Source organism: Chrysemys picta, chromosome 20 (genome assembly GCF_011386835.1).
Source record: "Chrysemys picta bellii isolate R12L10 chromosome 20, ASM1138683v2, whole genome shotgun sequence".
Lineage (NCBI taxonomy): Eukaryota > Metazoa > Chordata > Testudines > Emydidae > Chrysemys > Chrysemys picta.
The window spans coordinates 119429-254901 of record NC_088810.1 but is presented as its reverse complement, the minus strand read 5'-3'; the positions used below and the strand labels follow the sequence as shown (position 1 = coordinate 254901).

The 135473-nt window shown below is 58.7% G+C and overlaps 7 protein-coding genes and 2 long non-coding RNA genes across 23 annotated transcripts in view; 7 read left to right on the top strand and 2 right to left on the bottom strand.

The window, feature by feature from the left end:
• The window catches only part of BCAM (basal cell adhesion molecule (Lutheran blood group)), a 30652-nt gene extending 3412 nt beyond the window's left edge, over positions 1–27240 (bottom strand). For 2 of the 3 annotated variants that reach the window (XM_005289488.5, XM_065574477.1), the window contains exons 1-13: positions 27083–27240; positions 16287–16414; positions 15699–15918; positions 15027–15097; positions 14705–14801; positions 13789–13971; positions 5208–5332; positions 4872–5028; positions 3905–4020; positions 3240–3381; positions 2054–2181; positions 749–887; positions 497–535 (exon numbers count right to left, since the gene is read on the bottom strand). In XM_005289488.5, the coding sequence (XP_005289545.1) occupies positions 497–535; positions 749–887; positions 2054–2181; positions 3240–3381; positions 3905–4020; positions 4872–5028; positions 5208–5332; positions 13789–13971; positions 14705–14801; positions 15027–15097; positions 15699–15918; positions 16287–16414; positions 27083–27143 (1606 nt within the window). In that variant the 5' untranslated portion in view covers positions 27144–27240. The remainder of the gene's footprint in view (positions 1–496; positions 536–748; positions 888–2053; positions 2182–3239; positions 3382–3904; positions 4021–4871; positions 5029–5207; positions 5333–13788; positions 13972–14704; positions 14802–15026; positions 15098–15698; positions 15919–16286; positions 16415–27082) is intronic. The other variant, XM_024113101.3, reaches the window with a different exon arrangement.
• LOC135976831 (uncharacterized) lies at positions 6403–12575 on the top strand. Its single transcript, XR_010594123.1, has 2 exons — positions 6403–6487; positions 12504–12575. It is a non-coding gene; the product is annotated as an uncharacterized LOC135976831 (long non-coding RNA).
• Positions 27241–43957: 16717 nt separating the features above from the next.
• Positions 43958–78876, top strand: NECTIN2 (nectin cell adhesion molecule 2). 2 transcript variants are annotated; one of them, XM_065574494.1, is made up of 9 exons: positions 43958–44152; positions 60650–61000; positions 61634–61927; positions 62194–62311; positions 64308–64456; positions 75073–75217; positions 76346–76409; positions 76575–76658; positions 77189–78876. In XM_065574494.1, the coding sequence occupies exons 1-9, from the start codon at positions 44110–44112 to the stop codon at positions 77369–77371; spliced, it is 1431 nt and encodes a 476-aa protein (XP_065430566.1). In that variant the 5' UTR covers positions 43958–44109; the 3' UTR covers positions 77372–78876. The 2 variants fall into 2 exon arrangements, with proteins under 2 accessions (XP_065430566.1, XP_065430567.1); XM_065574495.1 differs by lacking the exons at positions 75073–75217; positions 76346–76409; positions 76575–76658; positions 77189–78876 and adding an exon at positions 65863–67233 and having other exon boundaries at positions 43959–44152.
• A 1451-nt stretch (positions 78877–80327) lies between these two features.
• Positions 80328–88930, top strand: TOMM40 (translocase of outer mitochondrial membrane 40). The gene is given in 11 exon segments (XM_065574743.1): positions 80328–80486; positions 81338–81548; positions 81831–81898; positions 82787–82879; positions 83140–83241; positions 85909–86014; positions 86247–86369; positions 86548–86624; positions 87114–87216; positions 87300–87371; positions 87374–88930. Coding segments are annotated over 11 exon segments (1164 nt in total). The 5' UTR covers positions 80328–80342; the 3' UTR covers positions 87439–88930.
• A 3530-nt stretch (positions 88931–92460) lies between these two features.
• On the top strand, positions 92461–97020 carry LOC101938898 (apolipoprotein A-I-like). 10 transcript variants are annotated; one of them, XM_065574745.1, is made up of 6 exons: positions 92946–93051; positions 93661–93720; positions 94615–94677; positions 95526–95661; positions 96420–96786; positions 96854–97020. In XM_065574745.1, exons 1-5 carry the CDS (start codon positions 92961–92963, stop codon positions 96751–96753), a joined length of 684 nt encoding a protein of 227 aa, XP_065430817.1. In that variant the 5' UTR covers positions 92946–92960; the 3' UTR covers positions 96754–96786; positions 96854–97020. The 10 variants fall into 10 exon arrangements, with proteins under 10 accessions (XP_065430822.1, XP_023968870.2, XP_065430817.1 ...); XM_065574750.1 differs by lacking the exon at positions 92946–93051 and adding an exon at positions 92461–92537 and having other exon boundaries at positions 96420–97020; XM_024113102.3 differs by lacking the exon at positions 92946–93051 and adding an exon at positions 92699–92853 and having other exon boundaries at positions 96420–97020.
• A 2892-nt stretch (positions 97021–99912) lies between these two features.
• Positions 99913–105835, top strand: LOC122172220 (uncharacterized). Its single transcript, XR_010594056.1, has 3 exons — positions 99913–100123; positions 102798–103058; positions 104971–105835. It is a non-coding gene; the product is annotated as an uncharacterized LOC122172220 (long non-coding RNA).
• On the bottom strand, positions 101131–106278 carry LOC112060915 (uncharacterized). 2 transcript variants are annotated; one of them, XM_024113098.3, is made up of 4 exons: positions 106204–106278; positions 105657–105717; positions 102186–102324; positions 101131–101730 (listed from the first exon to the last, which is right to left on the bottom strand). In XM_024113098.3, exons 1-4 carry the CDS (start codon positions 106261–106263, stop codon positions 101265–101267), a joined length of 726 nt encoding a protein of 241 aa, XP_023968866.2. In that variant the 5' UTR covers positions 106264–106278; the 3' UTR covers positions 101131–101264. The 2 variants fall into 2 exon arrangements, with proteins under 2 accessions (XP_023968866.2, XP_065430180.1); XM_065574108.1 differs by lacking the exon at positions 106204–106278 and adding an exon at positions 105812–105856.
• Positions 106279–112953: 6675 nt separating this feature from the next.
• APOE (apolipoprotein E) lies at positions 112954–116817 on the top strand. 2 transcript variants are annotated; one of them, XM_005289485.5, is made up of 4 exons: positions 112954–113053; positions 113568–113624; positions 115104–115254; positions 115703–116817. In XM_005289485.5, exons 2-4 carry the CDS (start codon positions 113582–113584, stop codon positions 116334–116336), a joined length of 828 nt encoding a protein of 275 aa, XP_005289542.2. In that variant the 5' UTR covers positions 112954–113053; positions 113568–113581; the 3' UTR covers positions 116337–116817. The 2 variants fall into 2 exon arrangements, with proteins under 2 accessions (XP_005289542.2, XP_065430179.1); XM_065574107.1 differs by having other exon boundaries at positions 113022–113119.
• Positions 116818–124205: 7388 nt separating this feature from the next.
• Positions 124206–129140, top strand: APOC1 (apolipoprotein C1). The gene is made up of 4 exons (XM_005289484.4): positions 124206–124360; positions 126649–126725; positions 127763–127913; positions 128914–129140. The coding sequence occupies exons 2-4, from the start codon at positions 126671–126673 to the stop codon at positions 128978–128980; spliced, it is 273 nt and encodes a 90-aa protein (XP_005289541.1). The 5' UTR covers positions 124206–124360; positions 126649–126670; the 3' UTR covers positions 128981–129140.
• The last annotated feature ends 6333 nt before the right edge of the window (positions 129141–135473 follow it).

Below are 135473 nucleotides of genomic sequence, written 5' to 3'. Positions count from 1 at the left end.
TGGCTGGTGGGCCCAGATCGGGGTCACAGGCCTGGCCCTCGGGCCCCACAACTTTGGGGTTTCGTTTGGACTCTGTTCCTGGGGAAGGAGCAAGGCGCCGAGTGCCCCGGCTGGACGGGGGGTGATGGAGACAGAAGGGGATGCCCAGGTGCATACCAGTGACTAAACCGTCTAGAGTCCCCTACACATGCCCTCTCCCCCCCCAGGGATCAGAGATCCCCACTGCAGGGAGACAAAGGGGTCCCGTCTTTGCCCCACGCCCACCTGGGCAGTTCTGGGCTTGGCACCCAATAGGGTTAAACACCCACCTGTCCGGAGCACTGGGTCCCCTGGGCAGCATGAACGAGAGGGAGAAGGGGGTTAGTGGGGGCAGGACCCCCAGAACCCCCTGGGGCTCCAGCACTGGGACTCCACCCATGGTGCCAGACACTGCCTGGGGGGCACAGCTCCTTCAGGCATCAGCCCCCAACCAGCCCCATGGGAAAGGGGCACTCACCTGCCGGGGGGGAAGAGGAGGGGGTAGCTGCTGGGGGTTCTGCCACGGGAGGGAAAGACAGACAGACAGGTCAGTGCCCAGATGGAGAGATGCCCCCTCACCTCCCAATTACCTCCTGCTCTGTTTCCCTGCTACCCCTTCCTGACCCCCACCCTGCTGCCCCACCCTGACCACCCCTGTCCCCGCAGCTACCTGCCCCCACTCATCTCCCCAGATCTCCCCCCTGCTGCCCCAATTCCACCCCCCACTCACCGATCTTCAGGGTGAAGTTCTGCGTGGCCTCCCCGAACCGGTTCCTGGCTTGGCACCAGATCCCGGACTTGGCCAGTGCCACCGTCACCTCCACCATCACCTCGCTCGTCACCCGGTTCCCCGTGCCACTCACCACTGGCTGAAGGGAGACAGGGGCAGTGAGGGACCCTCTCCCAGCTCTGGACACGGCCCTGTGGGGACCCTGCCCCTCTGGGGGTGTCTGCGCTGCTCGCTGGCACCGGGCCTGTGGACTCGCTGTTTCCAAGCCCCGAGCGTCACAGCCGCGCAGCCCTTCTGCCTCAGGGCCGCAGTGTAACCTGCGTCCACGCTGCGGGGTTTGGACCCACACAGCCTGCGACGGGGGCTCTCCCCCACCCCCACCAGGGCCCTAGGACCTGGGTCCCGAGCACTCGCTGACCCGAGTCAGACCAGTTTGTGTGTGGACAGAAGCAGGGGCTTGGGCCGTGTGGACACACCTTTGGGGGTAGGTACACATCCCAGCACCAGGGGGCCCAGATCCTCCCTGCTGTCCCCCAGCTCTATGTACCTCCCCTAACTCCTCTGCCCCCCAAGTGCTGCTCCCCTTTGGGGCTCTTCCTGGCCTGCCACCCTGTCTGGCTGTTGAGGGCTCGGGGGCGGGGGGGTGGGTGTCACTGGCAATCACCCCGGGACGGAGCAGTAAATCAAGTGCCCTCCAGCACATATGGTCGGGGGGGCTCGAATTGTGCTGCCTCACACGGCTCTGTGTGCAGCACAGGGGGTTTCACCCCCACATGCGCCCTCTGCAAACACCCCCCCCGCCAGGCCGAGACCCACTTCACAAGGGCTCTGCAGAGAGGCAGCGGGGGGTGGGGGTGCTGGGCTGCAGCAGTGAGACCTGGGTCCTGGAGGTGAGGGGGAAGGTCATGACCCCCGTGTGGCCACCCAGTGCTGCCCCCCCTCCGGCCACCCAGTGCTGCCCCCCCTCCCCCCGCCCCCAGTTCCCAGGCCCAGCTCGGTCACGAATGCTTGACTCCTCTGAAGCTGCCGACCGTGCAGCTGTCCCTGGAGCAGCTGGGCCCGGGGGGGGGGAGGGGAGCTCGCTGCCAGGGCGGGGAGCAGCCCAGGCTGGGGGTGGGGTGTGCAGTGGGGGCACGCAGGAGGGGGCTGCTCTACAGGGACGTCCCCATTCTGTGCCCCCATACCCTCCCCACCACCCCGGGCCATGCTCCGAGACACACCCCTGCAGCATCCAACTCTGCCCTCCCTAGGTACCAGCCCCCTGAACCCCCCGCTGCACCTGGTCCCCTCCCCCTGCCCCCTCACCTTCACCCCCGGCAGGCTCCAGCTGAGCTCCGGCTCGGGGTGCCCCACAGCGGAGCAGGTCAGCTGGATGTGCTGCCCCTCGGCCAGGAGCTGGTGCTGGGTCAGGCGCTCCTCCATCTCCGGCTTCCCTGGAGAAGGGGCAAAGTCAGAGAAGGGGACATCCCCTGGGCCCCGTGTCAACTCTGCCCCCCCAGCTCCCTGCACCCAGGGACCCCCAGCTGGCCCCAGAGACATGTCCCCTGCTCCCTTGCCACTGCTCCTCCCCAGGTACCAGCCCCCAGCTGCCCTGGCACGGACCCCTCCCATGCTGCCACCTGGCATCCCCCCCACTCCAGTTTCTGACCTCAGGGAGCCCCACCATGCATCCCCAGGTTCCTGGACACCCCCAACCCTGCCCCTCTCCCTGGGCATCACTGTCCCCTGTCCCATAAGGGGACATCCCAGGGCCCTGCGCCCCCCAGCCTGGAATACACCCCCCCCCCCCCCCCCGCCAGCACTCAGACACTCCAGGGCTCCCCAGGCACAGCCCCTGTATGGTTCTGAGCCGGGGCCTGTCCCTGTCACCCCATGGGGGGATAGAGGACAACCAGCTTCGTCCGGCACAGCAGGGCAGGCGGGGGGCGAGGAGAGACTAGAACTGATAAGTCTGAATGGACAAGTCTGCGCCCACAATGCTCCATGGCCAGACATGGAGGATCAGGAGTCTACACGGAGGCGGCGGAGACGCCGGAGCACATGTCTGGATGGTGGATTCTTGGTCTGACGCTCCTGCCCACACAGGCTCTGCCAATGCTCGATGGTACCAGGCGACCCTCCGTGTGTTCCCTGATGCTCTCACCCCCTGGGCCCCATCCCGTCTGTCAGGGGCGTGAAAAATCCACCTCCTCAGCGCACGGCTTTGCCGGCAAACGCCCCCATCCCCCGGGGTAGATGCGGCCGCGCTGCTGCCGGCATCGCTAACGTCCTTGCAGGAGGTGGTGCGGCTCTGCCGTTAGCCTTACGCTGCGTCCACACTGGGGGCTCTGCCCAGAGAGCGACGAGGCTTTGGGAATTCAACGTTGATTTGAATGAGCCGTGCTGCGTAGACCCTACAGATCTGCCACCCTAGCCCCTGTACTGCCATCCCATGCCCTGTCCCAGCTGGGGGGCATGCCCCATATCTGTGCACCGGGGGGGAGCTCCATACCTTCCACGGTAACCTGGATGGTCTGGTCCCGCTGCAGCCCCGGCACGCTGGGCACGGAGGCCTCGCAGGTGTAAGTGCCGGCCATGTGGTACGAGGCCGAGTGCAGGGTGTGGGTGCCACTGTGAGCCACTCGCTCCTTGCCCTGCAATGAGAGAGGACACTAGGGGGCGCTGTGCTGCACAGAGCAGGGTGGGAGCTCAGTAGGGGGCGCTCTGCCCTGGCAGTCAGTGCTGGCTCCAATGCCCCCCTGTGGTACTAGGGGCGCTATGCGGCAGGGCGTGGGAGGGGGGGGGGGGGCTCAGTACGAGCAGGTTCCCCAACATCAGCTCTTATCCAGAAAAACCAGTTGGTGAGATTTCTGCCTCATTTTACCCCAGAGGCGGCTGCATCTCAGTGCCAGGCGAGGGATCCCTGTACAAACAGCCTCGCACCCCACCCCAGAGGTGGCTGCATCTCAGTGCCAGGCGAGGGATCCCTGTACAAACAGCCTCGCACCCCACCCCAGAGGCGGCTGCATCTCAGTGCCAGGCGAGGGATCCCTGTACAAACAGCCTCGCACCCCACCCCAGAGGTGGCTGCATCTCAGTGCTGGGGGGAGGGTCCTTGTATAAACAGGCCCCCCTGTAGGGCCTGTCGATTCCTAGTCGAGCCCTGGTGGATCTCACCTTCCTCCACACCAGTTTGGGGGGCTGGGAGCCCTGTCCGGAGCAGGTGAGTGTGACGTCTCCACCCAGGGGCACTGTCACTCGTCTGCCTGGGTGCAGAGTCAGGGGGTCCAGGTCTGTTGGGGGGAGAGAGGGGCAGGGATGCACTAAGCTGTATTGCAGAAAGCTCCTCAAAGCATACCCCCTCCCTTCCCTGTGTGAGCATCCCAAGCCGGCTCCCTGGGGCATTCATGCCACCCCTTCCCTCTCACTCTCTGGGGCACTCACAGCAACCCCCCATGTCAACTGTATCTCCCAGCAGCCCCTGGGGCACTCCCAGTGGGTGTGGGTGTGGAGGGGAGATGGCGTATCTCCCAGGAGCCCCTGGGGCACTCCCAGTGGGGGGGGGGGTAGAGGAGGGGAGGGCGTATCTCCCAGCAGCCCCTGGGGCACTCACAGTCGGGGTGGGTGTGGAGGGGAGATGGCGTATCTCCCAGCAGCCCCTGGGGCACTCCCAGTGGGGGTGGGGGTGGAGGGGAGATGGCGTATCTCCCAGGAGCCCCTGGGGCACTCCCAGTGGGGGTGGGGGACAGGAGGGGATGGTGTATCTCCCAGCAGCCCCTGGGGCACTCACAGTCGGGGTGGGGGTGGAGGGGAGATGGCGTATCTCCCAGCAGCCCCTGGGGCACTTCCAGTGGTGGGGGGGGACAGGAGGGGATGGTGTATCTCCCAGCAGCCCCTGGGGCACTCACAGTTGACGTGGGTGGGGAGGAGATGGCGTATCTCCCAGGAGCCCCTGGGGCACTCACAGTCGGGGTGGGTGTGGAGGGGAGATGGCGTATCTCCCAGCAGCCCCTGGGGCACTCCCAGTGGGGGTGGGGGTGGAGGGGAGATGGCGTATCTCCCAGGAGCCCCTGGGGCACTCCCAGTGGGGGGGGGGGGTAGAGGAGGGGAGGGCGTATCTCCCAGCAGCCCCTGGGGCACTCACAGTTGACGTGGATGATCACCTCCTTCTCCAGCTGCACCTCGGGGGGGCTGTCGAAGTCCAGCACCTGGCACCGGTAGGTCCCGCTGTTGGCCCTGGAAACGCTGGGCAGGGTCAGGACCCCGTCCTGCTTGGTGGCCAGTTCCACGGCCTCGGAGGCCTGGGGGGATGGGGAGGTGTTCAGGGCAGTCCGGTATCCCTCCCTGGGCTCAGCCCCATGGGGCCCGGGCACCCCCTCCACTCCCACAGGGCTCAGCTGCCCGGGGAAACCTGGTATCTCCCACCCCTGGGGCCTGGGCAGCCCGGTATCCCCCATCCGTGGCTGGGCACCACCAGTACCTGCACCCGGTAGAAGATGTACTCCGGCTCGGGTTGCCCATCCCCCCGGCACCGCAGCCGCACGTCGTCCCCCTCCTTGATCACCAGGGGAGACTCCAGCAGGAACTCCACGTTCTCCGTGAAATCTTGGGACAAGGGGGGGGTCAAAGGTCATGAGTTAACACCCCTACCCCCAGTGGGGGAGTGGGGGGTTACGGGGCAGCAGCAGGAGTGCGAGTGTGTGACTGAGTACAAGCAAGGAAGCGTTTCTGCACATGCAATAGCCTCTTTCACAGACCCCGAGGCCAGAAGGGGCCCCTGTGACCATCTGGTCTGACCCCCGGCATAGTGCGGGCCAGAGACCTGCCCCCAAATTGTTCCTGTGGCTGAGTTCCCAGGAAACAGCCTGTCTTGGTTTAAAAATCAGCCGTGACAGAGAATCCACCACAGCCCCTGGTAGGTTGTTCAATCCTGAACTCTGCACATTTCTGTCTGAATTTGTCTAGCTGCAGCTTCCAGCCGCTGAGGTGTGTCAGACCTTCCCCTGCCCAACTGAAGAGCCCGCTAGCAAATATTTGTTCCCCAGGTAGAGACTTAGACTGGGATCACGTCACCCCTTTGCCTTCTCTCTGTGAGTTCTGAGGCAATCACTACAAGGCAGGTTTTCTGACCCTTTCATCGTTCTCTGGCTCTTCTCGGACTCCCTCCAATCCACCAACATCTTCCTGGACCCAGGATCCCAGCAGTGGTTAGAGAGAAAATAACCTCTCTACTCCTACTGGCGGTTTCCTGTTTACACCTCCCAGGATTGCAGGAGCTCTTTTGGCCACAGCTTCGCACCGGGAGCTCGCGTTCAGCTGCTTATCCACCCCCAAAATCTTTTTCAGAGTCGTTGCTTCCCAGCACCCTCCCATAAGGATGGCCGAGATTCCCAGATGTGTGCACTGACATTTCGCCATAGTTAAATGCATATTGTTTGCTGGCGCCCAGCTTACCGAGTGAGCCGGATTTCTCTGACTCACTGACCCGTCCTCTTCAGTATTTACCACTCCCCCAGTTTTTGTGTCATCCGCAAACTTTATCTGGCAGGATTTTGTTTTCTTCCAGGTCACTGATAAAAATGTGAAATAGCGCAGAGCCAAGAACAGACCTCTGCAGGCCTCACTGGAAACCCACCAGCTCGAGGACAATTCCCCATTTAGTTACGTTTTGTGATCCATCAGTTAGCCAGTTTTTAATCCAGCTAATGCGCGCTATGTTCATTTTCTATCTTTCTAGATTTGTAATCAGAATGTCCTGTGGTACTGTGACGGAGCAGGGAGCAGGGCAGATTTGACCTGGGAATGTTGCAGGGGGGTTGCAGTGGGGATGTGGGACTTCCCTTGAAGGAAGCTACCTGAGCTGTAACCTGAGCCAGGAACGGGGGTGGGGAGAATTAACACCTTCTGCCCGGGAGACTGAACAAAGGAGAGGAGCAGCGGGAGGAGTTGGGAGTTTAGTTTCGGTTGGGGCTGGGTGGTACAACTCAGGGAACCCCAAGCTGGGGTCTAAGCTCCCTGAACCTCCCAGAGGGACCTAATTGAGGGGGTCTGGTCGTACCTACACGCTCTGCTTGAGACTGTGTTCCTGTCCTTAAATAAACCTTCTGCTTTACTGGTTGGCTGAGAGTCGCAGTGAATCTCGGGAAGAGGGGTGCAGGGCCCTAACTCCCCCACAATCCGCAACAACTGGTGGCAGCGGCGGGATCTACTGCACCCCGTGGACGGCGCTTCCTGCAGTAAGTGACTGGGGAGCAGTAAAACGAAGGGGGATTGACGGGGACCAGGCGTGCTGAAGAGTGAGAGAGAGACGGTTATTACCCCTGGGAGTGTGTGACCAGCGAGAAGGACTTTTGCAGTAACAGGGTCCCCCGGGGGGATCGCAGCGAGTGGTCCCAGGGGCGGAGGAGTCTGCAGCTCGACCCTGGCAGAGAGGTGGTGACCTCGAGAAGGGCTGGCACACTAGGGGTCCCCCTGGGAACTGTGGGGAGCTGTGAGCACACAGGCCGGTGAGTGGCCAGCAGGAAGATGTATGCCAAGCGGCTTAAGAGCGACCTGGTGGAGCTGTGCAAGCAGAGGCAGCTGCGCATTGGGAGGCTCACCAAAGAACAGCTCATTGCCCAGCTGGAGGCGGAAGATCGCGCGAATGAACTGATCCCTGTGTCTCAGGGAAGCAGCCTGGCAAATGCAGCGCAGGCACCAGTGTCTGTCCCAGCTGGGAGTGGTCAGCCGGCTGCTGAGGGCTTCCCGAGACCCCTCCTTCCTATGCCTAGGGGAAGGGTGGGGAGGAGCCCAGCAAATACCGAAGGCGCCGTGACCCCCCCGGCCAGCAGGGGGTCCCCCCGGCGAAGCTCGCCGGCCAGCAGAGGATCCTCCCGGCGACGTTCGGCATCCGGGGAGCGGAATTGGCTGGAATGGGAGAAAGAGCTAAAACTGAGAGAGCTGGAGGATCGTGAACGACAGAGACAGCATGAACGGGAGGAGAAAGAGAGACAGCATCAGCGTGAACGGGAGGAGAAAGAGAGACAGAGACAGGAGAATGAGAGACAGCGTCAGCATGAACTGGAACTGGCGAGATTGAAGGGCAGCGAACCCCCGGCTGCGGTGAGTGAGGGGGGACCCAGGACTGCACGGAGCTTTGATAAGTGCATCATGGCCCCATACAAGGAGGGGGAGGACATGGATGACTTCCTGGAGGCCTTTGAGACGGCCTGCGAGCTGCACCGGGTGGATCCCGCGGACAGACTCCGGGTCCTTACCCCCTTACTGGACCCCAAATCCGTGGCATTGTACCGCCAACTGGGAGAGGCAGAGAAAGGGGACTACGAACTATTCAAAAAGGCCCTGCTACGTGAGTTTGGGCTGACTCCTGAGATGTACCGGGAAAGGTTCCGGAGTCAAGATAAAACCCCTGAGATCTCCTATTTGCAACTAGCCGTCCGCATGGAAAGATACGCCAGCAAGTGGGCTGGTGGGGCCCAGACGAAGGAGGACCTGATTAAACTGCTGGTACTGGAGCAACTGTATGGGCGGTGCCCATCCGACCTGAGGCTGTGGTTGGTGGACAGAAAGCCAGAGAACCCGCGACACGCCGGGCAGCTGGCTGATGAGTTTGTAAAGAGCCGGTCAGGGGGTGGCAGGGAGGAGCCCCAAAGGAACAGGCCCGCCGCGATGCAGAGAGAGAGTCACCCTGGGACCTCCCAAAGGGGGAATATGGGGAATCCCCTCCCACGGGGAAGGCCCAGCATCAGGGACAACCGACCGGCTCGAGGGGATCCACGGGACCTGAGCTGCTATTACTGCGGCCGAAGAGGCCACGTTCGGGCCCAGTGCCCCAAGCTCAAGGACAGACTGAGCAGACCGAACCCGCACCGGGTTAACTTGGTAGAGGCCCAGACGGACGAGGGGCAGGCTTCCCACGCAAGAGGGGCTGGCAGCTTATCAACTGCTCAAGAGAGAGAAGGGCCCCCGGCCAGCTTCTCTGGAGGGCCAGATGCTCCGGATTCAAAGTTCTCCGTTTACAGGGTTGGCGCGGGGCTGTCCCTGCGGAGCGAGTGCCTTGTTCCCCTGGAGGTGGATGGGAAGAAAGTTTATGGATACTGGGACACGGGCGCAGAGGTGACACTGGCCCGGCCCGAGGTGGTGGCCCCAGATCGGGTGGTGCCCAACACCTTCCTGACCCTGACCGGGGTGGGCGGGACCCCATTTAAGGTTCCCGTAGCGAGGGTACACCTGAAATGGGGGGCCAAGGAGGGCCCCAAGGACGTGGGAGTGCACCACCATTTGCCCACTGAGGTGTTGATGGGGGGGGACCTAGAGGACTGGCCAAGCAGCCCCCAGACCGCCTTAGTCGTGACCCGTAGCCAGAGCCGGCGAGGGGCACTACGCCCTGACCTTGGGAAGGATGTCCCACCGGAGGCACCGAACCCTTCCCGGGTGGGGAGGGAACACCCAAGGACAGGCCGCGGGGTGGCTGGGGCTTCCGACCCAGCCGACGAGAGGGAGCAGGTCCCCATCCCTTCCTCAGCCGCCGAGTTCCAGGCCGAGTTGCAGAAGGACCCCTCCCTGCGGAAGCTAAGGGGCCTGGCTGACCTCGGTGTGGGACAGACCATGAGGAGAGGATGCAAGGAGAGGTTCCTGTGGGAGAAGGGGTTCCTGTACCGAGAGTGGGCTCCCCCGGGGGAAGTGGAGTCGTGGGGGATCAGGAGGCAGCTGGTGGTTCCCCAGAAGTTTCGCCACAAGCTACTGTACCTGGCCCATGACATCCCTCTCGCAGGGCACCAGGGGATCCGGCGCACCAGGCAGAGGCTGCTACAGAACTTTTACTGGCCCGGGGTCTTCACCAACGTCCGGCAGTACTGCCGATCCTGTGACCCCTGCCAGAGGGTGGGGAAGGCCCGGGACAAGGGGAAGGCAGCATTGAGACCTTTGCCCATCATAGAGGAGCCTTTCCAGAAGGTGGCCATGGACATAGTGGGACCTCTCAGCAAGACGACCCGGTCTGGGAAGAAATACATCCTGGTGGTGGTAGATTTCGCCACCCGCTACCCCGAGGCAGTGCCCTTATCGTCCATTGAAGCAGACACTGTGGCGGATGCGCTGCTGACCATTTTCAGCCGAGTGGGGTTCCCCAAGGAAGTCTTGACGGACCAAGGGTCCAACTTCATGTCGGCCCTACTCCGGTGCTTGTGGGAGAGATGTGGGGTCCGGCACAACTGGGCCTCAGCATATCACCCCCAATCCAACGGGCTGGTGGAGAGGTTCAATGGGACGCTAAAAATGATGCTGAAAACATTTATGAATCAGCACCCGCAGGACTGGGACAAGTACTTACCTCACCTGCTGTTTGCGTACAGGGAGGTACCCCAGGAGTCTACCGGGTTTTCGCCTTTCGAACTGTTATATGGAAGGCGGGTAAGGGGGCCCCTGGACCTGATGAGAGACGAATGGGAGGGGAAGGCCACTCCTGACGGACAGTCGGTGGTGGAGTATGTCCTGACCTTCCGGGAACGACTTGCCGAGCTCATGGGCCTGGCCAGGGAGAATCTGGCCAGAGCCCAGAGGAAGCAGAAGGTCTGGTATGACCGCACAGCACGGGCCCGCGCCTTCGCCACTGGGGATCAGGTGATGGTCCTCATCCCCGTGAGGAAAAACAAACTCCAGGCCGCCTGGGAAGGGCCCTTCAAGGTTGTCAAGCAACTAAACGAGGTAAACTATGTGGTGGAGCTGTCGAACCGGGCACACCACCACCGGGTGTACCATGTGAATATGATGAAGCCATATTATGACAGGGGGAATATGGTATTGGCCGTGTGTGGACAGTGGGAGGGGCAGGGAGATGACCCTTTAGTAGATCTATTCCCTGGGACAAGAGTTGGCTTCCCCCTGGAAGCAATTCCCCTCTCTGATCGGCTAACCCCTGCCCAGCGAGCTGAGATCGGAGGGGTGCTGCATCTGTACCAGCAGCTGTTTTCCAACCAGCCTGGACGCACTAATCTGACTGTCCACCGGGTGCAGACAGGATCGCACCCGCCTATAAAATGCTCCCCCTTCCGAGCCACAGGGAAAACTGCTCAGGACCTGGAAAGAGAGGTCAATGACATGCTGGCTTTGGGGGTGATCCAGCCGTCTTCCAGCCCTTGGGCCTCGCCGGTGGTGCTGGTCCCCAAAAAGGACGGGTCGATCCGGTTCTGTGTGGACTATCGGAAGCTCAATGCCATCACTGTAGCCGATGCCTACCCCATGCCCAGGCCGGACGAGCTCCTAGACAAGCTGGGAGGTGCTCGGTACCTTACCACCATGGATCTTACAAAGGGCTATTGGCAAGTGCCGCTGGATGCAGATGCCAGGCTGAAATCGGCCTTTGTCACCCCTCTGGGGCTCTATGAGTTCCTGACCCTGCCCTTCGGCCTCAAGGGAGCGCCGGCCACCTTCCAGCGCCTGGTGGATCAGCTACTGAGGGGGATGGAGAGTTTTGCCGTGGCGTATATCGATGACATCTGTGTCTTTAGCCAGACCTGGGAGGACCACATATCCCAGGTTAGACAAGTGCTGGACCGACTCCAGAAGGCTGGGCTGACCGTAAAACCGGAGAAGTGCAAGGTGGGGATGGCTGAGGTATCCTACCTAGGCCACCGGGTGGGAAGCGGCTGCCTAAAGCCGGAACCAGCCAAAGTGGAGGTGATCAGAGACTGGCCCGCTCCTCAAACCAAAAAGCAGGTCCAAGCCTTTATTGGGATGGCAGGATACTATCGGAGGTTCGTGCCCCACTTTAGCGCCATAGCCGCCCCCATCACTGAGCTGTGCAAGAAGGGGAAGCCAGACAAAGTGGTCTGGACCGAGGAGTGCCAGGAGGCTCTCCGGGCGCTGAAGGAGGCTCTGGTCAGTGGCCCAGTTCTGGCAAACCCAGACTTTGACAAGCCCTTTATGGTGTTCACCGACGCCTCAGACACAGGACTGGGGGCGGTGTTAATGCAGGAGGATGAAAAGGGGGAGAGACACCCCATCGTGTACCTGAGCAAGAAGTTACTACCCCGGGAGCAGAACTACGCGGCCATCGAGAAGGAATGCCTGGCCATGGTGTGGGCCCTCAAGAAACTAGAGCCATATCTCTTTGGGCGTCACTTCACCGTGCACACCGACCACTCTCCCCTGACCTGGCTGCACCAGATGAAAGGAGCCAACGCCAAGCTCCTGAGATGGAGCCTGCTCCTGCAGGATTATGACATGGACGTGGTCCATGTGAAGGGACGTGACAACCTGATAGCGGACGCATTGTCCCGGAGAGGGAGCCCTGAACTTCCCCAGGTCACTGGTCAGAGTGACCCCGCTCAGTTCAGTCTCGAAGGGGGGAGAGATGTGACGGAGCAGGGAGCAGGGCAGATTTGACCTGGGAATGTTGCAGGGGGGTTGCAGTGGGGATGTGGGACTTCCCTTGAAGGAAGCTACCTGAGCTGTAACCTGAGCCAGGAACGGGGGTGGGGAGAATTAACACCTTCTGCCCGGGAGACTGAACAAAGGAGAGGAGCAGCGGGAGGAGTTGGGAGTTTAGTTTCGGTTGGGGCTGGGTGGTACAACTCAGGGAACCCCAAGCTGGGGTCTAAGCTCCCTGAACCTCCCAGAGGGACCTAATTGAGGGGGTCTGGTCGTACCTACACGCTCTGCTTGAGACTGTGTTCCTGTCCTTAAATAAACCTTCTGCTTTACTGGTTGGCTGAGAGTCGCAGTGAATCTCGGGAAGAGGGGTGCAGGGCCCTAACTCCCCCACAATCCGCAACAGGTACCAAGCCAAAATCCTTACAGAAGTCTAAGCCCATCACGTCAACACTGTTATCTTGAGCAATCGAACTTGTCATCTCATCAAAAACCGACATCAAGTTAGCTTGACAGGATCTATATTCCATAGACCCCTGATGATTCATAGTAACTACATCACCCTCCTTTAATTCCTTGTTAATCGAGTCCTCTATCAGCTGCTCTGTTATCTTGCCCAGGATCAAGGTCAGGCTGTCAGGCCTATAACTACCTGGATCATCTTGTTTACCCTTTTTAAAAACTGGCACAACCTTTTCTTTCTTCCAGTCTTTTGGAACTTCCCCGAGGCTCCAGACTTATTGAAAATCAACATTAACAGCAGCTCCTTTAAACTCTGGGATGAGACTTATCAGGTTCTGCTGACTTAAAAGGTCTAACCTTAGTAGTTTTTGTTTAACATCCTTCAGAGATACTAGTGGAATGGAAAGAATGTTATTACCATGTGATAAGGTATAATCTGTTTTATCCCCAAATACAGAGCAGAAATATCTACTGCGCACGTCTGTGTTTTCTGCATTATTAGTGATCATTCTACCATTTCCATATAGGAACAGACCAATACCATTGTCAGGATTAGTTTGTTCCTAATACATTTTTTAAAACTCATAATTGTCCTTAACTCTGCTGGCCACAGATGTCTCCTAGCATCCCTTCGCTTCCCCTATCAATTTTCTACAATTCCTAACTTCTGATTTATATTCATTCCTATCAATGTCCCCTTTCTTCCATTTATACTTATATATATAAATTTTATAGCTGCCTTTCATTTCCCCTCTAAACAAGATTGGTTTTTTAACCAGCACAGCTTTCTTCCTCAGTTGTGGAATTGTGGTTTTTGGGCATCGCGTAGGGTGTTCTTAAATTATTCCCCTGTTTCTGTGCAGCAGTTGCAAGATGCTTGTGCAAAGGCTTTTGCACAAGAGTCCCATCATGCACATACACAGGAAGAGCCAATGGCAGGCGTGTGAGTGGAGAGACTGCAGGCCAGGGCTGCATTCACAGCACTATGTCAGTCTGAATGTCTCACAGACGGTACTGGCTGAACTGGTGCTTCTGCGCACAAGCGTGTGCAAGGCTGGGGGAGGTTTCCAGTCTTGGTGTGTGTGTCAGGGTTAGTGCCCATGCAAGCCTAGTGTCCCTGCGTGTGCACACAAACACACTCGTGCAAGGCTAGCATCCTCGTGCCCATGCCATACCCGTGCTGGCGCATTCAGTACTGCCCGTGTCCCGGGGGTACGAGGGTTACTCACAGTGCAGCACGAGGCGGAAGGGCTCTGAGGAGTTGTTGCCCACCTGCCCCTGGGGCAGTGGGTACTGGACCAGGCACTGGAACTGGGCATCCTTGTCGGCCTTGCTGGGGCGCAGATAGAGGGTACTGGACACAGACTGCAGCCCTGAGGCCTCCTTCACGGAGCGAGACACCACGTACATGTCTGGGGGGAGAGCAGAGGGGTCAGGACGGGGGTCAGCACGGGGGGGGGACAAGAACACAGCACAGAGCGCACAGGGGTCAGTGTGGGGGGGACGAGAACACAGCACAGAGCGCACAGGGGTCAGTGTGGGGGGGACGAGAACACAGGGGTCGGCGTGGGGCAGGGAGCGCAGAGGTCAGGGCGGGGGGGCAAGAACACAGGGGTCAGCATGGGGGGGGACGAGAACACAGCACAGAGCGCACAGGGGTCAGTGTGGGGGGGACGAGAACACAGGGGTCGGCGTGGGGCAGGGAGCGCAGAGGTCAGGGCGGGGGGGACGAGAACACAGGGGTCGGCGTGGGGCAGGGAGCGCAGAGGTCAGGGCGGGGGGGGACGAGAACACAGGGGTCGGCGTGGGGCAGGGAGCGCAGAGGTCAGGGCGGGGGGGACACGGGAGCACAGGGGTCGGCGTGGGGCAGGGAGCACAGAGGTCAGGGCGGGGGGGGCAAGAACACAGGGGTCAGCATGGGGGGGACACGGGAGCACAGGGGCTGGCATGGGGCAGGGAGTGCAGAAGTCAGGGTGTGTGTGGGGGTCAGTGGGGAGAGCAAGGGCAGCACAAGTAGGAGTTTGGGGAATGCGGCTGTTGGGGAGGCAGGCAAGGGGCAGGCCGGGGGGGCGGGGGGTCCCAGCAATCAGGCAGGGGAGAGCCAGAGGGGCTAGGCAGCAGCGGGGGGGAAGTTGTCTCTGTTACCGTCATTGCGTTCAGCGGGGGCTTCCAGGCGGGCCCCATCCTTGAACCAGCTGATGGTGGGGGCGGGGTTGGCGTTCCGGCTACTGCAGGTGGCGATCTGGGCACAGGCACACGACATCATTCCCAGCACAGACCCTCCCACCCAGCCCCCCCCCACACAGTGCAGGTACCCCCACTCAGAGGGAGGTGCCAGGGGCTGGGGACCCCAGTTCCAGAGTGCTGGGTCTGAGTGACCCTAATGAACTGTGGGACCCGACCCCCACCCAGGGAAGGGCCCCCGCTTCCCCAGCTTGGCACCACCCCGTCCGCTGGGTTGCCTCACCTCTGACGCCGACCGCTCCATCACGGACAGGATCCCGGGGTTAGCTGTGAGCTCCGGGGGCTCGGGGGGTTCTGCGGGGAGGAGAGCGAGCAAGCGTGAAAACAGAACCAAACCACGCCGGGCCAGGCTGCTGCACAGAACCAGGCCGGACCAGGCTAGGCCCAGAGTGCCCAGGGGGGAGAGGGGGAAAAACAGGTTCAGGGAGTGGGCGCGTGTGCAAAGGCCCACGTGCACCACAGAACCCTGCCGGGGAGGGGGCTGCAGGGCGAGGATCAATTGACTCCTGCCCCATGGAGGCACGAGCAGCCTGGGCCACAGGGTCACACATGCAGGTGGACGTGCGAGGGGCTGGCGTGCAAGGCCCATTCCCTGTAGCAGCCGTGTCCCTGCACCCATACACAAGCAAGCGGGCCTGCCTCAGCGAGCTCGCACAGAGGCAGCTGCATCCATGGAGCCAGCCCCACCTAGCAAGCAGGGGTCTTGCACGAGGGGGAGAGGCTGGCTGGGATGGAGTTGGGGGCTGAGGGAAAGGGGCCCAGTCCCAAGGAAGGGGGAAGATTAGAGGTGTGGGGGCAGCAAAGGAGGTGCAGGGCCAGCAGGGGAAGGGTGTTTACCGCCAGCTTGGGAGGGGAAGCTGGGGGGCGCAGGGCGCATGGGGGGGGTGTCTCTCACCATACACCCGGAGCTGGGCCACCCCCTCGGCGCTGCCTGCGGCCCCCGCTGTCACCTGGCAGGAGAAGGCCCGCTCGTCGCTCACATCAACCTTCAGCAGGACCAGGCTGAGATGGGGGTCCATTTTGACACGGCCTGAGTACTCGGTGCCCTGGTCCACCACCCCCCCGCGGCCCCCCTCACTGTAAGCCACACGCCGCCGCTCCCCGTCCCGGTCCGTCTGGGGGGAGGGAACAGAGTTAGTGACTCCCCCCTTGCACACACATGTGTGGGATTCACCCCCAACTCCTCCCTCGCACATGCATGTGTGGGACACCCCCTTCGCAGCCCCCTCTCATACACACACACAGGATTCATCCCCGCACTCATGTCACATCCATTCCCCCCCCATAGGATTCTCACACCCCCTTTGAGCACAATTGGATTCACACCCACAGCCCCCCCAGGCAGTAGCACAACCCCCACCATGTACAGCGAGACACATGTACCCCGCCCCCCTGAGTGAGGAGTCACACCAGCCCCCCCATGACACCCTCCCCCCGAATCACACTCCCCTCACCACTCGCACGCGCATGCCAGGATACTCACAATGAACCATTCCACCAGGCGGGCATCAGGCGACCCGGTGATACTGTGCGTGCAGGGGATGGTGACCGGGGATCCCAGCAGCACCTCGACCTGCGCTGGCACTGAGATCTGCACCACGGCCAGGCAGCCTGGGGGCAGGATGGGGGATGACGAGTGAGATGGGGCCCATAGTTCCCACAGGGCCAAGAGCACCCCCGGATGCTCCCTATGGCCCAATATGGCCCCTCCCACCCCCAGGCCAACACGCCCCGCCCATGGCTCCTTATCCCTCTCCTCCAGTCCCAGAGAACCAATAATGCCCCTATGGCTTGGTATCCTCCTGCCCCCTTCCGTCCCTCACAGTCCTGCCCCCGGAGCTCCGCAGATCTCAGGAGCTGGGGGATGGGTGAGGGGCGGGAGGAATGGGGTGAGAGGAGGGAGCAGGGGCAGAGGAAGTGGGAGGTTAAGGGGGGGCGAAGAGAGGTGTGTAGAGAGGAGTGAGGAGGGTAAAGGGGGGCAAAGGGAGGTGTGTAGGGAGTGGGGGGCTAGGGGGGGAGAAGGGAGGGGGCAAAGGGAGTGGGGGGAGTTAATGGGAGAAGGGAGGTGTGAAGGGAGTGGGGGGGGTATGACGCATGGCTAAAAAGGGTTAAACATTCTGCAAAGTAAGTAACCCACTGAAGACATGTGGGGAGATAATGTTTGTGTTTTTGTGTAAGCTGCTCTTAAAAATTCCCAATGATGGAGTTTCCACAACCTCCCTAGCAGGGCCGGCTCCAGGATTTTGGCCGCCCCAAGCAGCCAAAACCAAAAAAAAAAAGCCGCGATCGCGATCTGCGGCGGCAATTCGGCGGGAGGTCCTTCGCTCCGAGCTGGAGTGAGGGACCGTCCGCCGAATTGCCGCCGAATACCTAGAACTGCCGCCCCTGTCCGGAACGGCCGCCCCAAGCACCTGCTTGAGAAGCTGGTGCCTGGAGCCGGCCCTGCTCCCTAGGCAATTTATTCCAGTGCTTAACCACCCTGACAGTTAGGAACTTTTTCCTAATGTCCAACCTAAACCTCCCTTGCTGCAGTTTAAGCCCATTGCTTCTTGTCCTATCCTCAGCAGTTAAGAACAATTTTTCTCCCTCCTCCTTGTAACAACCTTTTATGTACTTGAAAACTGTTATGTCCCCTCTCAGGCTTCTCTTCTGCAGACTAAACAACCCCAATTTTTTCAATCTTCCCTCACAGGTCATGTTTTCTAGACCTTTAATCATTTTTGTTCCTCTTCTCTGGACTTTCTCCAATTTGTCCACATCTTTCCTGAAATGTGGGGCCCAGAACTGAACACGATACTCCGGTTGAGGCCTAATCAGCATGGAGTAGAGTGGAAGAATTACTGCTTGAGTCTTGCTTACAACATTCCTGTTAATACATCCTAGAATGATGTTTGCTTTTTTTGCAACAGCATCACACTGTTGACTCATATTTAGCTTGTGATCCACTCTGACCCCCAGATCCCTTTCCGCAGTTCTGCTTCCTGGGCTGTCATTGCCCATTTTGTACATGTGCAACTGGTTGTTCCTTCCTAAGGGGAGTGACTTGTATTTGTCCTGATTGAATTTCATCCTATTTACTTCAGACCATTTCGAATTTTCATCCTATACTCCAAAGCTTGGTATGGTCCACAAACTTTTATAAGTGTACTCTCTGTGCCATTATCTAAACCATTTATGAAGATATTGAACAGAACCGGACCCAGAACCGATCCCTGCGGGACCCCACTCGTTATGCCTTTCCAGCACGACTGTGAACCACTGATAACTACTCTCTGGGGACGGTTTTCCACCCAGTTATGCACCCACCTTATAGTAGCTCTATCTAGGTTGTATTTCCCTAGTTTGTTTATGAGCAGGTCATGCGAGACAGTATCAAAAGCCTTACTAAAGTCAAGATATACCACATCTACCACTTCCCCCCATCTACAAGGCTTGTTACCCTGTCAAAGGAAGCTATCAGATTGATTTGATACGATTTGTTCTTGACAACTCCATGCTGACTGTTACTTATCACCTCATTATCTTCTAGATGTTTGCAAATCGATTGCTTAATTATTGGCTCCATTATCTTTCCGGGTACAGAAGTTAAGCTGACTGGTGTGTAATTCCCCGGGTTGTCCGTATTTCTCTTTTTATAAATGGGCACTAGATTTGCCCTTTTCCAGTCTTCTGGAATCTCTCCTGTCTTCCATGACTTTTCAAAGATAATCGCTAATGGCTCAGATATCTCCTCAGTCACCTCCTTGAGTATTCTAGGATGCATTTCATCAGGCCCTGGTGACTTGAAGACATCTTGCGTGTCTGAGTAATTTTTGACTTGTTCTTTCCCTATTTTAGACTCTGATCCTACCTCATTTTCACTGGCATTCACTATGTTAGACGTCCAATCGCCACCAACCTTCATGGTGAAAACCGAAACAAAGAAGTCATTAAGCACCTCTGCCATTTCCACATTTTCTGTTACTGTTGTGGAAGTAGAGATACTGTCTTTCCCCCCCTCATTGAGTAACGGAACTACTCTGTCCTTGATCTTCCTCTTGCTTCTAATGTATTTGTAGAATGTTTTCTTGTTTTCTTTTATGTCCCTAGCTAGTATGATCTCAGTTTGTGCCTTGGCTTTTCTAATTTTGTCCCTACATACTTATGTTATTTGTTTATATTCATCCTTTGTAATTTGACCGAGTTTCCACTTTTTGTAGGACTCTTTTTTGAGTTTTAGATCATTGAAGATCTCCTGAGTAAGCCAGGGTGATCTCTTGCCGTACTTCCTGTCTTTCCTACGCAGTGGGATAGTTTGCTCTTGTGCCCTTAATAATGTCTCTTTGAAAAACTGCCAACTGTCTTCAATTGTTTCTCCCCTTGGACTTGTTTCCCATGGGATTTTACCTGCCAACTCCCTGAGTTTGCTAACGTCTGCCTTCTTGCAATCCATTGTCTTTATTGTGCTGTTCTCCCTCCTACCATTCCTTTGAATCATGAACTCTACCATTTCACGATCACTTTCACACAAGCTGCCTTCCACTTTCAAATTCTCAACCAGTTCCTCACTATTTGTCAAAATCAAACCTAGAACAGCCTCCCCCCAGTAGCTTTCTCCATCTTCTGAAATATGGCCTTATGTTAATTTGTTTAGCTAAGAACCGGTGATAGACTCCTTCAAAGTCATCCTGATTCCCTTTTGTTCTGCACGGAAATCCCAACGTGTCCAAGACGACATGAAATTGTATGAAAGATCCTTGGGTCCTGATTCTGCTTAAGCTTCATCAGGGGAAGTTTGAGTCGCAAGACTGAGGTCCCAGCAGGAGCGCCGCCAGCTTTTCTGCCGCCCCCGAAATGCCGCCCCTCACAGAGGTAGGCCTAGGCCGCTACAATTTGGGGGGCAGCGACTGCGGCGGTATTTCAGCGGCGGGACCTTCCGCCGCCTCTGTGGGGGGCGGCATTTCGGGGCGGGACCTTCCGCCACCTAGGGTGGCAGAAAACCTGGCGGCACTCCTGCATAAACCAGTCACAGGAAAGAAATGGTCCTGAACCTGTGTCTACTGGGGCACGGATTTGCCTATGAAGGGTTTCTCCAAATGTTTCTCGGAGGAAGATGGCTGTTTATCTGTGCAAAGAAGCAGTGCTATGTGGAAGAAATTTCAGAGTGTCCATCTGGGATCTCAGAAGTGACTCTGGCATTAGCTAGGGCTCAGGAAGAGGTTTCTCTAGAGCAAATTAAAGTTGGTGATCAGGTTAAAGCCCTGACTGAGGAAGGAAGGGGGACATTCTTGGTGAGCAATATACTGTTGGCTAGTAAAGCTTGGGGAAGTCAGCCTGACCCAGGTAAAGGTGATGTGCTTAAAGCAGCTCAGTGTAATAAGACACTATTTGTGGAAAACAGCCGTTTATCTGTTAAGGGAGGGGAAGGCAAAGAGAGTTCAGATGAGCACAATTCTCCACACTGGTAACAAGTAAGGTGCAGGGATACTCACGTTACACTAACCTTCCCTTCCCAAACTGCTGATTAGACAAAGCCATCAGCTCCCAAGGCTGCCTGGGCTCATCCAGGTGGCTCCCCACTAGGACCCCGGTCACAGGGTGGGTAAAGGGGGGAGAAGGGAGGTATGACTGGAGTGGGGGGGGGAAGTTAGGGGGAGAAGGGACGGGGCGAAGGGAGTGAGATGGAATTAGGGGGAGAAGGGAGGGGCGAAGGGCGTGGGATGGAATTAGGGGGAGAAGGGAGGGGCGAAGGGAGTGGGGAGTTAGGGGGAGAAGGGAGGGGCGAAGGGAGTGGGGAGTTAGGGGGAGAAGGGAGGGGGCGAAGGGGGCAGTGGGGGGAGGTGGGGAAGCAGCGTCAGCCGGCCGCAGCTGTTTGAGATTCCAGGCCGGTCCGGCTAAGCTGGGTCTTTGTTTCAGGATAAAACCCCAAGGGGGGGGGGGGAATCCGGCACAGACAAGTGCCAGAAACGCTCAGTGCCAGGGACATGCTGGGAGAGACAGACCCTGGGGGTGGGGGGAGACAGAAAGACAGACCCTGGGGGCGGGACAGACAGGGAAGTGACCCAGGTGGGACAGAGGTATCACCAGGATGCAGGGAGATTATGGGCTGGAGAGGCAGGGAACCCCCCCCCCCCCGCCCCCACCCTGGCACTGAGGTGGGGGAGGGGGGCATGGGCAGGCACTTGGCACAGATGGAGGGGGGACCCTTGACTTGTTTTCCTGCCTGGAAGTGGCTGGTGATGAGAGGTTTGCCTGGGGTGAGAGGCCGTGCGACATGGGCCTCGCACTGGGTGGGCATGTAACACACACAGGAACGCTAACACACTCACAGGTTTGCAGACAGACACACAGGCTGGCCTGCACACCCTGTGCCCTCCTAACCCTGTCACACACACAATTCAGCCCCACATTGCCGGCAGGACACACTAGCCAAGCCCAGAGGGCCAGCTCCCCTCCCCCCCACCCGCCACACACACATACCAGCCATTGCATACTCAAGCACTCACAGGCCCACTCAAAGATTTGCACACACACACTCCCACGCACACCCCTCCGGCTGTAGACTCCCAGGTGTGTTTACACGCTCAGGCTTGCACAGGGAAATGCACCTGCATGCAGGCATTAAAACGACCCCTGCTCGGATACAATTGCATGCACTCCCCCAACTCCTCCTAAGAGCCCCACTCTGCACCCCCATCTCCAGAGACCGTCCAGCTGGGACCCAGGCTCCTGGATTGGTGCTCGGACCCTGCCCCTCGCGTGCAGCTAGAACAGTGGTAAGAGCGAATCCCAGGGCATGGATCTATGGGGGCGCAGACCCCACGGCACTCAGGGGCAGGGGGGCTAGGGGGACAAGTCCTGGTTCTAGCGGCTAGGGTTGTGAACCCATAGCACTTGGGGGAAGGGGGGGCTGGATTTCAGTGCTAGCGCATGGGGGGAGGGGAATGGGGAGGGGGGGTAATTTTTGCTGTGCTTGCAACAAACCTGCAGGGGAGCTGAGCAGAGCTGGGCTAGGACTTCAGTGGTGTTGGTGAGAAATGGGGGTGGGTGTTTTCCAGACACTTTATTTTTCTCCCCTTTGTTCCTCTCCTCTGTCTGTCTCATCCCCCCACCCCACCTCACCCCGCCAGCTGAGACCCTACCTCCATCCGTCTGGGCTCAGGCTGGACGGCTGCTGGCGATTGGGGGACCAGTGACAGATTAGCCTCGTTAGCAGAGCCCCCACTGGGGGACAGGACAGTGACAGCTGCGGCCATGGGAAGCCATGAAGCAAAGCCCTGGCCAATGCCAGACCCGAGCCATGGGGCCAGAGGAGGGCTATGAGGTGGGGGTAGGGACACACACACACACCCCGCTCATGCTCCACACAGTGAGGGAGGGTCTGGATAAATCCCAAACTCTGCCTTCCCTATAACAAAGGGCATCAGGAATGGGAACCCAGGAGTCCTGGTTCCCAGCCCCTCCCCTCCCACTCTAACCCACTAGACCCCCAGCTCAGAAAGAACCCAGGAGTCCTGACTCCACCTCCCCAGCTCTCGCCCACTAGACCTCTGTTCTGACAGACACTTTCCCCAGCTGGTTTCAGAGCCCACCCCTGGGGGGGGGGGTTCTTCCCTTTAATTCCCCGAGAAAGTGCTCCCCACGTTCCGTCTGGGCTCCAGACACTGGTGGATTAGGCCCCCTCCCAGGGGGACCACCCTGGGGCCCTGGTTGGGCCGAGGTGTGGAAGGTCTATGGGCCCAGAGAATGGGATTCCAGACACTCCTGCCCTTGGGGGCTCCCATGTCTCCAGAGCGCTGGGGAGGAAGGGGTTACAGGCCAGGCAGGAAGGAGCTAGGAGCAGATTAAACAGTAACAGGTGCTGCTGACCCAGGGAGCAGCTGTCACTGCCTGAACCCGAACTGGGCAGCAGGAGCTGAGGCTGGGGTGGGGAGCAGGAGCTAGGACCCTCCTGCCCCCTGCACAGAGTGGGGCACATTCCCTCCACCACACACAGACAGGGACTGGGATGGGCGTCTACTTCCACACGTGTGCCAGGGGCCCAGCCAGCCTCTCTACGCACAGGCAAAGGGGCACATTGGTGCATGTGTGTGCAAAGGGCCCAGACAGCCCTATCCAGACATGTGCCGAGGGGCACAGGACACACTCAGTGGTGCATGCGTGTGCACAGGACCCAGGGTGCACTCGACCCATCCGTGTGCGAGGGGAGGGCTCGGGACACACTTCTGTGCGTGCATCCAGCCAAGGGCACAGCCTGCCATCCATGCCACCCGCCCAGTGGCACTGGCATCCTGGGAAGGATTCTCTGCTCCCTACTCTCCATGTCTGTTTATTGCACCAGCTCCACCCCCAGCCCAGGGTCTCCCCCCTACCCTGGCTCCCCCACTCGGCCTGTGCTGCCGTGAGAAAGTCCAGGTCCAAGGCCTGGCTATGAATAGTATCGCCCAGCCCCGAAGTCCCAGAGCAGCTAGAAATAACCCTGGCGAAGGACTTTCCTACTAGCTGTCCGTGTGTGTGTGTGTGTGTGTGTGTGCGCGCGTGCAGAGTGGGACTTCTGTTCCCAGGACCATGGAGTGCATGGCATGGTACGCAGCCCTGCAGTCACGCCCAGCTACCCTGGCTAATTAACATGGGGAGCCCCGGGCGGGCGCCTCTGCCAGACAGAGCTACAGACGTCCAGACCCACGGGGACAGGCAGCAAGGAGCAGAGAGAGGGGCTGGGGGCCAGGACTCCTGGGTTCTCTCCCTGGCTCTGGGAGGGAATTCGGGTCTGCTGGGTTAGTGAGGGGGGCAGGGCTGGGGCCAGGACTCCTGGGTTCTCTCCCCCACTGTTCAGAGGAGGGGCTGTGCCCTGCACTGCAAAGACAACCAGGGAAAGATGAGAGCTGGGGAGAGGGAGCCAGGCGGGTGGGGGGGCAGGTGCTGAGCAGCGAAGGGGATCCCTTGTGCAATGGGACCATGCTGGCAGGCACCTGAAACCCTGTCTCCTACCCTCCCCCCCCAGGGCACAGAGCAGGGCAGGGAGGACGGCCCTGGGGGTGTGTGGAGGAGACCGGCCGGCTCCACTCAGACACACCTGGGCGATGTTATCAGGGCACAGGCTGGAATGTGCATGGCTGGGGGTGGGGAAGCGCCAGTTGGGGCAGTCGCCTGAGACTGAGAGTGGAGCCGGTCCCCCCCCCCGCGCCAGGCTGATCTCGGTGCAGCCCCCCTGCAGTGCAGCCCTGCCGTCTGCGCCATGCAGTGGCCCCCCTTCCCAGGCCAATCTCTGAGTGCACAGGCCCCCTCGCCCCACCGTCTGCGCCGTGCAGCCACCCTCCAATCTCTCCCCAGGCTCGGCCTGGCCAATCTCAGCATGCCTGCCCCTGGCCGTGCCAAGGCACCAACCCCGCCCGGCCGTGCCAAGGCACCAACCCCGCCCGGCTGTGCCAAGGCAGCCTTCTCTCTCCCCCGGAGGCCAGGTTGGTCTCCCTAGGCCGCACTAAGTGTGGTTCTCCATGGAGAGTCTCCCATTTGCTCAGCCCTGGGGCTGGGCTGGGACCCAGTTGCTCTGTGCTGGGGCCAGGCTGGGGGAGAGGGGATCCCGTTTGCGCTGCGCCAGGGTGGGCGAGGTAGGGCTGCCAGACGCACAGAGCCCAGGAGGCTGGGAAAAGCTACAGCAGGGGCCAGGAATGCAGGCGGCAGGAGCAGAGCAAACAACGGGCTGGGGCATGTTTGGGTAGAGGTGGGCGGGGGAGGCAGCTCTGAACCCACCCCCCTCCAGGCATCCCTGCCCCATTCCAGCTCCTCCTCCCAGCATCCCACCCATCCACCTCCCTGACAGCTGCCAACGCTCATATCTGCCCACCCGTGCCAGCCCCCAGCGCCGCCAGCATATACAGAGCCCTGAGCCAGGGGGCGCGACCTCCGGCATTCCAGAAACCAGGGGGAGCCGGGCCGGGATGGGAGCCAGGACTGCTGGGTTCTACCCCCAGCTCTGCGAGGGGAGTGGGGTCTAGGGGGTTAGAGGAGGTGGGGCTGGGAGCCAGGACTCCTGGGTTCTCTCCCCGGCTCTGGGAGAGGAGTGGGGTCTAGGGGGTTAGAGGAGGTGGGATTGGGAGCCAGGACTCCTGGGTTCTACCCCCAGCTCTGGGAGGGGAGTGGGGTCTAGGGGGTTAGAGGAGGTGGGGCTGGGAGCCAGGACTCCTGGGTTCTCTCCCCGGCTCTGGGAGAGGAGTGGGGTCTAGGGGGTTAGAGGAGGTGGGGCTGGGAGCCAGGACTCCTGGGTTCTACCCCCAGCTCTGGGAGGGGAGTGGGGTCTAGTGGTTAGAGCAGAGGGGGCTGGGAGCCAGGACTGCTGAGTTTTCTCCCCGCTCTGGTACAGGAGTTCATGGTGCATGCAGAGGGGAGGGCAGTACCCCCCTCCCACACACACACACACTAATCATTGTAGTGGCTTTTCTCAGCTTGTCACCTGGCTGTTGAGTGACTAAACACAAAGTCATTGCTCCCCAGAAATGTGCCAGGGCAGGGGCGGGGTGCTGGAGGGTAAATGTTAAAAGGGCGGGTGGGGAGAAGAGTGGGGAAGGGGTGAGGAAGGTTTGCAGCGGGAGAGGGGACATGGGGGGACTTGTGGGGGTAAGGGGAGGCAAGCTGAAGGGGCATAAGGGATGGGTGGGAGAGGGGGAGATCACACTAAATTCCCTTTGACCCTCCCAGACCCCTTTAAATTGCCCACTGCTTTCAAACCATTAATTAAAGGGAGGGGTCTCTCTAACAAGGGGCTCTGCCCCCCATCCAGAGCCAGCTCCAAAGATAACGGAGGGGGGAGGCTGAGCCATCAGCCCCCAAACCCAGCCCCTCACCCTATACAACTACCACACACTCACAGCTCCCCCATACACCTCCTCCAGACCCCACCTTAGACAGCTACCCCTCCCCCTGCCCCAGCCCCCAACCCTACACAGCTATCCCTCTCCCTGCCCTCCCCACACCCCAGCCCCCTCACCCTACACAGCTACCCCCCTCCCTGCCCTCCCCACACCCCAGCCCCCAACCCTACACAGCTACCCCTCCCCCTGCCCTCCCCACGCCCCAGCCCCCCACCCTACTCAGCTACCCCTCCCCCTGCCCTCCCCACGCCCCAGCCCCCCACCCTACACAGCTACCCCTCCCCCTGCCCTCCCCACGCCCCAGCCCCCCACCCTACTCAGCTACTCCTCTCCCTGCCCTCCCCACGCCCCAGCCCCCCACCCTACTCAGCTACCCCTCTCCCTGCCCTCCCCACGCCCCAGCCCCCCACCCTACTCAGCTACCCCCCTCCCTGCTCTCCCCACACCCCAGCCCCCAACCCTACACAGCTACCCCTCCCCCTGCCCTCCCCACGCCCCAGCCCCCCACCCTACTCAGCTACCCCTCCCCCTGCCCTCCCCACGCCCCAGCCCCCCACCCTACACAGCTACCCCTCCCCCTGCCCTCCCCACGCCCCAGCCCCAGCCCCCCACCCTACTCAGCTACTCCTCTCCCTGCCCTCCCCACGCCCCAGCCCCCCACCCTACTCAGCTACCCCTCTCCCTGCCCTCCCCACGCCCCAGCCCCCCACCCTACTCAGCTACCCCTCTCCCTGCCCTCCCCACGCCCCAGCCCCCCACCCTACACAGCTACCCCTCCCCCTGCCCTCCCCACGCCCCAGCCCCCCACCCTACTCAGCTACTCCTCTCCCTGCCCTCCCCACGCCCCAGCCCCCCACCCTACTCAGCTACCCCTCTCCCTGCCCTCCCCACGCCCCAGCCCCCCACCCTACTCAGCTACCCCTCTCCCTGCCCTCCCCATGCCCCAGCCCCCCACCCTACACAGCTACCCCTCTCCCTGCCCTCCCCACGCCCCAGCCCCCCACCCTACACAGCTACCCCTCCCCCCCACACCCCAACCCCCCCCCCAGCTACCCCTCCCCCCGCTCCTCTGACCCGGCTAGGGGGAGAAGGGTCCTGCCAAGGGGGCTGAGCCTGGCAGGTGACTGTTACAGGGGTGGGGATTGTGCCCCCTGGCCCGGGCAGGGAGGGGCGGAGACGAGACCCGGGGAGGGGCAGCCCAGGGCCGGGGGGGGGGGGCAGGCAGAGGGGCTCGCAGATGCCCCCCCCCATAATCCGAGACTAAAGTTCACATTGCGGGGGGAGCGCTGGGCAGCGCCTGCCCTGGGGCACGGGCTGGACGGCGGGACGCAGGGCGAGAGCCCGGGCAGCGGAGGGGCCTGAGGGTCCAGCGCCGGGGGGGGCCGGGGCGCACGGTGAGGGGCGCCCGGAGCCCAGGTCCGGTGCCTACCTGGGCGACCGATCAGAGCCAGAAGCAGGAGGCCCCGCAGCGGGCAGCCGGACCGGCCCATGGTGTCCGCGGCCGCGAGAAACTGTAACTAACTCCCGGAGCCCGTCCCGGACTCCAGCCCCCCGAGCCCGGCTCGCCCCGCCCCCGAGCCCGGCTCGCTCCGCCCCCGACCCCCGGAGCCCGGCTCGCCCAGCCCCCAAACACCCACCTGCTCCAGAGAGGGCGGGGACTGCGGGCCCTGGGAGCCGGGACCCCCACCCCCCCAGGACCCCTGCAGCCCTCGCCACACCAGGGACCCCCGTCCCCTAAAGCACATTGGATCCCCTTCTCCCCAGCCAGCCCCACTCCCTGCCTTAGCCTGCCTCCCCCCTCACCCCTGCAAGGCCCTGCCCGTCTACCCAGCTAACCCTCCAGCACCTGCTGCTGAATCCCGGCCGGAGCAAAGGGTGATAGCCATGCGTCGGGGTCTGCAGCAGGGGGATCGGAGCCAGGACTTCTGGGTTCTTGCCAGGCCCGTTGGGATCCGTTCACCACTCAGACAGGCCCAAGTAGGTCTGGTATACAGATCCTGACAGGCCTGGGTAGAACCCAGGAGTCCTGGCTCCCAGCGCCCCCTCCTCTAACCCACTGGACCCTACCCCACCTCCAGAGCCAGGGACAGAACCCAGGAGTCCTGGCTTCCAGCCCCCACCCCCACCCCACTGAACCCCACTCGCCTCCCAGAGCCAGGGACAGAACCCAGGAGTCCTGGCTCCCAGGTCCCAGGTCCCAGCTCCCCACAGCTCTAACCCACTGAACCCCACTCACTTCCCAGAGCCAGGGACAGAACCCAAGAGTCCTGGGTCCCAGCCCCCCCGCTCTAACCCACTGGACCTCACCCCACCCCTAGAGCCAGGGACAGAACCCAGGAGTCCTGGCTCCCAGCCCCCACCCCCACCCCACTTGAACCCCACTCCTCTCTCAGAGACAGGGACAGAACCCAGGAGTCCTGGCTCCCCCCTCCCATCCATCCAAGACCACTTCCAGCCCAGGGCCTGACCTCTCTTTGCTCTCAACATGCTGCCACCTGCCCCTCACCTTCCCGTTCCAGAGGCTGCATATTCCACATTCCTGTCTCAGGGTCTGGGGGCATCCCCCAAACCTGGGTCAAAGGTCACACCCGCCTGGGGGAAAGGCCAGGATTGGTGACAGTGAGTGTGTAGTGTGCGCGCAAAGGGAGGGGATGGCGAATGGGACATGGGGCCTTTCCCCTCTGGGAGGTGCCGGCGTGCGTCGATCTGGGGGAGGATGGGGGCACTGGCTGGGCTGGGGAGCTGATGCCCTGTAGTGCTGCTTAGCTGGGCCTGGATGTGTGTTTCCACCTCCCCTGCCTGCTCTCTGCAGCCCTGGGCCAGGGCCAGGGCCAGGGGGTGGGGGGGCTGGGCTGCCAGCCCGGAGCTGGGGATTAATGGCAGTCTGGCTGGCAGCAGCCCCACAGCACACTGCAAATCACGAGTCTGGTGCATCAGAGACATCCCACCGGACCCCCCAACCTGGTGTGGGGCACTGAGCATCATGGGAGCAGCCCCCTAGGGTACCCCAGCCCACCCTGCCCCCCTTCCCTGGATCTGCTCCCTCTGGTCTGGGAGCCCTTTGTTTCAGGGAGGCTGTAATCTGAGCCGACTGAACCTGGCGGTCTGCGCTTTGGCTTGTAGGCTTGGGGGTGTGCGCGTGTGTGTGACTGAGAGAGGGAGAGAGACACCAGGCAGGTAAGCACGAGGAATGAGTGAGTGTGTGTGCATTCACAAATCCGTGTGTGCAGGATGCACACTTGCGTGTGTCCACAAACAAGTGTTCACAAGTGTGCATGAGTGTGTGAATCTGTAGGGGCCTGTGTGAGTGTGTACACAAACTGGTGTAGTGTTCTGCACGGGGGGGGGCGGCGGTTGTCCAGGAGGCTCCGGCCGATGTGCAGAGGAGGGTGTGTTGTACAGCAGTGTGTGTGTTGTGTAGCTGTGTATCAGGAACTAAGCTGCAGGTCCAGTGGTTAGGCCAGGCCTGAGGGATGGAGCCAGAGTTGGTCGGCAGGAACCGTGGCCAGGGCTAGGACACAGGAATCGGGAACAAAGCGAGGAAGCAGGAGCAGGCACAGACAGGCCTCAGGCACTCAGCCAGCTAAAAGGGGAAAGGCTGACCCAGGGGGCCAAGCAGCGCTGGTGTGCCCATTAACACACACACACGCCCACTGGCCTGGGTCAGACCCAGGGGCCCAGCCAGGCACTAGCACACACATCAATGCACATCTATGCGTGCACACACACACACACACACTGGGCTGGGTCAGACCCAGGGGCACAGCCAGACACTGTGTGCACACTAGCACATGCACTAGTGCACACGTGCACACACACACACACATACACTGGGCTGGGTCAGACCCAGGGGCACAGCCAGACACTGTGTGCACACTAGCACATGCACTAGTGCACACGTGCACACACACACACACACTGGGCTGGGTCAGACCCAGGGGCACAGCCAGACACTGTGTGCACACTAGCACATGCACTAGTGCACACGTGCACACACACACACACACACACACACTGCCCTGGGTCAGACCCAGGGGCACAGCAGCACCTGCAGCTCTTGCAGGGCTGAGCTGGGATCCTGCCCCTCCCTTGTTTCATCACAGGCAGCAGCGTCACCGTGTGGCCAGTCTGAGAAATGCACAGAGATGGAGCCACCGGGAAAGTCCCCTTGGGGTCCTTTTCCCAAAGGGGCTGGTGGGGTCAGCAGGAGCCCAGCACCTCTGCAAGTTGTGCCCAGTATTGGAGTAAAGGCTCAGGACTGGGAGCCAGGACTCCTGGGTTCTGTCCCTGGTACCATGTAGGGTGACCATGTACTTAAAGTACTGCCCAGGGTCTTTTCAGGGGGGATAAGGCAAAGCACCACTTTTATTGGTAATTGTGACGAAGTGGGGGGTTTTCTTGTTTTCTGTGGAGTTTCAATGGTTTGCATGCAGAGGGGGTGGGACTCAGTTTCCCTGGGTGTTACTGGTTTAACGAGGTGAGGGGAGAGGGAGTTTGTTTTGCAGAGGACCGGAGAGAGGACTTGGGGACCCAGCCAATGGCCGGGAGGATGGGTACCCCAGCGACCGGTGACCTGGCGACCCGGAGGCCCAGCTGAGGAGACGCAGCCGGTTCTGGCCAGTGGGAGGACAATGGGCTGCAGAGTGAGGACCCAGTGACCTAACCAGCCGGTTCCAGCCAGAGGACAGAAGCGAGGAGAGGAGGCCCCGGTTTACAATCCTGTTTACCTGGAGAGAAGACAATGGACAGAGGCGGGGCCTGGGGCCGGTGATCTCAGATGCCCAGCTGGGAGCAGGGGGGCTCTGGGCTGGAGAGGGGGAGCAGGCAGAGCCCACCTGGATGCAGGGAGACTGGGATGTGCTAGGCTGAGGGAGGCCAGGCCTGAGGCCCTGAGAGTTTCCTGTGCTGTGTTCAACTCTCAATAAACCCTCCTGTTTCATGCTGGCTGAGAGTCACTCCGGTCTAGAGAACAGGGTGGCATCAACCCCTTCGGGGGTGGAGGCCCCGGTGGTCTAGAGCGAGTGGACTCCCTGAGGGGGCCCAAGGCAGAGACAGACGTGCTAAGGCTCAGAGAGGTGCGGCTCCAGGAGGTGGAGGGGCCTGACCCCGAGAGAGAGTGGACCCCCGAGAAGGGCTGTCTCACTGAAAGGGGCACCCCCCCCACGGACCGCACGGGGCCAAGAGTGGGCATGATCTGTGAGTCCGTGACAGTAATACACGTATCAATTAACACTGTATCATATGCATATGATATATATTACACTCATGCACTTACACACACAAGCACACTCTGTCTTGTTGTTGTTACCAATTAGTTGCTCCCCTTAACTTTGGCCAGGTGACTTAGATGGGGGAGGGGTGGAGCCAGGCTTCTGCCGATCCAGATCGATGCTCCCATGTTGACAAGATGAGACCCGGGGTCCTCTTCAAGACACCTCAAATTTATAGCAGCTTCCCTCTCATGCAAATCTGTACCAGATGCAAAGTCAGTGTCTGTGTCCATTGGTCACACTGCTCTACAGCCAAAATGCTTCTGAAATAAATGTAGTCAAACTTTACTAATTCTGGGTCACTGAGAATGAAAATGATGCTTAAAATTGTTGATTGGCTCTAGTTTTCAAGATATGCTATTGGGTCAGTCTATACGACCCTTGACTTGGGAATGGCGGAGGATAAGTGAGTTATAAAGGGAAGGGATCTCAATTTAAACCAGAAATTACTAAAATACATCTTTGACTGGATCTATGAATAAATCTATGACTGGGTTTGGACAGTACTTGCTTTTTAGGCAAAACAATGAATGATGCAATCTGAAGCTGGTATTGCATCATATATGATATGAATTGCATCATGTTATTCCTAGAAGTCATGGATGATGCAATCATAACGAAGCTTACATCACTCTGCTGAACAAATTGCCCTATATCAGCTCTAGAAATCACACAGTGTTGTGCTCTCTTATTTGTCAGTGTTTGATTTTGCAAAGGGACACATTTCTGTTTAGCCAAAGTGAGCAGAGATGCCTCGTACTTGTGTGAACAGTGCAGATAACTTCTGCTATGTTTGTGGTGAAGTCACTTTTGCATCACAAAAGCGCAGTATAACCACTATGGTTAAGAAAGCCTATCACCTTTATTTTGGCTGCAAAATTGGAGATCAGGACAAGAGGTGGGCCCCACACATATGCTGCAACACTTGTGCAACAAATCTTCGCCAGTGATTGAACAGGAAAAGGAAATCTATGCCTTTTGCAGTGCCAATGATTTGGAGAGAGCCAACAGATCATACCAGCAATTGTTACTTCTGCATGGTGCCTCCAGTTGGGAAGGGTGTGTCAAAGAAGAAAAAGTGGACTGTGCATTATCCTAACATTCCATCAGCTATACGCCCAGTACCCCACGGAGAAGGACTGCCGGTTCCTGATGCACCAGAATCATTCCGACTTGAGTCAGACGAGGAAGAGGAAGAGGATGAAACTTCTGGTCCTGAACCATCAATGTCACAGGACCCACATTTTCTCCCATCCTCCTCCTCTGAACCACACCTCATAACACAAGGTGCACTGAATGACCTTGTCAGGGATTTGGAACTACCCAAGAGTAAGGCAGAGCTGTTGGGCTCCAGACTACAGCAGTGGAATCTCCTGGCAGGTGATGTTAGGGTTTCCATGTTCCGTGACCGTCAAAAGGATCTTGTCCCATTCTTCTTCACGGAAGGTGATCTTGTAGCCTGCAACAACATCAATGGTGTGATGGCAGCCCTCAACATCGTTCACGATCCAGATGAGTGGAGACTGTTCATTGATTCATCGAAGACGAGTCTTAAAGCTGTTTTACTGCATAATGGCAATGTTTTGCCATCAATTCCAATTGATCATGCAGTCCATATGAAGGAAACCTATGACAACATGAAACAACTTTTGAGGTGCATAAACTGTGACCAACATCAGTGGCAGCTTTGTGGCAATTTGAAGGTTGTTGCTCTCTTGCTTGGTCTGCAGACTGGATACACAAAGTACTGCTGTTTTCTCTGCGAATGGGATAGTCGTGCAAGAGATTCCCACTACATCAAGAAAGATTGGCCACTCCGACAGTCATTGGAGCCTGGGAGAAAAAGTGTTCAGCATCCACCACTTGTTGAATCAAGGAAGATTTTGTTACCACCCTTACACATCAAGCTGGGTCTGATGAAGAACTTTGTCAAGGCCATTGACAAAACACAAGCAGCTTTCAAGTACCTCCGTGGAAAATTTCCAAGGTTAAGTGAAGCTAAGATAAAGGAAGATGTCTTTGTGGTCCTCAGATTCGTGAACTTCTTCGAGATGATGCATTTGACCATGCACTGCGTGGCAAGGAAAAGACGGCATGGAAAGCCTTCCAGTTAGTGGCAATAAATTTTCTCGGAAACAACAAGGCAGACAACTACAGGTTGTTGGTGGCAAACCTCCTCAAGGCATGAGATGGCATTCACCTTTCGAGGAGGGGAAAGACCCTATTTGGACACAGACTGTCTAACCTAGTGAGGAGGGTGTTATACCAATAAGAACTAGCAGGATCTTATTAAAGGGGACAAGATAAAGATGCCACATTTATTATGATAACAATTTGATTTATGACCAATAACTAATATCTTAATCCTTATACACACACATTATACCTAATACCTACACACACACACACACACACACACACACACAGAGATACATAGTTACCAGTCCTGCTTGAGTCTGTGGCTTGAGTTTGCAGCTTGGGTTCGTAGCTCGTGGCGGTAACTGGCCAGGAAAGCCAGGCACAAGGATGAACTGGGTCTCAGTTGGGCATGCACCGATACCCTTCCATGTTAGCAGCAGACTGTTACCCTCCTCCAAAGTTTTTCATCTCACCCATCCTTTTTGTAGGCTTTAGTTTGAATCCAGAGTCTATAGGTCTTGCTGTGTCACGCTGCCTCTGGGTTTGGTGATTGATCACCCGTCAATTGGAGACATGACTTTCAGCCTGGGACCTGGCTTTGATCTTCCTTCTATTGTACCTTTTCTTTTTAGGGTGGATTCTCCTTACTTTGTTAGGGCTCTTGTCTGCATCTTCAGCCCTTGGTGTTTGAACTCTATTTAATCAGGACAGGCTGGGGCTGGAGGTTGATTTCATCATCCATACATACCTCATTCACACATCTAAACTAAACTAATAAGATTACAGCAGGGTTTGCAAAAATGAAGGTTGCAGCCAGCCCTTACAAAATGGAGTAAGCGTTTTAAAATGGGGTTTGAATTACAATATGGCAAACAGTGAACAGAAGTTACAATATAGACAAGTATAATGGATGGCAAACAGTGAACAGAAGTTACAATGTAGGCAAGTGTAATGAATGGTGAACAGAAGTTCCAATACTGAAACAGTGCAAGCAGGAATTGGATTGATAGTGAAACTTACAAAGGCAGCTGACTGAACAGCTATGGCTCTTAACAAGCATCTTAATTGTTAATTAGCCAGTTATTGGGGTAACCGGTTTTATGAATGAATATTGTTTTATTCATAAAACTTTACTTATGAAGTTACATTAATAAAGTGAACAATTAAAAACAATTTCATTCATCAGTTCTACAAGGGCTTTAAACTAGGTTCGATGGGGACAGGTGAGCAAAGCCTGCAGGTAAGTGGGGAACATGGAGACCTGGGAGATGGGTCGGAAACAAGAGGGAGTGTGGGCTATATTGGCAGAGAGAAAGGAGGGTCAGGACAAAACTGGGAGGAAAGATCAAACCAGTATCTTAGATGCCTATATACAAATGCGAGAAGTATGGGTAATAAGCAGGAAGAACTGGAAGTGCTAATAAATAAATACAACTATGACATTGTTGGCATCACTGAAACTTGGTGGGATAATACACGTGATTGGAATGTTGGTGTGGATGGGTACAGCTTGCTCAGGAAGGATAGACAGGGGAAAAGGGAGGAGGTGTTGCCTTATATATTAAAAATGTACACACTTGGACTGAGGTGGAGATGGACATAGGAGATGGAAGTGTTGAGTCTCTCTGGGTTAGGCTAAAAGGGGTAAAAAACAAGAGTGATGTCATGCTAGGAGTCTACTACAGGCCACCTAACCAGGTGGAAGAGGTGGATGAGGCTTTTTTTAAACAAATAACAAAATCATCCAAAGCCCAAGATTTGGTGGTGATGGGGGACTTCAACTATCCAGATATATGTTGGGAAAAATAACACAGCGGGGCACAGACTATCCAACAAATTCTTGGACTGCATTGCAGACAACTTTTTATTTCAGAAGGTTGAAAAAGCTACTAGGGTGGAAGCTGTTCTAGACTTGATTTTAACAAATAGGGAGGAACTCGTTGAGAATTTGAAAGTAGAAGGCAGCTTGGGTGAAAGTGATCATGAAATCATAGAGTTTGCAATTCTAAGGAAGGGTAGAAGGGAGAACAGCAAAATAGATACAATGGATTTCAGGAAGGCGGATTTTGGGAAGCTCAGAGAGCTGTTAGGTAAGGTCCCATGGGAATCAAGACTGAGGGGAAAAACAACTGAGGAGAGTTGGCAGTTTTTCAAAGGGTCACTATTAAGGGCCCAAAAGAAAGCTATTCCGCTGGTTAGGAAAGATAGAAAATGTGGCAAAAGACCACCTTGGCTTAACCACGAGATCTTGCATGATCTAAAAAATAAAAAGGAGTCATATAAAAAATGGAAGCTAGGACAGATTACAAAGGATGAATATAGGCAAACAATACAGGAATGCAGGGGCAAGATTAGAAAGGCAAAGGCACAAAATGAGCTCAAACTAGCTACGGGAATAAAGGGAAACAAGAAGACTTTTTATCAATACATTAGAAGCAAGAGGAAGACCAAAGACAGGGTAGGCCCACTGCTTAGTGTAGAGGGAGAAACAGTAACAGGAAACTTGGAAATGGCAGAGATGCTTAATGACTTCTTTGTTTCGGTCTTCACTGAGAAGTCTGAAGGAATGCCTAACATAGTGAATGCTAATGGGAAGGGGGTAGGTTTAGCAGATAAAAGTTAAAAATCACTTAGAAAAGTTAGATGCCTGCAAGTCACCAGGGCCTGATGAAATGCATCCTAGAATACTCAAGGAGCTAATAGAGGAGGTATCTGAGCCTCTAGCTATTATCTTTGGAAAATCATGGGAGACGGGAGAGATTCCAGAAGACTGGGAAAGGACAAATATAGTGCCCATCTATAAAAAGGGAAATAAAAACAACCCAGGAAACTACAGACCAGTTAGTTTAACTTCTGTGCCAGGGAAGATAATGGAGCAAGTAATTAAGGAAATCATCTGCAAACACTTGGAAGGTAGTAAGGTGATAGGGAACAGCCAGCATGGATTTGTAAAGAACAAATCATGTCAAACCAATCTGATAGCTTTCTTCAATAGGATAATGAGTCTTGTGGATAAGGGAGAAGCTGTGGATGTGGTATACCTAGACTTTAGTAAGGCATTTGATACGGTCTCACATGATATTCTTATCGATAAACTAGGCAAATACAATTTAGATGGGGCTACTATAAGGTGGGTGCATAACTGGCTGGATAACCATACTCAGAGAGTTGTTATTAATGGTTCCCAATCCTGCTGGAAAGGCATAACGAGTGGGGTTCCGCAGGGGTCTGTTTTGGGACCGGCTCTGTTCAATATCTTCATCAACGACTTAGATATTGGCATAGAAAGTACGCTTATTAAGTTTGCGGATGATACCAAACTGAGAGGGATTCCAACTGCTTTGGAGGACAGGGTCATAATTCAAAATGATCTGGACAAATTGGAGAAATGGTCTGAGTTAAACAGGATGAAGTTTAACAGAGACAAATGCAAAGTGCTCCACTTAGGAAAAAAAAATCAGTTTCACACACACAGAATGGGAAGAGACTGTCTAGGAAGGAGTACGGCAGAAAGGGATCTAGGGGTTATAGCGGACCACAAGCTAAATATGAGTCAACAGTGTGATGCTGTTGCAAAAAAAGCAAACATGATTCTGGGATGTATTAACAGGTGTGTTGTGAGCAAGACACGAGAAGTCATTCTTCCGCTCTACTCTGCGCTGGTTAGGCCTCAACTGGAGTATTGTGTCCAGTTCTGGGCACCGCATTTCAAGAAAGATGTGGAGAAATTGGAAAGGGACCAGAGAAGAGCAACAAGAATGATTAAAGGTCTTGAGAACATGACCTATGAAGGAAGGCTGAAAGAATTGGGTTTGTTTAGTTTGGAAAAGAGAAGACTGAGAGAGGACATGATAGCAGTTTTCAGGTATCTAAAAGGGTGTCATAAGGAGGAGGGAGAAAACTTGTTCACCTTAGCCTCTAAGGATAGAACAAGAAGCAATGGGCTTAAACTGCAGCAAGTGAGGTCTAGGTTGGACATTAGGAAAAAGTTCCTAACTGTCAGGGTGGTTAAACACTGGAATAAATTGCCTAGGGAGGTTGTGGAATCTCCATCTCTGGAGATATTTAAGAGTAGGTTAGATAAATGTCTGTCAGGGATGGTCTAGACTAGGGTTACCATATCTAATAAATAAAAAAAGAGGACCCTCCAAGGGCCCTGGCCCCGCCCATTTCCCCACCCCTAGCCCCGCCCTAACTCCGTTCCCTCCTCCCTCCCACTCCCAGCCACGGGGAAAGGGCTGCCCCAGCGCTACCGGCTTCAGGGTTTGCCGGGCAGCCCCCAGACCCTGCGCCCCGGGCCGGCGCTTCCCCAGCGCAGCTGGAGCCCGGGAGGGGAAGCGCCCAGCCGGGGGTGCAGGGTCTGGAGGCTGCCCGGCAAACCGTGAAGCCGGTAGCGCTCGGGCTTTGGACAGCCCCTATGCCTCCGGACCCTGCGCCCCCAGCCGGGCACTTCCCCTCCCGGGCTCCGGCGGCGCGGGGTCCGGAGGCACGGGGGCTGCCCGAAGCCGGTAGCGCTCGGGCAGCCCGGCTCTTAAACAGAGCCGAAGAGTCGGGGAGGAGCAGAGCCGCCATTTTCCCGGACATGTTCGGCTTTTTGGCAATTCCCCCCAGACGGGGGTTTGACTGCCGAAAAGCCAGACATGTCCGGGAAAAAGAGGACGTATGATAACCCTAGTCTAGAACAGTATTTGGTCCTGCCATGCGGGCAGGGGACTGGACTCGATGACCTCTTGAGGTCCCTTCCAGTCCTAGAATCTATGAATCTATACAAAAGCCTTGGTTGCAACATGTCACTAAAGATACATTTTTTGCACTCTCATCTAGATTTTTTTCCACCGAACTGCGGAGCAGTGAGCGACGAGCACAGCGAGCAATTTCACCAGGACATTGCAACAATGGAGAAACGCTATCAGGGCAAATGGAGCCTATCAATGCTTGCAGACTATAGCTGGACAGTGACAAGAGATGCTCCATTTAATGAATACAAGAGACAAGCCAAGAAGCGCCGAGTAGACACTGAATAGGACTAAACTATGTACATAATAGTTTTTTTGCCTTTTGTTTCATAATAAATTTTATTTATATAACCCTTTTGCTGATTTTTAAAGTGTTACATAAACAGGACAGGTGAAATATTATCATGTAAAGCAACCATAAACACATGAAAAGACCTAGGTTTACAATTTATGATTAAAACTCTACTATCTATACAATATACATAGACATAACATGTAAAAACTTAAATATCTTAGAAACAGTAGCCAATCAGTTGTTTTAATTGTCATATTTGAATTCAGCACATCAAAATACATAATCAATAGCACATTTTATCTCTGAAGCAGACAACTTCTCAACAATTGTAGACCAGTGTCATTTGTGGAGCTTCCTTCTGTGTGTTGTCTTAATGCTGCCACATTTATTTTCAAAGAGGGGGTTTGCAGAAGAAGATGCTCACTTCTAACCCCCAAGGCCGTCAATATTTCTGATCTTCTTTAGTGAGCCCACTTGACAAGTTTTATTGTTCTTGGGTCTGGCTTCCATCCCCTCTCCAACTGTTGCAGCTGTCTGGAGAAGCTGCCCTCCACACCTTCCTCATTCACACCTCATTCATTCAACAGGGCAATTGATTAAAAGGGGGGGAAGAGCTTATTCTATTCCTAGCAAAAAGACATTTAATTATACCAAGGCTCGATACAAAGTTTCTATATAAGAATTTGATACAAAGTTCCTATATCAAAGTACTTGATACAAAGTTGTATGAAAATAGAGGTTATAGAAGGAAAGACTTAATACAAGGTTATATGAAGAGGCATAATACAAAGTCATATGAAAATGATGAAAATTATACAGTTAGGCGAAGATGCTTAATGCAGAGATTTATCTACAACCAGACAGCAAATGTGAAAAATCGGAACGGAGGTGGGGGGTAAAAGGAGCCTATATAAGAAAAAAAAACCCAAACACAGACTTTCCATATAAAATCAGGACATCTAGTCACTCTAGTACTGTGAGGGGCGTGGGTCTAGTGGGTTAGAGCTGGGAGGGCTGGGAGCCAGGACTCCTGGGTTTTATCCCTGGTTCTGCCACTAATGCCGTGTGCATCCTGGTCGAGCTGCCGCTGTTAACCTGATGGCAGCGTCTCTATGATGCATTGGCACTGAGACAGTGGTGGGTGCTGTGAGCGCTGAGCCCAACATGGAAGCCGACTGGAGCAGCGGGTGCCAGGGATAATTACCCTGATGACAAAGGAGAAGACACTTGTCTGCAGCAGGAGCCCTTCTCTAACTGGTCCCAAAGCCCCAATGCCTCCAGCACATCCGCTTCATCTCTCTCCCTGCACTGGGCATGCTTGGTCTAGTGAGCTGGGCAGCAGCTCATGGGTCTGTCTACAAGGACCAATGTGTGAGGGGTTTTGCAAACAGAAGCTCTTGAATGTCACAGGCCAAGGCAGAGCTGGGAGCTGGAGCCAGAGAGTCTGACTGGGAATAAGGGGCCACATCTCAGTGAGACGGGCAGAACTTCCCCATGGAGCAGCTGCCCCCCCGGGAACCCCACTCCCTGTGGAGAAGGGACCCCCAGCTTGCCTCTGCCTCTCTCTGCATTGGCCTGTAAAGCTAAAGAGACCCCAGCCCCACACTGGCATCCTGGGACGTGCTGGTGGGGAAGCATCAGGGCAGCCTTTCTGCTGAGGAAGTACAAAGCCCTGGCCCTGCCTTGGGGCCAGCCCAGGTGGGGCCTTTACCCCAGACAGCACTGACTGATCTGGCCCCGGGGCAGGGACATGGGGCTTTCCTCTATCACCCCCCTGTTCCCTAACTGCTTGTCTCCGGGGCTCGTCCACACTGGAACATGAGTTCGGACTAAGGGAGGGTGAGGATTGAAAGTACCATGACTGTTGCGGAATAACTCCATGGATGGAACAGCTCAGAGCAGTCCTGGCTTAATGTTAAATCACTTTAAACATGGATTCAGCTCCGTGGGGGCTGAGCAAAGCAAGTGGAGTGGCTCAGGGTTCACAGGCAGCGTCGCTTGGGACAGCAGCAAAAGCCACAAAGCCCAAGACTGAACTGAAATCAGTGGCCATACCCCTCCCCACATACACATACACCCTGCACCCCCCCAGTCACCTCACACACACATCCTGTGTCCCCCCCACAATCCCCTCTCACACACACACTCTGTGTCCCCCCACATTCCCCTCACACACACCCTGTGTCCCCCTCCACAATCCCCTTCACACACACCCTGTGTCCCCCTACATTCCCCTCACACACACCCTGTGTGTCCCCCCCCCACAATCCCCTCTCACACACACACACGGTGTGTCCCCCACAATCCCCTCACACACACTCTGTGTCCCCCCCACAATCCCCTTCACACACACCCTGTGTCCCCCCAGCCCACTCTTCTTCAACCCCCACCCTATACATAAACTGTTAAATTTCAATGTCAGAAGGACCCAGCTCCTCAGCTGGTGTAAACTGGTGACAGCCCCTGGGGCTGGATGGTCGTTTGCTGATTGACCCCCAGCTGGGCTCTGGGCCCACACGAGCTGGGCTCTGGGCCCACTGACTCCGATGAGTTTAGGGCCCAGAGTTTACACCAGCTGGGCTCTGGCCCAGGAAAGGAGCTTGTGTGTTCCCTCCTCCTCCCCACCCAGGACTCCAGAGGCAGACACACTCTCTGTGGTATCCCAGCTCATCGAGTGACGGGCCCATCAGCAAACCCTGGACTTTAAGAGACAAAGCAATTAAGACCCAGAAGCATGAACTGGCTGTAATGGAGTGGAAGAGGTTCACAGGGACATGTACCCTGGAGCTGGAAGTTGGGGTCCTGGTGACTGCTGCAGTGGGAACAAACCCCAAAGACTCTAGCTGGGAGCAAACCCAACCTGAGTGAAAGGGGGGGGGTCAGCTGGATCAGGGTCTCTTTCCCTTTTGGGGGGGGGGACACAGGAGTGTCTGCCCCATGGGGAGCCCAAAAACGAATTTTAGGTATACTGCCTCCGCCATGGTCAGTGTCCAAGTCTCTGGCAGTAAGTTCAGGAGGAGGGTGTGACGTTGCAGTCTATATGGTTTTATAAAAATATGCTAATGAGTGAATATAATGTAACTGGAATATGCTTCATGCAAAAGGTCTCTTGTAAGGTATCATTACAAAGCTCATAATCTACTGAGTGTGATCATCCGATTTGTATAAATGTGCCCTGCCCAGTAAGGCAGGAATGTAGCTGAGGTGGGAACCTGGCCTGTTGTCTCTGACCCTGCCCATCCCCGGCTGTGGGCTCCCAAGGGGCCTTGCAGTGACCCCAACCCTAACTCTGCTCCTTTAACCGGGGTTAGGACATGGGGCAGGGGCTCAGGACTCCTGGGTTCAATTCCCAGCTCTGCCAATGACTCCTGGTATGGGCCAGTCCCTGCCTCTCTCCCGGCCTCAGGTCCCAGCAGTAACATGGGGGAAAACGTTCTTGCCTTTGAGCTCTGTGGGGCAGGGACCATCTCACTATCTCTGTGCAGTGCCCAGTATGATGGGAGCCTTGATCTTGGTGGGGGTAGGCCGGGCGCTGCTCAGACCACAGATGAGATGAGATGGGGGGCCATCATGCTGGGCTCTGCACAGACCCCCACTGAGATTGGGGGAACCCTGTTGTGCTAGGGGCTGCACAGACACTCGCTAACAGGGTGGTCTGCCCCCTTTAAGGAGGCGGGACCCCTGGGGCCAGCCACCCCTTTAAGCAGCAGGTGTTCAAGGGAGCAGGTAGGAGCCACCGTGGAACATGCGAAAACCCTGCTCTGGGCCCCTCCTGGGGGCTGAGCGCTGGCAGATAGCTGGGGGGGGGGGGACCTGGCTGCATCATGCCCAGCCCAAGGGACCCGGAACCACAGGGTGGGGGTGCAAGTCCAGGCCGGTAGAAAAATCTCTCCAGCGAGGTCGGGGGCTGGCTGAGCTCCCTGGCGCAGAGGGAGCCGGGAGCCAGGGCGAAGTGGCAGCCCAAGGGGGTTGGGGCCGACCCTGAGCCAGGCCGTGCTGGGCTGAACTGACAGAACAAATCAGCCCCCAGGAAGGGGGGACGTTGTCCCAAGTGCTTCTGACTGTGAGGGAGTTAGTGGGACTATCGGGAGGGAAGTGACTGCAGGGGCCCTGCAGGGTCACCTTGTGCCACAAGGGGGCGTGCGCTGCCCCCCGACTGAGATGGAGGCTTGTGTTGTGCTGATCATTGCCCCCCCCCTTTGTGCTGGGGGCAGCACAGAGCCCCTAGGATGGGGGTCCCCATGGTGCTCGGTGCTGCACAGACCAGGCGAGAGCAGGTCCCCACACCGTGAGATGGCCCCTGCCTTGGGGAGCTCACAGTCTAAAAGCCAAAGGCAGGTTCCGTCTCCAGCTGGGAACAGAGGCAGGGAGAGCAGGGGACTGGCCCGAGGGCACCCAGGGAGTCACCAGCAGACCTGGGAATTGAACTCAGGAATCCAGGTTGCCAGGCTGGGGCCAGCAGCATCAGGGCAGCCTTTCTGCTGAGGAGGTACAAAGCCCTGGCCCTGCCTTGGGGCCAGCCCAGGTGGGACCTGTCCCCCAGGCAGCACCGACTGATCTGGCCCCGGGGCAGGGACATGGGGCTTTCCTCTATCACCCCCCTGTTCCCTAACTGCCCAGCAGGAATGGGGGATTGGGAAGTCACCCTGAGACGGCTGCTGGCTCAGCAGGCACCTGATCAAGGGGGCAGATGGGGGTCTGGGGTATTGGGGTGTAGATCTCCCAAGGAAGGTAACCAATCCACATTCAGTGGGTTGTGCAAGGGGAGGCCAGGCTCCCCCAGGCTCTGCTAGGGTGGGCAACACTCCCCGGGCCCCAGGACTCCTGGGTTCTATCCCTGGCTCTGGGAGGGGAGTGGGGTCTGGAGGGTTGAGGGGGGCATGTCTGGGAGCCAGGACTCCTGGGTTCTCTCCCTGGCTCTGGGAGGGGAGAGGGGTCTGGAGGGTTGAGGGGGGCATGTCTAGGAGACAGGACTCCTGGGTTCTAGCTCTGGGAGGGGAGTGGGGTCTGGAGGGTTGAGGGGGGCATGTCTGGGAGCCAGGACTCCTGGGTTCTAGCTCTGGGAGGGGAGTGGGGTCTGGAAGGTTGAGGGGGGCATGTCTGGGAGCCAGGACTCCTGGGTTCTCTCCCTTAGCCTGATACAGCCCAGGTGCGGGGGGCTGAGCCCTGGCGGACCCAGCCCCCCATCTATAAACGCTAGTCCCTGCTGATAATTATCCCGGCCGGCAGGGGGCTCCAGGGCCTGCCTGACGCCAGCCGGGGGGGGGTTGCAGGCAGGACCCGGCTGCACCCGAGACCCTGGGGGGCCGTTCTCTGCCCCTGCCGGGGGTCTGCGGTGCGGGCCTCCGGCCGTGCCCCGGGCCGGCAGGCGGGTCTGGCACCGGCCCCTGAGCCGCGATTCCGCCGCGGGGGGCTTGGGTCCAGGTCTGACCGTGGATGGGGGTTTAGGGGCAGGGAGGCGCCGGACCACCGGGGTGTCCCCGGCCTGGGGATCCCCACGTGAGGGCTGGGGGGAGACAGGGGGAGGGTCCATGCCCGGGGGGGAGGGGCTGAGCCGCTGAGTGCCGGGCGGGGGGGGGGAGAGGGGTCTGCGCCCCGGTTCCTAAGGCCTAGGGAAGCCGGCCCGGGGGGTTGCCGGGGGTGTGTGTGAGCCGGCGGGTGGGGGGGGGGGTGAGCCGGGCGGGAAGGGCGGGGGGGGTGAGCCGGGCGGGGGGGGGGGGTGGGGATAAGCCGGCCCGGGCGGGGGTTGCCGGGGGTGTGTGTGAGCCGGCCGGGGGGGGGAGGGGGCGGAGGGGGTGAGCCGGGCGGGGGGGCGGGGGTGCCGGCCGGGGAGGCGGGGCTATCGCTGGGGCCGGGCGGGCGCATGACTGGGCTGGGCCCTGGCAGAAGGGCGCAGAGCGCAGCGGGGCAGGACGGACACAGCGGCGCCGGCCGGACAGGGGGACGCGGCCGGACACCGAGCCGGGGTCGGGAGGGGCGAGCCGAGCTCGAGCCCAGCGGGGCCCCCCTGCGTCCCATGGGCGCGCCCCGCAGCCTCGTCTTCTGGAGCCTGCTGAGCGGTAAGGGCTGACTGCGGGGGGAGGCGTCCCCCCCCGGTCCCTCCTGCGTCTCCCATCCCTCGGCCCCCATCGCTCCTGCACCCCCAGATCTCCCGGTCCCTCCTGCGTCCCCCCTCCCCAGACCCCCGGTCCCTCCTGCGTCTCCCGTCCCTCCTCATCCCCAGACCCCCGGTCCCTCCTGCGTCTCCCATCCCTCCTGCACCCCCAGATCTCCCGCGCTATCCTGCGTCCCTCCTCCCCAGACCCCCGGTCCCTCCTGCGTCTCCCATCCCTCGGCCCCCATCGCTCCTGCACCCCCAGATCTCCCGGTCCCTCCTGCGTCCCCCCTCCCCAGACCCCCGGTCCCTCCTGCGTCTCCCATCCCTCGTGCACCCCCAGATCTCCCGCGCTATCCTGCGTCCCCCCTCCCCAGACCCCCGGTCCCTCCTGCGTCTCCCATCCCTCCTGCACCCCCAGATCTCCCGCGCTATCCTGCGTCCCCCCTCCCCAGACCCCCGGTCCCTCCTGCGTCTCCCATCCCTCCTGCACCCCCAGATCTCCCGCGCTATCCTGCGTCCCCCCTCCCCAGACCCTGCTGCGTCTCCCGTCCCTCTTCATCCCCAGATCTCCCGATCCCTTCTGCGCCGACCGCCCCAGTCCCGTCCCTGCATCTCCAACTCCAGGCTTTGCTATGCCCCCCCCAGTTCTGCCGCCTCACTCCTGTCCCGCGCCCCCCTCGGCCCTGCCCCCAAACCCGGTCCTTGGCCTCTGCCGCTCCCCCCGCCCCGATAAACTTTCTCTGTTCCCAAGATGACGAGGTTCAGAGAACCTGTTTCTCTGGCTGGGTGCCCGGGCGGGGGGGGGGGCGTAGCCTTCGGACTCCGCTCAACTGAAAGGGGGGGGGGGAGAGCCTATTATTCCCCTTCCGCCCTAAGGAATGTGGGGAATTTCAGCCCGAAAGGGGGAAACCTCATTTACCCCGGCAGCTCCCCACACTGGAGCATGGGGGTGGGGACCTGCCCCCCCCCCCCTTGTCCCGGGCTGCGTAGCTGCTGGGGGATGGGATGAGGGTGCTTGTGTCTGTGCCAGACCCTGGCTGTTGTGTGGTTGCTGGGATATCGCGTCCCGCCCCCCTTCCCGTGAAGTGCCATAGGGGCAGGACAGCGGCTGATGGCGCAGGGCCCGGCTCCGCCTTGGCTCTGGGGGGTGGGTCCTGTGGGAACAGCTGTGTGAAGTCACCGGATCCCAGGCCAGCCCGGGGCGTTGGCGCAAGAGAAAAAAGGTATCGCAGAAACTGTGGATCTAGAGAAAAGTGAACTACCTGGAACCGAAACTGGCCAACAGGGAGTGACTCTGCTAAACTCACTCTGCTTTCATCTCCGTGTAAACACTAGGCTGGCAGAAGGCCCCTGAACCTGACACCGACCCCTCCCCCATGCTCCAGCTTGTAGTGGGACACCTGGGGTCTGTTGTTCTGCCCCCTGTGACATAGGCCTTGTCCAGACTAGAAGGTTTTGCCTCTGTCACTAAACTGGTCTAGCTAACATGGCAACCAGGATTGGCGATTCCTTGGCCCAGTCCTGCTCTGGGTGGGCCCCCATCCGTTCTGGGTGGGTCCCACATTCTGGGTAGAGCCCGGTCCCTGTTCTGCTGGGCAATGGGACCCTGTAGTCCAGCTGTCTAGGATCCCAGAACCGGTGCCCTGCCCCTCCAGAGCCTGCAGCTGCATAAACAGGACCTGGGAGTTCTGTTATACGTGATATCAGCACTTCCTGTTCTGTGAAACAGGAGCTCTGCGGGTGGCACCTTTATCCTGGTCTGTGTCCCTGCTAGGCCTTACCCCGGTGTAACTATTCAGACTGGAAATAAGGTGAACCTGTTCACGGGGCGGGGAGGGGACTAACCATTGCCTGGAGCAATTCACCAAGGAGTGTGGTGGGGTTTTAAATCAAGGTGGCGATTTTTAAATCTAGGTGGGATTAAAACATGGCTGTACTTCAATCGGCATTATTGTGGGGCAGGTCTTTGGCCTGTGTCGTCCAGCAGGTCAGACCAGGTGATCCCAAGGGCCCTTCTGGCCTTGGGCTCTATTGTACCACTGGCTTCTAGTGGAGACCAGGCGTGTGCGTGTGTGTGCACACCACAGACTTCAGCCAGCACAGCTGTGCCACTCGGGGATGCGAAGGGGTCACTGTCCTGGTCCAGCCCACGCTGCCGCTCGCTCTGCCTGCGTGTGCTGCCGTCACACCCAATTGCTGTGTAGACGCACCCCACGCCCGTGTCTCGGTTCCCCACCTGTAATATGGGGACGTGCTCTTTCCCCAGCTCACGGGGCGTGGGGGATAAACCTATGAGAAGCTTGGCTAGGACAGCAAAGGAGGCCATATAATGGCCTAGCGCAGCCCTGTCCTTGTTTCCTATAGGGCTGCTCTGCCATTTTAGCTAGAAACAAATTTTGCCTCTGAAGTCTTTTTTTCTTAGTCTAAACAGCCCCCCGGCTTTTCAAGGGAAATGGGAACTCCTGGGAAAATTTCATTTTCTTTGTGGGTTTTTGACAAAATGGATTGAAAGTTTGCATTTTGTTTTGGATTTTTCTGGGTTGACCTGGAGGGAAAACACCATACACCCCAGGAAACTGGAATCTGAGCTTGGTTGGAAAATGCTTTAGAACATAAGAACCGCTGTACTGGGTCAGACCAAAAGTCCATCTAGCCCAGTGTCCTGTCTTCTGACAGTGGCCAGTGCCGGGTGCCCCAGAGGGAATGAACAGAACAGGGAATCATCAAGTGATCCATCCCCTGTCGCCCATTCCCAGCTCCTGGCAAACTGAGGCTAGAGACACCATCCCTGCCCAGCCTGGCTTTGTGGAATGAAAATTCCTGTTTTCCAGCACCCCCAGTTCCAGCACCTCTGCATTGGTCTGACCCCGCTTGGCCACCCCGAGCACCCCAGCTATTCTTGCGGGAGACGTGCAGTGCTGCGGGTCCTGGCATCGGTATGTCCCTCACTGCTGCTGGAAATGACTTCAATCGCTGAAAGGGAGGGAGGGGAAGCCAAATGTAACGGCCTTGGGGGCTGAATTGTGTCATGTCCCCATCGCGCTGCCTGCCCCTCTGTGTACAGGGGATGTTAAAATGGACCCTACATGCACGTGGCTCCTTTCTGCAGCACCTGCATGCGCTCAGTCCCGTGTGACTATTGACCTGAGGCAGGTCTAGCAGAGCGAGGGCCCCTTGGCCGGTGACAGCCGGGCACACCCTACCCTGGACTGACCCTCTGCCAGCTGGCTGCCTGTCTCCCGGGTCTGGTGGCAGGCTGCTGGGTTGAGGGCCGGAACGGGTGCTGTCTAGGGACACTGGGCATACCCTCCGCACAGGGCAGTTCTGCAGGAGGGTGGGAGGCTTTTGCAATACACCCAGGTGCTCTAGATGTAAAATATCCTGCTGAGAGGAAGGCAGGGTGCGTGTGGTGTCTGTGGGCACAGGTCCTACCGGTGACTCCCAGTCACTGTGTGTACAGCTATGTTGTAGGGATACAGGTTGTGTCTGGAGGAGGGTGTGTAGGAACGTAGGGTGTGTACTGTTTCTATTGGGCACCGGGTGTGCCGGAGGGGTGCCTTGTGTCTAGGAAGTGCAGGTCTGCCTGCTCCAGGGGGTCCCCGTGTGCTCTAGCCCACAGGTTCCCAAACTTCTCTTGCTGCGCTCTCTTTTGGAGTTTGGTGTCCCATGAAGGCCCCCGTCCCGCTGGGGAGGGAAACACGGCCCTTGTGTGGAGGGGAGAGGACAGCTGGAAAAGGAGGACAGTCAGGTTGGGGAGGGGGACGGAGAGCAAGTCCCCACTCACCCACTACACCCACCAGGCAGCAGCTGCTCCAGGAGCCCACAGGCAGGGCCGGCTCCAGGCACCAGCCCACCAAGCATGTGCTTGGGGCGGCGCCTGGAGGGGGGCGGCGCAGCGGGGCGCTCCGGCTGAGAGCGGGGCCACGACTGGGCTCACCGCCCTCCCCCTGGCGCTCTGGCCAGTCGGAGGAGAGTGGGGCCCTGGCCAGGCTGCCGCCCTCCCCCCCCCCCGCGCTCTGGCCGCCTGGGAGAGTGGAGCCGCGGCAGACTCGGCGCCCTCCCCTGCCTCGCGGAGGTGGGGGGGCTTTTTTGCCTAGGGCGGCAAAAAAGCCAGAGCCGGCCCTGCCCACAGGGCTGGGCCCCACTGCTGGTCTGGGCTTTTGACCTGCTGGGCTCGGTTGCAGCACGGGTTTGGCACCATGACAGGGGCAGTTGGGCCAAACCCGAGCCACGCTGAGCCCTGCGTGCCAGCTTGTCCTTTTTAACCCAGGGCTCTGCCCAGCCCCAGTCTGGTCCCTGGAAACCTCTGGTGCCTTGGTCATTGAAAACCCAGCAGCCCCCCTCCCCTCCCCCTGAGCCCAGCACGCCCTGCCTGAGCCAGACATGCAGGTCCGGCATTAGCATGAGAAAGGCAGGCTTAGGGCCCAGCCTGGGAGCATTAACCCCTTCCTGTTCTGCAGGCCATGTGGCCGTGGGAAACTCCTGGATGCTCAGGGAATTGGAGCTCATGAAAAGCCCCTGGACTGCCCCTCTGGGCTCCTGTGACAGCATTCATCCTGCTCCATGAATCATACCCCTCCACCCCCTCTGTTGGGGGGAGGGGGGGTTTCTGTATGCACTGGTGCAAACACTACAGCCTGTCCCCAAAGTAGCTGTTTTCCTTGGGAAATTTAAAAAATAATCCCCCTCCAAATGTCTTGTGAAAGTTTCCCCTGAAGAATGTTTGGGGTTTTGATAGAAAAATTAAATCTGTTTGGGAGGGATGGAGACTGGGCTCTGGGGCAGGGTTAAAGAGAAAGGGGCTTTCTGAAAATCAGTTTTTTTCAATCTATTTTCGTCAAAAGTGGAGAGGAATTGGTCAAACCCAGACACTGCACTGGGCAGCTCCTTGTTTTCGACAAAGCTGGGTTTGCAAAAACCACGTTTCAATGGGAGAAAACTTGCAGCTGGCTCTGGTGCTGCAGGAATGGCGTGTCGACACCCCCGCCCCCAGTGCAGACTGGGTCAGAATCCCCATCAGGCGAAGGTCCAGGTTTCCCCCAGCTCTGCACTTCTGCCCCCTTAAGCCTGGGGTGACGGGGCCGATGTTCAGGCCGTGGTCTCAGCGGGCTGTAGAAGGGTCTGTGTCGTAGCTGCTGCACGGCAGCAGGTTGGGCTGGAGGGAATCCCGGAGGTCCTGTCCATTGGGCGGGATTTGAGCCTGGAGCATCCAGGCGCTTGCAAAGAGCCGTGGACTTGGCTGGCCTCCCTGCACCCCTGTGAGGTTGGGAACTGTCCCAATCCACAGATGGGAAAACAGAGGCACAGGGAGATTCAGTGACTTGTACGAGGAGCTGAGACTAGAACCCAGGCTTGGCACCTCGCCTACGGGCAGAGCCGGTGAACCTGGCGTCATTTGTATTGTGACAGCACCTGTCCACCCCCATCGTGGCGGGTGCTGCAGGGGTCCCAGGGCTGGTCTCTACCCAAAGAGCGCAGTCTGAATAGCCAGAGGGGATCGCCCTCCCCTCGCTACCTGTGGGATCGGAGGCCCAGGAAGAGGCAGCGGCTGGCTGGTGACAGAGCTGGTATTTCACGGCCCAGACTGTACAGACACCAAAGAGACCACTGGTGCCAAGGATGGTGCTGGAGGCTGGGGAGGCTGCAGGGCCATGGCAGAGATGTTGCCTGCACTGGCCCCTTTGCGCTGGGGCCCTGCTGCAGTGGGACTAGCAGCCAATGCAAAGCCCATTGACTTTGTTTGCACTGGCCCAAGGGAGGGGGAGAGGCTGCAGGGAGCAGCTGCATCCCAGTACTGTCCATCCCTGGGTACAGCCCACTCCATAGTTCCCCCTGCGCCCAGCTGTGCAGTGCACACCCCTGCCCCTGCACCCCCTCCCACCCTCTGCCTTTCAGCAGCCACTCCCCCGCCTCCTTGTTCCAGCCCTAATCCCAGCTCCACCCTGCCTTTGTCTCCAATGCACCAACATTCCTGAGATACTCTGGCCAGGGGACAGCATGCCCACCGCCTGCATTAGTGGGGAATGGGGGCTGGAAGCCCGGACTCCTGGGATCTCTCCCAGCTCTGGGAGGGGAGTAGGGTCTGGTGGGTTAGAGCAGGGGGGCTGGGAGCCCCGACTCCTGGGTTCTCTCCCAGCTCTGGGAGGGGAGTAGGGTCTGGTGGGTTAGAGCAGGGGGGCTGGAAGTCAGGACTCCTGGGTTCTATCCCAGCTCTGGGAGGGGAGTAGGGTCTGGTGGGTTAGAGCAGGGGGGCTGGGAGCCCCGACTCCTGGGTTCTCTCCCAGCTCTGGGAGGGGAGTAGGGTCTGGTGGGTTAGAGCAGGGGGGCTGGGAGCCAGGACTCCTAGGTTCTATCCCAGCTCTGGGAGGGGAGTAGGGTCTGGTGGGTTAGAGCAGGAGGGCTGGAAGTCAGGACTCCTGGGTTCTATCCCAGCTCTGGGAGGGGAGTAGGGTCTGGTGGGTTAGAGCAGGGGGGCTGGGAGCCAGGACTCCTGGGTTCTATCCCAGCTCTGGGAGGGGAGTAGGGTCTGGTGGGTTAGAGCAGGAGGGCTGGGAGCCCGGACTCCTGGCTTCTCTCAATGGGTTGGTGTTTAGAGCGGGGGTTGTGTTGTAGCTCTGTTTGCTGTGTCTGGCAGTGGCAGGCGTACAGGCCCGTGGTGTGGGGGAGGGAGAAGGAGCGGGCTCCTCGATAATGAACTGAAGAGATGAGCTGTGAAGTGCTGTCTCTGCTTGTTGAGATCTCCCTGAACTGCGTGGTCCCCCTGGGCCCTGCGGGACAAGGAGCGTAATCCTGGCGGACGTGCAACCCCCACCCCGTGCCTCAGCTGCGATGCTGCCTTCCTGGAAGTGACTCTTGGACAGAGATGGGGACATGGCTGCATAATGCTGGAGAGACTGCTCTGTCCTCTGCAGCTACAGTCCTGAGCCAGGACTCCTGGGTTCTCTCCCCAGCTCCGGGAGGGTAGTGGGGTCTAGTGGTTAGAGCAGGGGGGGCTGGGAGCCAGGACTCCTGGTTTCTCTCCCTGGCTCTGGGAGGGCAGTGGGGGCTGGTGGGTTAGAGCAGTGGGCTGAGAGCCAGGACACCTGGTTTCTCTCCCCAGCTCCGGGAGGGTAGTGGGGTCTAGTGGTTAGAGCAGGGGGGGCTGGGAGCCAGGACACCTGGTTTCTCTCCCTGGCTCTGGGAGGGCAGTGGGGGCTGGTGGGTTAGAGCAGTGGGCTGAGAGCCAGGACTCCTGCGTTCTCTCCCCAGCTCTGGCACTGTAAGGTTAGCCAAGTGTCCTTCCTGCTTGTCCCTCAGTTTCCTGTCTGTAAAATGGGGATACCCTCCCCCCTTGTCATTGGGCACCTGCCTCTCTGAAGTGCAGAGTTGCGTCTCATTGATCCTTCAGTGCTGGCCTTGGCGTGGCAGGGCTGTGACTGGCTTCCCAGGGAAGGGACTCAGGGAGCAGGGACAGGTCTGCCAGGGCGGTGGGTGCAGTCGTGGGGAGATTGCAGGGAGCCCCCCCTTCCGTTACTCTCTCCAGGGCTCCTCTGTCCCCCTGCTGACCTGCGGGCAGCTCCGCCTTTTCCCAGCCTATCACCTGCCCGCAACCTCTGGTCTGCCTTCCAGCAGGTTAGTTCTCTCCCCCACCCTGTCCGCAGTCTGGCACCAGGCAGTTAGGTGAATGGATGTCCCTGCTGCCAGCCCCGCTCCATTGAAACCCTTTGTCTGCCTGCTGTGACTACATGAAACAGCACTTCCCTCTGCCCCGCTGCACTGCTCCGCCCTCCCCATGCAGGCAGCTTCCTGGTGGGTGACCTACTTCTCCCCTCCCCCATCATTTGCATGTATTTAAAAAACCAGGAAGAATCCAACTCCCCCCTTGCCCCAGGGGCCGCTTGCTGCATCTTGTGGGTTATATTTTATTAAGCCGAATCGATTGGCCTGGGGACACCCCCCCCCATCTCCTCCCCGGATTCCCCAGGGCTGCAGCCTCTTCTCCAGCCAATCTCGCAGGACTGGGTGGCCTTTATGGTTCAGACGCTGGGTCCAGCTGGGTTCTCTCCCAGCTCTGGGAGCGGAGTGGGGTCTAGTTAGGGTGACCAGACAGCAAGTGTGAAAAATTGGGATGGGGTGGCAGGTAATAGGTGCCTATGTAAGACAAAGCCCAGAATATCGGGACTGTCCCTATAAAATCGGGACAGCTGATCCCGCTAGGTCTAGCGGTTAGGGGAGGGAGAGTCAGGAGCCAGGACTCCTGGTTTCTTTCCCAGCTTTGGGCCACTGGGTGGCCATGGGCAAGTCACAATCCTCAGGTGTATAAATAGGGGAGCTGAGAGGAGGCGCAGGGAGGCGATTTTACCTCTGTCTTGGTGAGGGGGATCCTGGAATCCTGCGTCCTGTTCTGGGGGCGCATGTGGAAAAGCTGAAGAGGGGACAGAGAAGAGCCCCAGAAACGATCTAAGGCTGGAGAAAAAGGTCTGATGGGGAGAGATGGACGCAGCCCAATCTCCTGAGTGTCTCAGATGGCGGTTGAGAGCTGACTTGGTTATGGGGTCTGAGCACCGTCCCGGGGAGAAATCCTGCGACCTGAAGCCTCTGAGTTAGCAAAGAAAGGCAGCGGAGCCAGTGGCTGGCAGCTGCAGCCAGACAAATCCCAGCTGAGACAGGAGGCACCAGTCTGACATTGAGGGGGAGTCACTGGAGGAACAAACTCCCGAGGGCCGTGGCTCCCTCTTGGACCCAGAACGGGGCCCTTTCTGGAAGGGGCTTTCGCCAAATGCGGTTATTGGGCTCAGTGCAGGGTCACTGGGTGAAACTCGCTGGCCTGCGATGTCCCCCCTGGGGATGGGGAATGGCCCCTCTGGCCTCAAAATCTATAAAAATGACAGTTGCTGCCTCGCGTGGTTTCCCCACCTGTTGGATGTAAAGAATGTGGCTCAGGCTGGCAGCTTGACCCTCGAAACCTTTCCAGGATACATCTGGGCATGAGCTGCCAGCGTGATGCTGTAGCTAATCATAGAACCTTAGGACTAGAAGGGACTTCGAGGTCCTCTAGTCCAGTCCCCTGCACTCAAGGCAGGATGAGGTATTACCCAGACCATCACTGACTGGTGTTTGTCTAACCTGCTCTTAAAAACCTCCAATGATGGAGATTCCACAACCTCCCTAGGCAATTTATTCCAGTGCTTAACCACCCTGACAGGAAGTTTTTTCTAATGTCTAACCTAAATCTCCCTTGCTGCAAGTCCATTGCTTCTTGTCCTATCCTGAGTGGTTATGGAGAATATCTTTTCTCCCTCCTCCTTGTAACAACCTTTTATGTACTTGAAAACCGTTATCATGTCCCCTCTCAGGCTTCTCTTCTCCAGACTAAACAAAACTAATTTTTTCAATCTTCCCTCATAGGTCATGTTTTCTAGACCTTTAATCATTTTTGTTCCTCTTCTCTGGACTTTCTCCAATTTGTCCACATCTTTCCTGAAATGTGGGGCCCAGAACTGGACACAATACTCCAGTTGAGGCCTAATCAGCGCAGAGTAGAGCGGACGAATTACTTCTCGTGTCTTGTTTACAACACTCCTGCTAAGACATCCCAGAGTGATGTTTGCTTTTTATGCAACTGTTACATGGTTTACTCGTATTTAGCTTGTGATCCACTAGAACCCCCAGATCCCTTTCTGCCGTGCTCCTTCCTGGGCCGTCATTGCCCATTTATTGTGTATGCAACTGGTTGTTCCTTCCTAAGTGGAGTGACTTTGCATTTGTCCTTATTGAATTTCATCCTATTTACTTTCAGACCATTTCTCTGGTTCGTCCAGATCATTTTGAATTTTCATCCTATCCTCCAAAGCACTTGCAACCCCTCCCAGCTTGGTATCGTCCACATACTTTGTAAGTGCACTCTCTGTGCCATTATCTAAATGATTGAGGAAGAATATTGAACAGAACAGGACCCAGGACCGATCCCTGTGGATAGCTGGCATTAAGTCTGTATTCATTAAGGATTAGTGTCTCCTTTGTATAGTCGTGGCTGCGAGGGGCATGCCCGGCGCCCATTGTGTTAGGCATTGCACAGACCAGTCTAAAGGTCATCTGAGCGCAGTCGAGGAAGGGGAATGCGCTCAGGTCCCCCAGAGCCCTTCGGGGTGACTCCCTGCCCCCATCCCGGATCGGAGATCACCCCCTTGAGATGGTTGGTGGCCAGGGAACTGGGACCTGCCTCCTGCCAGCCCACGGACGCTGCAAGTCTCGTGTTTGGTTCCCTGCATCATAGCAGAGCTGGGAATGTGAAGGGCTCCTGTGTCGGGGCCCCACTCGCTGCTGTTTCCTGTGCGGGCTGCTCACCCTTTGCAGTAGTGCCGAGAGGCTGCATCTGGGGGGAGAGATACAGGATGAGACAGTCCCTGCCCCGCAGACCTGAGGGCCTCAGTGTGCGTTAGTGTCACCCCGTGTTAACGCTCGGCTGCAGAGGATGAGTCGCTGTGTGTCGTTCCCTGGCCTGGGTTATTCATAGATCGTCCAAGCCAGAAGGGACTGTTGTGAATATCTCGTCTGACCTGCCGTGTGAGGCCGGCCAGGAGGGCAAACTAGTTAACAGTGGGCCCCCATCCATTCTTGTAGCTAGAGCTATTGGACCCCTGCTCCTCCCAGAGCCAGGGAGAGAACCCAGGAGTCCTGGCGCCCAGCCCCCCTGGTCCAACCACTAGACCCCACTCCCCTCCCAGAAGTGGAGGTAGAACCCAGGAGTCCTGGCTCCCAGCCCCTAACAATGGCTGGAGTGCCGCCTCCCCCATCTGCGTGCATGGGTGTCTCTTGTCATCCTCTCTTCCCAATGCCTGTTTCCATCTGGCTGCTGTCCCACCCCATGCCCCTGCCTCACACTCGAGCACCCAGCACTTCAGGGCCTTGTCAGTCCCCCTCCCCCCGGTCAGCCAAGACGGGCACCTGGTGCCTGAACTGCCCAGTGGGAAGGGGCCTTTTATATGTAACCTGCCCCTTCCTGCTGCCTGAGCTGTAGTGAGCCCTCCCCCATCCCTGTGCTGCGGTGTGGAGCCAGCATTGTCCACAGAGCTCTGCAGCAGCATAGGGGGCGTCAGGGGTGCCGCTAGCCCCCTCCCTGGCTCACCCACTGCGGTGGGAATCTTATGGGGGGCATGCAGCTGCTGGGGGAATCGCGATGGCTTCCGCTTGTGCATTTGCAGCCCGGCTGCTGCTGTCTGATCCTGTTGACTCAGCTGGAAGAGGGAAAATCAGAGACAGTCCTGGTCCCCCTTCTCTGTTCGCTTCCCCTGCCCTACACCCTCCCCAAATGTTCCTGATGAGGAACAGGTGCCTCTTGCCACCACAGTTTGGGGGCGTGGGCATGGCTGGCAATACCAGCTGCTTGCCTTTACCGAGTACCTGCTGTGCTGAGTTGCGGCTGCTTCTGGGGTGAGGCATGGGGGCTGTTTATACAGGGCTCTCTTGCCTGGCTCTGACATGCACCTCTGGGGGACGATTTAACAGCAGCACAACAGTGCTATTTAGCAATGTCAATTGGAGAAGGGAAGAGAGAGGGAGATTTGGGTTAGAGGCTGTAATTATAAAGCCAGGAGAAAGGGGTTAACCAAGCCCCTACTGAGTCCAGGTCGATCTCGGCTCAGTCAGGGTCTCTGGGAGCTTCCCCGAGCAGTGGAGGATAAAATGCAGCTCTCCAATTACCCTCCGCCGCCTCCTGTTCGGTTTCAGGTTTTTGTTTTTCCCCTCATGTAAAACTGAATTTTTAATGCTCCCGCCTCACGCTCGATCTGGTTTCTTATTAAATTAGGGGCCGCTTCATTCACGCTCTTAGAATTAGACTGACGGTGGCGCGCAGCTCGAGATGGCTCTGTCGCTTCCCATTACGGGCAGGGGGTCTGTGCCTGGCTCACTGGGATAATCGTCCTACAGAGGGACGAAGCCTAAGAGAGGGCTCTGAAAGCTGGGGGGAGCGGAGAGGGGCTTGGGGGTGGGGGTGTTTGCCAGGCTGGTCCCTCAGCAGCTATGGCTATTTTTAAAAAGTGAAACTGTCTGTGTGTCTGTCCCATTGGCCGTCTGTCCTTTGTGTGCCTCTTTCTCTCTTGCAAAGATCCCTTAGCTGACTGGGAACAAAAAAAGCCTTTTCTTCTGCAGCAAAATCATCAGGCAAAAAAATCTGCCTGGAGCCTTTTTCCTCTCTGGTTTCTCAAACTGATCTAAGTGGAGCACAGAGATGGTGCAATTAGGGTTTGTTTGTTCCACAGGGCTAAGGGGCCCCACTCCCCCGTCACGCCGGGTGCTGCACAGACCTCGCCCTCCCAGCCGAAATGCAGTGGAGGGACTGGGCATGATTCTGGTGGGGGTGGGGGGGTGCCAGTCGTGTTGGGCGCTGTATACGCTCCCACCGGCCGAGATCGAAATGGGTCCCCCCCATTGTGCCAGATGCTGTTCAGTCCCCCAAGCAGAGATTGGGGACCCCTATTGTGCTGGGTGTTGGCCCCCCAGGCTGAGGTTGGGGGGGCCTCCCTTGTGCCTGGTGCTGCCCCCCTTGGCAGAGATCGGAAGGGCCCCCCAGTGAGGCTCGGTGCTGGGCAGACACATAGCTAGGCACAATCCTTGGCCCAAAATGCTCGCAGTCCAAGTGGCCCAAGGCAGAATCATCTCCCCACGTTACAGCTGGGAAGTGAGGTTCTGGGAGACGCAGGAACTGGCCCTGGTCACACGGAGAGCAAGCAGCAGGGCCGGGAAGTGAACCCAGGTGTCCTGAGCCCCAGTCCACAACGCGGGTTTTCTTTGAAGGGGCTGAAGAGGGGAAATTGCAGCCCAAAAGGTTATGGTTCGGCAGAGCTAGCAGAGGGAGGGAGCCGTGAGTGGATACCACAGCCAGCCTGAGAGAGGGGTGCTGGGAGGAGAGTGGGGTCTAGTGGTTAGAGCCGGGGGGGGGGGGGTCTGGGAGCCAGGACTCCTGGGTTCTATCCCAGCTCTGGGAGGGGAGTGGGGTCTAGTGGACTGGGGGATGACTGGGAGCAGTTCTATCCAGGCTGTAGTGTGCTGAGTCAGGCCAGCCACAGTGATTAAAGTATGACCAATTCTTTCCCCATCCCTGTTCAGGGAGTGGGAGCTTCCCCAGCTCCGATCTCTCTGTCCTTTACTCCCTGCTGACCCAGGCAGGTTGCTTTCCCTTTTCTGCATTGTCTGGGTGGAGGGTGTGTGTATCTGTGTGTGTGTGTGCGCGCGGAAACAAAGTGTCCCATGTCCTCCCAGCCAAACAGGAAGAAAGCTGTGGCAGGGACAATAGGTTACTGTCTGTGAAGCAGAGGAGCTGGCACCTTACCCAGCAGCCTGGAAATGCTGGGAGAACTGGGCTGCATCGCCCTGAGCTGTCTGCTGTCCTCACCTCTGCAGCAGGGGACATATGGCCTGCGTGTGTGTGTGTTGGATTTGCATCCATGTCCCTCAAATCCCTGCCCAGATCCCACGCTCTGAGTGCTCCCAGCGTGGATCGACACAGCCTCACAGCTCTGCTGGAGGAGGAGAATGGGCCAGTCGTTAAGGGGCTGGACTGGGAGTCAGGACTCCTGGGTTCTGTACCTGGCTCTGGGAGTGGAGTGGTGTCTAGTGGTTGGAGCAGGGGGCTGGGAGCCAGGACTCCTGGGTTCCATTCGTAGCTTTGCTGCCAACTCACTATGTGATGGTGGTGAGTCATTTACCAGCTGTGTCTGGTGAGTAACAGGTTTTCTGAGATATGAAGCATTTATTAGCAGTTTGTTTCCTCCCCCCCGGGGCCAGCAGGGAGCTGCTGCCGGTGACGGCCCCAGGCCTGGGACAGGCACAGGGCTGTAGTACAAGATGTTGGTCAGTTCCCGTGAGCCAGGTTGGGGTGGGAGCCATGTGATCTCTCAAAGGATGAGTGGGGCTGTGTGTGTGAGTCACATCAAGGGGGAATCCCCATCCGGGAGCAGCAGCCGAGTAGGGGCGGGGAACGGGACTGGGGGCTCATGAAATCAGGGCAACGTCTTGGGCATGTGAGGGCGAAGCTGAATCAATGGAAGTGGCTCAGACAGCGAAGTCCGAGCCGGACCGGCTTTAGCAGCCTGAAAACGCACCGTGCCTTCAGCCCCGCACGCCTGTGTGTGGAAACGCGCAGTCTGTATGGATACAGCCGTGCAGGTACGGGGGGAGCAGGGATGTCTGCATAGAGATGCACATGTGGGGTGTGGAGATGCACACTGGGGGGGGAGATCCAGCACTGTGGCTGACTTGTGCTGTTGTCATGACTCTTGTGGATTCTGGTGTTTCTTCATAAAGACCCAGCTCCCAGGGTCATGTGATTTATTTGAGACTCACCGCTTGTGTTTGGAAAAAGTCCATTCTGGCTCTCCTGGCTGGGGGGGGGAAGAAGGCAAAACGAGCCGAATTGGGGCAGGGGAGAAGAGTTTAAGAAACAAAAACATTGTTTTTTTTGTGGCCCTGAGTCACGAAAATCTCAGATTAGTGACTGTCCAGGGGGAGGAGGAAGCCTTTGTGTAGAGGGTTGGACAGGTGTGTATCTGTGCATGCAGGGGTGGGTGTGTGGATAGAACTTGTGTCTGTGTTGGAATACAACGGCACGTTGGACAGACAGACGGCCGAGGGAGGCTCCCAGACCCTGCATGGGTCTCCTTGGGAGAGCAGCTCTGCTCTCCCAAGTTAGTGGGATGAACCAATCGGGTGCGGGGGAGCCTGTTAAATACACTGCATTTGATCAGCACCTGTGGCAGCGCTCAGCTGGCTGGGCTAAAATTTTCCCGTGGTCCCCTGCTCGATTCTCCCTCGCTCTGGATCGGGGTGCGGAAGGTGACGGCACTTTGAACTGCACGCTTGCTCCTTTGTGCATTCATGGCAGCACGTCAGAAGAGATCTTCACGTGGTGCAGCTCCTGGTGCGCTGGGCTTGCGAAACACAGAGAGTCCAGCTCCCCATGGCATCCCTGCCCGGGTGGGGAGTGGGGCTATTTATATAGGGACCCCGGCCCAATGTTGGGGCTCCCAGCTCTTCCTTTGGGGAGACAATTCAGCCTGATCCATCTCTCTGTGGTGATATTTTCCCATGGTATGCAGCCTAGCTTTTCTCTTTTCTGAACTGGCCCCAGTTGTCCCTTGGCTTTGTCTATATGCAGAGCTGCACCTGTTTAAGATCTGGGTTTAAATGGATTCAGGTAACTGGTGTAAACGGCCCTGTGGACACTGCGGGTTGGCTGGAGGCAGGCTTAGGTCTAAGCGTGCAGTTGTACCGTTTACAAAGCTGCCGCGTTCAGTTCTATCGGTGCAATTCCCTGTGTAGCCCTTGCCCAGGCGTCGTTACTTGGGCAAACGACCCAGGAACAGGAGCGTTTGTTTGCGTGCCCCAAACCCATTGAGTTAAACCCGGGGGCAGAGAAGAGCCGCAGAAATGATCTGAGGGCTGGAGAAGATGCCTTGGAGTGAGACGGAGCGTGCTTGGTCTGGCTAGCGTCTCACAAGGGTCACGAGGTGCAGGGGTCGGGGGGTCGACGTGGTTTCCATCATACGCAGAGTTTACAGTTTGGCTCAGTGGCTCTTGGCACCCCCCTATACACACTGCTCCAACGCCCCTGGGGAGGCGATTGTCCCAGGCACTGAAAGCCTCTCTGAGCCTAGCGGCGAAGCAGAACAGAAACCAGTGACTGGACGGTACAGCCAGACATGGTGCAGTTGGAAACAAGGCACCAGTTCTGAGTGGATTGGGAGGCACTCCCATGGGAAGCAGTGAGTTCTCACTGAGATGCGGGTTTGTGCAGGGGGACGCATGGAAGTCCCTGGCCTGTGATGTACAGCAGGTCAGACTGCAAGACCGAATGGTCCCTGGATCTGTGGGTAGAAGGATCCCTGGTGGGCAAGTAAAGCAGGCCCATAGGCGGAGGGACCATTAGATCATCTAGTCAGACCCCAGAATAACACCTGCAACTTAAATGGCTCTTATTGGAATTAACCCACCAGTAACTCCCTGGGTTTGTGGCTCCCAGACTTCCACATCTCCCTGCCAGAGGGGCGTCCCCAGCGAGGAGCTGGCCAGCTCTGGGCTGCAGGGGCTTGGAGCTCAGAGTGGGATACTCATGGGGGTGTGTCTCTCTTGTTCTTCCCCCCCAATCACTAACCAGCTGAGTCTCTCTCTAGGCTGTGAATCGGGACATCTGGGTCTGTCCTGGCTCTGGGAAGGACTTGGGGTCTAGTGGTTAGAGCAGGGGGGCTGGGTTCTCTTCCTGGCTCTGAGTGGGGAGTGGGGTTAATGGTCAGAGCAGAAGGGCTCCTGGGTTCTATTCTGACTCTGTGAGAGGAATGGGGTCCAGTGGGTCAAATCAGGAGGGTCTGGGAGAGCCGACTCCTGGGTTCCATCCCAACTCTGGGAACGGCATTGGGTCTAGTGGCTGGAGTAGGCCATTCCCTCCCACCCCTGCTAACTGGCTCTGTCTCTCCCCACACAGTGGTGCTGACGCAGCGGGTGAAGGTCCGGAATGAGGTCACGGGCTATGTGGGCGATGAGGCCATGCTGCAATGCCTCTTCCCCGCCACCAGCCCCGACATCAAGGTCAGCCAGGTTACCTGGATGAAGGAGATGGGGGGCAAGAAGCAGAATGTGGCTGTCTATCTCCCGGACCACAAGCCCAACTTCCCCTTGGACAACAGCGGCAGGATCCGGTTTCTGAACGTCTCCCTGCAGGATGCCACGCTGATCATCCAGCCCTTGCGCATGAGTGACGAGGGCACCTACGTCTGTGAATTCGCCACCTACCCTCATGGCAACGAGGATGGGGTCACCACGCTCAGCATCCTGGGTGAGGGGTGCACAGGGACTGTCCCTGGGGGCTCCCAAGGTGGGGAACTGGTTGGGGGGGGGAATGGCACATGGGGCCTTCCCCTCTAGAGTGTGCCAATCCCACCCCAGGGCAGGGGACTGGCTGGGGTGGGGGTGGAGGAATGAGATACAGGCCTTCCCCTCTAGGGGCCACTGGCTCTGATCTGGAGAAGGGCGTATGGGGCTGATGGTTTGGCCTGTGGGTCCCATTTTCTCAGAGAATGGTCTGTGAGGACACCCCTGGGAACAGATGCAGCCTGCGCCGCTCCCAGGGCAGGGGAAGTGGTGAAATCGGTGCCTCGGGGTTCCTCATACCTGTGTCTGGCATGGGCAGAACTGCCTGTGCTAATTGCTTTAATTAACGATGGGGAAAGCATCATAAAGCATGGCGACCAAGACGCTCTCGGTGGGCAGCTGCTGGGAAAGGGATTTTCAGGGACGGGAACTTGGCTAGGAGGGTCCGGGGGGTTGGGACTCAGGACTCCTGGTTCTGCTCCCATGGAGCTTGGCCAAGTCCAATCTCTGTGCAGCGCCCGGTACGATGGGGCCCCTGACCTTGGCTGGAGGAGCCTGGGGAACACCACTAGCTAACCCTGCCCTCTGGTCCCCCCAGCCAGGCCCACCAACACGGCGGAGTCGCGGAAGGTGGTGGCAGGTAACACCACGATCCCAGTGGCCGTCTGCACCTCAGCCAACGGCAAACCCCCTGCCCAGATCAAGTGGCTCTCCACCCTCCCCGGCAACTTCAATGCCTCCGAGATGACCAATGGAGACGGCACCGTCACCGTCACCAGCCAGTTCAACATGGTGCCCACGGCGGCAGCAGACCAGCAGCAAATCACCTGCGTCATCAGCCAGAGGACACTGGCTGCGCCGGAGAACATCCCGGTCGTGCTGTCCGTGCTGTGTGAGTGACGGGGCCGGGGCTCATGGATCCCATCCGCCGCTCTGGGAGGGGAGTGCGGGCTGGTGGGTTAGAGCAGGAGGGCTGGGAGCCAGGACTCCTGGGTTCTATCCCTGTCCCTGGTGGGGGAGTGGGGTCTAGTGGGCTAGAGGGGGGGCAGGGGCTGGGAGCCGGGACTCCTGGGTTCTCTCCATGGCTGTGGGGCAGGGATAGCTCGGGCCCCAAAGGCAGCCGGCAGAGTCTGACCAACTCCTCTGCTCTCTCCACAGACCCCCCCCAAGTCACTATCGATGGCTATGATGACAACTGGTATGTGAGCCGGAGTGAGGCCGTGCTGAGATGCGCGGCCAAAGGGAACCCCAAACCCACCCAATACTCCTGGAGCACGTGAGTCCCTGCACAGGCCCATGGGGGAGGAGAGGCTGCTGTTAGACCCCCCCCCCCCCAAACACACTAGCTGACTCCTAGGTTGGGGTCTAGAGGGTTAGAGCAGGGGGGGCTGGGAGCCAGGATTCCTGGGTTCTATCCCTGGCTCTGGGAGGCAAGTGGGGCCTAGCAGGTTAGAGCATGGGGGGCTGGAAGGCAGTGTTCCCTCTAATTTTTCCTACCCATGTGCGGAATGAATTTTGTTATGTACACCAATATGGAGGTGATGTGTCACACCTCCCCTCCATATTGGTGTACGGTACATAACAAAATTCATGTGGGGGGGGGGCGAGGGGTTCGGAGTATGGGAGGGGGCTCAGGGCTTGGGCGGGGGAGGGGTGAAGTCTCCAGCTGGGGGTGCAGGCTCTGGAGTGAGGCCGAGGATGAGGGGTTTGGGGTGCAGGCTGCCCTGGGGCTACGGCAGGGAGAGAGGACTCCCCTCAGCCCTCTCTCCCCGCAGCAGCACCTGGGCTGGGGGGGGAGGGGCGCCTTTCCCACAGCCATGGCACCTGCACGGGCTGGGCTGGGCTGGGACCCGGGGAGCGGTGCGTCTCCCTCGGCCACAGCAGGTCTGTGACGGGGCTGGGCTGGGCCCAGGCCTGGGGGAGAGGAATCTTAGGCTGGGAGCCAGGACTCCTGGGTTCTGTCCTTGGCTCTGGGAGGGGAGTGGGGTCTAGAGGGTTAGAGCAGGGGGGCTGGGAGCCAGGACTCCTGGGTTCTGTCCTTGGCTCTGGGAGGGGAGTGGGGTCTAGAGGGTTAGAGCAGGGGGGCTGGGAGCCAGGACTCCTGGGTTCTGTCCTTGGCTCTGGGAGGGGAGTGGGGTCTAGAGGGTTAGAGCAGGGGGGCTGGGAGCCAGGACTCCTGGGTTCTGTCCTTGGCTCTGGGAGGGGAGTGGGGCCTAGAGGGTTAGAGCAGGGGGGCTGGGAGCCAGGACTCCTGGGTTCTGTCCTTGGCTCTGGGAGGGGAGTGGGGTCTAGAGGGTTAGAGCAGGGGGGCTGGGAGCCAGGACTCCTGGGTTCTGTCCTTGGCTCTGGGAGGGGAGTGGGGTCTAGAGGGTTAGAGCAGGGGGGCTGGGAGCCAGGACTCCTGGGTTCTGCCCCCATCGTGGGAGAAGGGATGTTCCAGGGTCCAACGAGATTACGTTTAAAGGAGGGGTGGCAGGTCCTGGGTCACTGTGCTGCTCCCATCGGGAGGAGGAAATGAAAACATAAACCAGCTCGCAAACCTGTTTTTCTAGGTTGTCAGAGGCCTCAGCTCCTGTTCTGCTGGGTAGCGGGGCCCCAAACTCCCAGAGCCAGGGTAGCGAGGGGCACTGTCTGTACCCTGGGCTGGCCTGTCCCTGTGGCAGACTCGGCTGGCTGGGAGGGGGCTGTCTCTTTGGAGGCTGATGGGTCTGAACCCACCCGGGAGGAACAGCTGCACCCGCCCCCCCCCCCCCCCCCCGCACTGCTAGGAGCCCGGGCTGAAAGGAGAGCGGCTGGGGTGGGGGGTCGGTGTATGGCAGCCACGCTTACGTTGCGCATCGGAGGGGTTATCTGGGGGGCCCCACCCAGCCCCTGGCACAGAGCTCAGAAGTGCTGTGCCAGTGGCAGTCCCCCGCTCCCCATGGTGTGACGGCAGCAAGTATGTTGGGGGTTGTTCCTGCTTTGAATGCACAAGGAGTCAAACGGCTAGAGCCGGGGGGAGGGGAGGCTGGGAGCCAGGACTCCTGGGTTCTATCCCCGGCTCTGGGAGGGGAGTGGGGTCTAGTGGTTAGAGCAGGGGGCTGGGAGCCAGGACTCCTGGGTTCTATCCCCGGCTCTGGGAGGGAAGTGCGGTCTAGTAGGTAGAGCATGGGAGGGGGCTGGAAGCCAGGACAAACCCGAGGTCTGAGAAGGGTGTGGGGTGGGTATGCTGGGAGTCAGACCCCCCTGCCCTGGTCTCTAACCAGTCTCTCCTCTCCCCTCCCTTCCCCCAGCCCCAGTGGGACGCTGCCCCCCACGGTGCAGGTACAGGGTGACCGGCTGGTGGTGCAGTCGGTGGACGTGGCGGTGAACACGACCTTCATCTGCCAGGTCACTAATAGCGTGGGGACGACACGGGTTGAGCAGACCGTCCTGGTGCGAGGTGAGTGCGCGGGGGTCCTTCCCTGGTGGCTGAGAATGGGGGGTGTCCCCTCCCCCAGCAGGGTGAAGGGTGTGTCATCTGGGACCAGGGTCTGTTCAAAGGGCTGGAGGAGCGCAGGGTAGGGGTGGGAGTTGGGGGTGTCTGTGTGCCACGGGGTGGGGGGCTCCCAGGGGAAGGTGGCAGGGTCTCATGCAGGGATATTGGGTAAGTTCCAGGGGGTGGGGCTCCCAGGGGTGCGGGAAGGGTGTCTGTGTCATGCCCTGGGAGGCAAAGGGGCCCGTCTTGGGGGAGAGAAGGTGTCCCTGCAAATGCCCCTCCCCCCCCCGCTTCATCCCCTCTCCCCAAGGCATTGCTCTGGTCCCTGCCTGAGCCTGTGAGCGAGGGAGGGGCTGCGAGGGGGTGCAAAGGCCCACTTAGCTGGTGGAAGCTGCTTGGGGAATGTGTTACACCTCATTGTCTTTTCTGGGGGTGTGGTGGGCTCTCCCACACCCCTGCTGGCTTCCCCCCACTCCCCCACCTCCTCAGGGGTCCCACAGCCCAGGAGCTGGGGTAATCTTCCCCCAACTTCAGCTTCTCCTAATGAGTCGGGGCTAGGCTGGCCTCAGGACTCCTGGGTTCTCTCTCGGGTTCTTAGGGGTGGGAGGCGGGGGCTGGGCTGGCCTCAGGACTCCTGGGTTCTCTCTCTGGTTCTTAGGGGTGATGAGGATGCCTGTGACTGTCCTGTGTCAAATAATTATCTGCCCTGAGGATTTGCACCTAGGTGCAAGGCTCCTGCAGCAGCCAGGCAGCATGTGTGAGCATTAGTATGGGGTCAAGGGGTGGGGGGCAGTTAATACCCAAGTGCATTGTGGGAGGGCAGGGCAAACCAGGTGCATTGTGGAGGAGTGTGTGTGGCATATATCACTAACCAGGTGCATTGTGGGGCAGGGGATGGGGGATGTGCCATTAGCCAGATGCATGGGAGGGCAGGGGGTGAGGCCTGTGCCAACAGCCGGTTGCATTGTGGAGAGGGGGACAGGGGCTTGGTGTGTGCACATAGCCAGGTGCATTGTGGGGGATGGGGATGCAGGGGCCCAGGTGCATTGTGGGGAGGGGTCGTGCAGGGGCCCAGGTGCATTGTGGGGACTGGTCGTGCAGGGGCCCAAGTGCATTGTGGGCTTGGGCGGGGTGTGAGTTTGTGGGGCGCTGGGCAGAGCGGGGAAGGGAGGGGAGACCCCGTCTTGGCCCCAGGAGGACCCGGCTCTGCATGGAAGCGCCGCCTCAGATGACAAAGGGGTCGCCACGACCCTCCCCCTGCCCCCAACGGCTCCATCCGCGGCTCTTCTGCCCAGCGGCACGTGGCGAGCAACACCCCCTCCCCGAAGCTTGGAGAGTGACCCCCTGCCCCCGTCTTTTCTCTACTCCAGAGCACCCCATGAAGCTGCAGAGCAGCGCCGGAGCCGTGGCTGGGGGCCTCGTCGGGGGCATCCTGGCCCTCGCCCTGCTGGGGGCTCTGGTATTCTTCCTGCTCCGCCGGCGCCGCGCCCGGCCCCCTCTCAAGGGCGTCTATGACCCCACCACCCGCGTCTTCGGCAATGGTGCTGCCCCGCCCCCCAACTTAATCTACCGCCCTGACTCGGAGCTGGACCGGCCCCTCAAGGCCACGCCGGGCGAGGGGGCCCCTGGGGAGCGGCCCGGCCCCTACAGCTACCCCGGCCAGCGGCACGAGGAGGAGGAGGAGGAGCGGCTTGACGAGGTGGGGCCCATGTTGCGGCTCAGCGCCCACCCTGGGCACGGCGCTCCGAGTGGCTACGAGGAGGACGACATGGAGTCGCAGCACGACGGGTCCATCATCTCCAAGACGGCTGTCTATGTGTGACCGCCCTGCCCTGGGGGGAGCCGAGACAATGGGGGGTGAACCCCTCGCGGGCGAGGACAAGAGTGTCTGGGGAGCAGAGATGGATTAACTCAGGGGGCTGCGGAAACTCCCAGGGGGCGACAAGCTGCTGGGGGGCCATGGACGCTGGACTTCTGACGCATGATCCCGCCAGCCCCAGGCAGTAGGCGGGTCTCGGCTGCCTGGCCAGGTGGGAGGAGATGCGCCCTTGTGTCTGGGGAGAGGCTCCGTTGACACCCATGTGCTGGGATGGGGACGCTCTGCTCGGGGTGAACACATGGGGCTGGGGACTCTGGAGTGCCGGGAAGGGGGGCAGGATGGGGAGATGACAACCCCCTGCCCCCACAACAGGAAGGTTTGTGCTGATGCCTTGGTTTTTGTACAATAGAGTAGTTCCTGAGCCAGGCATTGGGAGGGGGACTGGGGCTGTGCCGGGGTGCCCCAGCCTGGCTGGAAATGGGGGAATGCAGACCCTCCCCCTTTAAAAGCTGACCCACGCAGCTCCCTGGATTCAAGATGTGATTTGCCTGATTCTGCCCCACCTGGAATGAGAGCGGGAGAGTCTGTGACTCTCTCTCTGTTTGGGGGGGCTTCCCCGAGGCGCACCCTATGTCTGTGACCTGCCCAGCTTTGGGGGTGGATGGCCCTGGGGCGCCCAGTGTGCACGTGCCCTAGGGAGTGCCATTTCTCCCTTGTCTCCCAGTGTCCATGTGACACACTGTTTACACCCCCCCCCCCCATGCACTGTTCCCCCCACTGTGTCTTACGGTGCCAGCTCCTCCGCCCCCTTGTGTAAATATTCTGAGCCCCCCAGAGCGGTTATTTTCAGAGTGTACTGGTTGCTATGGCACTGTCACCGTCTGTCTCCATTTGTGTGTAATAAAGTCTCTTTGGAACCCAGGCCCAGCCCTGTCTCTTCTCATTGCTGGGGGGGCTGAAAAGAGTATTGATGGGGGTCGGGGGGCAGGGCACAGTACCAAGGGCTGCGTGGGTGGTGGGGGGAAGAGTCTGCATTATTGCGGGGGGACATATGCATGAAGGCAGGTATGTTTGGGAGGGCAGCTGTGTATGGGGCCAAGGAGGGCGTGCTGGGGGGCGCTGTGTTGACGCACGCGGCATCAAGGCGGGCATGCTGGGGGGGGTGCAGTGCCAAGGAGGATGTGCTGGGGGGGGCACATGGCACCATGAAGGGTGTGCAGGGGGGGTGCATAGTGCCAAGGCTGGCGTGCTGGGGGGGCACAGTGCCAAGGCGGGTGTCCTGGGGACTCCCATAGTGCCAAGGCGGGCGTGCTGTGAGGGTCGCATAGTGTCAAGGGGGGCATGCTGGGGAAGGCGCGGTGCCAAGGCGTGCGTGCTGGGGGGGCACAATGCTAAGGCGGGCGTGCTGGGGGCTCATACAGGAGGTGAGTGGGGGAGGGCACGTGCATTACTGCAGGGCATGCTGGGGGGGCACGATGCCAAAGTGGGCGTGCTGGGGGGGCACAGTGCCAAGGCGTGCGTGCTGGGGGCTCATACAGGAGGTGAGTGGGGGAGGGCGCGTGCATTACTGCAGGGCATGCTGGGGGGGCACGATGCCAAAGTGGGCATGCTGGGGGGGCACGATACCAAGGCGGGCGTGCTGGGGGCTCATACAGGAGGTGAGTGGGGGAGGACGCGTGCATTACTACAGGGTGGGCATGGGAGAGAGCCGGCTGGAGGCACACTGGAAATGCATTGTTAGCGTGGTGAGGGGTGTCTATGGGGCATTGCGCTGGAGGGGTATAGAAGGTGGGGTGTATGGGGACAGCGAATGGCCGACCATCTAGAGATGGCCAGAAACGACTTCTGTGGGCAGGAAAAAAAAACAAACTTTCCAACTGAAACAGCTGGTGCTTTTTGTTGTGCGGTCACAGAAATTTCCTTTTTAATCAACACAAAAAAAATCCCCGGGGGGGGTGACATCAGACACCCCTCCCCCCCCAGCTTACAGGCAGTGTCTGGGGCGATGGAAAGCGTCAGTGGGACCCACTTCCCAAACCCAGCCTGCTCTGGGGCGGTTGGAAAACCTGGGAAGTGCCCATTTTATGGGTAGCCGCCAGGTCGGTGGCCGGCTCGGGGAGGGGGTTGCCCGGCTCTGTCGGCACCGCACACGTTCTGCCGTTCTCGCGCCCTGCTCCCTGTTGTGCCTTCCTAGACTGCGGGCCGGGCGGGAGCCCGTCTGACGGGGGAAGGGTCGGCCTGGTGGGCTGGGGGCCCATTGCCCCTGGCTGGGGCCTGGGCCCACCCTGTGGGACTGGGGAGGCCTGTGGGTGTTGCTGCAGGTGTCTGTGGTTTCAGGCCCGCGTCACCACAAGCGGCATCCGCTCAGGTGTGAAATGTGGTTTATGGTTCGTGCAGAGGCCACGTTGAGAGGAGCTGGGGCAACATGTCAGGGGTGGGGGAGCCGGGACACTAGTAAGGGGCCCCCAGACTGACTTGCTCTCCTGGGTTCTGTATTGGGGCTCCTCCCCCCACTCCTTCCTAATTCTCTGCTGCCCCCCTCCCCCGCTGCCAGAATTCACCCCTTTCCCCTCTGCCACCCACCTCCCCTGCTGCCGGGATCCCCCTAATTCTCTGTGACCTGGGCTACCAGTGCTGCCCACCCAGGCTGGAGGAGCTGGGGAGACCCGGGCTCTGCGATCTGTTGTGGGACTTGCCCCCCCACCCCCACCCCCCGTGCTGCTCTGGCATGGCTTTGCAGGCCTGGGGCAGCCCCCCTCCAGCCCCCATGCCCCTTGGGAGCTTGTGGTGTCAGTTCAGCAGTGCTGCGGTTGGTTTTTGGCCGACCTGGCCCTGACCCGGCAGCTCCCGGCTTTGAAGTGCTGGCAGCTGTTCCACGCTTGCTGGGACTGGGCAGTAGCCGACAGTTCCCTAATGCTACCTCACAGCACTGGAAAGGCCTGGGACCCGCCCCCAGCCCAGGGGAGGGCCCATCTAGCCCAGCGTCCTGTCTCCCATCCGGAGCTGTGTGTCAGAGGGGAGGTGTGAGACCCTGCAGGGTGGTGATTGGCCACTCCTCCCACCCCTCATCCTGACCCTCCTCGAGATCGGGGTCACACCATGCTGGGGGCATAAGGGGGTTAGTACCTTGCCAGAAGTTGCTGCTGTTCTTTCCCTGGGTGACTACCCATGTCTGGTAGCAGTGAGTTCCACAGGCTCACGTGCCTTGAGTGGGAGTCGCTTCCTTTCATCCGTTGGGAATCTCCTGCCTGACGCTCTTGCTGAGCGTCCCCTTGGCTAAGCGAGGGGTTGGGGGCAGACAGGGACCCCTCCCCCAAGGAGCCTCAGTCTTGCTGAATCACAGCAGGGGGCTGGGACACCTGTCTTGCCCGGCTGCAGCCCCAAGGGTAGCATGCGGCGGGGGTCTGAGGGCAGCTTTTGTAGGTGCCTAAAGACCAATTAACTGAAGTCCTCCTAAGGGGGTTGGACTAGATGACCTCTTGAGGTCCCTTCCAACTCTGATATTCTATGATTCTATGATTCTAAGGGCTGGGAGCTGAAGGGTAACAGTAGCCGTAATGGGGCCATTCCCCTTTTACATGAGTGCAGCCCCCCAGGCTCCCCCATCCTCCCCGCAGGGGACTGGCCCTGGCTCCCTTTCCCGCCGCTGACCTGAGCTGAAGCTGCTGAGTTAAAAATAGCACCTGCCTCTCTCCCAGCCCTGAGCTGGGCTCTAGATCTGGGGGAATGGGCTGGTCACAGCCTGTGGGGTGGGTGCAGGCTGGGTGAGGGCATGCCAGGCAGCATGCAGGGACGGGGTGTATGCCAGGTAGGGGACTTCTGTGCAGGATGAGGTCATGACAACAGGAGGGGTGCATGCTAGGCAGGGGGTCTCTGGGGTTGGGGTGCATGTTAGGCAGGGGGTCTGTGTGGGGTTGGGGTGCATGCTAGACAGGGGGTCTCTGGGGTTGGGGTGCATGTTAGGCAGGGGGTCTGTGCGGGGTTGGTGGGGGTGCATGCTAGGCAGGGGGTCTCGGTGGGGGTGCATGCTAGGCAGGGCGTCTCTGTGGAGTTGGGGGTGCATGCTAGACAGGGGGTCTGTGGGGTTGAGGTGCATGTTAGGCAGGGGGTCTGTGTGGGGTTGGGGTGCATGTTAGGCAGGGGGTCTGTATGGGGTTGGGGTGCATGTTAGGCAGGGGGTCTCTGGGGAGTTGGTGGAGTACATGCTAGGCAGGGGGTCTCTGGGGTTGGTTTGCATGCTAGACAGGGGGTCTGTGGGGTTGAGGTGCATGTTAGGCAGGGGGTCTGTGCGGGGTTGGTGGGGGTGCATGCTAGGCAGGGGGTCTCGGTGGGGGTGCATGCTAGGCAGGGGGTCTCTGGGGAGTGGGGGTGCATGCTAGGCAGGGCGTCTCTGGGGAGTGGGGGTGCATGCTAGGCAGGGGGTCTCGGTGGGGCTGCATGTTAGGCAGGGGGTCTGTGCGGGGTTGGTGGGGGTGCATGCTAGGCAGGGGGTCTGTGGGGGTTGGTGGGGGTGCATGTTAGGCAGGGGGTCTCTGGGGGTTGGTGGGGGTGCATGTTAGGCAGGGCGTCTCTGGGGAGTGGGGGTGCATGCTAGGCAGGGGGTCTCTGGGGGGTGGGGGTGCATGTTAGGCAGGGCGTCTCTGGGGAGTGGGGGTGCATGTTAGACAGGGGGTCTGTGGGGTTGGGGTGCATGCTAGGCAGGGGGTTGCTGTAGGGCGGGGGTGGCAGTCAGGTGCCGGGACTGTGCTCAGCTCCATGCCTGCTGCTCTCTGCAGCCCAAGGGGAATCCCTTGGGGTGAAGGCAGAAGTGAAAGGGTGAGTCCTCAAGCACCGGTGGGTGACGCCATCCCCAAGACTCTCCCTCCCCTGTCTCTGCCTGTTCCTGGAAGTCCTGTGACTTCCTCTCTGCAGCTCTCCTGAGCTGCGGGCGTAGTTCTAAGTGGCTGTGGTGTATAAATAGCCCATGTTTATTCCTGGCAGGGGAGTGGGGCTGCAGGGAGAAGCCGGGATTTTCCCAGGGCTCAATGGTAAGGAGTTGCTGGGAGGATGCCTGGAGGTTAGAGACAAGTGTAGCCCATCTGTGTTTGTGCAGCGCCCGGCGCAGGGGGCTCCTGCTCTGTGACCTCTCTCTGGTGTCTGTCTGAGCCTGTAGGGGTCGCACTCCATGTCATGTAGCTTTTCTCCCCAAAAACCGCAGGCTAGAACTTCCCTTTTGTAAAGTGTGCAAGCCGAGCTCCTCCCCTCAGCCCGTGACTCCGGGAGCTGGGGGGTTATGGGACATCCCTCCACCTTGGCCCATCTCTCTGGGGGGCTGTGGAATTAGCAGGGAGCTGTTCTGCAGCTGCCTGTAGCAATTGCTCTGATGCTGAAGGATCGGCAGATGGTTCGATAATGTGTGGACCCTTTGGATCCACCTGTAGCAAAGCGCAGGTGGGACTGACCAGGAGCCAGTTCCCGTCCCGCTTCGGCTCTTCCCCAGTGTCTGTAAATGCCGAGTCACTGGAACAGGTTTTCTGTTTATGCAAAGGGGAAACACCAAGCCAGAGCCTGGTGTCCTATTTCCGTTTCATCAAAACATTTATAGGGAAACACCATTTCCCCCCCACACCCTGGCTGTTTCCTGCCAAGAGGGGGGAGGGTGGGAGAAACTGTCCAGCCGGGGATCTCAGCGCACTTTGCTGTACTGCTCCTCCCCCCAGGGGCTGTCCCCATACAGAGCGCGAGCCCCTGGCTGAGCTCGGAGACTCACCACTGCAGGGGCTTTGCCCCATGGGCCCACCCTAAGGGACATGCCCTCCTAGGCACATGAAGGCTGGGGGGAGCAGGGGATGGATCTCTGCTCCTGAGTCCTAGGCAAGGGCTTAACCATTGGACCATCCTGCCTTCCCTTTGGGAGGGGGTCACTAGCCCGGCATCCTATCACCCTCCCTGCCCAGTGCCTGTGGCCTCTGGTAATGTGCCCCTCAGGGAACTGGCCTCTGATCCCTGAATCTCAGGTCGGGGAGCTGGGGGACCAGGGTTCTCAAAGTTGGGGGATCTCAACTGGGGGAGTCTTGGGGCCCCACAGCCCAGGAGGGGGCTGGGGGTCTCAGCTGGGCAGGGTCTCTGGGCCCCAGGCCCCGAGAGATAGGAATGGGGGGGGTTTCACAGCTGGGGGGCCTTGGAGCCCCAGAGCCCAGGGAGGAGCTGGGGAACCGGGGTTCACAGTTGGGGGGGTCTCTTCTGGGGGGTTCACAGCTGGGGGGTCTCAGGGCCACAGAGCTGAGGAGGGAGATGGGGAGTGGAGGGATGGGGGGGGTTCACAGCTGGGGAGTCTCAGGGCCCCACAGCCTGGGAAGGAGCTGGGGGGCAGGGGTTCACAGCTGGGGGAGGTCTCAGCCCCAGAGCCCAGGAGGGAGATGGGGAGACCAAGGGTCTGAGCTGTGGGGTCCCAGGCCCATGCCACCTGGGGGGGCAGGGGCTGAGGGGCGGATGAGAGCTGGGCACACACCAAGGCTGAAGGTGAAACCTGAAGTGCACCAGTCCAGCTGCAGCTGCACAGGGCCACGTAAGGGGGTGCTGAGTCTGGGGTCACATAAACACTAGTTTGGAGCCCATGGGGGGGGGGAAGAGCCAGTGCTTGTCTGCAGGTGGGGTGGGGGTGGTGCGAGAAGGGGGGACCGTGGGGGGATGGGAGCTGTGGGGGGATGGGGGGGCTGGCTGCAGGCCCGGTGGAGTGAGGCCAAGGGAGTCGGACTTTGTTCCCACGGGGCTGGCAGCGAGATAAGATAAGGGGACTGCTGCATTCCCAGCCCTGGAGATGGGGGGCCCTGGATGAGTGTTTCATTGCTGTGGTATGTCACCTCCAGCACATAGTGAAACTTGGCTCCGATTTCCCCCCACGTCAGTGGCGGGGGAGGGGGAACGCTGAGACAGCCCCTCCCCCGGTGAGAGCTGATGGGTTTCGGATCCCATGAGTCACCTGCTGCCATCCCTGCACAGGCACCAAAGGCCTCCTCACCCCCCCCCCCCCCGCCCCAGTGTCTCAGCAGAGACCTGGCTGTGCTCTCGGGAGTGGGGGCTAGTGGTTCAAGCCAGGAAGGGGGCCGGGAGCCAGGACTCATGGGTTCTATCCTGGCTCTGGGACGGGAGTGGGGGCTGGTGGTTCAAGCCAGAAAGGGGGCTGGGAGCCAGGACTCCTGGGTTCTATCCTGGCTCTGGGAGGGGAGAGGTGCTAAGTACTGAGCATCTGCCCTGTGAAAAAACAGGCTCCCTTTCCAGGGGTGTTGAGGTGGGTGCCCCAAATGACCAGGCCCTTTTGGAAATCTCGGCCAGTGTCTGTAACGTGGGGAGAGTGTCGTGTGTTGTGGGAGGCTCGAGGGGCCTCACATGGTGCCAGGCACTGCACAGACCCCAGCTGAGACGGGGCTCTCTGTCAGGCTGGGTACTGAATTGCTCCTGGTCTAAGTTGGGAAGTCAGCCAGAGCTCTTATCCCCCTTTCCCAGCTGAGAACTGGCTCCCGAGAGAGGCGGGGACTGGACCAAGGTTAACCAGGGAGTCAGCCACAGCTGGGAACAGAACCCAGGAGTCCTGAGACCCGGCCCTGTTGCTTACGCTCTCCCCGGCGTGGGAGGAGACTCCGCTGACGTAACCGCCCAGGGCAGCCATAGAGTCAGAGTTACAGTTACAAGTGCATGTTAAACCCTCTGCTTTGGGCCATGTGTCAGCTCTCACCTGGTGCGAATTAGGAGGGGCTTTCCCCACGGCCAGGGACCCCCCATAACTGCAGGGTTTCCGGGGCAGCCTTCGGGTACGTCTTGCTAAGGGAGCCTGACGCAGGTTGCTGGATGGGTCAAGGCCAGGCCCAGACCAGCCTGTCCCTGCTGGCTCTGAGATCTCTGGCTCCACGGGGCTTTCTGCAACATGGCAACTTGAAAGCCCCCCGACACCCACACACAAAATGAAACGGCCTGGCTGAGTTGCGGCAAAGCAGCCGGCGCCCCCAGCTGCTTGTGCATAATGCAGGGGGCTGTGTGTAATTCTGGGTTCTCCCTGGAGAGCAGGGGGAAGGGGAGTTTGCAGGCTGGAGAACTGGGAGGTGGGGGGGTTTCTGCACCCCACCGCCCCAAGCCTTGTGCTCAGGATCAGAACCCAGGAGTCCCGTTCCCCCCGAGCCATGGGTAGAACCCTGTTCCCAGCCCGTCACTCTCCTGCAATGACCCCCCCCCAGCCACACTCAGTGTAGCGGGGGCGGGTGGGGGGAGTGGAGCCAGGCTGGCCGGGGTCAGCTCCTTTGGTGGGGTCCCACCTGGTCCAGCACCAGACTTGCTGCTGCCTGGATAGCGCAGCCTGCAGCGCCACCTGGTGGCTCCTGAGGGTTGGGTCAGAGTGAGCAGCTGGGACCCCAAGGGGCTGGGGGGTGCCTGGCCCAATGGGTCAGGGGTTAGGGCTGGGGAGGGGTCAGAGTGTGGGGTAGAGGTTAGATTTTAGAGGGGGGCTGGGGGATGCCTGGCCCAATGGGTCAGGGGTTAGGGCTGGGGAGGGGTCAGAGTGCGGGGTAGAGGTTAGATTTCAGTGGAGGGCTGGGGGGACTGGAGGGTGGGTGAGGTTAGGGACAGGTCTGTGATGCTGGGGCTGTGAAGGGGATGCAGGATCCTGAGGAAGGGTCCTCCATGCCCATGGACGTCCTGGGGGGGGCACATAGAGGCCAGGGGGGTGACAGCCCCTCCCCCCCGGCGCCACCCCTCCCCCGCTCATGCCCCCTCTTCCTCTCTCTCCTAGCCCAGCCCAACATGGCTGGCGCGGGCACCACGGGGGGCATCATTGGCGGCATCATTGCTGCCATCGTGGCCGTGGCCGTGGTGGCCACTGGGGTCCTGATTTTCCGCCAGCAGCAGAAGAATCGCACAGAGCAGGACAACGACGAGTGAGCGACTCGGGGCTCGGCGAACAGGGCGGTGTCTGGGGGTGCAGGGATTGGGGTTTGGGGAACAGGGCAGTGTCTGGGGGCGCAGGGTTCAGGGAACAGGGCAGTATCTGTGGGTGCAGGGGTTGGGGCTCAGCAAACAGGGCGGTGTCTGGGGGTGCAGGGGTCAGGGTTCAGGGAACAGGGCAGTATATGGGGTGCAGGGGTTGGGGCTCGGCAAACAGGGTGGTGTCTGGGGGCGCAGGGGTCGGAGAACAGGGCAATGTGGGGCCCAAGGGGTTGGCGTTCGGGAAACAGAGGAGGGTCTGGGGGTGCAGGGGTCAGAGTTCAGGGAACAGGGCAATATCTGGGGGTGCAGCGGTTGGCAAACAGGGCAGTATCTGTGGGTGCAGGGATTGGGGTTTGGGGAACAGGGCAGTGTCTGGTGATGCAGGGGTTGGGGTTCAGGGAACAGGGCAGTGCCTGGGGCGCAGGGGTCAGGGTTTGGGGGTGTAGGGGTTGGGGTTCAGGGAACAGGGTGGTACCTGGGGCACAGGGGTCAGGGTTTGGGGATTCAGGGAACAGGGCAGTGTCTGGGGCGCAGGGTTTGGGGAACAGGGCAGTGTCTGGGGGCATAAGGGTTGCGGTTCAGGGAAACAAGGCAGTGCCTGGGGTGCAGGGGTCAGGGTTTGGGGGTTCGGGAACAGGGTGGTGTCTGGGGGTGCAGGGGTTGGGGTTTGGGGAAAAGGGTGGTGTCTGGGAGTACAGGGGTCAGGGTTCAGGGAACAGGGCAGTGTCTGGGGCGCAGGGGTCAGGGTTTGGGGAACAGGGCAATGTCTGGGGGTGCAGGGTTTGGGGAAAAGGGTGGTGTCTGGGGGTAAAGGGGTCGGGGTTTGGGCAGGAAAATCAGGGGAGGGGGCTCAGAGAGCTTGGGGGATGGAATCTGGGGGTCAGAGATATAGAGGGGGTTTGGGGTTTCTGAGGGGTGGAGGAGGAGAGGGGTGGAAGAGAGGAAGGGGAGGGGGTCAGTGTGGGGGAAGGGTGATGAGGGTCAGGAAGACGATTTGGGTAGGGGTTCGGGGACATGCTTTCCCCTCCTTGCCTCCACCCACACTAACCTCTCTGCCTCCATCTCCCCCGCCCCCCCAGCCTGGATGGGCCTCCAGCCTACAAGCCGCCCCCACCCCAGAAGAAGATTGAGGACCCTGAGCTGGTAGGTGCCACATCTCTGCTACCTCCAGGGAGCAGGGGGGATGTATCTAGCGGGGAGCAGGGTGGGGGCTGGGAGGCAGGACTCCTGGGTTCTCTCCCCGGCTCGGATAAGCAGCCCAGCACACTGCTGGCTCTGGCCTGGTTCAATGTATTTGGTTCGTTCCAGGTCTCTAATCCCCCCGAGGCTGAGAACATCCCACTGAAAGCTGTCTACTTCGAGCCCAGCATTGCGGCAGATCCCACAGAGCCGGTAATTACTGGGACGGGGTGGGCGGTGGAGGGGGATCAGGTGCCCAATCCTCTCAGCTAGGATTACACCTGACAAGAACAACCAGCTCGGATTGGAAACTCCTCTGGGAATCTCTGCCCCAGCTCTAACCAAAACACCCCTCTCCCCTTTCAGAGCTGGGGACAGAACTCAGGAGTTCTGGCTCCCAGCCCCCACTGCTCTAACTCACCAGACCCCACTCCCTCCCAGCGCCAGGGATAGAATCCATGAGTCCTGGCTCCCAGCACCCCTCACCCCCACTCTATCCTACTAGACCCCATTCCCCTCCAACAGCTGGGCATAGAACCCAGGAGTCCTGGCTCCCAGCCCCCCTGCTCTAACCCACTAAACCCCACTCCTGTCCCACAGCTGGGCATAGAACTCAGGAGTCCTGGCTCCTAGCCTCCGCTGCTCTAATCCACTAGTCCATCCATTTGTCTGTGAGCCCAGAGGATCCCCTAGGGGTCAGTGACCCTTCTGCCCACCCCATCTGTCCATCCATCTCCTTGCAGGACCTACCGCGGTACCACGAGCTGCCTACGCTGGAGGACAAGGAGCCAGCGGCAACAACGGGGCTCAGCCTGGAGGATGAATACTTGGACCAGATCAACCCAATCTATGACGCCCTGTCCTTCGCCTCTGGGGAGGGTGCCCCCGAGCAGGGCTTCATTATGTCCCGGGCCTTGTACGTCTGACAGCCTGGCACAGATGGACACATGTCTTCCTGGATAGACAGACAACTCCCTTCCCCACTCCCTGCAGCTCCCCCGGCCCTGTACTTGAGACCCCAATGTAGGTGCTCCCTGGGGTTTTGGGGAAGTTCTCTGGCCTGTTATATGGGACATCAGGCTAGATGATCCCAGTGGGCATTTCTGGCCTTGAAATCTATTAGTCCCCACCCCCACCACTCCCTGGGATCCCCAGTCTGGGACAGACACATGGCTCTCGGGACAGGTGTACAGCTCCCTGCCCCACCCCCACTGCTCCCTGAGCCATGTATGTCTGAGATTGCCCCACCCAGACGGACACAGGGGGCCCCTTTGAGACGCCTGGCTCTGCCCACGGCTCCCTGGACTGACACTGGTGCCTGGTTCACCACCCCAACTGGGCTCCTGTCCTGTCTGCTCCCAGTGGGGTCAGTGGGGCTGCAGCCCTCAGCAGGTCTGGGGGTCTGGCCTGAGGGGGGAAGCAGGGTGTTGGGGCCTGGGAGAGGGGTCTGGAGGCCTCAGTGCCAGAAGTCTGGATTTGCCAAAGGTCAGAACTCATCCTCCCCCTCTCCATGCCAGGGGAACAGTCTCTCCTTGCCTTGCGTCTGAGCCATGACGGGCGGGAGGCAGCATCTTCCCCTGTCCGGGCATGAGGGTGACTGTAGCTACTGTAGGAGCAGCTCCCTGCTGCTGCTACTAGTGGGAGGGTGTGTGTGAGAGGGGGTGGGGGAGTAGAGTCGCTGTGGGGCTGGTTCCCTGTCCACACACCGGTGGGTCAGTCCATTCACTGCTGCGAGGAGCTGCCATCTATTGCAAGAAGCAAGGTGGGGAAGATGCAAACTCAGCCTGGATTCTCTACTTGAATTTCATCATCGGCTCCGACAGGATCCCTGCCTCAGTGACTCCCCAGCCCAGCTGAGTTGGGGGCCCTGCAATCAGCGCCTCCTCCCTCCTGCTTCTGAGCCCTGTCCCGGTCCCTGCTGTACAGCCACCTTCCATGGGGGATCTGATAATGTGAAGGTTTTCTTGTGTTACTAACTTGATTGGTCTCTAAATAAATCCACTGCTGCTGCTGCTTCTTTCTCCCTCCACACGGGTGTCAAATTAGAGATGGGGGGTTAGCAGCTTCTTTTTGTGCCTTTGCAGACACCCTGAGTGAACAGGGTGATTAGTGGGTTCAGTACCACTACTGAGCAAATGGGCCTGGGGCTTTAGCTGCTGCCCTGGTGCCTTTGGAACCACTACTGAGTGACTGGGTTTGGGGTTTTAGCTGGTGCCTTCGGAACCACTACTGAGCGATTGGGTTTTAGCTGGTGCCTTCGGAACCACTACTGAGCGACTGGGTTTGGGGTTTTAGCTGCTGCCTTCAGAACCACTACTTAGCGACTGGGTTTTAGCTGGTGCCTTCGGAACCACTACTGAGCGACTGGGTTTGGATTGGGATTTTGTTTTTTGTATTTGCTGTTTCTTAAAATAAATGTTTCTAAACCCGTGCTGGTGGCATTTCTCTCTCTTTGGATGGGAACAGCCACAAGAGCTGCTGTCTTGGGAGTGGGGGAGGGCAGTGGGCAGGGCCTTGAAACTGACATCCATGGGAGGGGGTAGCTATGAGTGGCAGGATGCTGCTGGGGGTGAGCCTAAAATCCAGTGTCCCTCTGGACTCTGGAGGACCCCCTATGAATGTTATGTGGAGGAGCTGGACACGGCCATGCTCTGGTGGGAGGGGCTGGACACTGACATTTTCTGGGTGCTGCTGCACTTTGCCATTTTAGGGCTCTGAGGGGGAGCTTGGACACTGCCATAATCTGGGGAGTGGGCTGGACAATGACAGTCTCTGGGGGACCCAGGGGGCTGAACACTGCTATTTATTTATTTTTATTTTTTTATTTATCGGGGGGGGGGCGGGGGAGCTAGACACGGCTATTCCCTGCGGGGGGCCTGAACACTGCCATTCCCTGGCGGGAGGGAGCTGGACACTGCCATTCCCAGGAGGGGGGGAGCTAGACACGGCTATTCCCTGCGGGGGACCTGGACACTGCCATTCCTGGAGGGGGGGGGGAGCTGGACACTGCCATTCCCAGGACGGGGGGAGCTAGACACGGCTATTCCCTGCGGGGGGCCTGGACACTGCCATTCCCAGGGGGGAGGGGAGCTGGACACTGCCATTCCCGGGGGGGGGGGGGGGGGACTGGACACTGCCATTCCCAGGGGGGAGGGGAGCTGGACACTGCCATTCCCGGGGGGGGGGGAGCTGGACACTGCCATTCCCGGAGAGTGGGGGGAGCTGGACACTGCCATTCCCGGAGGGGTGGGGGAGCTGGACACGGCCATTCCCTGCGGAGAGCCTGGACGCTGCCATTCCCGGGGGGGACGGGACTGGACACTGCCATTCCCAGGGGGAAGGGGGGGAACTGGTCACTACCAGCCTCTGGGAAGAAAACTAGAATCCAGGTCCCTCACTCCCGCCCCCAATACCTATGGGGGGGGCCTGGAAACCGCTACCTCTCGGGGGGCGGGGCTGGTGTTTGGCTCCGCCTCCAACATGGTGACGCCGCATGGCTGCCGCGGTGCATGCCGAGACCATGCCGGCGCCGTGACCTTGCGGCCGCACCGAGCAACCGAACTTGCTTCCCTCGGGCCCCGCCTCTGGAGGGGCGACCAATCAGGGGCAGCTCCTGGGCCTGGCCTCGCCTCGCCTCCTATGGAATCAGCCAACGGGAAGGCGGCATGGGGAAGGGGCAAGGCCCGGTGACACAGTGGCCAATAGAGATGTGGTATCGCGGGGAGGGGCGGGGCACACCCAGGTCTGTCCAATAGCGATGGCTCATATGGGCGGGGCCCGAGGAGACTCTACCCAATGACGATCTGTCATACGCCGGAACAGGCGGGACATGGAGGGGTAACAGTCCATGAGGTCAGGGAACCCGGAAGTGGGCGGGCCTTTCTCCTCCCTTAGCCAATGGATATACGCGATAGAGGCGGAAGGGGCGGAATCGAAGTCGGAGCTGGCCAATGGCGGCGTGGAGGGGGCGGGGCAGAGCGGAGGCAGCGGTGCAGGCGGGTTCGGGTGTCTCCCGGCTCCGGCTGCTGCTGCGGCCGCCTCGTGAGTCTGGGGCCAGGCGGGGCTGGCGGGTATCGCTGGAGGGATAAGAGGCCCCCGGGAAGGTACCGGAGGGGGCCGATGGGGGGGGGGAGGGAGCGTCCATGGGGGGCCGAGGGGCGGGGGGGGGATCGAGGGGCGCGGGGCGGGTGAACTGGGGGCGGGGGGGGATCGAGGGGGGCGGGGCGGGTGAACTGGGGGCGGGGGGGGATCGAGGGGCGCGGGGCGGGTGTACTCGGGGCGGGGGGGGATCGAGGGGCGCGGGGCCTGTGAACTGGGGGCGGGGGGGGATCGAGCGGGGCAGGGGGCATCGGGGGATCGAGGGGGGCAGGGCAGGTGGGGTCACTGCTGAGGCAGGGGGACCCTGGCAGTGGCAGGTGTCTGGGGAGCAGGAAGTGTTGGGACACACCGGGGGCATCAGATGGGATGGGCTGTTGGTGTGGTAGATACACAAATGGGTGGTATTGGGGTGTTGCAATAGTCAGACCCCGTTGGGGGCAGGGTGGGTGATGTGGGCCGTGGGAAGCCAGTGTCAAGAGGGGTATTGTGGCAGATGTACCAGGAGCTTGGGGGCCAGCCTGTTTGGAGAGGGGGTATTGAGGTTGACAGTCTCAGGAGGGAATATTGGAGGGTGGGGGGGTCACTGGAGGGGTGGGGGGCAGATGGATCTGGGGATACATGGGGTCTATTGGAGACCAGTATCAGGGCAGACTGGAGGAGGTATCAGTTTGGGGTGCATGTCCTGGACAGATGGGGTAGTATGGAATGTGGGGTATTCAGGGCATGGGGGGTATATTGGGAGGTATCTGGCGCTGCTCACCCCTTCTCAACACTGCTATCTGTTCTCTCCATAGTCCCCCACCATGGGTAACGTCCTGGCCGCCAGCTCCCCCACACCCTCCCCCACCATGCCGAGTCCTGGATCTGGGCTGGTGTCAGTGCCGCCTGGCTTCACCATGCCCCCCGTCAGCGGGCTGGGCCCCCCTGCGCAGGAGCGGCCGGAGGAGAAGGGGGATCGGCTACCCAACCCTGGCACCTTTGAGGAATGTCACCGCAAGTGCAAAGGTGAAAGCCTGGAACCCACTGTCTACACACCCACCCACCCACCCCTCTGTCCTGGCACCTTAAGGAATGTTACCCCAAGTGCAGAGGTTGGGAGCACAGCATGGGGCACCCCAGTACACAGCCAGGTGGGCAGGTCCTTGGGAGAGCGGGGAGGGTACCAGGCTGGACAGCCCAGGGGTATGATTGGGGGAAGGGAGTTACCAGCAGGCTGGAGGGACCCATGGGGTGAAGGCACGCTGGGCTGGACGGGCTCAGTGCTGATTGTTGCAGTCTCTTCCCCAGAATTGTTCCCCATCCAGATGGAAGGTGTGAAACTGACAGTGAATAAAGGTCTTAGCAACCATTTCCAGGTAAGGGCTGTGCCCTCTGGTGAAGCAGGGTACGGGGTGGGGGTGGAGGGGGGTGAGGCTATAGTCGAGGAGGATGTGGGGGCTGAGCGGGCTGGGCACAGACATGTCTGCTGGGGGGGCAGGGGTGCAGATTGAGGGCAGCTGGCTTCAGCAATGTTACTGAGCATTCTCTACAAGCCAAGCAGTAAATGTGGGGGCACGTGACCCCAAACCTCCCGATCCCATGTGTCGTGTCTGGGGCTGGGTGAGGTTGTGGGTTGGTGCTTTCTGTGTGAGGTACTTATCTGGCGCCCTTCATCCCTATATCTGACCCCTTGCAGTCTAATGCATTCATCCCCATGCTTCCTGGGAGGCAGGCAAGGTGACTGGCCGCATGTGAGATGGGAGCCAAGGCCCAGAGAGATGCAGTCACTTTAGGTACCTGAACCTGGGTCTCCCATGCCAGCGCCCCTGGGCTGCCCTTCCCCTCTGGCTGCAGGCATAGAACCATGGGGCTAGAAGGGACCGCAAGTGTGGTCTAGTGCAGGGGTTCTCAACCGTTTTCTTTCTGAGGCCCCCCAACAGGCTATAAAAATTCCATGGCCCGTCTATGCCACAACCACTGATTTTCTGCATATAAAAGCCAGGGCCAGTGTTGGGGGTAGCAAGCCGGGCAATTGTCCTGGGTCCCATGCCATGGGGACCCCATGAAGCTAATTAGCTCGGGCTTCGGCTCTCTGTCCTGGGCCCCCACAAGTCCAATGCCGGCCCTGCTTGGCGGACACCCTGAAACCTGCTCACGGTCCCCCAGTGGGTCCCAGACCCCTGATTGAGAACCAGTAGTCTAGTGTAACCCCTGCCAAGACACAGGATTTGGTGGGCCCTGCTTACTCCACCTGCTTTCCCCAGGTGAATCACAGCGTCGCCCTCAGCACTGTTGGTGACTCCAGCTATCACTTCGGGGTCACCTACGTGGGCACCAAGCAGCTCAGCCCCACAGAGGTGAGTGCCGGGGGGAGTGGACTTAGCCGGCCGGAAGCCAGCGCTGAGGAGCCACCTCTGATGGTGGGAGAGGGGCAGTGTGTGTTTGGGGACAGAGTTGTTAATCTGGACATTGGGGTTGGGGCTGTCAATTCAGACAGTGGGGAAGTTTGGGGCGAGGCAGGCTGCTCTGGGTGGGGGTGGGGCAGAGGGATGCTGTTGCCCTGATATGGGGTGGGGCTGTTATTCAACTATATTTCACCCCCTCATGCCCCTTCCAGGCATTCCCGGTGCTGGTGGGCGACATGGATAACAGTGGCAGCCTCAATGCCCAGATCATCCACCAGCTCTCGACCCGGCTGCGCTCCAAGGTGGCCTTCCAGGTATGCCGCACACCGCGGGTCCTTCTCTCAGTCCTCCCCTTCATGGCTGTGTGTGTGTCAGAGCATCTGTGTGTCCCCTCCCCCCCCCCCCCCCCCCCCCCCCCCCGAATACACACCCACACCCCTCGGGTCCTTCTCTCAGCTCGCCCATGTGTCAGAGCATCTGTGTATTCTCTTCTCTTCCCCCCCGCCCCCATGGGTCCTTATCTCAGTCTGCCCCTTTGCGGGTGCATATGGGTTTGTGTGTGTCAGAGCATCTGTGTGTCCCCTCCCCTCCCCCCCCCCCCCCCCCCCCCGAATACACACCCACACCCCTCGGGTCCTTCTCTCAGCTCGCCCATGTGTCAGAGCATCTGTGTATTCTCTTCTCTTCCCCCCCGCCCCCATGGGTCCTTATCTCAGTCTGCCCCTTTGCGGGTGCATATGGGTTTGTGTGTGTCAGAGCATCTGTGTGCCCCCCCCCCCCAAATATACACCCACACCCCTCGGGTCCTTCTCTCAGCTCGCCCGTGTGTCAGAGCATCTGTGTATTCTCTTCTCTCCCCCCTGCCCCCATGGGTCCTTATCTCAGTCTGCCCCTTTGTGGGGTGCATATGGGTTTGTGTGTGTCAGAGCATCTGTGTAGTCTTCTCTTTCCCCAGCCCCCCCATGCAGGTCTTTCCCTCAGCCTTCCCCTTCATGGGGGTGTCACGGAGTGTGGGGGAGTCAGGGCCCTGCACCCCCCCTTCCTGCGATTCCCCGGGACTCTCAGCCAGCCAGTAACACAGAAGGTTTATTAGATGACAGGAACACAGTCCCAAGCAGGGACTGTAGGTACAACCAGGACCCCTCAGCCAGGTCCCTCTCGGGGGCAAGGAGCGTAGACCCCAGACTTGGGGTTCCCTGCCTCTTCCCAGCCAGCCCAAATCTGAAACCATAAACCCCTCCAGCAGACTCTCCCCCTTCTTCTCTCACCCTTTCCCTTTGTCCAGCTTCCCAGGCAAAGGTGTCCACTCCCCCGCCTCCTCAGGTTACAGGCTCAGGTACCGTCCCTCACCTAAAGTCACTCCCTGCTCTCCCATCACCCATGCAGACAATCCCAGTAAAACTAAAAGACATTCCCAGGTCAATCCACCCCGCTCCCTCCTGCGTCACAGAGGGTGTGTGTGTGGGTGTGTGTCAGAGCGTCTATGTATCTTCCCCCCACCCTGCAGATCCATCTCAGCCCATCCCTTTGCAGAGTGGGGGGATCAGAGTGTCTGTGTATACCCCCTGCAGGTCCATCTCTCAACCCGCCCCTTCACAGGTGTGTGTGTCAGAGCATCTGTGTATTCCCCCCCCCATCCCCCGTGGGTCCTTCTATCCACCCTCCCCTTTGTGGGGGCCGGGCTGGTGGGGGTGTCAGAGTGTCTGTGTATACCCCCGGCCCCCGCAGGTCCATCTCTCAGCCCGTCCCTTTGCGGCGGGGGGTGTGTGTGTGTGTGAGTCAGAGCGTCTGTGTATACCCCCTGCCGGTCTGTCTCTCAGCCCGTCCCTTTGGGGGGGGAGGAAAATCAGAGCGTCTGTGTATACCCCCCGCAGAGCTGTCTCTCAGCTTGTCCCTTTGGGGTGGGGTGGGGGGGATCAGAGGGACTGTGTATACCCCTGTCAGAGTCGTCAGAGTCCTGGCTGGGGAGGGGAGTGAGTGCAGTGTGGCTGCTCCCTCACAGTTTAAGGTAATGGTGTTACCTGGTAAAAGGAGCGGGGATGTCAGTGGCAGATTTAGAGTTAGTGGGGCCCTGTGCACAGCTTCATTTTGAGGGGCCCCGCCTCGGGACCCAGCCAAGAGAAAGAACATTCTCTCTTATATCCCCTCTATTTTTCATTTATTTTTTTTCTTCATTCTTCTCCTATATTATAACTAATAGGAAGTAAATGAAAATCAAGTGAGGTACCTTGATTGGGGCAGTGGGTTGGGATGTGGGGATTGGGCTCTGAGAGGGAGTTTGGGTGTAGGCTCGGGGCAGGGAGTTGGGGTGTGGGAGGGGTCGGGGGGGTCGGCGCTTACCTTGGGCAGTGCGGCTCCCAAAGTGACTGGCACACTCCTCTGGCAGGGGGGCCAGGGGAATCTCTGTGCGCCACTGCCCGCAGGTGTGGCCCCCGCAGCTCCCATTGGCCGCAGTTCCTGGCCAATGGGAGCTGTGGAGTCAGTGCTCCGGGTGGGGAAAATGCACAGAGACACCACCCACCTTTCCCCCAGAGGCCGCAGGGACATGCCGACCGCTTCTGGGAGCGGAGGGAGGGAGGCAGCGCGAACAGGGAGGTGCCTTAGCCCTGCTGCACTGTTGGTGGCACGTCTCTGCGCACCCCTGGGGGTGGGGGGTGGGGGGGGGAGTGGCTCTCTGTGTGCTGGTGGGGGCAGGATGCAGAGCCGCTTCCAGCAGCCGGGTGCTTCCGGGAATGGCATGGGGCCACTGGCCACCGAATGCAGGCAGCCTGCCTGCCTGATCCCTGCTGTGCTGCCGGCCAGGCCTCGGGGGCAGGTTGTCGATGAGGTTTGTCCTGCATTTTGGGTGTCCCCCCCCACCCCCCAGTCATTGGGGGCCCCATGCCACCGCACTGTTTCTTTCATGGTAAATCTGCCTCTGGGGGATGTGTGCCTCCTGGGGGTTGCCACGGTCTCATCATGTCCCCCCACTCTCATTCCAGACGCAGCAGTCCAAGTTCGTGAACTGGCAGGTGGATGGAGAGTATCGGGGGGAGGATTTCACGGCAGCAGTGACGCTGGGAAACCCCGACATCCTGGTGGGCTCAGGTGAAAGCCTCGTTCCCACCTCTGAAGCTCCTGCTCTGAAATTCTACCCCGTCTCTGAAGTCCCCCACCAGCTTGACTCCTGCCTCCCCTTCTCAATTCCCAGCCTCTGACACCTCCACTTCCCCTCCCTCCAGCTCTCCAACCTGGCCCCTGCCTACCGTCACCACTAGTCTGAACCCTGCCCCTCATAACCTCCTGGGCCCAGCCCCAGCTGACGAGTCTCTCTTCGCAGGGATCCTGGTAGCCCATTACCTACAGAGCATCACACCCTGCTTGGCGCTGGGCGGCGAGCTGGTCTATCACCGCCGGCCAGGAGAGGAGGGCACCGTCATGTCTCTGGCTGGGAAATACACAGGTACTGAGGGAGCTGGGGAAGGACTCCTGGGTTATATCCTGAGCTCCAGCAGGGGAGTGGGGTCTAGTGGGTTAGAGCAAGGGGACTGGGAGTCGAGACTCCTGGGTTCCCTTCCCTAGCTCAGGGCTTCGGTGGGGCCCTACTTGGACACTCACACACTCTTCCCTTCTCCACACAGCACCTAACTGGATTGGGACCTTGACGGTGGGGCAAGCCGGGGCCCATGCAACCTACTACCATAAAGCCAATGACCAGGTATGTGGCACTCAGAGGCTTACGTTCCCATCTGGCTCCCCCTTTGACATGAGCGTGGGGCTTTGGCCCCCAGTCTGGGAGCAAGGGGTGGGGGCAGGTGACGTGTGGAGAGCTATGTATAAGCGATGTGCTGTGGTGCACAGCTGAGAGCCTGGGCAGGCAAGGGAGTGGGGGGGTGCCCTGCCCAGGAACAGTCGATGCAGACAATTTGGAGCAGCAAGCCTGGAGGCTGCCATCCCATTGGGGAAGGCTGGGGGCTGGGTTTGGGTGGTGAGGGCTGGGATTACGTTGGGGGTGGGTGGTCTGGGATAGTGTTTGGGGAGGGTGGGATCACATTGGGAGGGTGGAAGCCAGGGGGCTGGGGTCCTGTGGGGGAGGGGTGGAAGCTAGGGGGCTGGGGTCCTGTGGGGGAGGGGTGGAAGCTGGGGGGCTGGGATCCTACTGTGCGATTGGCAGCTCTGCTCGCCAGACTAACCCTGCTTCCCACAGCTGCAGGTGGGCGTGGAGTTTGAGGCCAGCACGCGCATGCAGGACACTAGCGTCTCCTTTGGCTACCAGCTTGACTTGCCCAAGGCCAACCTGCTCTTCAAAGGTACGGCAGCCCCAGGCCGCCCTTCCCCTCTGTGCCCGCGCCCCAGCCTCTCCCAGTGCCACTAACGTTGCTCTCTGCCGCAGGCTCTGTGGACAGTAATTGGATCGTGGGTGCGGTGCTGGAGAAGAAGCTGCTGCCGCTGCCCCTGACGCTGGCCATGGGGCCTTCCTGAACCACCGCAAGAACAAGTTCCAGTGTGGCTTCGGCCTCACCATTGGCTAGAGCCCTCTCCTCCTCTTCCACCAGCCCTCCTCCCCCATTCCAGTGTCCCCAGCCCAGTCTGCCGGGCGGTTTGAGCCGCTCTGGGACCCTTTGCCCCACCCATCCCTGCTGGTGCTGCCCAGTTAAGCCCTGGAGTGTGGGGCTCCAGCCCCTTTTCTGCCCCACACAGGCACCTCCCCGAGGGCCATGGGATAGGTCCTGACAGAGCCCCGGGGTCTGATCCCCAGGGCGAGCCCCTTAGTGCGGCGGTTCTGGCACTGTCCTGTTCCAGTCACCTCGTCTGCCCCTCGGGACAGGTCCCACAAGGTTCGACCCGCTGTCCCCAGGGGCTGCTGGAAAATGGGGAGCTGGCTGGTGCAGGGGCAGCGGCTGCTGGGGCCCTCAGGTGGTGCCTGGGCTCTTCCAGCAGCTCCTGGTGGGAGGGCAGGCGCAACCCTCCCTGCCTCGGGGAGGGGACCCAGTGTCCCATCTCTTCCCGTGCTTGGACTTGGCTGGGGGCTGTCCTGGGGCACCAGGTAGGTGAACCCAGTGACGGCTGTAAAATGCCCTCTTCTGCCTGGTTCCCTGTGCTGACATCCTTCCTCACCAGAGGGCGCTGTGACCTCAGGAACTGTCCTTCCCCCGGAGCAATGGGAGAGGGACCGGCTCTGTCCTGGGGGTGGGGTCGCTTGGCCTGTTGCACTGATTGGGGATCGGGGCTGGGCGGATCCCCTCAGGAATGGATTGTCCCAGCTGGTGGGGGTGCACTGACCCCGCAACTCTCTGCCAGGAGGGGTTGGATCCCTCCCCAAACAGCCCCCCACACCCCATCTTGGTGCAGCTGTGGGGAGATTCCCTCTCTCTCTCTGTGCCAATTACACCCCTCCCTTGGATCGCTGGGGTACCAGTGGCTCTGCAGCCTCTTATCTCACAGCCCAGGGAGCTGTGGGGCAGAGTCTACACCTGGGGTGATGGGGCCACAACCCCAGCTCCCCTGCTCAGCCCTACCTCGCCCCTCTCAGCCTACACATATCCAAAGAGACACAAGGGACCTATTGAGTGCTCTCTGCACCCACCACGAGTGGGGGTCTGTGCCCCCCCCCAACAGGAGCAGCAGTAGTTTGGGGGGCCCTGCCTGCATCCCATCCCCACCCAGCAGCACTGAGGAAGACCAGCGCTTTGAGGGAGGGGTCCTGTCAGCCCCACCAGCAGCACCAGGAGGAGCAGCGGATTGGGGGGGGATCCCCAACAGCACTAGGAGGAGCAACGGTTTGGGGAATCTCAGCAGTACCAGGAGGAGCAGTGGATTGGGGGTCCCTCTCAGCCCCCCCCAGCAGCACCTGGAGGAGCAGCGGATTGGGGGTTCCTCCGCCCCGCCGTTAGAGACTCTGCATGTAAATCATGTTTATAAGTTATGGGAACTGAAGGATCTTTTATAGAGACCCTCAAAACACCGCCCCCTCCCCCTATGATGTTGGAAATGTCCTGTCTGAATAAACCCCCCAGCACTGGGCACCATCTTCAACTGCTTCTGTCTCACGAAGGGGGGGTGGGGGGTGAAGCACTGCTGGAGACCTCTCCCTTCCATGGGGGTGGCAGGGGGGTGTTGCTGAGTCCTGCGTATGAGCCCCCCCCAACCCCTTGAGAAATGGGCCCGAGGAGGGGAAGGGGGGGAGCCTAGATAGGGAGTGTGAGGGGGGATTGAGATCGCGGGGGCGGTAGTAGGAGAGGAAGCCCAAGGGGGTGGGGACCAGCTCCAGTGTCCTTTTTGGAGGCCCGAAAGCTGGCATTTCTGGCCCCAGTGCCCCATGGCAGGGATCCTCCTGGATGCCCATCTGGGAGCGCACACACCCTGGCTCATCGTGAATGCAGGCATTGGGACAGGGGCCTGGTGAGTAGGGGTAGGCGGTTGATGAGACTGATACTGGCCACCCTGTCCAGTTCTGGTGCTCACGCTGCCCATAGGGTGGGGCCGAAGCAGTGAGGGGGTGGAGAAGAGCCCCCCCGATTGCGCTGAGGCCAGGGGGTTGGGCAGCAGAGGGCTGTCCAGGCTCGCTGGCAGGGCGGCTCCGGGGAGAGGAATTAACCGGGGGGGTTCTGAATCCAGATGGCAGCAGCGGGTGAACAATCTGCTCTGGTTCAGCCGGGGGGGGGGGGGGGAGCGCCCTGCCTGGGCTGTGCAGGGGTTCTCACGCTGGTGGGTCAATGCGCCTGTCTGGACTGGCTGCCGTACCAAGGGCTGCATGGCAATATGGCTGGTGCACAGGAACGCGGAGAGCAGAGGGGTCGGTGTGATGGGACCATGCACCCCAGGGGTGGGGCTGGGAGGCATTATTGGCAGGGCCAGTGATTCACCGGTTGCTAGTGAGCGAAAAGCGCTGACCCTTGGCTCCGTTGGGGCAGGTGAGAGCCACCCTCCAGCAAGGGTCAGGTGCTGCCATTGGGGATTGAGCCCTGGGTTTCTCTCAGTCACGTCTGTAGCCGAGGCCAGGCTGTTCTATGGCACAGGGCTTTCTCGCCATCTCCTAGGGCTGGGGCAGTTCCACATTGACCAGACATTGGCCCTGAGAGTGGTGAGGCTTGGCGAGGGGAAGGGACGGAGCCCGATGGGTTGCATGAGTGGGCAGTCAGGTAGTGCTAGGAATGGAGGGGTGCACAGGTTTAAGGGAGAGTCTGGTGGTGGAGGATTGAAGCACATGGAGACCAGGCCCCCTGCAGCCTGGGCTCCCTGCACAATGGGCTCAGGGCAGGATTTTATTACAAGGAATTTTTTAAAATTTATTTAATCAAAACCCCTTTTCCTGGCATGAGGTGCTTAGAACCCCCCCCCCCCAGCTGTTGAAGCGAATGATGGGGGTGCTGCAGTCCTGCCCCGTGAATGGTACCACCGTAGTGCAGGTTGCTGCATGCAGCAGAGAATCACCTGCTTCTCCCCCCCAGAATTGTGCAAGGAGCGGTGCAAAGACATTTTGCCATCAGAATGGTGAGGAAGCCGGCGCTGCTGCCTTGAACTTCCAGGCCCCCGGTCTCCAGGCCTCCTCTCCCAAGTCCTGGCAGTAGTTCTTGGCAGCGGGGTAAGTGGCAACACAAGGGGCAGGGCTTTGGTGTATGACCATTCCCAAGACCTGCCCTGGTGCGCCGATTGCATCTCCCCCCATTGGCTTCCAACTCCCCTTCCTGTCACAAGGTGAGGCTGTGGCCTGTCCTCACCCCAGAATTGGGTGCAGAGGGGTGAGGAGGCGGAGGCAAGGTGTGTGAGCAGCTGGCCCTGACCAATGCCAGGCCTGATTGGTGGTCACCCCAAGAGCCCCCCACATGCTCTCCCAGTGCGGTGCAGGTGCCAGTGTCTGACCGCTCACCTGCTTTGGAAGGGCCCCCGCTGTCAGGGAGCAGTCAGCCTCAGGGTACAGAGCAGCCCCGGGCACTACACAGCCCTGCCGGGCCCTGCACCGATGACAAGCCGCATGAGGCAGGACTAGGTTGAATGGGGGTTATGACTTTTTACTGGGCTGTCCCTCAGGCCCTGAGGCCTGGCCAGACTTTTCAAAGGGCTCTCTCAGCACGTCAGGTGCTGCACACGTAAAATCCAGCCCTTTGCATAACAAAATGTGGGGATTCCCAGCTGTCGCAGCCAGAAAGGACTGGCTAACCCAGGTTGCAGAATCCCCACCCTGCAGCTGCTCTCGCAGCCAGCTCAGAGACTGGCGTCCCCTCGCCCTTTTAAAGACTCCAAGTACTGGAGAAGCGAAACCAGGATCCAGCTAGCCTGGCAGCACGTCCACAAGAGATGCCAGGGCCAGAGGAGGGTGCAAGCCCCACAAAAGCTATGTGGGATACTCAGCCCCTAGTGCAGGTGTCATCCTTACCCCACTGGAAATCGGCTTGACCCTGGAATAGGCAGATTTATATTCCTGCTGAAATGAAGGCACTAGCCAGGGGGGGGCAACCTATGGCACTGTGCTGAACGTGGCACGTGAGCCGATTTTCAGTGGCACTCACACTGCCAGGTCCTGGCCCCTGGTCCAGGGGGCTCTGCATTTTAATTTAATTTTAAATGAAGCTTCTTAAACATTTTAAAAACCTTATTTACTTTGCATACAACAATAGTTTAGTTCTATATTATAGACTTCTAGAAAGAGACCTTCTAAAAACATTAAAATGTATGACTGGCACGCGAAACCTTAAATGAGAGTGAATAAATGAAGACTCGGCACATCACTTCTGACAGGTTGCCAACCCCTGCGCTAGCCTAACCCTGGCAAGCTCGTCCATCTGGGGAATGAGCCAAGCTTTTGGCCTCAACCACATCCTCTGGCAATGAGTTCCACAGTGAAACTAGGAGAAGCCACTTTTCCATCCCCGCCCATACCCCACTCTGGTCTATCAGTCCTAAGAATGGCCACACTGGGTCAGACCAAGGGTCCATCTAGCCCAGTGTCCTGTCTTCCGACAGTGGCCAATGCCAGGTGCCCCAGAGGGAATGAACAGAACAGGTAACATCCAGTGATCATCCCCTGTCACCCATTCCCAGCTCCTGGCAAACAGAGGCTAAGGACACCATCCCTGCCCATCCTGGCTAATAGCCATTGATGGACCGATCCTCCATGAATGTGTCTAGTTCTGTTTTGAACCCTGTTCAAAAAAGGCACTGGGGGTTTGCTCCAATTACAGCAGAGGGTCCTGGCCCTCGGGCCAAGCCTCTCACAGCAGCAGGCAAAGCCGCAATGGCACTAGCACCCCTGGCCCTGTACCACGCTGGGCTGCGCTGCCTTGGTACAGATTGTCCGGCGCAGACAGGAATGCCAAGGAGGCAGCGGGTGGGAGAACCTCTGGGAGGGCTGCGGAAACATGCTGCTGACAGGAGAGCAGTCACCCCATGCACCCTCCAGTAACCACATCCTGTCGCCGGTTGTGTAACCAGCCAGCCTTGCCCCTCTTGGCGGAGCCGGGAAAGGGAAGTGAGAGGGGCACAGGGCAGCTGTGCAGCCCGCCCCCTGCCTGTATCTCTCCCTGCACTGCCGGCTCAGCCCAGCTCCCCAGAGCCAGCCGGCCTTGCTCCTCCCTGCTGCAGCACTTTGACCCACTGAGCCTGGAGAACATGGCCCAGCCGTGACTCCCCCGTGAGCTGAGTGGGCGGCGCGGGGAGGTTACTGGCGGGTAAAGCCCTGTATCCCTGCTCCAGGCTGGGGGTGGAGTGTGCTGAGTGCCCCGGCCCCACTGGGGTCACAAAGTGAGACTCAGCGCTGGGTCAGACAGTCTGTGATAAGGCAGGGCCAGCGCTGCGGCAGGAGAGGGGTGGCCAGGGCTAATGGGGGAAGGAGGAGACACTTGTACCAGGGCCCTGAGCTTGGGGGACCCCAAAACATCTGCAATCGAGTGAAATGGATGGGGCCTCAGCCCGCATGTTGTGCCTGGCCAGTGACGCAGGCCACGAAGGTGGGGGCCAGGATCAGCCATCCCTGCTCCTTGCTGCCTCGATGTGGCCATAATGCCGCAGCCTTGGCACTGCGCCGGCCGCTCCTGTGAGCTGGGCCTGGTGGACTATGACCAGGCCAGGCTGTTTCAGTGCCACGTTGGAGGGTGAAGTGGATGGGCCAGGAGGGAACCAAAGGACACTTTGTGATAAGGTCCCAGGCAGGTGGGGGGGGGGGAGACGGGGGGTGGGGGTGGTGGAGTGAGGAAGGAGAGGGGAGGGGAGGGGCGGAGAGCTGGCTGTGGCGGGACAAGCCAATGGGAAAGGCTAGGAGTCTGTCCCCCCACAGTGGGGGCAGTGACAGATTCCCACCCCCCCATGCAACCCTGAGACCAGCTGATGGAATGTAGTGGTTACTGGGGGAGGGGCTGGGAGCCAGGACTCCTGGGTTCTCGCCCTGGCTCTGGGCTGGGAGTGGGGACCAGTGGGTTTAAGCATGACGGTACTTTAAGATCTGTCATTCCCATTCTCTCCGGATGGACACTGGACTTCAGTGAAGCTGGGCCAGTTTACACCAGCAGAGAATCTGGCCCAGGATGACTTGGCTGGGGGCAGCTGCTCTACTCCCATAGCCAGGCTAGGCTCAGTCTGGGGGCAGGACGGGGCTCCAAGGATGTCGCCCTGGATTACAAACCTAGCAGAGGTACGCCCCACGCCTTAGCACTCTGCTCTGACTGGCTGCCCCTGCAGCCCTGTGCCAGGGGGTGGCCAGGCCTTGAGAGGAGATAAGAGGGAATTCTCTGTGGTTATTGTCTGTCCCTGGGTACCAGGTGCAGTGCGGCAGGAGGGCCTACTGCAGGAGACAGGGACCTGGCAGCCGGCAGAGCAAGGTAAGGCCAGCCACAGCTTGGAGAGGGGCTGAGTAGCTTGGCTGCTTGGCGCAGGTCTCATGGAGTCGCTGCTGGACTCAGGCAGGATATAAATGCTGTTGGTTTGTGCGGAGAACGGCACCTCGTGGTGGGGTGGGTCCCTCAAACTGGGGCTCAGGCTGTCCGGGCAGAGCCACCCTGTTCTTCAGCGCTGGCAATACAAGGGGCTGCGGATCCCAAACTGCTCAGCCCCTCGCATGCTACGGGCCTTCCTGAAAAGCCAGACACTTATTTTGGTGCCTAATCGGGGGCCGCGCTTTCTGGGCATCCTGGCACCCGAGTGCCCAGTTCACCCCACACTGTTGTTTGCATCAGGGTAGAATGCTGCCATCCCGGGGCATGGCATTTTGCCCTTTGCACAGGTATAAATGGTGCCCGGTGACCAAGGCCAGCCCCAGCAGAGAGAGCTGCTTTCACCCCCAGGCAGGGGGGTGGTTCCCTCTGGGTCCTTGTGACCCCAGATTTACAAGGAACTGTTGGGTGGGAGAAGGCCCCTGGAAAGATTTTAAAGCAACACTTTTGAAAGACCCCCCAAACCCCATGTCTAAACCCAGCTATGATCGATTAACCCCCCCCCCCCCAATGATTCTAATCAAGGCTGCAGAGCTTTTGGTTCAATTATTCACTGCCCACCACCCCCCCGGGACTGACTCTGTTTCCCCTCCTGCCCGAGCCCAGGGGCTGCAGCCAGGGATTCCCCGCAGTCGCCTCCAGCACTGGACTAGGATGGCAGAAAGAGCTTGTGACCAGGTGCGAGGGTAACGCGTGACAGGAGGTGCTGGCGGCTGGGCCGTCAGAACCCCCATCCCAGTCTGCTCCCCCTCTGCTCTAACCTTCTTTCCTCCATCGCACCAGGGTCTCAGGGAGCTCCCAGCATGAAGCGTTTCGCTCTCGTCCTGACGCTGGCCGTCCTGGCAGGTGAGTGCATCTTGGTGCAGGCCTGCCCCTGCCCCACTAGGGAAGCCCCATAAGGGATCCTCTGCCTGGGACCCTACACTTAGTTACCCAGCGGCCTCGAGCCCACAGACACATCTAGAGCCCACGCACGCAGGGAGAGAATTGGGAGCTGGGACTTGTGGTAAATACACTGGGCTGGGGCTCAGGACTTCTTGGTTCAGTTCCCTGCTCTGCTGCAGACTCCCTGGGTAGCCCTGGAGATGCCCCTGAATCTCTCTGGGCCTCAGCTCCCATCTGTAAAATACGGAGAATAATCCGGCCTGTCTCTATTAGGGCAGCGGCCATCTCTCACTGTGTGTGTGCAGCACCCGGCGCGGTGGGGAGCCCTGGGCTCGGCCGGGATCAGGGCGGCCCCCGGCGCGGTGGGGAGCCCCGGGATCGGCCGGGGTTAGGGCGGCCCCCGGCGCAGTAGGGAGCCCCAGGCTCGGCCGGGGTCAGGGCGGCCCCCGGCGTGGTGGGGAGCCCCGGGCTCAGCCGGGGTCAGGGAGGCCCCTGGCGCAGTAGGGAGCCCCGGGGCCAGGGCGGCCCCCAGCGCGGTGGGGAGCCCCGGGCTCGGCCGGGGTCAGGGCGGCCCCCGGCGTGGTGGGGGCTCCTGATTTCCAATAAGAAACTGAAAATTTCCCAAAGTGACTCTCATAAAGCCACATGGGGAGTCGATTGCAGAGCCTGGAATTGGCCCAGGAATCCTGAGCCCTGGCCCCTCCTTGCAGAGCAAGGTAGCTCTGTAGAGTCCCATCTCTGAGTCTCCCCAGGGTGGGTCTGCAGCCTCCAATGACAGGGTCTTGCTGGGGATTTCTGTCACCCCACAGGCAGCCAGGCCTCTCTCCTCAGCGATGAGCCCACACCGAGGTTGGAGCAGGTCCGGGAAGCCTTCTGGGAGTACGTGGCAAAAGCCGAGAAAATCAAGGAGCTGATCCATAAATCTGAGCTGGGCCGGGAGATCAAGTGAGAACCCGGCACTGACTTGTGGGGGGAGCCCTACCTTGCGGGCTGGTAGCTCCTCCCATCCTCCCCATGGACCCAGAGCAGATGGGGGAGGTTAGTCGCCCCCCTGACTGCAGCCCCCACACCTCGGCTTCCGGGCTCAGCAAACCCCGGCCCTCACCGGGATCCTCTGAGTCAGAACTGAGCCCATGTCCAGGATGACAGGGCCCCGTGTCCCCACCCGGCCACCCCTCTGAGTCGCCAGTCCCCTGCCCTGGGGCTGGATCGGAGCCAGAGCCTATAGAAGGGAAAGGCCTCCGTGTCTCATTCCCCACCCCTCTGAGTCAACCAGACCCCCGCCTAGGGCCAGATCAGAGCTAGAGCCCCATAGAGGGGCAAGGCCCCATGTCCCCCATTCCCCTGGGCCAGCCAGTCCCCCCGACCCTGGGGCTGGATCGGAGCCAGAGCCCCATAGAGGGGCAAGGCCCCATGTCCCCCATTCCCCTGGGCCAGCCATTCCCCCCGACCCTGGGGCTGGATCGGAGCCAGAGCCCCATAGAGGGGCAAGGCCCTGTCCCCCATTCCCCTGGGCCAGCCAGTCCTCCCGACCCTGGGGCTGGATCGGAGCCAGAGCCCCATAGAGGGGCAAGGCCCCATGTCCCCCATTCCCCTGGGCCAGCCATTCCCCCCGACCCTGGGGCTGGATCGGAGCCAGAGCCCCATAGAGGGGCAAGGCCCTGTCCCCCATTCCCTTCTCATCCGCTCCCCCGTCCCCACAGCAGCCGCGTCAGCCACAGCCTGTTGGCTGCCTACAGCTATGGCACAGAGGTGCAGAAGCAGCTGCCCGCTGTGGCCCAGGAGCTGGTGGCCAAGCTGAGCAAGGACACGGACCTGCTGGTGCAGAAGGTTTCCGGGGACCTGCGGGAGCTGAACCAGAAGGTGCAGCCATCCATCGCGGAGCTGCAGAAGAGCGTGGAGGAGCTGCAGGCTGGGCTGGCACCCTATGCCGAGGGGCTGCTGGAGCAGCTGCACAGCCAGCTGGGTCCCTACGCCCAGGACCTGCAGGGGCGGCTGGACTCCCTCTGGGCCTCCTTCCTGCAGCACTTCCAGTGAGGGGCCGGCGCTGGTGGGAGATGGGAACACAGAGCCAGGCGGGCGAGGGGTGAGACACAGACCCCATCCATCCATGGAGCCCATGGGACTGGGAGCACAGACCCCATCCATGCACGGAGCCTTCAGGGGTCACAGGTGCTCGAGAGGGGGCAGCCTCCTCTCTAAGGGCCCCTGACATGCCCAGGGTCCCTGTCCCATCACCCCTAGTCACTCCCTGTGTCTGTAACAACCTCCCAGGAGCTCAATAAACCACCTGCTGATTAATCACCCCCTGTGCTGCTGCTGCTGCTGGATCCCTGGGGGAGGGGAGCAGCTCTTATAATCCAGCTCGGGGCTTTGCCCCAGGCAGGGTCGTGCAGCCCCGCTCCGTGAGGGAGAACGGGCTCTTAGCCAAGCGACGGGTGGGGCGCAAGCCAGGGGCATGATCATGGACATGTGACAGGGGGAAATAGGGCCGTCTCCTGGGTGGGGCCTTTCCCCTTCGAAACTCCCCCCACGATGATCCCCGTAAGCCTCTCCCCTAGGGCTTGTGCTATCCCTGCCCTGCTGTGACCTCCCGATAAACAGCTCTGCCCAGTGTTACTCACCAACTTTCCTCACCATGCTGTCTGCAGTGCAGGCCCACTGGGGCTGGCACTGCCTGTGAGCGGGAGCCCCCCCCCCACTGAGCCTCCCCACTGCTCTGCAGCACAGGTCCCCAGCACTGCATTGGAGCCAGCACTGCCTGTGAGGGGGGAGCGCCTCCTACTGAGCCCCCCACACATACACCCCGCTCTGCAGCACAGGGCCCCTGGCGCTAGAGTTGCCAACTGTCTAATCACAGAAACCCAAACACCCTTGCCCTGCCCTGCCCCGCCCTGGATCTGGGCTGGGGTCGAGGGATTCGGAGTGTGGAAGGGGGCTCCAGGCTGAGCCTGGGGTTTGGGGTGCAGGAGGGGGTGAGGGGTGCAAGCTCTGGGAGAGAGTTTGGGTGCTGGAGGGGGCTAAGGGCTGGGGCAGGGGGTTGAGGGTGCGGGATGCAGGCTCTGGGCAGGGGCTCAGGGCTGGGGCAGGGAATTGGGGTACAGGAGGGGTGTTTAGCTGCTGGTGGGAGGCTGGCTGAACAGAAAGGGCTTCTGGCTCTGGTTGGCCATTGGGCACATCAAACACCACAATAGTTACCTGGCAGCAGGGAGCACCGGGTGCAGAGGGCTGTCGGGACCTTTATTTAAGGCACCACCGTGACTAGAGGCTGTTGGCAGTCCTGCTCCCGCGTGGGTGTGCGCAGCACCCTTCAGGCAACAGTGTGGGGCGGGGCTACTCTGTCATGACATTTTTTCCCTTTAACTTTGCAAATCCGAGGGTCTGTGGGCAGGGGGCGAGATTGCCCTGCTAACAGTGACTCTGCTGTTCAGGCATCCTTCGGGGGGCGGGGGTGGGGGTGGGGCGATCATTGCTGCCAGTGGCATAGGTGGGATGGGGAATGGGCCACCAGCTCTGATCCAGCCCAGGGGCAGGGAAGTGGCTGGCTCAGGGTGGCAGGGAATGGGACATAGGCCTTTTCCCTCTAGGCGGCGCGGGCGCTGAGCTGTCAGAAGGATGGGGACTGGCTGATGCAGGGGAGGGAATATGGCACCTTTTACATCCTGGGGGCTCCAGTGCTAAGCCTGCCCAAGGGCGGGGGATGGAGGCTGGGGGCGGGGGGTGTCACAGGACGTGGCTCCTCTGTGGGACACTGCACGGACACCCGGGGTTGTGCCTTCACTACCCCCTTTTATTTTAAGTGCCCTCCTCCATTTCTACAACAATCCCCATGCGCCAGCCCAGACAGCACCAAGCACACTTCTCGGCCCTCTCCCCAGGCCCTCCCTTGAGGCCTCTGTGTTACTGGATCAACTTTTTGTGGGCCCGGCGCCAAACATATTGGTGGGCCCCCATGTGGTTGTGATGAACCCCTTCCAGATATGGTCCTAGCATGATAGCACCATTGATGCCATAGTAAATGTGGTATTGCCGGGATGGGAATGAAAACATTTATTCAAAAACAAAATAAGATGTTTGAAGCCAAACTGAGACTGCCACTCAGCCCATAGAGAACAAACTGGGCTAACACCAATGTACGCAGAACACCACTGAATTTGGTTTGTGTGTGTGTGTGGGGGGGGGGTTGTTTGTTAGTTTTTTTGTTTTTTTCTTTAAACACTCAGGGCCTGCTTAGGACCCTGAACACAAGTGCTTAATTAACACACTTATGAGCCATATTAATCCCGGCTGCAGCAGTCAGTGGTGTCGCACCTGCATCTCCCCACCACCTCCTCCACCCAAAGTTATGTTTCCTAAATACATTTTTTGAAAGCTGCATTCTCTGCTTTGGTACAATAATGTTTACAAACCTTTGGGGTGGGGAGGAAAATTGCTGGTGCCCATCTTTTGCAGAGAAAAAGGGCCACTGAAATACACACACTTTACTACAAAGGCTACCACAATCCAGCCTCAAGTTCCTACCCCAATCTTCACACCTGGGCTCTCCTCCCATCCCTCCTACTGTCCCCATCCCACACAACTAACCCCCTAACAAAGGCTCTCCTCAATCTCCCTGCTATTGCCCACTCCCTACCCACTTTCACCTCAGGGCTGTCACCTCCCTCTCTTCTACTACCCTCCTTCTACACACACAGACACACACACACACACACTGAGCCAACCCCCACCTTCAACCCAGACTCTCCCCTCCCTCCCTCCCTCTGCCCTCTGCCCCCTGCCCCACCAACCCCCACCTTAACACCCTGCTTCTCCTACACCCCTCACACGGAGTCACCGCCAGCTCCCCCATTGCACCCGGACTTGCCCCACAACTGCCCCTTTCCCCCCAAACTGGGCGGCACCCCCTCCCCTCCCCGGAGTGCAGGGAGGTAGTTTCTTGGCATTCCCACTGGCAGGGGGCATGGCAGCCAGCACTGACAAGTCCCTCTGCCCCCCCTGCTCCCAGGCACCACAGACAATCCGTGTGTGAGGGGGTGCTGAGGAGGTGTGAGGGGAGTGCAGGGTCAGGGCAGGGCCAGGGGCTCAGGAGGGGGGTGCAGGGGTTAGGGTGGGCAGGGGGCTGCGGGGTGGGCTGGGGTCGGGGGTGTGCTCACGCAGGGGGCTGGAGGGGGTATGCCCCAATTCCAGCCCCTTCCCCTAGGCCTCACCCTGGCTTGTCTTCTCCTCCTCCCCGGAGTGGCGTGCTGCGGCTCGCTCCTCCTTGCCCCCCTCCTGCCTGCAAGGCTGATCCAACTGACCAGCGCCCGGGGAAGGGGGGGGGACGTAGCCCGCTGGGGAAAGAGGTGGGGGACAGGCCTCCTCCCCCCCCGGACTCGGAGCTGCGTGCTGCGGCTCCCCCCGGCAAGACGTACGTAGCACGCTGGGGAAAGTGGCGGGGCAGGAGCCAGGGTGCCAGCAGAGGCTGCCACGGAGCCGCAGCATCAAGCTCTGACCCCACAGGAGAGTGCGCCAGGGGGGCGGAGGAGAGCGCGCCGGGGCCCCTTTCGACCATGGGCCCGGCGCCATTATCAATCCGGTATTGGCGCTGATCCCTCTCGCGGGGCTTCCTGCCTCCTCCTTGGCCCAGCCAGCCTGAGTGTCTCATTCCCGCCCCCAGCCTTCTCCAGGGGAGCTCATTAACGCTGGAGTGAGCAGAGCAAGGGCTCACATGTTCACAGGGGCTATCGGGCCTTACTTTCCCTCTGAACGGCAACATCTCCCCGGGAGGGCGGGGGGCACGTTAAAAGGGGCGGCGATAGGGCTGTTACTGAACTTGAGGGAGCTCCTTGGGAAGTGGGGACTTGTTGCTACAGCTCTGTGCAGAACTTGACATAGTGGCCCTGGAACGCTTTTTACAGTGGGGGTGCTGAAAGCCCAAATTTTTTACTTTTCACCCCCCCTTATCTCTGTCCGTGTCCCCTCTCCCCAGAGCTGGGACCAGGACTGGGCTGTGGCTCCGGGAGGGGTGGGGGGGCTGAGGCTGGGACCACAGCTGGGACTGGGAGCAGAGCCCCAGGTATGGGGCCAGTGGTTGGGACCCCATGCAAAACCTGGGGGTGCTGCATCACGCCCTGCATCCCCAGTTCCCACGCCTATGGGCCAGGGTGGTGCAGTGTAGGGGAAGAGATGGAGCGAGAGCAGTTTAGAATGTAAGCTGGGGGATGCTCTGGGGTGGGGCAGTTTAAAGGGAGCACAGGGGTGGGGCATGTTTAAGGGGGGATGGTTTAGGGGGAGCATTGGGGGGGAGGTTGAGCAGTTTGTGGGGAGTGGGTAATTGGCGCCATGCCCCTCCACAGGGCTGGTGACCTCCTGCGCTGTGGGGGGATTGACACCCCAAGCCCCCTTCCCCAGAGATGCAGCAGGACCACACATCACTGCATGATTAAACAGCTGGTTTATTGAGCGATGGACGGCTGTATGGGGCAGGGAGCCTGCTGCGGGGTGCCTTATAGCGGAGCTGTCCCCCTCAATCCTGGGGGATCGCCTTGGGCTCCAGGTATGGACAGGGCCTATGAGGCACCCCCACCGGTCTCTTCACTGAAACATTGCATGAAGGCGTCCCAGCGGGAGTTCAGCCAGCCATGCAAGTCCTCAGCATAGGGGCTGAGCTTCCGGTGCAGGTCCCTGGTGTAGGCTGCCAGACTGCGCTCGAACTCCTGCAGCCCCAGCTCCTGGGCATAGGAGCCCAGCTGCTCCTGCAGCTCCACCCGAGACGGGACGTTGCTGTACGCCTGGCTACCAAGCAGGGTCTTGCTGTAGTGCTCCACCATCTCCAGCGGCCCCTCGGTGTAGGACACCAGGACATCACGCAGCTGGTTCATGTAGGGCTGCACCTTCCTCTCCAGTTCCCACAGCATTGTCACACTTTCTTCCACCGGCCTGCTCAGGTTCCTCAGCTGCTCCTGGGCCTTGGGGGGCACCTTACGGTTTAGGTCATCAAAGAAGTTATTAATTTTCCAATAGAGTTTCCACTCCCTGCAAAGAAAGGGAAGCAGCTTAGAGTGACTCACCCTCTGGGCTGCTGGCTCTGTCTGACCCCAAGGCAGAAGGATTGGCTGGATTGGGAGGTGTCTGGGACGGGAATGTGATCCCAGGGCAGGAGGACTGGCTGGCTCATGGGGGTTGGGAATGTGATATGGGTCCTCCCCACCCCCAGTGTTGCTGGCTTTGATCTGGCCCCAGCCCCCAGGTCCCAGCGGCATCGGGCCCTGCCATGCCAAATAATGGACACAATTCTGCACCCGTTGCTGAATTGCCAGCGTCCCTGGGGTTGGCCAGGCCAATCCCTGCTGAGCTCGGGGGGCTTGCTGGGCCCAGAAGCAGAGGTGTGGGTCCTGCAGTCAGGGGTGACTCTAACCCCTCTACTCTGGGTCCCTGGCATGGAAGGGGGGCTCCCAAACCCTGCCTCCAAGTCAGGGCAGGCGCCTCACTCGATCTCCTGGCCCAGCTCGGATTTCTCGATCAGCTCCACGGTCATTCTGATAAGTTGCTCCAAGTTACGTTCGATGGCGTCTGCAACCTGGTCCAGCCTTGGCGTGGGTTCCTTGCTGAGGGGAGAGGCCTTGGAGCCTGGGAAAGGAAAGGGATCCCCAGTGAGACAGTGTCACTGCAGGCCCCAGGGCTGCCCTGGCCTGGAGAGACCCACTGAGCTACCGCTCCCTGGAAGGAGGGGCACATGTTAACTGCACTGGGATGCGGCTTAAGACTCCTGGGTTCCAACCAGCTCTGGGAGGGGAATGGGGTCTAGTGGTTACTGCAGAGGGGCTGGGAGCCCGGACTCCTGGCTTCTATCCCAGCTTTGCCACAGACTCCTGATAAGGCACTGGGACACTGGGATTGGCAGACTGGATCAGCCCCATGGTTTGTCAAGGCCAGTATCTAGAAGCTGGCACCCAGTGGTTCAGGGGAATGTGCAAGAACCCCTCAGTAGCAGATGTGGGTATTTTTCCTCCTCACCCTAATAGTTAGCACTGGGGCAGCCGGGTTTATGCGCCTCCCAAATCTCTAACTATGGTCATTCTGGATACTCCCGTTATCCATAGAAACGCCTCTGTGAATCCTGTGAAGATCTTGGCATCAGCAACTTCCCGTGACAGTCGTTTCACTGGTTCTGAATTCATCACCTGCACTGCCATTGACTGTCCCCCGTCCTAAGGGTAGGAGCTGGGGGAACAGAGTATCCTGATCCCCTGCAGTCGATCACAGACCTGCTTATTGGAGATGAGTTCCCTGAGCACCCTTCACCCTGCTGAGCAAGCTCCACTAATTAGGTGCCTGGACCCTGGAGAAGACACACATGTAAGGTGAGGGGGTGGCCTTGGGGAGAATGGGGGGTAGGTGGGAGGGGGCAGTGGGGTCAGAAAAGGGGGTGTGAGGAATTTGGGACATGCAGGGCTGCGGCCACCAGAGAAAGGCGACTTTCCCCAGCTCCAGGGCTGCGGCTGCCGGGGAGAGACATCCGTCTTTTCCAACCTCAGCTCGGGGGCTGGTGTGGTGGGGAGAGACCCCCTCCTTCCCAGCCCCAGCTCGGGGGCTGCGTGGCTCCTGAGACCTCCCCACCCTTCCCAGCCCCAACTTGGGGGCTGCCGCAGCAGGGCAGAGAGGGCACATCTATCGCCTTAGAAAGGTAAGACTACGGATGTGAAAATATGAGTTGTGTTATTTTATCTGTAGAACAAAAAAAATTAAGTTTATTTTTATATAGCGCTTTTATCCAAAGTGCTTTACAATAGTTAGCTAATGGTACAAACGACATTTGAAAAGAGCATTAAGTGGTCCGCCGAGACCCTCAGCAATTTTCAAGTGGTCCGTGAAAAAAAAACGTTGCGAACCACGGTTCTAGGAAATAGCCAACAGAGATTTGTCAAGAAGAAATCATGCCCAGACAGTTCCTTCTTTGTCAGGGTTACTGGGCTAGTGGCCAGAGGGGAAGCTGTAGCTGTGATTATAGCTTGATTTTTTCATAAGGCTTTTGATACAGTCCCATGTGACATTCTCAGAAGCAAACCAGGGAAGTGTGGTCTAGAGGAAATTGCTATTAGGTGGGTGCAAAAGTGGCTGAAAGATCACCCTCAAAGGGTAGTTATCAATGAGGCACTTGTCAAACTGGAAGGGGTCCCATAGGGTCCCAGTGGGGTTCCAAAGGGTCCCAGTGGGGTCCCAAAGGGGTCTGTCCTGGGTTCAGTACTAGTCAATATTATCATTAATGACTTGGAGAATGGAGTGGGTAATATGCTTAAACATTTGCAGATGACACCAAGCTGGGAGGGGTTGCAAGCACTTTGGAGGACAGGATTAGAATTCAAAACGACCTTGTTGATTTCTGTCCAATTCTCCAATTTATCATGATTAAATTCAATAAAGGCAAGTGCAAAGTACTTAATTTAGGAAGGAAAAGAACAACAACAAAATGGGGAATAACTGGCTAGGCAGTAGTACTACTGAAAAGGATCTGGGGGTTAGAGTGGATCACAAATTGAATATGAGCCAACAATGTGATGCAGCTGCAAAAAAGGTTTATATCATTCTGGGGTGTATTAATAGGAGTGTGCTATGTAAGACATAGGAGGTAACTGTTCACTCTATTTAGCACTGGTGAGCTCTAGGTTTACTTGGAGTTGCCTCGGAACAGCGGGCTGCACTAGATGAACTCTTAAGGTGCCTTCCAGGGTTCAGTTCTCTGATTCATCCAAACTGACAGAAAGAGCAATTAAATATCCCTTTTTGTAGTGAGAACTGATACCAGAGAAGCCACTGCCCAAGGCACTCACCAGAAGGGCAAGGCCTGAGCAGAAGCTTAGCCGTGTGGGCCAAGGGGTTTCCCTAGTGACTGATTTCAAACGCAGGGGATGGGGCACTGGCTGGCAGCAGCTGTGTATGTCTGTGTGTATCAAAGGCACAAAGCTGGCAGACAGGGAGAGACGCTGTTGTGAGCATTGGCCTGGGAGGGAACAGAGCTAGGGCTCCTTGGAGCACAGAGCTGGTGGAGAGGCAAGCTTGGATTTCTGGAAAAGGAAACCACCTGCTGTTGTATGTTCCTGCTGTGTTCAGGGGAAAGGAATTCTGTGCCCATTCTCTGTAAATCAACAGGATTGTACCAAAAACGAGACCTGACTCTTACCATCGATTTGGGGCCTTGCCAGAGAGATATTGTCTGCCTCTTGTAGAAGGGAACAATATGTTTATCACATCCCCTTTTATCTGTCTCCTTTTTAGACAACACGCCCAGTGTTTTCATCCTGTCCTCCCAGGGCATTTCCCCAGACCCTGACTCCCTCTCATTGCCCGTCTTTGAGCCCCCACCGATTCTCCAATATCCTTTTTACACCAGTGCAAAGTGTTTATACCGCGGGGGTGTGTGTGTGTGTGTGTGTGTGTGTGTGGATTTTTCCGCTGCCTTGACAGTGTTCCAGTCAGCCAGCGTTCACACCCGTGAGGCACACCACAGTTCTGAGCTGGATGTGTCTTACACCGGATGCAAACTGTTTTACACACTAAAGGGTTAGACCAGTGCCAGAAACATCCAATGTAGACAAGTCCTGAGACTCCCCAGCCAGCACTCTGCCTGATTGAATGGATCGGGACCCAGTAAACAGAGCACCTCGCTGAATGCTTAGCAAAGCAGGGTGTTCCCAGAGCTGGGAAAGGCTCAGTCGGCTACACTGTTTCTAATTCATGTTTCCTGCTCCCCCCAAATCCAAGCTGCATTCCCTCCCCCTCTCCCCCGCTCCTGTGACCGAGTCTCTATCAGGTACTTTAGTGGTTTCCACTTGGAAAGTCAAAGTTGATTCCTGTGGGAGAGGGTGCCCAAAAGACCTGGCTTCCAGGCAGAGGGATCCCCACACACACTGTCAGCCAGCGCCCAATGGGGCAGGCGTGGGGCTGCACCGAGACACACTCACCTAGCACGGCCAGGAACAGGACAGCAGTGAGAAGCTTCATGCTGGGAGTTTCCCGGAGAACCTGGCAGAATGGAGGAAAGAGACAAGTTAGAGACAAGGGGGAGTGGATGGGGTAACAGCCCTGTCACCCCCGCCTCCTCCTGTCACTCATTAACCTCAGCACCATCCCCACATGACCTGGCCATGAGCTCTGTCTACAGTCCAGTGGGGGGTAGGGCTTTGGGCTCCCAGCCCCCGAAATGAAACTGCCTGGGCTGGTGCTGCCCAGAAAGCCCTGATCTGAGACTAAAAGAACAGGAGGACTTGTGGCACCCTAGAGACTAACACATTTATCTGAGCATAAGCTTTGGTGGGCTGAGACTGTTTCTCTCCATCCCCACAGCTAAAGCTCATCATCTCTCTCTGGCCTGACAAATGCAGTCTGGCCCCACTCATATCCATGCAGGATGCTGCCTGCTGCAAAGATCATGTTCTTTTGGCCAAAACAATGGGCTCTCTCTCCGCTCTGGCTGGCTCCTCTTCTCTATGGTCGTGTTACACCTCTGACCCAAGCAGCTAATCCAAGTTCGGGGCCCTGGCGATGTCCCAGCTGGCCGTACAAATTCATGATGGAGTCCGATATTGTCTTGAACGCAGCCTTGTTTATTCACCGAGGGTACAAAGTCCTGCTTCTGCAAACTAGCACTAGCAGGAGGAATGAAAACCCCAAACAATACTCAGAGCTTGTCTGCACTTCAAGCACTGCAGCTGCACCGCTGAAGCGTGTAGTGAAGACACTATGTATGTGGGCGGCAGCGCTTCTCCCACCTGTGTAGGTACTCCACCTCCCCGAGAGGCGGTAGCTATGTCCACAGGAGAAGCTCTCCCATCGACATAACGCTGTCTGCAGGGGGAGTTCGGTCAGTATAACTGCTTCGTTCGGCTTTTCCACACCCCTGAGTGATGTAATTAGACTAACGTAAGTTCAGCATGTAGACCAGGGCTCGGCCAAAGGCCCTTTCCCCATCCAGTTTAAAACTCTCTAGGGGGTTCACAGCGCCTTGGTTTTAGGTGTGGGGGCTGGTAATTAATGTACCCTAACAGTTATATTAATTGAAGGTGAGTTCACACCCAGTTTCAGAGGTCTGTGACCCGTGCAGTCCCCAGTTTCTCTCAGCATAACAATACCAAGCATAAGCTATTTCTTTTCACTTTCACGGCCTTCCACGTCCTAGCTTCACCCTACCTGTCAGTATCAGAACATCAGTCCCCACCGCCATGGGCCTGTGCTGTCCACTTCCATCACCCGCCTGTCCTAATTCTAAGCACGTCCCTGGTGCTTTCTGCCATGGGCCCCTCCCATGGGGGAGGCGTGCCCTATAAACACTCACAAAGCAAGTCTCAACCACCTTCACATCCCTCCTCAGCACTCGCCTTCCCGATGAGGCCTACAAATGACACCGGCCAGGCCCAGACTGCAGCCTGTCATGTTGACCCCTACTGTCTCATTGTCTCCTTGTCCGGCTGTTTCCATTCGCTGTCCCTTGTCATGTACTGTAAACTCTGCGGGGCAGGGACTGTCCTCCGGTGCTATGTTTGTACAGCGCTAGCCCACGGGGTCCCGGTGCTACCGTAATACACCTAACGTACAGCGCTAGCCCACGGGGTCCCGGTGCTACCGTAATACACCTAATGTACAGCGCTAGGCACACGGGGTCCCGGTGCTACCGTAATACACCTAATGTACAGCGCTAGGCACACGGGGTCCCGGTGCTACCGTAATACACCTAATGTACAGCGCTAGGCCACGGGGTCCCGGTGCTACCGTAATACACCTAATGTACAGCGCTAGGCCACGGGGTCCCGGTGCTACCGTAATACACCTAATGTACAGCGCTAGCCCACGGGGTCCCGGTGCTACCGTAATACACCTAATGTACAGCGCTAGCCCACGGGGTCCCGGTGCTACCGTAATACACCTAATGTACAGCGCTAGCCCACGGGGTCCCGGTGCTACCGTAATACACCTAATGTACAGCGCTAGCCCACGGGGTCCCGGTGCTACCGTAATACACCTAATGTACAGCGCTAGGCACACGGGGTCCCGGTGCTACCGTAATACACCTAATGTACAGCGCTAGGCCACGGGGTCCCGGTGCTACCGTAATACACCTAATGTACAGCGCTAGGCCACGGGGTCCCGGTGCTACCGTAATACACCTAATGTACAGCGCTAGCCACACGGGGTCCCGGTGCTACCGTAATACACCTAATGTACAGCGCTAGCCACACGGGGTCCCGGTGCTACCGTAATACACCTAATGTACAGCGCTAGCCACACGGGGTCCCGGTGCTACCGTAATACACCTAATGTACAGCGCTAGGCACACGGGGTCCCGGTGCTACCGTAATACACCTAATGTACAGCGCTAGGCACACGGGGTCCCGGTGCTACCGTAATACACCTAATGTACAGCGCTAGGCACACGGGGTCCCGGTGCTACCGTAATACACCTAATGTACAGCGCTAGGCACACGGGGTCCCGGTGCTACCGTAATACACCTAATGTACAGCGCTAGGCACACGGGGTCCCGGTGCTACCGTAATACACCTAATGTACAGCGCTAGGCACACGGGGTCCCGGTGCTACCGTAATACACCTAATGTACAGCGCTAGGCACACGGGGTCCCGGTGCTACCGTAATACACCTAATGTACAGCGCTAGGCACACGGGGTCCCGGTGCTACCGTAATACACCTAATGTACAGCGCTAGGCACACGGGGTCCCGGTGCTACCGTAATACACCTAATGTACAGCGCTAGCCCACGGGGTCCCGGTGCTACCGTAATACACCTAATGTACAGCGCTAGCCCACGGGGTCCCGGTGCTACCGTAATACACCTAATGTACAGCGCTAGGCACACGGGGTCCCGGTGCATGAGGAAGCTCCTTGGTGCTACCATAATTCACCTATTAAAAATAATAATAAGAGACAGTCAAACACTGTCGCTTGTATCAGCTGAATTCATTGCCCCCTCAGGGCTTCCTTGCGTCTTTCCATTCCTCCCCCCCATGCCTCTAAGTGCCATCCTTGCAGCCCCCTCTATTTCAGGGTCACCCCGTATCTCTACCCATTGCCTGCCTGGCAGGGCTTCTGTGAGACCTCCATTCTCCCCTCCTCCCACGCCAGGGTCCCGCATTCTCCCCCAAGTGCAAGGGCTGTGTGCGTGCCACCCTTCCTGCTCTCCACCATCATCATTTGTCTGGAAAATAATTCATCCAAGTGTCACCATGTTCCATGCTATTGGGATGCTGGGCCCTGGGCGGGGGTTTTGTTATGCTGGAAGGAGTTAATGGTACCACCAACCAGCTGTTCAATCTACAGCCAGTTGCAGAGGCTTAAGCCTTGGCTTTGCTATTCAGATGTCAGGAGCTTCATGTCTTCCCCGTTTCTCCCCCATGCCGCCCCCCCCACGCTTTTCACTTTTCCAATTTTCCATCCATGCCTAGAAATGCCCAGAAATTTTGGAAGTGATTGGGTGCAATGTTCAAAAGTGACCCTGTAACAGACAGACATGGAAATACCACCAAGTCACGCATCAGGTCTTCGCAAGCTCGGCCAATGAGTAAAAGGTGAGAAGGTGACCGTCGCTAGCTCTCTATTGCCTCTCTTGCAGCCCCTTTTCACTGGCTCAGGGACCGTTCTGTGTCTGCACTGTAATGCCTGCCACATGGCTGGGGTTCCTGCACTACCAGTAACACAGAACTATAAGGATAATAACACCAGGCAAACACTAACGCAATGCACATGCCACTGGCGGCCTCACTGCAGGCCCCTCTCCCTCCCGCTCTGATCGGGTCTCATGATCGCTCCTCACTATGAATCATCCTTGCTGACTTGTTTACTGGGACCGCTGAGCTCAGCTCCGGGGTTCTCCCAAATTGCCTCCAGCTTGGAACCCAGGGCAGAAATCCGTCGCTGCTGCCGGAGCTGGGCTCAGGCCCCCACAAGTGTCTGGACTTTGGAACTGGGACCTCAGAAAATGTGGTATAGAGGCAGTGGGTTGGGCACCAGCCTCAGAGCCAGGAGACCTATTACCCAGCTTTGCCACTGACCTGCTAGTCCTTTCCCCTTCCTGGGCCTCAGTTTCGCCTCCCCATATTGGGATTTTAAACTCTTTTAGGCAGGGCCAGGGACCTTCAGTGTGTCTATGCTGCAGCTGGGAGGGTGCTTCCCAGCATGGGTAGCCAGACACCTGCTAGCTGTGCTCAAGCTAACGCACTAGCAGCACAAGCAGCGGCTCAGGCTAGTACTTGGGTAGCTAGCCCAAGCCACTGTCTGTGCCACAGAGCCCACAAGGCTATTTTTGGTGCACTAGCTCCAGCAGAGCTAGGGTTTGTCTGTCTACTTGTACTGGGAAGCACCCTCCGTCCCAGCTGCAGTGTAGAGTTACCCTGTGTGGCTTTGCAGAACCTGGCACAAGATGCTGGGAGTCAGGGCTCCTAGCTCTGGGAAGGGCATGGGGGCTAGTGGTTAGAAGGCTGGTGACTGGCAGTCAGGACTCCTGGGTTCTGGGAGGGGCGTGGGGTCTAGTGAGTTAGAGTAGGGATAGGGACCGGAGACAGGACTCCTGGGTTCTGCCTCTGGCTCTGGGGGGGAAGCAGGGGAGACTTGGGAATCTGGCTGCTGTGTGACTGAGCGAGTCACAACTCCTGTCTGCCACTCGACAGACTCACCCTTTTAAAATGGGGGTGGAGATGCCAACTGGTGCCCCCCCCAAGATCTGTGAGTGAAACATGCTACAAAACAAGTATCAGGGGGTAGCCGTGTTAGTCTGTATCTACAAAAACAACAAAGAGTCTAGTGGCACCTTAAAGACTAACAGATTTATTTGGGCATAAGCCTTCGTGGGTAAAAACCTCACTTCTTCAGATGCATAGAGTGAAAGTTACAGATATAATGCCTGCATCTGTAACTTTCACTCTATGCTACAAAACACATTCTCTGGTTTATTGTCTTCTCTCCTCTCCACTTGGGCACAGGGAATCCATGTTGCCAGGGAAGGGGGGTTGTTGACACTAGCAGAGGATTTGCAGTCATGTGGGGAAACCTAAGGGGGATGGGGAATGCGGGAAGGAGATGAGGCTGCAGCTGGATGAGGAATGCAGTTTAACAAGGGGGTCTGGAAAGGGGTGAGGAGTTCAAGTGAAAGAGCTGGAAATCCTGGCTCCACACCACAGAGGAATGTGCAGAGGTTGGAGCCCAGTGATCTATGATCACAAGCAGAGTCCTCTGCTGACACGACAGCGCTGGGGCTCCGCGCAGAGGTCAACTGGCAGCAGATAAGGCCCAGGCCACAGGGCGGTACTGACAGCAAACTGCAGCCTCAGGGACCTTCCCTCCCACTTTGCAGCTGGAGATATTTACTGGCCTGTCGTTTTCTTCCCAGCAAACCGGGAGGGTGCCACGTTGGGGCATCCAGCGATAGAGCCTGATTTCAGACCGCCTGACACTGCATGTAATAATCCCTCGTGGACAGGAAGAGGCAAGTTCAACTGTGTTATTCCAGGCTCCTGCACAAACCTCTAACCCAGAAACCAACAGCATTTAATATAGAATCAGCCTTTGTTATGCAAATAAGCTTCTATTACATAATTACAGCCCCAAGGCAGTCCCAGCCAGGTGGGTCTGGAAACCAATTTTCTGTTTATCTGTTTGGAAAAACAAACCCTGAAGTCATTTTGCCAATGTCACTGCGCACCGTGACGGCATCACCCTGAACCTGGCTCGCACTGCTACGCAGGGTTACCCTGGGTCAGCGTTTGAATGGGAGACACACTCAGGGAGTGGGTCGCTGTTCCCGGGCAGTCAGTGTTGGTTCGGATGCTCCAGCGAGGTGGCTCCGGAGGGGGTGCTCTCCTGTCTCAGTCAGTGCTGACCCCAGTGTGGCAGTAGGGGGTGGAGGGAAGGGCACTCTCTGTCACAGTGCAGGGCAATTGCAAGTGGATGTCCTGGCCGTTTCCATTCTGAATGGAGACCCACCTCGCTCCCCTCTGAGCAGGAGATTCCCAGGGTGCACAGCTCCCTGCCTTCACCCCATTCCCCCACAAAGCCAGCTGCCTAGCACACCTGCTTGCTTTCCCTTCAGAGCTGGGTAGCACAGGGATTCCTACAGTGCTACCCAGCTCTTTGTAAGCAGCCAACATTCAGCTTAAGGTAAAAGCATTACCGAAAAAATCCAAAGAGCGTACACGCATGCTAATGAGCTGAGCAGGACCCCCACCCTACGAGGGCCTCTGGCACGAGCAGTGCGTGTGGCTACCGGCTCAGAAAGCTCCCAGTCTTATGGGGCCTCAGGCGGCCCAGTCCTTCCAACCTTTCCCAAAGCACTGGGGCCCCACACGTGGAGAAGGGTCCCCTCTATCTGCTGGACCACGAAGACGCATTGGGGGGAGGAGCAGATCTCCCAAACAGCAGCAGCACCACAGTCTGGCTTTTCTTGAGATTTCATAAGTCACCCCCCTCACAGCCAGCATGAAGTCTCAGTGCCCCCGCAATCCAGTATGAAGTCTCAGTGCCCCCGCAATCCAGCATGAGGTCTCAGCGTCCCCCCCAATCCAGCATGAAGTCTCAGTGCCCCTGCAATCCAGCATGAGGTCTCAGCATCCCCCCCAATCCAGCATGAGGTCTCAGCAGCCCCCCCCCCCCAGGTCTTGGCACCGCCCCCATACACACAGACACACAGACACACACACACACACACAGCAAGAGGTCTCAGCATGCCCCCGACCACATGAAAGAAGGTCTCGGCATCCCCCCCCCCCCATACACACACATACAGGGCACAAGGTCTCTGCACACACACCCCAGCACGAGGTCTCGGCACCCCACCCACACCGCCTCAGCCCCAGATCTCAGCGCCCCGTCCCCCCAAGTCTCAGCCCCCACCCCCAGCCCCAGCCTGTGACACTTGGACACTTTGTATTCTCCTTTGCAAACAGGACAAAAATGCTGATGGGGGCTAGTGCCCCCGGTGTCTGTCCCTGAGAGTGGGGGCCCTCTCTCCTCTCCCTCCTGCACCGCTCCCTGTGGGGGGTCCGCTCGCCGGGGAGATAGGAGTCCTAGACCCGGCGGGGTGGGGCAGACTGCGCAGGGCGAGGGGAAGAGATGTGTCTGTCTGTCTCCCTCCTCCTCCCCGGCAAGCAGAGGGTTAACACTTTCTCCGAAGGGGAAGCTGTCCGGCCCCATGCGAGGGGGGTGGGGGGGAGTAACCTTCGCCCCCTCCAGCTGAATTGGCGAGTTTGCGCCGGCTCTGTCCTCCCCTCCCCTCCCCCCCCCCCCCGCCCCGTGGGTATTTAAGGCAGCGAGTGGGGCTGGTGGCACTTTAGAGCCAGGGACTAGGAGCCCAGCAGAGGTGAGGGCAGGGGGCAATGGAGATACACCCTAAGGAGTAACGGGTGGTGCAGCCCAGAGGAGAAGGGTGAGGGGCAGTGGTAGTGGTGGGAGGGGCTGCGGATTGGAGCCGTGAGGAGGCTGGTGAGGGGCAGGCTTTGGGGCCGGTGGGGTGCAGCCCAGAGGAGAAGGGTGAGGGGCAGTGGTAGCAGTGGGAGGGCCTGGGGGTTGCAGCCTCGAGGAGGCTGGAAAGGTACAGGCTTTGGGGCAGGCAGGGTGCAGCCCAGAGGAGTGGAGGATGGATGGGGGGGGCAGACCAGAGGTGAGGGCTGAGGGGCAGGATTAGGGGTAGAGTGGATGCAGCCCAGAGGGGTAAGGGCTTTCCCAGGGACAGGGGTGGTTGGCCTAGCAGATGGACCTGGCTTCCCACATGCTGTGCACCCTAGCTTGTATCCCCTGTGGGGGACCGATGGGGGGTGTTAGGTCTCACCCTCCCTGCCCTCATTCACCCCAGCCCCTTCCTTCTCTCCCTGCAGGCAAAGCTGCAGCCATGAAGGTTTGGATTGTGCTGCTCGGGGCAACCCTGCTGGCAGGTAAATGGCTCGTTCAGTTCATCTCCCCCACCAGGGCAGGGTTGGAAACTCCCCTTGGGATGTCGATCAGGAGTAACCCCATTGGAGTCATGGGGACTGGTTCCCCTTTCACGCACCACGGTGTAAATACCCCAGTGGGTAGGGGTCCTGCCTGGGGACTGCTGGTTTCTATCCCCAGCTCTGGGAGGGGAGTGGGGACTGGTGGGTTAGTGCTGGGAGCCAGGAATCCTGGGTTCTATCCCTAGCTCTGCTGCTGACTTGCCCATGACCCTGGGTGAGTCACTTAGGCTTTGTCTTCACTGTCAAAAGCAGGTGTGTTTTCCAATGGGAGAACCAACCCATGTTAGCTGTTACTATCAACTGTTACCATCAGGCAGTAAAGGCCAAGCCAAGCCTGTAATTTTACCATGAGATCAACCAGCAGCAGGGTGCAGCGCTGACCTGCCTAGCTACCTCCTGGTAACCAATCCAGGTGCCTTGTCTCCAACAGGATCGTACAGCAGGCTGGCGATCCCTATTGTGTGTTAGTTATTGCACTGTAAAAACACCACCTCTTGCTGTGAGGACACAGCCCCAACCCTTCCATGGCTTGTGCCTCACACAGCTTGTCTGGTCTCGTTTGACTGGTAAACCCTTTCGGGGAGGGACTGTCTCCTACTGTGTTTTGTACAATGCCTGGCACAACGAGGTCCCCGATCTCGGTGGGGGTCTGTGCAGCGCCCGGCATGACGGGGCCCCCGATCTCGGTGGGGGTCTGTGCAGCGCCCGGCATGACGGGGCCCCCGATCTCGGTGGGGGTCTGTGCAGCGCCCGGCATGACGGGGCCCCCGATCTCGGTGGGGGTCTGTGCAGCGCCCGGCATGACGGGGCCCCCGATCTCGGTGGGGGTCTGTGCAGCGCCCGGCATGACGGGGCCCCCGATCTCGGTGGGGGTCTGTGCAGCGCCCGGCATGACGGGGCCCCCGATCTCGGTGGGGGTCTGTGCAGCGCCCGGCATGACGGGGCCCCCGATCTCGGTGGGGGTCTGTGCAGCGCCCGGCATGATGGGGGCCCTGATCTTGGTGGGGGTCTGTGCAGCGCCCGGCATGACGGGGCCACCGATCTCGGTGGGGGTCTGTGCAGCGCCCGGCATGACGGGGCCCCCGATCTCGGTGGGGGTCTGTGCAGCGCCCGGCATGACGGGGCCCCCGATCTCGGTGGGGGTCTGTGCAGCGCCCGGCATGACGGGGCCCCCGATCTCGGTGGGGGTCTGTGCAGCGCCCGGCATGACGGGGCCCCGGATCTCGGTGGGGGTCTGTGCAGCGCCCGGCATGATGGGGGGCCCTGATCTCAGTCAGTCTGTGCAGGGCCAGCCAGGGATACGAGGCTGGGTTAGATGGACACTGGGTCTGACCCCCCCATGTGGCTCCGGGGCCACAATGGCCTGGGTTACACAGGAGGTCAGACTCGACTCTTGACCTGCAAACTCTGCCCCTCCAGGCTGCCAGGCCAACCCGCTCGTCCAGGATGAGCCCAAGACTAAGTGGGAAGAGGCCGTGAGCGTCTTCTGGAACTACCTTTCCAAGGTGGGACATGCCGCGGACAACGTGACCGCCCAGATCAAGAGCTCCCAGCTCAGCAAGGAACTGGAGTGAGTGACCCTGCGGCTCAGCGTCTGTGGGTGAAGATGGGTGGGGCAAGGACACAAAGCAGCAGGGGCCTGTGTCCCCCTGGAGAGGATGATATCTCTGCTGGGGAAATGCCGGGCTTTGGCTAAGTGCCGGGTGCCAGGCTGTGCTGAGAAGCACCATGTTTGGCTGGTGCACACCACCCCTGTGGGTGTTGCTGCCGCTTTGCCGTAATGGCGGGTGGGGAGCATTCCTAAAGCAGCATATGGGGGGATGCCCAGCCAAGGGCCACAACATGGGGCACAGAGGGGGTGATGTGGGGATCTTTGGGGAGCCCTCAGTGCCCTGATGGAGAGTGGGGTTTGGATGGGTATCACCACAGCCCTGCATGGGCTCATCATAGATCCCATGGCCGGGGTGGGGGGGTGCAAGCCAAGACGCCCCGGCTCTGACTCCCCGGTCCCTCCCCAGCGGGCTGATCACCGACACCATGGCTGAAGTGGAGGTGTACAGAGAAGAGCTGCGGACCCGGTTCGGCCCCTACGCCCAGGAGGCCCAGCAGCGCCTGGGCAGCGAGGTGGAGGCGCTGACGGGGAAGCTGCGGGCCGACATGGAGGAGGCCAAGGGCCGGGTGGTGCAGTACACGGGCGACGTGCGCTTGATGTTCAACCAGAACCTGGAGGAGGTGCGGGCCCGAGTTGGCATGTACCTGCGCAAGCTGCGCAAGCGTCTGGGCAAAGACACTGAGGAGCTGCGCCGCAAGATGGCCGCCTATGCCGGTGAGGTGCAGGCCCACACTGACCAGCAGGTGAATGCTGTGCGCCAGGGCCTGCAGCCACTAATCGACAGCATCCGTGACAAGGGACAGCAGCGTCTGGAAGCCCTGAGCCAGGCCATGGGTGAGCAGAGCCAGAAGGTGCGCGAGAGCCTGGGCACCCGGGCCCAGGAGCTGCACGGGCACCTGCAGGAGAAGGCGGAGGAGGTGCAGAGCTCCCTAGACCAGGCTGCTGAGCAGGTCCGCCAGTGGTTTGCACCCTTCCTGCAGGATGTCCGTGCCCAGTTACAGGGCCTGGTGGAGAAGCTGCAAGGGAAACTCCAGCTGTAACAGCCCCTGCTCACCCCACACTGTGGCCCCCTGACAGCCCAGAGCCCTGGCAATCCAGGGGCCTGCATTCCCAGGTCTCCCACAGTACAGCCCTGCCCACTAACACCAAGCTAGCCACGGAGGTCTGTGACTCCTGGAGCGAACAGGCATGAGTCACTTCACCTACTAAGCCCACTCCAGACCTCCCGCAGGGGCCCAGATCTTCATTGTCCCTGTCCACGAGCCCCAGTGTATAGACATTGCCACTCTGATCCTGCGCTCACACTTGGGACTGGTGGAAATGATGCCCATGAATCTGGCCCTGAACTGCTTTTGTGCACGCCCTGGAGACATGAGAGGGGATAACCTCCGCCCATCCCATTCTCCCCTCTCTAACCACAGCTGAACGTGATGCTCCTATCCGATCCTTGCTGTTAGATCTCCTGTGTTCACCAGTGCTTTCACCTGAAACTAAATAAATTCCTGCTTTGGGCACAAGGTACCAGGGGTCTTTTCTTCTTTATGACCTAAATTTATGAGACACACACATTCAGATCCCCAGCTGCTGTAAATCAGCCGTAGCTCCACTGAAGTCAATGGGGCCAGATCCTGGCCAACTGGCATTGTTCCATGGGCCACAGGTGCAAGAAGTCCTCCCATTGCTATCCCATATTGCACTGCTCCATTCAGAATTGTCTGATCTGGCCCCCTTGCTGCCGTCCACTGTCTAGGCTGGCATATGGATGTGAGCATGGCAGCAGGAGTGTAGAGAGGTTATTTTTACATCTGTATTTGGCACAGGTATGATCACTGCTGGAATACTGTGTGCAGTTTTGGGGCCCATAATGCAAGAAGGATACTGATAAACTGGGGAGGGTTCAGAGAAGAGCCATGAGAATGATTAAAGAATTAGCAAACCTGCCTTGTAGTGACAGACTCTCAGAGCTCAAGCTATTTAGCACAACAAACAGAAGGTTAAGGGGTGACTTGATCCTGGTCTGTACTAATGGGCTCCTCAGGTCTCACACACTCCAGTGGCTGGAAGTTGAAGCTAGATAACTTCAGACTGGAAATAAGGTGCAGATTTTTACTGCTGACAGTAATAAACCACTGGAACAATTTACCAAGGGTCGTGGTGGATTCTCCATCACTGGCAATTTTTAAACCAAGATGTTTTTCTAACAGCTCTGCTCTGGGAATCACTGTGGAACAGGTCAGTGGCCTCTGCTATGCAAGGGGTCAGACCAGATGAGCAGAATGGTCCCATCTGACCTTACAATCTATGGATCCGCTGTAAACCTGGTATTGGTTCAACTAATCTGATGTGTTCAGCAGATACTGGTGCCGCAGCAGGGTGTGGCCAAGCCCCCAGCCTACCCGCCAACACTCACTGCTGCTTTCCTCGAATCCCCCCTCCCACCAGTGTGCGGGATCCCAGCAGATGCTCCCAACCCCCCAGACACAGACACAGCCCTTCGCTTGGGGCTCTCTGGGTTCTGACTTGCCCCAGATGCTTATCTTGCAGCACCTTCAGTGGGAAATGCTGCTAACCAGCCCCACCCCGATCCCTCCCTAAACGCCCACAACCAAGTCTGTTGGGTAAGGTCTCTCACCATTGGCTCCGGGGGAGTTACATCAGCAGGAAATTTGGCCCATTGTGTTTCAAAGGACTTTCTCCCTTCACCGTAATAGCAAACAAACAAGCTGTTTTTGTGAAGCCAGAGGCCCAGAGAACGAGCACATGTAAGTTATAAACCTCCCACGCTGTGCCCTGGAACACAGCTGTCTGTGGGCCTCTCAATCCAAGCTGTGACTGTTCAACACACATTTATATTGGCTTCATCACAACCACAACTTTTCTAAGCACCGGGGAAACTTCCTCTGGCAAAACAAAGTTCCGCTCCTGCATCAGCATTTCAGCCCACACTTTCCAGGAGAGCAGCGGCCTTTATTAGCCTTGTTATTCCAGCTAAACTCATGTCATTTGGGATGCAAATGTGAGCTGGCAGGGTGCTGAGTGCCTTTGACAATCTGGCCCTGATTCAGGAATTCCTTTCTGCCTCCAATTCCAGCTGTACTGTTAAACAGCCCCACCCCCCACCCCACAGGCAGCTCAGCTCAGGGCAAGGGGACCCTATATAAAGAGCCCCCCATGCCCCACCCCAGAGGCAGCTGAATTTTAGTGACAGAAGAGGGGATACTGGATAAACAACCCCCATGCCCTAGGCTTCATCTCAGTGCTGGGGTAGGGGGTCCCTGTGTAAACAGACCCTCTCATTTCTGGGCTCCACATGCAAGTTGGAGGTGAAATGTCTCTTGATTCTGGCGTGATCACCCAACCCCCTTCATAGGTTGTGCCAGGCAGCTGTGGCTCCATACAGACAGCAGCCTGCTCCATGGAGCAGGGTACAACCCCACTCAGACCTTTCCTGCCCTCCGTGCCCTCCCTTGGGCATAATTTGCCATTGCCCTGCACCATCCACAGTCACTCACACCACTGGCAATTGCTGCTGGTCTTACCTGCTGGTGCTTTGCACTTACTGTGCCCTGGCAGAGAAGCCTGGACAGAAGTGACACCTTCAGAACAGGTTTCAGAGGGTGGCCGTGTTAGTCTGTATCAGTAAACTCACAAGGACGCCTCGTTGGTTTTACCTTCAGGACAGGGGCTAGCTAGGCAGCATAGGTCTTAGTTTACACTAGTGAAAAGTGGATGCACTTCCTTTTTCTGGTGCGAGCAACTACACAGTTTGGCAGGGAGCTGGGCACAGGCTGTTTTATCTTCCCCTGTTCTCAGCAGCTGCAAAGCCACCTTGCAAACAGTGGCTGATATTGCTAAGGCTGAGGCATCACCAGGGGCCGCTGTCACACACACACGCTTCCAAGTGCTGAGGGGCGGAGCAAGTTTTGACTCTTGGGAAGATATGCCGTGTGGCTGTTAGTTTGGGACTATGCAAAGTTCTGCCTAGAGGCAGCTTTGGGAGCCAGGGAGCTGTGCAAGGCGGAGTGGTGCCAGGGGAACTGGTGGTGATTTCTGGGAGAAGGGCTTTCCTGACGTATTGTTTGCTCACCACTGTTCCAGGACTAGGTAAAGCCGGTTCAACTTAAACTATATCCAGGTTCCATGTCACAGCTTTCTGGCCACTAATAATCTGACATGCAGGGCCTGGGACACCTGCTGCCACTGTCTGGAAGTGATGCACCATCCTGGGCTCAGTGCCGGGGGAACTGGGTGAAAGAATGTGGCCTGTTTTAGACTGGATAGAATGGTCCCGTCTGGGCTTACGCTCAGGCTCTGTGAGTGTAATGCGACAGACCCTGGTTGTCGGTGGGCAGGATCGAACCTGGGACCTCAGTGCATGAGCCTCTCCTGCATGAGCTAAAAGCCACCTGGTTGTTAGCTACGGCTGCAGAGCAGACTCATTCTCTCTCTCGAAGTGGTCTCAGTGCCACTAGGTGGGACACAACATCACACCCAAGAGGTGTGTGGGTTACATGAGCACCCATCCTCTGCTGCAGCCCAGGGCTGTGGGTTTTCTTAGGAACACCAGGCGCTGGGACCCATCTGGGGCATTTCTAGGCCAAGCCTTTGGAAAGTGCTGGTGCCATCTGACTTTGTTTTGCAACCAGCACTGGGGTTTGGCTTGTGAATGACTCAGCCACGGCCTGAGCTTTCACAATCCGAAACCTCAAGCTGAAAAAAGAAAACGCCAGGGAGGGGAGGACGGAATTGGGTTTCTCAGCAAAAACAAAGCATTTCTCAATGCGGGCTGCTTATACGAAAATAAGGAGCTGGCGATACAGACCCTGCCAGGAGGGGTTACTAGCGGGCAGAGCTCAAGCAGCCTGGAGAAGCGTGTGTGGGACGGCAGGGGGATGAACCGAGCTTCAGAGCAGTGAATGCAAATAACCTCCAGCTCTCGCTGGGCTCTTCCCAGCCAGGTCCCACAGGGACCCCTTTGTGTTGCCGTCAGCCTGGGGAGCCCAACTGGGGCTGCGCCCACCCCCGTGGAGTTAGGCAGAGACAGCGATGGAGCTGGCATCTCCTGGGGTGGGGAACTGGCTAGTGGGGGAAGGACTTGGGCTCAGCATGGGTGCACGTCCTTTCCCTGGTCACAGGAATTTGCCCTGGTTCGGAGGGGCTGAACAGTGCAAATGCTTGAGGGGGGAGGAAGGGGGGGAGGGAGGCGGCTGCAGAGGAGACAAACGAGATTCCTTAGGGAAAGGCTGTTGGGAAACAAAGTCCTAACACTGGTGGGGAGAGATTCGGGGGTTGGGGCGTGGGGTGGGGTTGGTCCTAGGATTGCCAGTTTTGGTTGGATGAATCTCTCCAGATTTCCTCATGTCACAATCTTTAATTAAAGAAACAAAAACAACAAGGAGTCTGGTGGCACCTTAAAGACTAACAGATTTATTTGGGCATAAGCTTTTGGTAGATACAGACTAACATGGCTACCCCCTGATACTTTAATTAGAGATTAAGCTTTAATTCCTGGCGCCTACAGGTTGGCAACCATAGGGGGGGTCCCCTGCCAGGGAGGAGGGCCAGGGCTCTGTGAGCTGGGGGAGGGGGGAAATGCCCTCCTGGGGGAAGAGCTGGGAGCCCCAGATCTGGGGGGTGGTGTCTATGAGCTGGGGGATCCCCTCCTGAGGGAAGGGCTGGGAGCCCCAGATCTGGGGGGGGGGTGTCTGTGAGCTGGGGGATCCCCTCCTGGGAGAAGGGCTGGGAGCCCCAGATCTGCGGGGGGTGTCTGTGAGCTGGGGGAGGGGGGAAATGCCCTCCTGGGGGAAGAGCTAGGAGCCCCTGATCTGGGGGGGTGTCTGTGAGCTGGGGGGATCCCCTCCTGGGGGAAGAGCTGGGAGCCCCAGATCTGGGGGGGTGTCTGTGAGCTGGGGGATCCCCTCCTGGGGGAAGGGCTGGGAGCCCCAGATCTGGGGGGCGGGGGGGTCTGTGAGCTGGGGGATCCCCTCCTGGGGGAAGGGCTGGGAGCCCCAGATCCGGGGGGGGGGGGCTGTGAGCTGTGGGGATCCCCTCCTGGGGGAAGGGCTGGGAGCCCCAGATCCGGGGGGGCTGTGAGCTGGGGGGATCCCTTCCTGGGGGAAGGGCTGGGAGCCCCAGATCTGGGGGGGAGTGTCTGTGAGCTGGGGGAGGGGGGAAATGCCCTCCTGGGGGAAGGGCTGGGAGCCCCAGATCTGGGGGAGTGTCTGTGAGCTGGGGGGATCCCCTCCTGGGGGAAGGGCTGGGAGCCCCAGATCTGGGGGGGGGTGTCTGTGAGCTGGGGGGATCCCCTCCTGGGGGAAGGGCTGGGAGCCCCAGATCTGGGGGAGTGTCTGTGAGCTGGGGGGATCCCCTCCTGGGGGAAGGGCTGGGAGCCCCAGATCCGGGGGCGCTGTAAGCTGGGGGATCCCCTCCTGGGGGAAGGGCTGGGAGCCCCAGATCCGGGGGGGGCTGTGAGCGCAGGGAATCACTTGCCTGGGGGGAGTGTCAGGAGTCCCATCACTCTGGCTTTGCTAGGCCAGCCTGTGGAAGAGTACTAGGCTCCTGACAATGGAGTTTTCCAGCAGCCCCTCCAACCAAACCACCTCCACTCCTAACCAGGTTGCCCAGGGCAGACGCAGGCCAAACCAGCAGGAGCCTAGCTCAGTTCACACGGCTCTGGACGCTCTTAGTGCAACGCTGGCCACATGGGTCTAGGCCTTTCCTCAAAGGCTCCAGGAATCCTCCAAGTCCACAGGCCTTGGATCAGAGACAGCATCTGCAGGTGGGGCCGGCTGGGTCAGTCACTGCCTGCCCTCCTCCCCTGAGGGGTGGGTAAGACTAGAAGGGATGTCCCTGTAGGTGGGCGTCGACTGTCGGTGATAATAACAGCCCCCACCCCAGGGCATGCATGGATTGTAGGGGATGAGCCCCGCCGCCCTGGAATAGACTGTAGGGGACCATCCCAGCCCCTGCCCCCTGGAACCCCTTTCCCTCCCCTCCACTGCACTTTTTCTCTTATCCTGGCCTGACTGACTTTCTTTAACCTCCCCCCTGTGTCCGTCTGTCTGTGTCCATCTCTCTCGGCAGAATTGGCATCAGTTTCACTGTCTCTATGCATCCGAAGAAGTGAGGTTTTTACTCACGAAAGCTTATGCCCAAATAAATCTGTTAGTCTTTAAGGTGCCACCAGACTCCTTGTTGTTTTTGTAGATACAGACTAACACGGCTACCCCCTGATACTGAAGCTATGCTTTTCAGTAGGTTTGTTTAAGGTGATAAAAATATGGATTAAGCTGAACTGAAATGACTCCTGAGCTTGCAGCATTTGGTGTGTTTTCTTACATCTCCAGCTCCTGGAGTCCTGTGATGTATGGGAGACGCTTGGCTTTAATTTAAACAAATCCAGTACATTTCTGGCCCCCTGGCTTTGGAGAAAAACTGGAACATACTACCACTACAGGCTCAGACATCAGAGGGCAAAGCAGGAGGCAGCGCTGGGGGAGGGGGGACTTGTGGGGGCTATAGCCACCCAAAATTTGCCTTAGCCCCCCCATACCCACCCCATAGCAGCTGCCGCTTTCCAGCCGCCCAGCTCTGAAGGCAGAGCAGCGAGAGCAGGGGCTGCTGACTGGGAGCCCAGTTCCAGCAGCAGCAGAGAAGTTAGCCCGAGTGGTGGGCTGAGGTGCCCGAGAGCAGCCCCCGGCCCGTGTCCCCACCCACCAGGGTGCGCTATCCAGGGCAGGAGGGTCCGGGCTCCCCACAGAAGCCCGGACTGACCCGCTCCGGCCCAGGTGCCTGGGCCCCTCCCCCTGCGGTCGCTGCTCCCCAGGGCTCTGCCGGCCCCGAAGCCGGGTCCCTCTGCCTGGGCAGCTCTTACTGGTTGCGAGCAGCACCCTGGCCTCTGAGCTGGCCGGGGCCAGGGCCACGGAGAGGGATGGGGGCCTCATGGCAAGGAGGGGCACAGCTCCCCTAGTTTTGTCTGGCCCATCTCAGCCCCCGCCTCCCCCCCCCAGGATGAGGCTGGTGCTGCCCGTGGGGCAAAGGCACAATCTTATCATTATTGTTATTACCACAGAGCGCAGGGACCCTAGTACCCCGTTGCGTTAGGTGCTGCACAGACAGCGCAAAGAGCTGGTCCCTGCCCCATGGAGCTTACAGTCCAAGTAGCAGAGCAGAGGCACCGCCGGGGGGAGCGCAAGGGAACGCAGAGACAGGAACGGAGCAGAGCCCAGCAGATTCATGGCTTTTCAGCTGAGCTCCTGTTTCTTCGGGGTCTGGCGCATGCGATTGGCCTGGCGGGGCTGGTGTTCCCAAGGGGGCGCTGGCACACTACCTGGCACCAGTGTAAGCCCCCCCACCCCAGCTAAATGGGCGCTTCTGGAGGATACTAACAGGGAGTCCCAGCTGACACACTGGGTGTGACCCCCACCCTGCTGCACCTGGGGGGCAGGTAGCTGGGTCTGCGCCCCAAACTAGGCGCTGCAGGGGTACACTGGCCCTTCCCTGCTCCATGCTGAGTGTCTGTTTGCTCGACCTCCCCCCACCCCCCGCCTTCCCAGCTTCACTCTGCCCCTGCTCCCTGCCCTTCACCTCCCCTGCCTTTTCTCCCCATCCCCTTCCCTTTTCTTCTCATTTAGCTGATCTCCTCCTACTAAACCCAGCCAAGACTAGACGCCATAAACACGCCATTTGCGGCCAGTGCATTGGTCATGGGGCTGGGGTGTTCGACCCCCTTCCCACGCCCTGTGGCTGTCTGGCAGGGACTGTCCCCCATGCTGTTTGTGCAGCGCCCGGCACCCCCCTGGTCTCGGGGGTCCTTAGGCATGGCCATGAGAACCTTGATTTGTAATAACAGCTCTTCCCCCTCCCCAGGCTGTTCCCTAGCTGGGATTTCATTTCCCCATGGCTCAGACTAATAATTAAGAGGCCTTGGAAGAGCAGGGAGGGAGGGGTCAGGTTTCCCCCCCATCAAGCAGAGGGGGCGGATGACGGAGGCAGGATGGTTTATAGGGAGCTGGAGGTCGGGAAGCTGCATCCCAGCTGCGGAGATTGCTTAATTCCAGCTGCAGTGAGTGGGGCTGGGCTGGTGTTCGGGGCTCAGTGGGGCTGGGGTGGCGTGTGGAGGCAGTGGGACTGGAGCAGTGTGCAAAGAGGGGAATGGGGGCTCGTTGGCCAGGATGGGGGACCTGGTGGGGAGAGGCAGGGGCTCGGTGGGGTGGAGACTGGGAGGGAATCTGGGGGGCCTGGTGGGGAGGGCAGGGGGCTCGGTGGGGTGAGCAGGGGAAGAGGGGCCTGGGGGACCTGGTGGGGAGAGGCAGGGGCTCGGTGGGGTGGAGACTGGGAGGGAATCTGGGGGACCTGGTGGGGAGGGCAGGGGGCTCGGTGGGGTGAGGAGGGGAAGAGTGGCCTGGGGGATACATTTGAGCACATTGCAGGCTTGGGGCTGAAACTCCCTGAGTGGGAGAACCCACTGCCCTCTGGGGAGGAAGTGGGGTCTGTGTAGAGGGGAGGCAGTGGGGTCCATGTGGGGCCGGGGGGGTGTCCATGCAGGGGGGGCACTGCAGGATCAGAGGAGGAAGTGGGGTCTGTGTAGAGGGGAGGCAGTGGGGTCCATGTGGGGCTGGGGGGGTGTCCATGCCGGGGGAGGCACTGTAGGATCAGGGGAGGAAGTGGGGTCTGTGTAGAGGGGAGGCAGGGGGTCCATGTGGGGGGGGGTTGGCCATGTGGGGGGGGCACTGCAGGATGTGGGGAGGAAGTGGGGCCTGTGGGGGGAGGCTGTGGGGTCCATGTGGGGCTGGGGGGTGTGTCCATGCAGGGGGGTCACTGTAGGATCAGGGGAGGAAGTGGGGTCTGTGTAGAGGGGAGGCAGTGGGGTCCATGTGGGGCTGGGGGGGTGTCCATGTGGGGGGGGCACTGTAGGATAAGGGGAGGAAGTGGGGTCTGTGTAGAGGGGAGGCTGTGGGGTCCATGTGGGGCTGGGGGGGTGTCCATGCGGGGGGGGGGGCATTGTAGGATCAGGGGAGGAAGTGGGGTCTGTGTAGAGGGGAGGCAGGGGGTCCATGTGGGGGGGGGGTTGGCCATGTGGGGGGGGGGCACTGCAGGATGTGGGGAGGAAGTGGGGCCTGTGGGGGGAGGCTGTGGGGTCCATGTGGGGCTGGGGGGGGTGTCCATGCAGGGGGGTCACTGTAGGATCAGGGGAGGAAGTGGGGTCTGTGTAGAGGGGAGGCAGTGGGGTCCATGTGGGGCTTGGAGGGTGTCCATCGGGGGGGGGGGCACTGTAGGATCAGGGGAGGAAGTGGGGTCTGTGTAGAGTGGAGGCTGTGGGGTCCATGTGGGGTGGGGGGTGTCCATGTGGGGGGGGGCACTGTACGATAAGGGGAGGAAGTGGGGTCTGTGTAGAGGGGAGGCTGTGGGGTCCATGTGGGGTGGGGGGGCTGACCATGTGGGGGGGGCACTGCAGGATCAGGGGAGGAAGTGGGGTCTGTGTAGAGGGGAGGCAGGGGGTCCATGTGGGGGGGGGTTGGCCATGTGGGGGGGGGCACTGCAGGATGTGGGGAGGAAGTGGGGCCTGTGGGGGGAGGCTGTGGGGTCCATGTGGGGCTGGGGGGGGTGTCCATGCAGGGGGGTCACTGTAGGATCAGGGGAGGAAGTGGGGTCTGTGTAGAGGGGAGGCAGTGGGGTCCATGTGGGGCTTGGAGGGTGTCCATCGGGGGGGGGGGCACTGTAGGATCAGGGGAGGAAGTGGGGTCTGTGTAGAGGGGAGGCTGTGGGGTCCATGTGGGGTGGGGGGGCTGACCATGTGGGGGGGGCACTGCAGGATGTGGGGAGGAAGTGGGGCCTGTGGGGGGAGGCTGTGGGGTCCATGTGGGGCTGGGGGGGGTGTCCATGCAGGGGGGTCACTGTAGGATCAGGGGAGGAAGTGGGGTTTGTGTAGAGGGGAGGCAGTGGGGTCCATGTGGGGCTGGGGGGGGTATCCATGCGGGGGGGGGGTACTGTAGGATCAGGGGAGGAAGTGGGGTTTGTGTAGAGGGGAGGCAGTGGGGTCCATGTGGGGCTGGGGGGAGTGTCCATGAGGGGGGGGCACTGCAGGATCAGGGGAGGAAGTGGAGTATTGGGGGGGAGTCAGTGGGGTCCATGTGGGGCTGGGGGGGGGTGTCCATGCGGGGGGGGGGCACTGCAGGATCAGGGGAGGAAGTGGAGTATTGGGGGGGAGTCAGTGGGGTCCACGTGGGGCGGGGTGGGTGTTTCGTTGAGGGCTGTGTAACCCCCAGCCAGAGGCACTGGCTGGGTCCCTTCCTCAGGGTAGGTTGGTGCATTTGGGACCAGTCTCGAGGTCACATCCTCCTCCCCCCACAGGGACACGCCAAGCCCAGTGACCATGCGGCCTGCAGTGTCCATCGCACTGATCCTCGTGGCTCTGACGGTCCTGGCAGGTAAGAGCCCCAATTCCTCAGGGAAACAGAGCTGGGGGAATGGGGGTCTCAGGGACTAGGGGAGGAGATTGTGCCTGGGAGAGGGGAGGGAGGGGCCGGGGGAAGGGTGTGGGCCAGGGTGAGAGGGGAGCAGGGAGCATGTCAGACCCGTCTATCCTGTCTCTGCCTCGCCCCTGGTGGGCAGGACTGATCTCTGCTGCGTGTTCATGCAGCGCCTGCCACCATGGGACCAACAACTGCCCTAGCAACACCTCAGTAGAGATTATAAATAACTCTGGGGCTCAGGGATGCCTGGGATCTTGTCACCAATAGCTGGGCTCATTGAAACCGGGAGGGGGGGCATGCATTTTGCGCCTGCAGTGTGCCGGGTGTGTGCGCACATGCGTGCAATGTGCCAGGGTGTGCGTGGATGTACAGTGTACTGTGTGTGTGCATGTACACTGTGCCGTATGTGTGTGTGTGTGTGTAAAACCACAAATAGGAGTAGCTCCACATCTGTGGCAAATTACATCTCTGAGCTGCCAGAGCCAAACAGTAGCCCTGAGATGTCTGGAAAAAGCGAAAACCTCCCCAGGTTGCTACTCAGCAACCGAGCTCCAACCACCCCAGCGTCTGTGTGGAGTCTGGGTGGGCAGGGTTGAGAGAGTGCAATGGGTGGTCTGGCATTTAAAGACGGTCAAGGGTCATTAATCTCAAGTAACACAAAGTCTCACGGGGCTCCAGAACCAGGTACCAGAAGCAGAAAAGCTAACTGTGAAAAGGGCTGAGAATTCCTGTGACAAGCATGTTTCAGAGACTGTGGAGAAACACCTCCAAGGCACAGAGTGACGAGATCAGGGACCATCTTGCTGGGCACTGTACTGACACAGACAAAGAGCCGAGCATGTACATGCACGTACGCCCCTGGCACATTGCACACACATGCATACATGGCACATTGTATGTGCACGCACACAAACACACGCCCTTGCACATTGCACGGGTGTGGTGGGTTGAGTTTGGGCAGTAGCATTCGTCGTTCTCCGTCTCCCTTTCAGACTCTGCTCAGGCTCAACCCACAGAGCCAACCCTGACCAAAAAGTTGGAGAACTTCCAGAACAAGCTGCAGGCCTTTGCTGACAGCATTGCAGATAAAACCAAAGCCGCCTTCCAAGAACTGCATCACAGCGAGTTCAGCGAAAAGACCCGGTGAGTCACAGGGGCCTCGGGGCAGGGGGGCAAGGCTCCTGCAGAAACCAGTGACACTGAGACTGTCACCTGCAGCTAAGCAGAGGCGGGAACTGTTCCAGGCTTGGCTGGGAGACTGAGGAAGGTGCTGCTAGAAATGCTCTTCCCAAACACTCAGCTCCAGTCAATTGTGCAGTGCCATGACCCCCCTGCTCTGGTGTCACAGGACAGATGACATTGTAAATGATGTTGACATTTAAATGAGCATTGCTGAGCATCAGAGTTAACTCCTCAGTGAGATCCCCCCCAGGCTCTCTGCAGACTCAGGCAGATGTCACTGCATTGGTCACGCTTGGGACATACCCCCCCTCTCAGAGCTGAGGCAGGGACTGGCGCTCACTCTGTGTGTGCAGCACCTGGCACAACGGAGCACCTGATCTCATTCAGGCCGGTGCGGTGCTGGCAGGATGGGAGCTTGATCTTGGTCAGGGTCTGTGCAGCGCTTGGTGGCACTATGGGGCCCCATAACCAGGTCACTACTGAAATATGAATAATGTATCATGTGAAGCAATCCCATGGGAAGTGCTGTGAAATCCTGCTGCCTGGAAGGCACAGCGGATAAACTAGTATGATTTAGTTCACAGTTGGGACTGAGTTGGCCTCATTATCCTCACAGCTCCCAGGAGAGGCGGCTACACTAGAAAGGAAAAACCCATTCCTTAGCCATGTGTCAAAATCGCTGTAATTAACTATAATGACCAGGTGGCGGCTGAGATTTCCCAGCATCTACCAGGCTCTGTCCCCAGAGGGAGGCTGGCTCTGTTAGCCGCCCCTAGATGGTAGTGTCTCAAATCAGTGCAGCTTTGCACTGTTCACGAGGGCAAAGCTCAGGGCTTCTCAGCCAGCCCCTTTACAAAGCCCCCAGTCATCCCCGTAGTAGCATCTGTGGAGGTGGGGGGTGAGGAAGTGCAGGATCCTAACGCACTGGCTGACGTTGCCTCTGCCTCCCCTTGTCTTACAGGAACTGGTTCTCTGAGCAATTCCAGAAGATGAAGGAGAAGTTCAATGAGCAGTTTTCCAGGGACTGATCTGACTGAGAGGGTTTTTTTTTCTGCAGAGCTCACAGGCAATTCCTGGGGTACTGCTCCCCTTGAAGAGATCATGCTGGGAGGGGAACCCAGGGTTGGCACCCAAGTTCCTGTTTTCTATTGCTTTTGTTGTAGCCATGAATAAATGCTGATTGCCTTAGTGCTGGGTTTGTATCAGGGGTTGCTTGGTCGTTCCTGCACAGACCATGCGCATTAGGGAGAGGCCTCAAAATTCTCTCTCAGTCTCACTTTGCTTTTTCCGTCCTGTTATTCTCAGTGCCCCCTCCCGCTTGTCCCATGGATCACCTGAAATCATTCTCTGGTACCTGGTGTTCATGCAGTTCACGTGGCCTCTCATGTCAGCTCCCCTGCCCCTTACCTGTCCCTTATCCAATCTGAGCAGGTTTTGCCTTTTCAGTGTCTCCTACCAGCTCAAGCCCAGTGATTTCTGTGCCACTGCTCTGAATTCCCTCCAGTTTGTCACCTCTCTGGGCCTGAGACCAGGATTCTAACTGCAGGGCACAGCGGGGGGTTTGGGACCTTTCCTGCACATCGCTGTCACTGTTACAACCTTGTATCTCATGTGCTGCGTATATAGTTCTGGTCTATATAGCATAGATCCATATAGATGTGTGGCCACCGTTCTCCAGCTCTGGTAGCAGAAAAACTGTAGAGGGTGCAAAAAATAGCTACAAAAATTATCCGAATACACAAAACTCTTCCTAGAATAAAAGCCTCACAGGGAGCGACTGAAGGGGACCAATCTGTTTAACTGATTAAAAAGACTAGCAAGGGGTGACTTGATCGAGGTATAAAAGCACATTCACAGAGGCAGCGGGGAGAAAATAGCAGGGCTCTTTTATCCAGCAGAGAAAGGCAGAACAAGACCCAGCACCTGGAAGTTAAAGGCAGACACATTTAAATTAGAAACAAGGTGCAAATTTGAACAGTGAAGGTAGTTACCCTTTGGCACAAACTCCCAAGGGAAGTGGTGGATTCTCCATCCCTTGATGGTACCTTGCTGGAAGATGCTTTAGTCCAATGCGAGTTATTGGGCTCAGCGCAGGGGTAACTGGGGGCAGCTCTCTGGCCTGTGTTATGCAGGAAGTCAGACTAGATGATCTAATGGTCCCTTTGGGCTCAGTATTAATTAATTGAGCCAGAGGGTTATTTTTTTAAAGACTGACATTTAGGTGGAAGTGGCGAGGGGCGAGTGTATTGGGAGTGAGGTTGGGATGTACAGTAACTTTTCACTTAACATCATCTGGTTAACATTGTTAGGTTGCCGATCAATTAGAGAACATGCTCGTTTAAAGTTGCGCAATGCTCCCTTATAACGTTATTTGGCAGCTACCTGCTTTGTCCACTGCTTGCAGGAAGAGCAGCTCGTTGCAGCTGGCTGGTGAGGGCTTGGAACCAGCGTGGGCCGGCAGCCCCCCTATCAGCTCCCCGCTCCCCTAAGTTCCCTGTGTCACAGCCGCCCAGCAGGCTATCAATTGCTGGGCAGTTCAGCTGTCCCTCCCCCCACTGCCCTGTGCTGCTCCTGCCCTCTGCCTTGGAGCTGCTCCCAGTTGGAGCTGCTTGCTGTGCTGGGGGGGGGGGGGGGAGGGGGAAGAGGGGTGCTAATGTCAGGGTGTCCCCCTCCCCCGCCCCCCACTCCTGTACCTCATCTCCACAGAGCAGTGGGGGGACATGACAGGGCTCAGGATGGAGGGAGCTTGCTGGCAGCAGCTGCTGTCTCAACTTGCTGATCTACTTAAAAGGGCAATGTACTTAGAGTGGGGTCAGTGTACTGTGTGTCCTTCCCTCCCCCACACACAGTGTCGCTGTCTCTCTCTGCCATGCTGTGTCTCTCCCTCCATTTGTGCTGCCTTGTAGAGTGTGAGGCTACATTAACAACATGTTAACCCTTGAGGGCTCAGTCGAGTGCTAGTTCATCATTTAGCAGTAAGGCATTCCCTGGGAAATATCCCACCCTCTGACTCCACCACCTCCACCAAGCTTCACAATCATCATTGCTGTGTACAGTATTCAATTGTTTGTTTAAAACGTATACTGTGTGTGTATATATTGCAGCAAGGCCTTGCTGGACTTAGCACTCCCTCCTCTGGCAGGGACAGGGCCTGGGTTAAATTAGCCCCACTCTGGAGCGTGTCTGTCTTTCTGCTTCAGGGTTTGTTTCTCAGAGCCTTCCCGGTAGGCCTCGGGGCAGGTCTGAGGAGTGCTCCTCTGCCAAATAAGGGGAAAAGTCTATAATGCACCGAAACAAAAGGGGATTCCTTTCCCTGGCCCCCTCACTGGGGCAGGTGTGGTCCTGTTGCTGGCCCTGGGGTGTCAGTCCTTCCCCTAAACAGGCACTGAGGTTTGGGTGTTTTCCCTATGGGGAGGGGCGCAGTCTCACACTGGAGAAGCCGAGCTTCCTGCTGCCTCTAGCCTTGCAGCAGTTTGTCTCCCTCCCCCAGGAGAGAGGTTTTAACAGGTTTCAGGCAGCCCTTACTTGGACTCAGGTGTCCCTAATTGACCTGCAGTAACCCCTTCCCAGTTTGTAGGAAAAAGGGCCTTTAGCATTCTAGGGCTAACATACCTGTTTTCCTGATTTTTTTTCCCTGGAACCTAACCCCCACGCCCCATTTACATTAATTCTTATGGAGAAATTGGATTCGCTTAACATTGTTTCGCTTTGAATCTCACAATAAAATCTTTCAGAGTAGCAGCCGTGTTAGTCTGTATCCGCAAAAAGAAGAACAGGAGTACTTGTGGCACCTTAGAGACTAACAAATTTATTAGAGCATAAGCTTTCGTGGACTACAGCCCACTTCTTCGGATGCATAAAATCTTTAACACCATAAATACAGACACAAAAGGCAGAGACCGGACACTAGGGGGCGCTCTACACTCACCAACAAAGGCAGAACAAGAGCTAATGGCCGAGAGTCAAGGTGAGAACATTTCAAACTGGAAACAAAGCAGGGATTGTAACAGTGTGGGGGAATAGCCACTGGAGCAACCTATCTAGGGGTGTCACTTTAAATCAAGACGGGGGTGGGGAAGGGCTCGTTCTTAGCCGCGATCTGCACTACAAACTTATGAGCCTACCCCCGGTGTAGACTATGTCATCAGGAGGGGCTCTCCCGCCCTGGGAGGCGGTGTACCTGCATTGCCAGGAGAAGCTCGCCCACTGGCATAGGTGGCATAGAAGCAGTGCAGGTGCACCATTGCAGCACTGAAAGTGTAGACAAGCCCTTAGATCCAGCCCTAACATCTCTTCATTGCCCTGCAACATGCATTGACTGCAGGGAAGTGAGTTTGGGTTTGCACTTTGCAGCAGCCTTCAGTTCACCCCCCAAGGCGGGCTGCCAACACAATAAGGGACAGCCCTTATTTATTCATTTCTGTCCAACAAGATCGGGATTAGCTGGGTGCTGCAAAAAGCAGCAAGAAACACCCCTGGCGAATGGAGGTGAGCCGTGCTTAGTATTATTATTATTAATAATAATGATGATAACAATATCAGGAGGAGTGTGGGGAGTGGGTAAGAAAACAGTCCCTTATTTTGGCAATACAGTGTTAGCACCCCTAACCACAAGTCCCTGGGGGTAGCCTGGGGTAAGCAGGTCTGGAGAGATGATCACAGGGCTCCTTTCGGAGGGTCAGCTCCTCTGCTGCTGTAAATCACTGTGTGATCCATGCGATTGTGTTTTAAATTGCTCCAGAAAAGCTGGTTGATAAATTACCAGGAGCAAATATTGCAAAAGCTCTGAGCAAAGTGACCTTGGGAGCAGGAGTTTAGCTCCCAGCAACCTCATCCTTTGGGACACTTAAATAAATATCCCTTTGGACCCCGCAGAGGTTGACAGCCTGTCAGAGAGCAGCTGACCTCGGTGTCTCTGCTTGGAGTGCCTGTTCCACACACAGGTTCTGCACCGGTAGCTTTAATTTGGGGTTTTTAATGAGATAGTTACACCAGTACAACCCCTAATGTGGGTGCAGTTATATCAATAGAAGGGTGCCTTGACCTGGTTTGGCTTATTCCCCTTCCATAAGGGAACAGCTGTACAGGCTCTTTTATGCTGCTAGATCTGCCTCCATGGGGGGGGGGGGGGGGTTGTACCACTTTCAATATACAGGCAGAGTTAAAGTGGTAGAACTTGTGTGTGCAGAGAAAAGTTCAGAGCAGCTGATGGATTGTCAGCTCTTTGGGACTGGGCCTGTCATCCTGGTCTGGGTGTGTAGGGTGTCCTGGCCCATGACTGCCACTCCTCCGCACACGGGCAATGCAAACAACACGAGTTGGGCTGTGTTGAATTGCCCCTTTGGCTACAGGAGGGAGCTGTGGGGAGGGGGTGGTGGGAGTGTGAATCCTGCTGGTGTTTGTGTGAGAGGCCACTCTTGTATGCAGCACAGGGATGGTTGATGGGTGAGAGCCCCATGCATAGGGGAAGCTCGAGGACGGGATGGCGGGAGGAACAGCTGTGCAGGGGGAGAGAGAGAGACCAATAATACCTCTCTATTCTGTGGCACTTTTCACCAGTAAATCTCACCGTGCTTTACAATGGAGCTCGGTATCATTATCACCCTTCCTGTTTGCTGGGCTCCTGGCTTCAGTGGAGTAGTGCCACTGAGAGGATGGCCCTGGGGCTGTTTGGAGGAGAGGCATGAGAGGAAGGCACTGGAGGCATAAGGTGATACAGTAACATGACTGGGCCACAGAAGGGAGACTAGCTGCTTGTCACCCTCTTTCTTAACACAAACGCTGACTCTGCACATGGCTGGCACCAGCTGGGAACCAGTAAAAGGGGCAGATTTACAAAGGTGCGCAGCAGTTCCCAGGAGCACCCACTGTTCTCAACAAGGACAGATGAATGGGGGATTCCCTGTAATTCTCAATGGGGAGGGGGAAACAAAGCCCCCTGGGCAGATATTGATAATATGGTGTGAGGCAGCCAGAGAGGGAGGGAGGTAGCTAGCTAGCTAGTGAGATAGATAGATAGGTAGATGGGAGGTGGAGGTGTGTGTGGATGGATCATTCCCATTAAGCTGTACCGTTCCATGCCCTCACCCGTCCAGTGGCATTGGTGCCGTCTCTGATCCATCCCCCTCCCATATATTGACACTGATCTGGCCCCCAGAGTGTTTGTGTTGCACGATTATGATTATTCCAGGTTTAGAAGCTGGGGAAGAGCTTGTAGGTTCCAGGACACCCTCTTCTCTGCAGCTTCGCCTCTGGCACGATGGGCTTCCACAGCCCCGCCTGGGCTCTCCTGTCTGTCTGTGTCGCCCAGGCTTTGGCTGCGAGTTTCGGGGAATGTCTACACTACACTCAGAGGTGACTCTGTACCCAGGGCCCCGGCTGAAGCCTGCACCCTACAGCTCACGCTGAAGCCCCTCACTGCATCTTGACGACCGTTGTAGCTAATACTAGTAGGCTAGCGCTCCCATGGGTTTGCCTACCTGACTCAAGGAAAAGCCCAGAGCCTTAACTGGCAAAGGTGTCCTTTAAAAACAATAAGCATGCCCAGCATCTTTGCAGCCTTTCTGGCTGGAATTTAATTTCACAGGGACCCTGAGAAGCAGGAAGCTGGAATGACTCTCTTAGGGTCATGCAGCGTTGCTATAGCCATGTTGGTCCAGAATATTAGAGACACCTGGTGGGCGAGGTGGTGGCTTTTATTAGACCATGTTCTGTTGGTGAAAGAGACAAGCTTTTGAGCTTGCACAGATCACTTACCTCACCCGCCCTGTCTCTCTCAAGGTCACACAGTGAGCCAGGACACCCCTCTCCCCCACTCTAACCCACTAGACCCGACTCCCCTCCCAAAGCTGGGGATAGAACCCAGGAGTCCGGACTGCCAGCCCATGCCGTGAGGAGGGATGCATTACTAAGGGCTTGTCTACACTGGCACTTTACAGCGCTGCAACTTTCCCGCTCAGGGGTGTGAAAAAACACCCCCCTGAGCACTGCAAGTTTCAGAGCTGTGAAGTGCCAGTGCAGACAGTGCCCCAGTGCTGGGAGCTACTCCCCTCGTGGAGGTGGTTTTGTGCCATGACTACAAAAGCCACGTTAAAGCATGCGTCAGCACTTTAACATTGCCAGTGAAGATGTGCCCTAAGTCACCAAGAGCAGTCTGGCTATTCAGCCCATCTGTGCACACAAGCGGCATCTGCACGTCCATAAATCCCCTAATGGGATGAGGCTTGGGGGAAGTGCTGTGGGAACCAAACAGCCTCAGCATCACTCAGCAGGCGAGAATGGGGCCACCCCACCCAGGGCAGAGGCCCAGCACATGGGGCGGGACGTGGGACATAAGGATTTCCTAGACCGTATGGGAGTTAATTGTGGCCTAGGCTGCCCCCTTGCACCAGGGTGAATTTCACCATGGAAGGCCTGGCTGGATCATCCTTGGGCTGCAGTCCCTGGGGGCTGGAATCTGTGCTGTTTGAGTCAGGCTGGCTTTGGGAGGCTCTGGACAACAGTGAGTCCTGGGCTCAGAGC

What these genes read in the sequence shown, in the direction of transcription:
- LOC101938898 (XM_065574745.1), top strand. Translation starts at nt 92,961, where the DNA reads ATGACCAGGCCAGGCTGTTTCAGTGCCACGTTGGAGGGTGAAGTGGAT. An exon ending in ACTTTGTGATAAGGTCCCAG is followed by an intron (nt 93,052 to 93,660) that starts GCAGGTGGGGGG and finishes CCTGGGTACCAG; the next exon opens with GTGCAGTGCGGCAGGAGGGC. An exon ending in GACGCTGGCCGTCCTGGCAG is followed by an intron (nt 94,678 to 95,525) that starts GTGAGTGCATCT and finishes GTCACCCCACAG; the next exon opens with GCAGCCAGGCCTCTCTCCTC.
- NECTIN2 (XM_065574494.1), top strand. Translation starts at nt 44,110, where the DNA reads ATGGGCGCGCCCCGCAGCCTCGTCTTCTGGAGCCTGCTGAGCG. An exon ending in CACCACGCTCAGCATCCTGG is followed by an intron (nt 61,001 to 61,633) that starts GTGAGGGGTGCA and finishes TGGTCCCCCCAG; the next exon opens with CCAGGCCCACCAACACGGCG. An exon ending in GGTCGTGCTGTCCGTGCTGT is followed by an intron (nt 61,928 to 62,193) that starts GTGAGTGACGGG and finishes CTCTCTCCACAG; the next exon opens with ACCCCCCCCAAGTCACTATC.
- LOC112060915 (XM_024113098.3), bottom strand. Translation starts at nt 106,263, where the DNA reads ATGAATTTGTACGGCCAGCTGGGACATCGCCAGGGCCCCGAACTTGGA. An exon ending in CCTGTTCCTGGCCGTGCTAG is followed by an intron (nt 102,325 to 105,656) that starts GTGAGTGTGTCT and finishes TTCCTTTCCCAG; the next exon opens with GCTCCAAGGCCTCTCCCCTC. An exon ending in GAGCTGGGCCAGGAGATCGA is followed by an intron (nt 101,731 to 102,185) that starts GTGAGGCGCCTG and finishes CTTTCTTTGCAG; the next exon opens with GGAGTGGAAACTCTATTGGA.
- APOE (XM_005289485.5), top strand. Translation starts at nt 113,582, where the DNA reads ATGAAGGTTTGGATTGTGCTGCTCGGGGCAACCCTGCTGGCAG. An exon ending in CGGGGCAACCCTGCTGGCAG is followed by an intron (nt 113,625 to 115,103) that starts GTAAATGGCTCG and finishes CTGCCCCTCCAG; the next exon opens with GCTGCCAGGCCAACCCGCTC. An exon ending in CAGCTCAGCAAGGAACTGGA is followed by an intron (nt 115,255 to 115,702) that starts GTGAGTGACCCT and finishes GTCCCTCCCCAG; the next exon opens with CGGGCTGATCACCGACACCA.
- APOC1 (XM_005289484.4), top strand. Translation starts at nt 126,671, where the DNA reads ATGCGGCCTGCAGTGTCCATCGCACTGATCCTCGTGGCTCTGACGGTC. An exon ending in GGCTCTGACGGTCCTGGCAG is followed by an intron (nt 126,726 to 127,762) that starts GTAAGAGCCCCA and finishes TCTCCCTTTCAG; the next exon opens with ACTCTGCTCAGGCTCAACCC. An exon ending in GAGTTCAGCGAAAAGACCCG is followed by an intron (nt 127,914 to 128,913) that starts GTGAGTCACAGG and finishes CTTGTCTTACAG; the next exon opens with GAACTGGTTCTCTGAGCAAT.